The following is a 144,179-nucleotide window of genomic DNA, read 5'->3' as shown; positions in this document are numbered from 1 at the left end:
AATGGCTCAGCGGCTAAAGGCACTTGCATGCAAAGGCTGCTGGCCCAGGTTCAATTCCCAAGCCACCTATGTAAGCCAGCTGCAAAAAGTGTCACAAATGTCTGGTGTTCATTTGCAGTGACAAGCAATCGTGGCATACACATATACACACACACACACACACTCAAGTGAACAGTAAATTAATTTTTATAAACACTGTAAAGAGGAATTAGCACCTAAAAATATTCTAACAAAGAAGACAAATTATCTAAGAGGAGAGGGGGCGAGAGGGTGTAGTTGATTTCTTTCTTTTTTTGAGGTAAGGTCTCACTCTAGTCCAGGCTGACCTGGAATTCATTATGTAGTCTTAAACTGGCCTTGAACTCACAGCAATCCTTTTACCTCTGCCTCCCAAGTGCTGGCATTAAAGGTGTGCTCTATCACACCCAGCTTGTAATTGGGCTTTTATTTAACTTATTATTAATTCATGCACTTCTATGAGCTATGATTGAGCCCCTAATAAGTACCAGGAAATATGCAGAGTAGCGAGGTCACAGTGTCTCACAAACTCACGGGTGCAGAGAAAGATGAACAATGACTGCTGACAATCCAAGGTGATGAGTGTCTACAAGGTGACTGAATCACTCCTTTGAGAGCCTGCTCATCTGTCAAGAAGAATGTTGTCAGCTTACAGTGACTCCTAAAGGAAGTATGTAAAACACATTTCTTTCCTATGTTCACACTCAATTACTCCAAACAGAATGCAGCTGGGAAATTTCTTGTTTTCTGTGTACAAGAATCTAAGACTACCAATGACTTGATGCTTAGTACTCATATCTATCATCTCATGAGAGTTTTTGCATTCATAAATGTGTGCTAGGCTATGGGAAATAAAAAAATGATTAAGACACAGATCCAAACTTCTAGGATCTCAAAGGCAGCTACGCTGTGATAGAAGGGTTGTGATAGAGTAATAACAATAATATAAAAAGCTGGGCGTGGTGGCGCACGCCTTTAATCCCAGCACTCGGGAGGCAGAGTTAGGAAGCTCGCCGTGATGTCGAGGCCACCCTGAGACTACATAGTGAGTTCCAGGTCAGCCTGAGCCAGAGTGAGACCCTACCTCAAAAAATAAAAAAAATTAAAAAAAAATTGAAAAACAAAACAAAACAAACAACAACAACAACCAAAAAAAAAAAAAAAAAAAAAAAACACTAGAAAAGCTGGGCATGGTGGCACACACCTTTAATCTCAGCACTCGGGAGGCAGAGGTAGGAGGATCACCATGAGTTCAAGGCCATCCTGAGACTCCATAGTGAATTCCAGGTCAGCCTGGGCTAGAGTGAGACCCTACCTTGAAAAACAAAGCAAAGCAAAACAAAACAAAAACACAAGAAAAGAAAAGAAAGAAAAAAAAGATGTTTTTCTCTCTTGGTAAATCAAAGACTTCTTCAAAAAGCTAACAACATGTCAGCTGAATCTTAAAAGATGACAGGAGCTCCTCAGATAGAAAAGGAGGGAAGGGCATTCCACCCAGGAAAGGAGCACGGAGAAAATTAAAGTACATGACATGTTCATGAAATATTGTGATTTAGTCTGGCTGGAACTTAGCATACATGATGGAAAATGGTGAGAAAAAATAGACAAAAAAAAAAAGCTCCAGGGCTGGAGAGATGGCTTAGCGGTTAAGCGCTTGCCTGTGAAGCCTAAGGACCCCGGTTGGAGGCTCGGTTCCCCAGGTCCCACGTTAGCCAGATGCACAAGGGGGCGCACGCGTCTGGAGTTCGTTTGCAGAGGCTGGAAGCCCTGGCGCGCCCATTCTCTCTCTCTCCCTCTATCTGTCTTTCTCTCTGTGCCTGTCGCTCTCAAATAAATAAATAAATAATTTTAAAAAAAAAAGAAAAAGAAAAGTAGAACTAAATGTGAACTATAATTTCCGTTGAGTTGTAAATAAAATAATAAAAAACAGCAAAACCTAAAAAAAAAAAAAAAAAAAAAAAAAAAAAAAAAAAGCTCCGGGTTCATGAGAGACTCCATCTCAAGGAAATAATGCAGAAGAACCACAGAGCAGGCCACTAGATGTTCCCTCTGGCTTCTGTGTACATGCACGTGGGGCACATGGACACACATGCATGTACCAGTAGATACCATGCAAGGCACATGCTCCCACATCCATAACAGTAAGACGGAAGGGGGGCTAGAGAGAGGTTATTATTCTGAAGGTGTCAGAGAACTAATTGATTTTCAGGCAAGGGAGCAGTACAAATACATCCTTCCTCTTTCCCCTCCACATACACCAGGAAACTACGAGCTAGGTGGAGGATGAATGAGCAAGGGTCACCACAGAGAAGCAAGTTGTTAGAAGAGGAGATCGCTGACCAACCAAATAATATCAAAGCCCTTTTTTAAAAAAATTTTGGTTTATTTTTATTTATTTGTTTGAAAGTGATAGAGAGAGAGAGAGAGAGAGAGAGATAATGGGCGTGCCAGGGCCTCCAGTCACTGCAAACGAACTCCAGATGCATGCGCCCCCTTGTGCATCTGGCTAACGTGGGTCCTAGGGAATCGAGCCTCGAACCGGGGTCCTTAGGCTTCACAGGCAAGCGCTTAACCGCTAGGCCATCTCTCCAGCCCTCAAAGCCCTTTTGATAGAGTGCTAGAGCTCAGGAGTTCATATTTAGACTCCAAAATCAGATATCTGATTTTCCTGAACGCAACATGCTTGGCATGGAGTTTGAACCACAATAAGGAAATTCGTAAGAAACTATGTATAAAAGATAATTGTAATGTACTTAGACACATTAACTCATCAACTATTTTATAAATGATCTATTATAAGCTGAGAATTATTTTAAAGATTTAGGTGTATACACGTGATTAGCAATTTTCTAGCCTCATAGTTGTATTATTTATTTTTTGGTTTTTCAAGGTACAGTTTTGCTCTAGCCCAGGCTGATCTGGAATTCACGATGTTGTCTCAGGGTGGCCTCAAATTCACAGCAATCCTCCTACCTTGGCTTCCCAAGGGCTGAGATTTAAGATGTGCACCATCACACCTGGCCTCATAGTTACACTCTGATGTGAAATGTAATTTTCCAATTACTAAAATATTTGGATTTGCTTCCTAAAGCAGTTCCTCCTCAATGTAAAGGTGCTGGGAAATCTAAGTTAGTAACTAACAGGCTGTTTGATAAATAATCACAAAAAGGAGAGATGGGTGGTATTAAGTTCCATTTCATTTAGGTCACAGGTAAAGCCTAAGAGAGAGTATCTACTTCTGTAACAACTATCTTTTTAGGTAGGGTCTCACTCTAGCTCAGGCTGACCTGGAATTCACTATGTCTCAGAGTGGCCTCGAACTCACGGGTGATCCTACCTCTGCCTCCCAAGTGCTGGGATTAAAGGCATAGGCTACCACAGGTGTGTGTGTGTGTGTGTGTGTGTGTGTGTGAAAAAGATTTATTTTGGCCTATAGACTCGAGGGAAACTTCATGATGGCAGAGGGAAACGACAGCATGAGTAGAAGGTGGACATCACTTCCTGGCCAATATCAGGTGGACAACAGCAACAGGAGAGTGTGCCCTGCAACAACTATCTTAACTGCAAGCTTCATTTCTTTACCCTGAGCATTCATGGATGGAAAAAAAAAAACATGGCCAAATCCTGGTTGATTCCTCTCTTTCTAGGTTCCAGGTGTACTATTTCAATTACAGTAATATTTTTATTTATTCATTTGCAAGCAGAGAGAGAGCGCACATACCAGGCTGCAAATAAACTCCAGATGCAAGTGCCACTTTGTGGCCTTACATGGGTACTGGGGAATCAAACCAGAGTTGTAAGGTTTGCAGGCAAGCACCTTAACCACTGAGCCATCTCTCTAGCCCTACAACACATATTTTTAAATATTCTATAACACGCTGACTAACTATGTTACTTTCAGTCACCATGAACAATTAAATAAAGGCTCCAACTTCAACTATCGCACCACAAGCATTCATGTTAGAACTATGGACTAGTCAATTTTTATTTTTCTTTCTTTTATTATTATTATTTTTATTTTCAAGGTAGGGTCTCACTCCTCACTCTGGCCCAGACTGACCTGGAATTCACTATGCAGTCTCAGGGTGGTCTCAGACTCCCGAGTGCTGGAATTAAAGGTGTGCGCCACCATGTCTGGCTCATTTCTCAATTCAACAAATATTAATCAAATATTTATTACGTGCCTATGATGAGTCAGGCTCTCTGTTAGGTGCTGAGGATATTCTAGTGAATAAAATAGATTTGTACTTACCCTCAAGGAATTTGCATATATTCTAGTAGCAAGGTGGAGACTTTAACCTGTCCTCTCCTCAGCTCCTAAAGCTACCTGTAAAAAAAGAAAGACAGAGCCGGGCTTGGTGGCACACACTTTTAATCCCAGCACTGGGGAGGCAGAGGTAGGAGGATCGTCATGAGTTCAAGGCCACCCTATGACTACATAATGAATTTCAGGTCAGCCTGAGCTAGAGTGAGACCCTACCTTGGGGAGGGAGGAAGGAAGGAAGAAAAAGAACGATGATCAGAGTAGGGACCCTTTTGCAACTCAGGGAAAAATGGGCAGTGGACACTTGTCCCGGGCTCACCCCTGGATCCTGAGCTGTCCTCAGTCTCTACCCTGTTCTCTCTCTTTCTCTTTCTTTCTTTCTTTTCTTGAGATAGGGTCAAACTCTAGCTCAGGCTGACTTGCAATTCATTAGGAAGTCTCAGGGTGGCCAGAACTCTCAGTGATCCTCCTACCTGTGCCTCCCAAGTGCTGGGATTAGAGGGGTGTGCCATCATGCCCAGCCGCCCTCTCTCTTTCACCATGGCAAATCATATGAGAACTGCAACTTCCCTGGGCAGGACTGAGAGATGAAGGCTGAGGCTATTCTTTGGTGGTTTCTCAAAACTCCCAAGGGCAGGGCTGGAGGAATGGCTTAGCAGTTAAGGTGCCTGCCTATGAAGCCTAAGGATCCAAGTTCAACTCACCAGATCCCAGATAAGGCAGACACACAAAGATGAGGAAAGCGCAAGGTTGCACATGCCCACTAGGTGGTGGAAGCATCTGGAGTTCGATGTCAGTGGCTGAGGCCCTGGCATGCCAATTCTATCTCTCACTGTCTTTCTGTCTGTCTGTCTCTCTCTCTCTCTCTAAAATAAATAAATAAATAAAGCTCCTAAAGGTAGCTGGAATGATTCTCCAACAGCCCAACAGGGTAATTTGCCTGCCATAAAGCCTTGCCTGCTCCCCTCTTCTCGGCTCCAGCCATAGAGAGACCATTGACCGTATCCACTTGATCATCCAGTACCAGAGGGACTTTAGGCCATAGAGGGGGTGAGTGAGCCTCTGTCTGTCTCTTGGGTACCTGGAAGAGACAGACCCAGCTCCCTGGTTTTGTCCTGGGAGGACTGCCCTGGGATCCTCCAGTCAGATAACACTTCTCACCCTCCATGGATTCCCAATTTTCCAAAACTCCATTGGCTTCCCTCCTGGACTGTCTCCTGGATGATCTTAAGTATTAGATCCAAAAAGCTGTTTGGTACTCCACTGTGAAACTAAGATGGAGATGCCCCCAAAACTGACTGTCTTCTTAGGCTCTACTCCCTCCCTTTCCTCTCTGCCTTTTTCTGGGGCCTTTTTTTTTTTTTTAATTATTTATTTATTTATTTGAGAGCAACAGACACAGAGAGAAAGACAGATAGAGGGAGAGAGAGAGAATGGGCGCGCCAGGGCTTCCAGCCTCTGCAAACGAACTCCAGACGCGTGCGCCCCCTTGTGCATCTGGCTAACGTGGGACCTGGGGAACCGAGCCTCGAACTGGGGTCCTTAGGCTTCACAGGCAAGCGCTTAACCACTAAGCCATCTCTCCAGCCCCTCTGGGGCCTTTCTTACAGACAATATCAGCTCCATTCCCTGATAAATCAGGTGACTGAGATCAGGCCTCTCTGGGCGGGGTCTGGGGCCCCATTACTCTCTTGCTGATTTATTTCCAGAGCTTAGAGCCTCCTACCTTTCTCTCCAGACATTCCCCCTTATACCCTCCCTCCTGGGCAGAGGTCCAGGACCTCCTTGCCCCAAATTGGCTTGGGACCCTCTGCCTAAAAGGAGATGTAAAGTCTAAGCTCCTCGTTTTTTTTTATTGCAATACAGTCTGAATATGTTATAAATTGGACAATGAAGCTGAGCATGGTACTGCATGAATCTCAGCACTTGGAAGGCAGAGGTAGGAGGATCACTGTGAGTTCAAGGCCACCCTGAAACTACATATTGAATTCTAGGTCAGCCTGGGCTGCAGTGAGACCCTACTTCAAAAAAAAAAAAAAAAAAAAAAAAACGAAAAACGAAAAACGAAAAACGAAAAAAAAAAACAAACAACAACAAAAAAATGGACAGTGATTCCTGTTGGCCTAAAATGGCACATTTGACTTCCAAGTTTTTAAAGCTCTTGATAATTTCATAAACCAGAATGGCTAATGACAAGAAGTCTCCTCTATTCAGGCGTTCTCCTACCTCTGATCTCGTTCCTCTCTGTCAGCTCTCTCCTACCCAGGGCCTCCTCCTGGGAGAACAACCTTCTCTTCACCCCATGAAACAGTTCCTATTAGCTACCCACCTTGCCCCAGCCCAAGGAGATGACCACAGACTTCCTTCAGTGTGCCGCTGCAAATAGCATCTTCCCTCTCCCTCTCTCTCCAACTGTAATCCTAAACTGCAGTTAAATTGTTTAACCTGATTCTGCTCGAAGTAGAGCTGTAAACTGGCCTTTGAGAATGGCCTCCCCAGATTCCACTGCTGTCCTCTCTTGCACCTCTTGAATTCTGCTTTTAAGATGTCTAACATGAAACCTGATGACTCAATTTCAAAATTAATTTCTTGAGCCGGATGTGGTAGCACACACCTTTAATCCCAGCACTCAAGAGGCAGAGTAGGAGGATTGCCATAAATTCAAGATCAGCCTGAGACTACATAGTGAATTCCAGGTCAGCCTGGAATAGAGTGAAACCCTACCTCAAAAAAAAAAAAAAAAAAAAAAAAAAAGCTGGAGAGATGGCTTGGTGGTTAAGCGCTTGCCTGTGAAGCCTAAGGACCCTGGTTTGAAGCTCTAATTCCCCAGGACCAACGTTAGCCAGGTGCACAAGGGGGTGCATGCATCTGGAGTTTGTTTGCAGTGGCTGGAGGCCCTAGTGTGCCCATTCTCCTGCCCCCCCCCTCTTGCTGCCTCTTTTTCTCCCTCTATCTGTTGCTCTCAAATGAATAAATAAATAAATAAATAAAACCCACCAAATAAATAATTTCTTAATTTCTATCATGTCTAAATTTAGAATTGTTCAAAATATTTTAAATATTGCTTCAAAACTACTTTCTTATACTTCCTACCTTACCTAGGCCAAATCTTCGTATTTGTAGAAATTTCAATGAATTCCCTATTCAAGTTAACAATTCCTTCTTCCTTATTGTACACACAGCACTCCTTGTTTCCTTACCTATGTTTCCTTACCTATTCCTGTTACTATTTTCAAGCTTAGATATAATACTCATGTGTTACCTGTGAATGTCATGTCACATAAAAAAATGCACATATAGATATATAATGACCAGATGACAATGGCTAGTCGATTTAATATGATCAAGGGGTTTCTTTTGTAATGGGTCTCGTTAGTGTCAGTCTCCTGAAGAGCTGCCTCCCTGCCTGTTCAGCCTCATCTAGAACAGACTCTAGGAGGAAAGCCTCTTAGCCACATGGGGCAATGCCTGCCAGGTGCACAGGGTGCAAAGTGATGTTGACAAACCGGGAACCAGATGACCTGAGGCCCCCAGAAGCCACGCCTGTCTTACTAGAACTTCAACACAGGACTGCAGCCATTGCAGGGAAGTAAATGTTTCCAGCCCAGAGCCAAAATTATTTTGGGCTACATGAGCCTTTTAAAGACGCCAGTTTGGGGCTAGAGAGATGGCTTAGCAGTTAAGGTGTTTGCCTGCAAAGCCAAAGGATCTCAGTTCGACTCTCCAGGACCCACATAAGCCAGATGCACAAGGGGGTGCACACGTCTGGAGACTGTTTGCAGTGGCTGGAAGCCCTGGCCCGTCCATTCTCTCTCTCCCTCTCTCTGCCTCGTTCTTTCTCTCTCTCTCTCTCTCAAATAAATAAATAAAAATAATGCTTTAAAAATAAATTTTTAAAAAATCGTCAGTTTGGGCTGGAGAGATGGCTGAGCAGTTAAGTCACTTGCCTGTGAACCCTAAGGATCCAGGTTCAACTCCCCAGAACCCACGCAAGCCAGACACACATGGTGGCATATGTGTCTGGAGTTTGTTTGCAGTGGTTAGAGGCCCTGGCATGCTCATGCTTTCCCTGTCAAATAAATAAATAACACTAAAATATTTGGAGCTGGAGAGATGGCTTAGTGGTTAAGGTGCTTGCTTGCCTGCAAAGCCTGAGGACCCACGTTAAACTCTCCAGATCCCGTGTAAGCCAGATACACGAAGGTGAAACAAGTGCAAGGTCGCACATGCCCAGTAGGTGGCACAGCATTTGGAGTTCAATTTCAGTGGCTAAGGCCCTGGCACCCAATTCTCTCTCTCTTCCTCTGTCTCTCTCCTTTGTTCTCTCTCTCTAAAACAAAATAAATAAATAAAATATTTTTAAAAGCCAGTTTATCATCTTTTTAAATTTTTTTTTTTTTTTTTTTTTTGCCAGGAGAGAGAGAAAGAATGGGTGCACCAGGGCCTCTAGCCACTGCAAAAACTTCTTTAGTGTATGTTATTAATGAGATTATACTGACTTTGCTAGTGTGAACTGAGCGGTACAAGGGTGGTTTCTTATCAACGTATGTGTGTGTGTTTGTGTGTGTATGTGTGTTTTATTTTTATTTTTTATTTTTTATTTTTGAGGTAGGGTCTCACTCTAGCCCAGGCTGACCTGGAATTAACTATGTAGTCTCAGGGTGGCCTTGAACTCACTGCGATCCTCCTACCTCTGCCTCCCGAGTACTGGGATTAAAGGCGTGCGCCACCACGCCCGGCTCGTATGTGTGTTTTAAAACCTCTATCACTTCTCTTATCCTTTGTGTTTCCTTTCTCTCAGTCTTAACTTTTCTAGTTGAACAGACTCTTCAGAAATAGTCCACAAGATTTCTTTCTCCATTCTGCAAGGCTTCCCCATTCATAGAGAATTAGGAACTATTTACAAATGTTTGTGACATCTCAGAGAACCAGGTAAGTCATATTATACTAGTGGATCTCAACCAAGTCCATAACAAAATTCTCTGGTCCAAAATGTCAATAGCAATGTTGGTGAGAAGTCTTGGTGCGCAGAAGCACCGGTAGCTGAAGATGAATGAACTCTGGTGGCAGCAGTTCAGATTCTAAAGGTGGTGAAGGAACAGCCACCAGCATCACATTGTCCCCAAATGATCTTGGGATTTAAAAAAAAATTTTTTATGTTTATTCTTATTTATTTGAGAGCGACAGACAGAGAGAGAAAGAGGCAGAGGAAAGAGAATGGACGCGCCAGGGCTTTCAGCCACTGCAAATATACTCCAGATGTGTGCGCCCCCTTGTGCATCTGGCTAACGTGGGTCCTGGGGAATCAAGCCTCGAACCAGGGTCCTTAGGCTTCACAGGCAAGTGCTTAACCACTAAGCCATCTCTCCAGCCCGATCTTGGGATTTTTTTAAGTTTTATTTTATTATATTTTATTATTATATATAATACAATGATATATAATATGCAATATAGTTATATATAATATATTCTAGTGTTATTATGTCATATATATATTTTTTAATTTTAGTGAAGAATACCATTGAGATTTTAAATCTCTAGATTGCTTTTGGTAAGATAGACATTTTCACAATATTGATTCTTGCAATCCATGAATATTGGATGTCTTTTCATTTTCTAGTGTTTTCTTCAGTTTCTCTGCTATGTGTTCTACAGTTTTCATTGTAGAGATCCTTCACTTTCTTAGCTAGGTTTATTCCAAAATTCTTTATTTATTTGGTTTGTCAAGCCTAATCCAGGTTGATCTAGAATTCACTATGTTGTCTCATGGTGATCCTCCTACCTCTGCCTCCCGAGTGCTGGGATTAAAGAAATGTGCCACCACACCCGGCTTCCAAAATATTTTATTTGTTATTTTCCTTTAGTGTGTTTCATTAATGAAACAATTGTGAAGGGGAATGTTTCCTTAATTTCATCCTCAGCACTTTTTTTTTTTTTTTTTTTGGTTTTTCAAGGTAGGGTCTCACCCTAGCCCAGGCTGACCTGGAATTCACTCTGTATTCTCAGTGTGGCCTCTAACTCATGGCAATCCTCCTATCTCTGCCTCCTGAGTGCTGGGATTAAAGGCGTGCACCACCATGCCTGGCTCTCAGCACATTTTTTAATGGTATATAGAAAGGCTACTGGTTTCTGTGTATTAAGTTTGCATCCTGCTAGTTTGCTGAAAGCATTTATCAGTTCTATCCTCTTAGATTTTTGATTAGCTCTCCTTCATCTTTCCTTTACTCAATCTCTTCCCCTGACCTCACTTAGGCCTTTTCACCTCCATTAATCTGTTCTTCTACTTACAATACCATCCTCTTAAGTCCCCCCTCCTTCCTTTCTATTCCCTTTATATTTCCTTTCTATCTTACTGGCCTCTGCTACTGAGGTTTCTTCCTACTCACACAGAAGTCCAATCATTTGTTGCTAGGATCCACATATGAGAAAGAACATGAGATGTTTGGCTTTCTGGGCCTGGGCTACCTCATTTAACATAATCTTTTCCAGATCCATCCATTTTCCTGCAAGTTTCATAACTTCATTTTTCTTTATTGCTGAGTAGAACTCCATTGTGTAAATGTGCCATATTTTCATTATCTACTCATCAGTTTAGGGACATCTAGGCTGGCTCCATTTCCTAGCTATTGTGAATAGAGCAGCAATAAACATGGTTGAGCAAGTATCTCTAAGGTAGTGAGAAGAGTCATTAGGATATATGCCTAGGAATGCTATAGTTGGGTCATATGGTAGATCTATTTTTAGCTATCTCAGTAACCTCCACACTGATTTCCACAATGGCTGGACCAGATTGCATTCCCACCAACAGCGTAGAAGGATTCCTCTTTTTCCACATCCTCGCCAGCATTTATGGTCATTTGTTTTCATGATGGTAGCCAATCTGTCAGAAGTGAGATGGAATATCAACATAGTTTTAATCTGTATTTTCCTGATGCCTAGGGATGTTGAACATTTTTTTAGATGCTTATACGCCATGTGTATTTCTTTTTTTGAGAACTCTCTATTTAGTTCCATAGCCCATTTTTTTAACGGGGCTGTTTGATTTCTTATTATTTATTTTTTGAGTTCTTTGTATATCCTGGATATTAATCCTCTGTCAGATGCATAGCCGGCAAAGATTTTCTCTCATTCTGTAGGTAGTCTCTTTGCTCTATTCATAGTGTCCTTTGCTATATAGAAGCTTTGTAATTTCATGAGGTCCCAGTGGCTAATCTGTGGTTTTATGTCCTGAGCAACTGGTGTTATATTCAGAAAGTCTTTGCCAAGACCAATATGTTGAAGGATTTCCCCTACATTTTCCTCTAGCAGTTTCAGTTTCATTTGGACTTAATTCTTGTGCATGGAGAGATCCTTCTACAGATATATACCCAGTTTTCCCAGCACCATTTGCTGAAGAGGCTGTCTTTTCAACAATGAGTGTTTTTGGCACAAATATTTGGTGGCTATAGCTACCTAGGCTTACAACTGGGCCCTCTATGCTGTTCCATGAAATATTTATGCATGTGTAGGGATGAAGACAAACAGACAAACTAACAAAACCAAAGGCCCTAAAATGGCTGAGTGTGGTGACCGATGTCCTTAATCTTGTCAATTGGGAGGCTGAGGTTCCTGAGTTGCAATGGGTTCCAGCTTAGCATGACCTAGAAAGGCCAGAGTAAGATCCTGCTGCTAAGAAAGAAGAAAAAAGGCACTATAAATTAAGAAATATCAATTGTGACAAAAATTAACCCTAAACACAATTTATTTAAGAATGATAAGGTAGGGCTTGAGAGATGGTTTAGCCATTAAGGCATTTGCCTGTGAAGCCTAAGGATCCAGGTTCGATTCCCCAGTATCCACGCAAGCCAGGTGCACAAGGTGGCCCATGCATTTGGAGTTTGTTTGCAGTGGCTGGAGGCCTTGACACACCCATTCTCTCTCTGTCTGTTCTGCATCTTTCTCTCTCAAATAAATAAATAAATAAATAAATTTTTTTGAGGCAAGATTTCATTCTAGTCCAGCCTGACCTGGAATTTACTATGTAGCCTCAGGGTGGCCTCTAACTCACAGTGATCCTCCCTCCTACCTCTGCCTTCTAAGTGCTGGGATTAGAGGCATGCACCACTACGCCTGGCTTTTTTTTTTTTTTTTTAGGTAAGGCCTCACTCTAGCCAAGGCTGATCTGGAACTCACTATACAGTCCCAAGATTGCCTGGAGGGAACTTTTCTTTAGCAACTTGCCCTGATATGGAAGGTGCAATTGGCACTTCCAGCACAAGCAAATACTCCCAGGTTTGGGGTCTATATTGCCCTGTGTGATATAGGTGATTACCTTTTTTTTTTTAAATAATTTTTTAAATTTATTTATTTGAGAGCGACAGACACAGAGAGAAAGACAGATAGAGGGAGAGAGAGAGAATGGGCACGCCAGGGCTTCCAGCCTCTGCAAACGAACTCCAGACGCATGCGCCCCCTTGTGCATCTGGCTAACGTGGGACCTGGGGAACCGAGCCTCGAACTGGGGTCCTTAGGCTTCATAGGCAAGCGCTTAACCGCTAAGCCATCTCTCCAGCCTGGTGATTACCTTTTGAGGTGACTTTCTACCTCACTTATGTTGAGTGTGAAGCTGGATCTCTCTTTGGTGCACTGTGGGCTCTGCTCAGCTGGTTAGTTCCATCTGCTCTTCAGATCAGCTGTGCTGAATGCTGTGGGGTGTGGAGGACATGGTTCAGATCACTTGGTGTCCTGAGATCGCCAGAAGTTCCTCGTGCTGATGGTTAGGGGAGAGAAAGGTGTGGAAAGCTGTCTGAAGTTGTTCTGGAGAGGCTCAGCTGGACCCTATTGTCTTCTCCTTCAGATTTTTTTTTTTTTTTAATGGCTGTTGTTTGTTTGATTTTTCAATGTAAGACCTCACTCTAGCCCAGGATTATCTGGAATTCACTATGTTCTCAGGCTGGCCTTGAACTCAGAGCAATCCTCCTACTTCGACTTCCCTAGTGTTGGGATTAAAGTGTGTGCCACCACACCTAGCTTCCTTCAGGTTTTTTGGTTTTGCAAGGCCAGTGTGAGTGGAGAATCCCTTCTCTGTAGTGTTTTTTTTTTAAATATTTTGTTAGGGCTGGAGAGATGGCGTACCAGTTAAGCGCTTGCCTGTGAAGCCTAAGGACCCAGGTTCGAGGCTCGGTTCCCCAGGTCCCACGTTAGCCAGATGCACAAGGGGGCGCACGCGTCTGGAGTTCGTTTGCAGAGGCTGGAAGCCCTGGTGCGCCCATTCTCTCTCTCTCCCTCTATCTGTCTTTCTCTCTGTGTCTGTCGCTCTCAAATAAATAAATAAATAAATAAAATTTTAAAAAAATTGTTTAAAATATTTTGTTTTTTGAGAGAGATATAAAGAGCAGTTAGAAAGAGAGAGAATGGGTGCCCTAGCGCCTCTAGCCACTGCAAATGATCTCCAGATGCGTGTGCCACCTTGTACATCTGGGGTTATGTGGGTGCTGGGCAACTGAAGTTGAGTTCTTAGGCTTTGTAGGCAAACACCTTAACCACTGAGCCATCTCTCCAGCCCTCCCCTGTAGTTTGTTCTTTCTGGCTCAGACAGGTCCCTGGGGAGTCAAAGCACTTGCCACGGGTTTCAGGCTAGAGCTTCTTCCTTGCTGATTGTGTGGTCGCCAGAAGCTCCGGGTCCCTCCTGTTTCCCTATAGGGGGTCTCACCTGGGTTCATAATTCCTTACACCCTTTCACTTTTCTGGTATAAAAGTATATCGTGTGTTCTCTTGCCCCTTTTTTACGCCAGGTTTCTTTGACTAGGTGCCTATTCTGCCATCTTAACTGGAAGTCTCTCTTTTTCTGTGTTTGAGGTAAGGTTTTATGTAACCTATGCTAGTATCAAACTTATATGTAGATGGGGCTGGTCTTAAACTTCTGATCTTCCTGCCTCCACCTCCCAAGTGCTGGGATTATTGGTGTGCGTCACTATTCCTAGCTCAGACAGAGCAATCTGGGGCCACAATGGATGAAAATAGAAACAAACACATCCTGTAATAATATACGAATATAGAACAAAACAGAAGAAAAGAACATTGTCCCAACCACAAAAATAACTACCCAACATCTTGTCTAATATAAGGTTTGAAAAGCCTGGTGCTGGAGAGATGGCTTAGCAGTCAAAGTGCTTGCCTGCAAAGCTAAAGGACCCAGGTTCTATTCCCTAGTACCCACATAAAACCAGATGCATAAGGTGGCACATGCATCTGGAATTCATTTGCAGTGGCTAGAGGTCCTGACATGCAATATTTTGTTTTTTTAAGGTAGTGTCTCACTCTGGTTCAGGCTGACCTGGAATTCACTCTGTAGTCTCAGGGTGGCCTTGAACTCATGGCGATCCTCCTATCTCTGCCTCCTGAGTGCTGGGATTAAAGGCGTGTGCCACCACGCCAGGCTAAATAAAATATTGTAAAAAATTTTTAAGTGAGTTTGAGGCTACCCTGAGATTACAGAGTGAATTCCAGGTCAGCCTGGGCTAGAGTGAGATCTTACCTCAAAAAACAAAAACAAACAAACAAACAGAAATCTTAAAAAAGAAAAATAGGGGACAAACCTGTTTCTTCACCAGTAACAGCTTTGTCTTCTGTTGGCTCTTTTGGTTTTTTTTTCAAGGTAGGGTCTCACTCTGGTCCAGGCTGACCTGGAATTAACTATGTAGTCTCAGGGTGGCCTCAAACTTACGATGATCCTCCTACCTCTGTCTCCCAAGTGCTGGGATTAAAGGCCTGTGCCACCACATCCGGCCAGTTGGCTCTTTTTATGTAAGACTCATCAAAACACCTTATAACTAATCCCAGCTCCTGATAGCATCCAGAGTTCTGCTTGCCTGAACCCTTCTCTCCCAAATTGTCTAAGTAGCCCGAACTAAATTCTTTTAAAAATATTTTATGGGGCTGGAGAGATGGCTCAGCCATTAAGTGCTTGCCTATGAAGCCTAAGGACCCCTGTTTGAGGCTCAATTCCCCAGGACTCACGTTAGCCAGATGCACAAGGGGGCACATGCATCTGGAGTTCGTTTGCAGTGGCTGGAGGTGCTGGCTTGCCCATTCTCTCTCTCTGTCTCTTTCTCTCTCTGTGTCTGTTGCTGTCAAATAAATAAACAAAAATCAAAAAAAATTTTATGGGATGGAGAGATGGCTTAGCAGTTAAGGCATTTGCCTGCAAAGCCAAAGGACCTCAGTTCGATTCCCCAGGACCCAGGTAAGCCAGATGCACAGGGGGTGCATACGTCTGGAATACATTTGCAGTGGCTGGAGGCCCTGGAGTGCCCATTCTGTTCCTCTCTCTCTCTCTCAAATAAACAAATATTTTCAAATTTATTTTTATTTATTTATTTGAGAGTAATAGACAGAGAGAGAAAAAGGTAGAGAGAGAGAGAGAAAGAGAAAGAGAATGGGTTCACCAAGGCCTCCAGCCACTGCCGATGAACTCCAGATGCATGCGCCACCTTGTGCATCTGGCTTACGTGGGTTCTGGAAATCGAGCCTCAAACAGGGGACCTTAGGCTTCATAGGCAAGCACTTAACCTCTAAGCCATCTCTCCAGCCCGACAAATGAAAATATTTTATTTGTTAATTTAAGAGAGTGAAAATGAGAATGGGTGTGCCAGCAAGGGTCTCTTGTCACTGCAAATGAACTGCAGATACATGCACCACCCTGTGCAGCTGGTTTACTTGGGTACTGGGGAATTGAGCCTGAGTCCTTCGCAGGCAAGCGCCTTAACCATTAAGCAATCTCACCAGCCCCTAAATTCATTTTGTTTGTTTGTTTCTTTCCAGGCAGGGTCTCACTGTAGCCCAGACTGACCTGGAACTCACTCTGTAGTTCCAGTCTGGCCTCACAATGATTCTCCTACCTCTGCCGCTCTAGTGCTGGGATTAAAGGAGTGCGATACCACGACCCGCCCAAACTAAATTTTTTCAACACCCTTCCTGTGATGTCTAAACCCAATTTATCCAACAGCAGGGGTATTCTCAGGGCACAGGTAAGAGTGAGAACTCCCTGAATTGGTGCTGTTAAGTCCCAAGGGGAAGTGGAATGATGCCTCCAGAGGTCAAGCAAAGACTTCATAAATAGTTATGTGCCATATAAGGAAGCTTTTGTCAACAAGAGACCATACATGACGCTGGTCCCAGATTATATCGTCTAGGACATTATAACCATTTCATTTTGTGTGGTATGAAGTTCACCGGTGCGGAAATGGCCTACTTACACACTTCTTAGTATATCCCCCCACACTACCTTTTTTTGGATTTTGAAGGTAGGTTTTCATTCTAGCCCAGGCTGGTTTGGGATTCACTATGTGGTCTCAGGCTAGCCTCGAACTCACAGCAATCCTCCTACTGTTGGGATTAAAGGTGCGTGTCACGGATCGAGGTATGAAGACTGTGCTATGAGGTTTCCTGACAGTTTCTCCTCAAATGACGTCTTTCCTCAGTCTACCTTTGGAGAGACAGGGAGGAACCTTTTGCTTTCCGACCTCGCAAGTAAAAGCCAGCAAAGTTAAATTTCCCACGAAGTAGAATCCCTTTAATTGAGGTGCATGCTTCCAGCTCCAACTTCGAATTCTTCAAGTTATAGGGCACCCCCATATTCCTGTCGTAACTAACCTAACCAAGGAAGAATGGCCCCAAAATTCAAGCAATACAGAACTTTCCGAACTGCTATGGAAACCAAAGGCCCGCACAAGAAGCTGAACCTCCCGGCTGGTGCTAGTTAAGCGGTCCTGCAAGGCTCTCTGGGCTGCTGCAGGCGCCTGCGCTCGCCTCTTCCATGTAAACTACAACTCCCGGCATGCCCGGCGCCGCGGCGTCTCCTGGTAACTCGCGCCACACGGAGCGCGCAAGGCCGGCTCTCCCGCGCGCCTGCGCCTCGGCGAGTTCTGCGCAGGCGCTCTTCTAACCTTCGGGTGGAGGGCGGGGTGTCGTTCCCTTTCGCTGATGCAAGAGCCTAGTGCGGTGCTGGGAGAGGTATCGGTAGGAGCTGCGCTGCCACCCGGGGCCTGGGGCTGACCCTTCTGACTTCCCATCCGTATCGAGCCCGTTCCAACCACAGCCATGTCCGGAGACGAGGTGAGGACTTGAGCTCGGAGCTAGGGTTTAAGGCCTGAGGCAGGAAGCCGAACCCACCCTAGTGTAGGAAAACGGGGCCTGCGGCCTAGCGGCGGGGTGGCCGCCATGTGGAGCAGCCGGGCCGGGCCTAAGGCGGCCGGGAGTGGGGAACCGGCGAGGACTCCGCCCGGCTCTGCTCGGGGCCACGGCACAGTGACCGGCCTCCTCCGGTGACCGGCGTCTCGGGAATGGGGGGCACCCTTGAAGGCGGGCGCGCACCCTGAAAGGGCTTGAGGTGTCTGGTGCTCCGGGTAAACGGGCGTGGGGCCGGCGACCCCCGCGACCCGGTCCCCCGCCCCCCAGCCGGGTCCCTCCGGGAGCCGTCCTCGCTTGCCGTGGAGCGCTCTGGCTGAAAACTTTGTAAGGCTGGTTTTTCCGGGCGCTTCTCCCACCCTTGTTCCCCTTCCGAGCACTATTTCTTCAACAGTTTCCGGGCTTGAGTCCACCCGGAGCTTTCTTGAAGGAACGAACGAACGGGCGAGGCGAGCCGGGAGCTCCGGCTGGCTCAACCTTTCCCTACTGTCGCGCGTGGGTCTCAGCAGACTTCTTCAAATCCTTGTTATTTTTCTTTCCAGATTTATCCTAGTTCTTTTAAAGGCAAACGGCTTAAGATGACATCGAGGTTACTATCAGTAGGTATTGCTTAACATTGGACCTAGAACTCCTTAGAGAGAGAGAACTATGAAGAATTTGTGATTCATTTGGCCTTTAGGGCCTGAGGAACATCAAAGCTCTCTACAGTGGTGACTTTTGAAGTAGACCCTAGACCTTCATTAGAATTTTCTCAGCCAGCGACAAAACTGATTACGAGACACTCACATGGTTGAGTAAGTGTGCTCACAGAAAGTGGAGTGTACTCCAGGTTAGCTAGAGTAGATAGGTAGTTGAAGGAGGACTTTGAAGATGTAAGGAATTGGGGTTTCTCCTGGAGGAAACTGCTACTCTCATTTGATTTTTACAACTCTGTAAATGGCTTTTTTGGGGGGCCCATTTTAATAGAGATGAGAAAGGTGGGGCTTAGGGATGTGTAATGCCTACAAATCAAATTCTAAAGTGGCTGAGCCAGTAGTAGAATCCCAAGTCTATGCAGTACTGCCTCTCGGTGACAAGGAGGCTCTCTCTAGCTTAAGTTCAGACTAAAGGAGGTACATGGTTCTTGCTTAAGTCATGGTAGACACTGCTCTAAGCTGCTATGTTAGAAAAGTTCTGAGAGGCCGTGCTGTATTTCTATAAATGTTCCAAACTTCGTAACGTTTAGCCAAAAGGTACCTGTATAGTGCTGTATTGTTCTGTGTATGGTTTCTTTGGTAAAGTGCTCAGGATGTAGAACTAAAGCCATCAGCATAGTGATTTAGGAAACTGGAGGGTTCGTGTTTGGTAATGGGATCAGGGTTGGTTGGAGTAGAATGAGAATATCACTGAAGGATGAACAGGGTTTTATCAAGCAGTGGTGGCAGTCTACATCCCAGCAGCAATCTTTGGAAGCCCACAAAGTATTAAGCAGTTTGGCTCTTCTTAGATACTCTCAGGAGATAAGAGAGTAGGGTCTAGGGACCTTAACTGCCCTAGGTCATGCAGTGTAAGTTAACTGGTGGTAGAACCCCCCAGCCTTTGGCTTCAGTGCGCTGGATGGAATTTACTTGTAGAGGGAGGTATAAAGAATGGAATATGGTTCTGGTTCATTTAGTTGTGTTGAGTAGTTAAGTGTTCTCAGGGAAATCCATTAACTTCTGACTACAAAGTTGTAAAGACTAAATGAAAACCTGTGCTTGGAGTAGCTTAAACTGCCAGAGACTTCCCAGAGTGGGAAGCCAGGATAGAGGCTGAGAGGCTACTATTAAGTAGTTTTTCTTTTTCCTCTAAATGGCTTACTGACTGACATAAAGTGCATACATTTCTCCTTAAAACTAGTAATTAAGCAAAAAACACTTAACCTAGTGGAACCATTACCTTAAAGTATTATAGAAATGTATATGCACCTTGGTAAGAAAAAAATACCCCTACAGGCATTCAAAAAATTTTTTTTGTTTCCCCAGGTGGGGTCACACTCTAGCCCATACTGGCCTTGAACTCAAAGTGATCCTCCTACCTCAGCCTCCCAAGTTCTGGGATTAAAGGTATGTTTCACCACACCCAGTGCAGTCAGAATTTTTTAGGTCATTTAAAAACTATTATTTTGAGATAGGATCTTGTTTTGTAGCTCAGGCTGGCCTCAAACTTGTCAGGTTATTTAATATTTATTTGCAAGGAGAGAGTGAGTGACAATGGGCACGCCAAGGGCTCTAGCCTCTGCAAACAAACTTCAGATGCATGTGCCACTTTGTGCTTCTGGCTTTATGTGGGTACTGAGGAGTCAAACCCTGGTTATTAGGCTTTGCAGTCAAGCACTTTTAACTGCTGAGCCATCTCTCCATTCATTTCTCCCCTTTTAAAGCTGACTCAGTATTTAAGACTTGTTTACTACTAGGCCCCATCTACAAGCAGTTAGAAATTGGCTTTTCACACAAACTCAGTAAGATGCTTTTGCAAATGAAGCTTTAAAAATGTTTAGTTTCTGAATAAAAAAAGAATATGTACTTTATGATGTTTGCAAAACACAAATGAATGAATAAAAATATCCCAGAATCCTATCACTCTTAGGTGGGTAACATCTCACTCCTGAAAGCAACTTTACATCATGCCATAGTGCTTTGTGGGTTCCACGGTGGCTTAGACCTGTCATCTGGGTGTAGTGTGGCTATTTTTCTGGGTAAAATGGAAAGAGGCAACTTATTGAAGCACTTCAGGCTGTTGTCAGAGTAATTTTATCTAGGAATCCTTTTCCTTGCTGTCTTCAATCCAACGTGAAAAGTTTGTGAAGGTTTTGTTGAATTAAAAATATGCCAGCCAGGCATGGTGGCACACATCTTTAATCTAGCACTCTGGTTGGCAGAGGTAGGAGATCTCTTGAGTGTTTGAGGTCAGCCCAAGAGACTACATAGTAAATTAGCCTAGACTAGAGCAAGACCCTTCCTTGAAAAACCAAATAAAATAAAATAAAGGCCAGACCTGTAATCATATCTACTCCAGAGGCTGATGCAGGAGGATTGAAGTTCAACTTGCCTAGGCAACCTATGGAGGTGTGTCAGCGCTGAGGATGTAGCTCAGTGGTAGAATGCTTGCTTTAGCATGCCCAAAGCCCTAGTTCCCAGGACCACAAAAACAAAAGTAAAATCAATTCTATAGTTTCCCATAGGTGCACTGTCAGCAACCTTTGACTTCTCAAATCCACAGTATCATAAAATATTTTGGAATGTAGTCACCTGTTCATTTGAAAGTCACATATAAAATATTTTGTTTGTTTAGTTTGGTTTTTCAATGCAGGGTCTCACTCTCGCCCAGGCTGACCTGGAATTTACTGTGTAATCTCAGGGTGGCCTTGAACTCAAGGCGATTCTCCTACCTCTTCCTCCCCAGTGCTGGGATTAAAGGCGTGCACCACCACACCTGGGCACACCAAGTGTTTGTTTGTTTTTTTTTAAGTCCTGTTCTCACTATTATAGTCCAAGCTGACCAAGAACTGGCTATGTAGCCGGGCCTGGCCTGGCCTTGAGCACTCAATCTTCAGGCTCAACCTTCCTAGTATATGCTTGCCATGAAGTCTTAAAAAGCATGGTCTATCCCAGTATGGTGGTGTATGCCTGCAATCCCAGCACTCCAGAAGCTGAGATGGGAGGATCACTAAGAGTTCCAGACCAGCCTGGATTTTGAGACCCTGTCTCAAAAATACAAAGACGACAGCATGGCCTGTGCATACCTCCATCTTCATACACACACACATACACACACACACACACAAGATCCTGGCCTGTGCTTTAGGGAGTTCTGCTTTGAATGCTGCCTTGGGGGTTCCTGTTTCCCTTATTTTTAGATTTTTAGTTTTACAGGATTTTGTGAATAAAAGGCAGTAAGTATATAGAATTAATAAGTATTAAGCAAACACTAAGTATTCTGTGACAGTAATTAAAAGAGACACTAATTAAGAATGTTTTTGAGGGCTGGAGAGATGGCTTAGCGGTTAAGGCACTTGCCTGCAAAACCAAAGGACCTCGGTTCGATTCCCCTGGACCCACATAAGCTAGATGCACAAGGAGGCTCATGAGTCTGGAATTTGTTTGCAGTGGCTGGAAGCATTGGTGTGCCCATTCTCTCTCTCTCTGTCTCCTTCCCTCTCTCAAATAAATGAACAAAAATTAAAAATAATGTTTTTGACTGGTAAAAAGGCGTATCAACTGACTTAGGATTCTTCTCATCTTTGGTCTGTCTTGCTGGATAAAAGTAATGAAAAATCAATTAAGCCAGATATGATGCTTGTGTTTCTAATCCTAGCACTTGGGTAGTGGAGTTGGGAGGATCAGGAGTTCAAGACCAGACCTGGCCTACATAAGACCTTGTCTCACCCTACAAAAACAGTGGGAGGGAGGAAGAGATTAATAGTTCAGGAAAGCATGCTTTAAAAATGCAATGAATCCCTAGTAAGTCTGCCAGAACTAAGCTTACAGTGTCTGGAGTTTTGTCTCACCTTGTGCCAAGAAGCTACCTCCCTGTAACAGATTGTAATATCCCATGTTATGTGACCCAGAGCCTGATTGTAGGTCAGCCCCAGAACTTGGCTTGTGACTCTTTTGTCTTGGAAGGGTAATGTTCTTCAGACTGATTGTGTTCCACAACTGGATGAAGATAGTGTCTTTTATTACTACTATCACTTAGTTTCCTTAATATACTTGGGAAATAAAGGAGTTTCAGTTAAATTATTGGACTCAATTTTGGGAAATTTTTGGATTTCATGTTATGTCTGAGAAGTTAGATCACCTTAGTTAATTAAGGTTTGATGATAGGAATCAGACCCTTGTTTTGTGAACTGTAAAGCACTGTATAAAGCTGCAAAGATGACTGTACTGCATATATTATAATTGCAGTCATATCTTAATTCTCTTCGTAACCTGGTCATTCTTAGTTGGTTTTACTTCCGCTCTTATCTCCATTGTCGGCTAGAGTCAGGAATTGAATTCACATAGTTGGACTCCAGGCCTGTTTTTGATCACTGCTGAGTTCACAGACCAGTGGACAAAGTGCTAAGATTAAGCATGATAGGCAAAAAAAGAAAAATACTTGGGACTTGAATTCAATGCTATTTGACTAAAGACCTTGTTTTTGTTGTATTATAAAGTATATGTGGCTTGTATATAAGTCTGCAAGTTAGAAATTTTTCATTCATTTTACAGTAGACATTTATTTACTTGAAAGAGGCAGAAAAAGAGACAATGGGCATACCAGGGCCTTTAGCCACTCCATTGCAAATGAACTTCAGATGCATGCATCTGGTGTCCATGGGTACTTGAGAATCGAACCTAGGTCCTTAGGCTTCATAGGCAAGCACCTTAAATGCTAAGCCATCTCTCTAGCTGTGCAGTAGATATTTAGATGAAAATAATGAGAACCTTTCATGTTTCATATCAAAACAAGTTCTATAGAAGTTTACTCAGATTTACTAAGAGTTCCTGATAACTTTCCTTATGTTAAGGTTTTTTAAAAATATTTATTTGAAAGAGAGAAAGATGCAGAGACAGAAGCAGAGAGAATAGGTGCTCCAGGGCCTTTATCCACTGCAAATGAACTCCAGATGCATGTGCTACCTTGTGCCACATGGCTTACTTGAGTCCTGAGGAATTGAACCTGGGTCCTTAACCACTAAGCCATCTTCCCAGCCCTTATATTAAGATTTGTCTGAACTTCATGATAAGGTTTTTTTTTGTTCTTTTTTTCTTAGAAATTAGATCAAGTTTCAAGGTTCCTGGTGTTAGCTGCTCTGGGTTATCAGCCTTAAATAAAATGTGTTTAACTACTGAGGCATTGGTTTTCTCACCCATAGTGAAGGGTGTGACATGGGCAGTTGTGAATGTCTTACCCTAAAATTTCATGATTCATTCAGAAGGTCTGAATACATTGGTGTAAGTAAAGGTGGAGTTGCTGCGGTTTGTGATGCCGTACAAATTGAAAGGCATATGCACATGTTGGAGGACAGCTCCATTAATAGTATAAAGAAAGTTGGACAGAGTTATGTTTTTGTTTTTGTCTTCAAGGTAAGGTCTTGCTCCAGCCAGGCTGATCTGGAGTTTACTGTGTAGTTTCAGGCTGTCTACGAACTCAGTGATCCTCCTACCTCTGCCTCCCAAGTGCTGGGATTAAAGGCTTGCACCACTAAGTTCAGCAATTTTTTTTTTTTTTTTGCCTGTGCATAATATGTGTGTGGTATATGCACATGTTGTGCCGATATGCTTCTCCAGGGGCTCCCTTACTGGTGGCTAGATAGAAGAGCAAGTGTCCCCTCCATCACTTACCCACCTGCTTTTCCTTGAGACAGAGTCTGCTGTTTGTGACCCCAGCTGCTCTCCACAGGGCCTGAGTTAGAGATGTGTGTGGCCACACTCACCCACACGAGTTCTTAGGGATTTGAACTTGGCAGCATCAGGCCCGCAGGCTTATGCAGGAGATCCAACCACTGAGCCATCTGTCTAGTTTTGCTTTCCCTCTCCCCAAAGATTTTATTTATTTATTAGAGTCAGAGGGAGAGAATGGGTACGCCAGAGCCTCCAGCTACTGCAAACAAACTCCATGTGCTACCATGTACACCTGGCTTACATGGGACCTGGAGAATTGAACCTGGGTCCTTTAGCAGCAAGTGCCTTAACTGCTAAGCCGTCTCTCCAGCCCTTGTTTTGGTTTTTTTTAGGGTCTCACTGTAGCCTACGCTGGCCTCAAACTCAGGAAAATCCTACCTCAGCCTCTGGAATGCTAAGATTATACAGGCGTGAGCCACCACACCTGGCTCTTGAGAATTTATTTTCTTTCTTTCTTTCTTTGTGTGTGTGTGTGGGGGGGCAGGGTGGACATTTTAATCTATCAAATATGCTTTTTGAGTATGCTTTTTGAAAATCAAGCATATTTGGGATATGAGCATCATTATGAATATTAACTTGGTCCTTTTTAAAAATTGTCTTTTAAACAGATGATTTTTGATCCTACTATGAGCAAGAAGAAAAAGAAGAAGAAGAAGCCTTTTATGTTAGATGAGGAAGGGGATGCCCAGACAGAAGAAACCCAGCCCTCAGAAACAAAAGAAGTGGAGCCAGAGCCAGCTGAGGACAAAGATGTGGAAGCTGATGAAGAAGACAGTAGGAAGAAAGGTGAGCAGTTATGTGGGAGTCAGCTCTCCTGCAAGCCCTGCTTCTTCATTAGGTTGGACTTTGTGCATTCAGTGACGTTGCCTGAGGAGACTGTTTCAGTGTAGCCAAGGCCATCAGCAGTGTGTGTTAGACCTTGCCAGTTTTTTGATAGGTTTGTTGTAGAGAAATTTCTGTTGAATTCACAAGTTGCAAAGATGACCTCATTGTTACAGGGCAGTTTTTTCTAGTCTGACCCATGAGGTCTCTTTTGCAGACTTTTTTTTTTTTTTTTTTTTTTTTTTTGTTTCTTTGGGGTAGGGTCTCTAGCCCAAGCTGACATGGAATTCACTATGTAGTCTCAGGGTAGCCTTGAATTCATGGCTATCCTTGTACCTCTGCCTCCCGAGTGCTGGGATTAATGGTGTGTGCCACCATGCCCGGCTTAAAGGTTCTTTTAAAAATATTTTATTTATTTGGGAGAGAAAGAGAGAGAGAGAGAGAAAGAGAGAGACAGAGACAGATAGAGAATGGGCATGCCAGGTCCTCTAGCCACTGCAGATAAACTCCAGATGTATGTGCCAACTTGTGCAGCTGGCTGACATGGGTACTGGGGAATCAAACCTGGGTCTTTAGGTTTCACAGGCAACTGCCTTAACTACTAAAGGAAAAAAAAAAAAGGAGTGGTGCATGGTGGCACACTCCTTTAATCCCAGCATTTATGAGGCAGAGGTAAGAGGATTGTCATGAGTTCGAGGCCACCCTGAGACTACAGAGTGAATTCCATGTCAGCCTGAGCTAGAGTGAGGCTCTACCTCGTAAAACAAAACAAAACAAACAAAAAGATTCTGGGGTGGAGAGATGGTTCAGCAATTAAGAGAGAAAAGGCTGTCTCTCCAGCCCCTTTGGCAGTTTTAAGGGCTGGGGAGATGGCTTAACTGTTAAGACACTTGCCTGCAAAGCCAAAGGACCTCGGTTCGATTCCCCAGGATCCACATAAGCCAGATGCACAAGGTGGCATATGCATCTGGAGTTCATTTGCAGAGGCTGAAAGCCCTGGAGCACCCACTTTCTCTCTTTCTCCCCCTTTCTCTCAAATAAATAAATAAAAATAAAACATTTAAAAAAACTTATTTGAGAGACTGAGACAGAAAGAGGCAGACAAAGAGAAAATATTGACATGCCAGGGCCTCCTGCCACTGCAGATGAACTCCAGACACATGTGGTACTTTGTGCATCTGGCTTTACATGGGTATTGGGGAATCAAACCCAGGCTCTCAGGCTTTGCAAGCAAGAGTCTTTAACTGTGGAACCATCTCTCTAATCTCTTTTCTCCAGTATTTTAATTTTTTTTAATCATGCATTTAATTTTTAAAAATTATTTTTATTTATTTATTTGAGAGTGACAGAGAGAGAGAAAATGGGCGCTCCAGAGCCTCTAGCCACTGCACATGAACTCCAGGCACGTGTGCCCCCTTGTGCATCTGCCTAACTTGGGTCCTGAGGAATCAAGCCTCAAATGGGGGTTCTTAGGCTTCACAAGCAAGTGCTTAACTGCTAAGCCATCTCCCCAGCCTTTTTTTTTTTTTTTTTTTTGAGGTAGGGCCTCACTCTAGCTCAGGCTTACCTGGAATTCACTATGTAGTCTCAGGGTGACCTTGAACTCACAGCAATCCTCCTACCTCTGCCTCCCAAGCGTAGGGACTAAAGGCATGTGCCACCATACCTGTCTCTCCAGTTTTTTTTTTTTTTTTGAAATATTTTTTATTTATTTATTTGTAAGCAAAGAGAGAGGGAGGGAGGGAGGGAAGGAGGAACATACACAGATAGAATGGGTATACCAGGGCCTCTAGCCACTGTAAGCAAACTCCAGGCACATGTGCCACTAAGTGTATCTGGTTTTACGTGGGTACTAAGAGTAGGCTTTGTAGGTCAGCACCTTTACTACTAAGCCCTTTCTCCAGCCTCGTGTTTTTTTTTTTTTTCTATTAAATTATTTTTATTTATTTGAGAGTGAGAATGGGCATGCCAGGAACTCAAGCCACTGTAAATGAACTTCAGACTCATGCATCACCTTGTGCATCTGGCTTATGTAGGTCCTATTGAATAAAACCTGGGTCCTTTGGCTTTGCAGGCAAGTGCCTTAACCACTAAGCCATGTCTCCAGGTCTTGTTTCCACTTTTTTTTCCCCCCTTGGTTTTTCGAGGTAAGGTTTCATTCTAGCTCAGGCTGACTTGGAATTCACTATGTGGTCTCAGGTGGCCTTGAACCCACCTACCTCTGCCTCCCAAGTGCTGGGATTAAAAGGAGTGTGTCACCACATGTGGCTTCATTTTTTTTTTTTAAAGATAAATAAGATCACTTTTAATAGATTAAAGAAACAATTCAACAGGAAGACATTACAATTCTGAACATATATGCACCCAACATAGGTACATGCGGCTTCTTGTTTCCACTTCTTTTCTTTTTCCGTTTTCACTTTTTGTTGTTGTTGTTCATTTTTATTTATTTCTTTGAGAGCAACAGAGGGAGAAAGAGGCAGATAGAGAATGGGCACGCCAGGGTCTCCAGCCACTGCAAATGAACTCCAGACGTGTGTGCCCCCTTGTGCATCTGGCTAATGTGGGTCCTGGCGAGTTGAGCCTCGAACCCCGGTCCTTAGGCTTCACAGGCAAATGCTTAACCACTAAGCCATCTCTCCAGCCCCCGTTTCCACTTTTAATAGTAGTTGTATTTGAGTGTAGGCAGAAGTAGGACCAAGACAGGCAGTATTTTTAGACAAGCAGCATTTAGTATTTATTTATTTATTTGAGAGTGACACAGAGAGAGGGATTGAAAATGGGCGCGCCAGCCACTGCAAACGAACTCCAGATGCATGCGCCCCCTTGTGCATCTGGCTAATGTGGGTCCTGGGTAACCGAGCCTTGAACTAGGTAGGGTATTAGGCTTCACAGGCAAGTGCTTAACTGCTAAGCCATCTCTCCAGCCCACATTTAGTATTTCGAAAAAGTATATGAGATTAGTATTATAGCCTTAAATGTTTTTGCATTAGGTACCAGCTTTGAATTTTCATTCATGTTAGTATGGACACACTTGACTATTGGAAATAAATTATTCAGGACTGGAGAGATGGCTCAGCAGTGGCACTTGCTTGCAAAGCCTAACAATCCAGGTTCATGTAAAGCCAGATGCACAAAATGGCACATGCATCTGTTTTAAATTTTTATTTTTTGAGGTGAGTCCAACAGTCTCCCCCCCCCTTTTTGGAGAGATAGTGGAGAGGGAGAGATTGTTGGTGCATCAGTGTCTCTAGCCGCTGTAACCAAACTCCAGACATATGTGCCACCTTGTGTACATGTGTGACCTTGTGCATGCATCACCTTGTGTGTCTGTCTGGCTTACATGGGATCTGGGGAGTTGAACATAGGTCCTTAGGTTTCACAAGCAAGCACCTTTACCACTAAGCCATTTCTCCAGCCAAAAAATAGTTTTTTTAAAAAAACATTTTATTTTTATTTATTTATTTGAGAAAGAGATACAGAAATAGGCAGAGAGAGAGAATGAGAATGAATGTGCACACCAGGTCCTCCAGCCACTGCAAACAAACTCCAAATGCGTGTGCCTCCTTGTGCATCTGGCTTATGTGGGTCCTGGGGAATCGAACCTGGTTCCTTTGGCTTTGCAGGCAACTGCCTTAACTGGTAAGCCATTTCTCCAGCCCCCCAAAATAGCTTTTTTTTTTTTTTAAATAAACATAAACAATTTGTATCAAGGATAAAACAGCTGTGATAGAGAAAACTGACTTTTTAGCAAACACAGTATCCTAAGTGTTGTGCAGATGTTTGAAACAACTTTGGAAATAATTTCTGTTGTAAGATAAAATGAATTTGTATAAATAGTTCCTTGAAAAACTTTGTAGTAGAGGGATCCTAAAATACTTTAAGACAACAGGGCAGCATAAATTAAAAAATTTTTGTTAGTTGTTTTTTGTTTTTTTAAACAAGGTCCCATGTAGCCCAGGCTGGTCTTGAACTTCTGAACTTTTTGCCTCCACCTCTCAAGTATTGGAATTACATCACACCTGGCTATAAATGAGACTCATTGAGTAGAATCATTATTGTTCATTACCATTGATATTCATATTTACCATGCAGCTTTAATTTAATGAAAAATTTAAAAATTTTTGTTCATTTTTATTTATTTATTTGAGAGCAACAGACAGAGAGAAAGAAGCAGATAGAGAGAGAGAGAGAATGGACATGCCAGGGCCTTCAGCCATTGCAAACGAACTCCAGACGCGTGTGCCCCCTTGTGCATCTGGCTAACGTGGGTCCTGGGGAATCGAGCCTTGAACCGGGGTCCTTTGGCTTCATGGGCAAGCCCTTAACTGCTAAGCCATCTCTCCAGCCCTAATGAAATTTTTTATATATGGCCTTCTAATAGTTGATTTGATCAAATATTGAGCTAGGCAGTAGAGTTTGTTGTTTTTTTTTTTTTTTTTTTTTTTTTTTTTTTTTTTTTGCAAGCAGAGAGAGAGAATGGACACGCCAGGACCTCTAGCTGATGCAAATGAACTCAGACACAAGTGCCACTTTGTGTGTCTGGCTTCACGTAGATACTGAGGGATCAAACTCAGGTCTTTAGGTTTTGCATGCAGTTGCCTTAATCACTGAGCCATCTGACCAGCCCAAGGCCCTAGACTTGAGTTCAGCAAGTCTCATCTTCCTAGATAGATAAGCAAACTAATAGTAATGACTTCAGCTGGAGTGAACAGAATGTATTATTCATGTTCCCTTAGGACAACCTAGTCCAATTAGTAGGCTAGGAGATGACTTGGTGGATGTAACTTCAGGATCTGTGAGGTGCATGTATAGTTGTATGAAAGGGAGGGCCCACATGAAAATTTGGAAGTAGAAACACTTCAAACACTGCTCTGGGAATTGGAGAAAATTTAGTAGGGCTTAGAACTAAGACTTGAGGAATAGGGATGGGGAGTCAGTGAGGGTAGGCTATAGAAATACAGCTGGAGAACATAGAAGATTAAATTAGAGCTCTGATTTTTGTCTTGGAAACTTTACTGAATTAAGTTATTCTCAACAAGGTCCCCTCACCAGAGTTTTCTAGAAAGCTTTAAGATTTTTTTTCAGGGTTTTTGTTTGTTTGTTCAGAACTATAACTTTTGTGGTTGTCTAGAAGGGGCTGGTTAAACTCATAATTTGATGCTTTGCCTTCTGTTAGCTGTTAATTGTTGGACATTCTTAATCTCTTTAGATGCTTCTGATGATTTAGATGACTTGAACTTCTTTAATCAAAAGAAAAAGAAGAAAAAAACAAAAAAGATATTTGATATTGATGAAGCAGAAGAAGGAGTAAAGGTAGTATTGCTTTCTTATTGAAGGTAAAATTTGAACTCTTGGAAGGCTGCCTACCAGTGGCTGTTTTTACCAACCCTTTGTTTCATGTGTTAGTAGCTTTTGTGGATTTAGTCATTACTGTGAGTGCCATTATTTTTTAAATATATCTAAGTATATTTATTTAAAGATTATATAGATGGGGGAATTTAGGTTGTACAGAGTGTATTTTGTGCTATCATAATGATCTCATAAAATGTCCCATTGCTATTAACTACTGAAATGGCTGAGGAGAGATATTTCAGTAATTGAGAAATCTTTTTTTTGTTTGTTTGTTTTTGTTTTTTCAAGGTAGGGTCTCACTCTAGCTCAGGGTGGCCTCAAACTCACAGTGATCCACCTACCTCTGCCTCCTGAATGCTGGGATTAAAGGCTTGTGCCACCATACCCGGCCCATTGCAAACTTCCAAGCAACCTTGGAAAATATTTTTGCTATCTTGGTCTCAGTTAGGAAGTAGACCTTACTGGGATAGCAAGTACAAGACTATCTGGATAGGACTAACTGGCTAATGTGTGGTAGCCTATAGTCAATTAACATTTCTAAGCTTTTCATTTTCTGACTATCATCATAGAAACTATGTCAAGGGCTAGAGAGATGGGTTAACAGTTAAGGTGCTTGCCTGCAAAGCCTAAGGACCCAGGTTCAATTCCCCAAAACCCACATAAGCCAGATGTACAAAGTGGCACATGTGTCTCGAGTTTGTTTGCAGTGGCTAGAGGCCCTGGTGCACCCATTCTCTCACTCAGTCTCTCTATCTGCCTCTTTCTCTCTCAAATAAATAAAAAGAAAAAGAAACTAGGTCAAGATAGGCTTTCCCAAGTTTGTGTGGTATCTCACTAATATTGTGGATTAATGAATGTGACACCTGAACTGCCTTGGGTTTGGGATATTCAGTTTGTGTTTCATATATTTCTATCCCAAACCTGCTAAGATTTCTAAAATTATTGTAGCTATTATCAACAATTATAGGATGTAGGCATGCAAAATTGGTCATGTTAGCAGTATACTTGAGATATGGAGTTGGATAAGTTAATGAGAAGAGGGATAAATTAAAAGGCTAGAAACTGAAAATGGCCTTACCTGCTTTTTTTTGGAATGTTTATGATTCATCTTTAATATGCCGTGTTTACATCTAAGCCTGAAGCAGGTAATCTTGAGGTCAAGCTCTTACTGTGCCTGTACCCATTCATCACGTGACCCAAATTGTCCATAATTTCTGCCTTTCCCTTTTTCATAATGTCATCTATTGGGATGATGTCCAAAGACTGCTCCACAACCTGGTGCTAAGTTGTTGTGGTATAATATACGTTGTTTTTATTTCTGGTTTCTGGTAGTCAGCTCCTAAGACCCTTGGTAATCTTCAAAGTACTATATGCCTTTTGCTGATATAAACTGGTGTCCAGATAGTAGCTTCTCCAGGTGGCTGAGTGTCAGGAAGATCAAGCCATGACTCCAGGCTTGGAAGTTTGAATACCTCCTGCTGTCTCTGAGGATGGAGGATCTGGAGATTGAGTTCTGCCACTAATGGTCAGGGATTTAATTGGTCTTGTCTTCATAAATGAATCCCCTAGATGATGGAGTTCAGAAAGCTTCCATATTTATTACTGATCTCCTTGAGGTGCTGGTAGAGTGGTGTACTTAGAGACACCCTCCCACTTCTCCAGTCCTCATAGCTTGTCCTCTGCATTGCTTCTATTTGACTGCTTCTGAGTTGGACCCTTATAAAGTAGTAATAGCAAGTAAAATATTTTAGTGTTCTGAGTTATTTCAGCCAGTCATTGAATTGGTGATGGGATGTGGGAATCTTTGAATTTGTAGCTAGTGTAGACTTGGAGACCTTGCTGTGGCATCTTGCTGTGAAGCTAAATCTTTAAATACAAGAAATTTGTTGAATTACCTAGTTAATCAGTGTTAGAATTGAATTGGATGGTGCCTAATTTTATATTGGTGAGTTGGAGAATTAGCGTGAAAAATACCACACATTTTTGGTATCAACAGGAAAAACCCCTTCATAAGTGAATATGGAAACTTACTTAAAAAGGAGGACCAGGGGAGGAGAGTAGGAAGTAAAAAATTAACAAATACATTTGAATTGTCTGGGCATGGTGGCACATGTCTTTAATTCTAACACTGGGGAGGCTGAGGTAGGAAGGGCTTTGTGACCTCAGGTCAGCCAGGGCTAGAGTGAGACCCTCTCTCTCAAAAATGTAGCAGGGCTGGAGATATGGCTCTGGCACTTCCTGCAAACATAAAGACTATGGTTCGGTTCCCCTGTACCCATGTAAAGCAAGATGTGCAAAGTGGCCCATGAGTCTGGAGTTTCTTTGCAGTGGCTCTAAGGTCCTCTCATGTCCTCCCAAAAAACAACAACAACAAAAAAAACTTGCTCATGTCATTTAAAAAAAAGCCGTATTATCAGAATGTTGAGATTCAATTCAATGTCTTAGGATCTTAAGATTGAAAGCGATGCTCCGGAAACAGCTGAACCAGAGGATGACCTTGATATCATGCTTGGCAACAAAAAGAAGAAAAAGAAGAATGTCAAGTTCCCAGATGAAGATGAGATACTAGAAAAAGATGAAGGTAAGATTAGGACTTAGCATCTCTGTGGGTTAAATGTCTTTGATCTGAGTTGGGAAGCTTTTTTAAACAATCTTTTCCAATCCTTTCCCCCACTATATGATACTGGAAGCTGGAAGGAACTAGCACTAACTTGATAGTGGTAGTCAAATATTTCATAGGAGAATTACTGTTCGATCAGTTTCTAAAAGGTGTACGCTTTCAGAGATTTTGAGCATAGTAAACAGAAGGGTTTTTCTTGGTGTGAAAGTTTCTTCACAACAATTTGACTCCTTTTCCTGTAATTTCCTAATGCATTTTATGTTTTGACATCAGGAAACATTTTGCTGTGTTTGTGTTAGCCTGGCTGTCTCTATTGTAAGTGAATAAAAATTCGTAACATCCCTGGCTATAAAGGAAAAGGGGGTGCTATGGTCCCTTTGTGCTTGAGGCTGTTATGATTGCCACTGTGAAAGGGAAGACCACTATCTAAAGCTTTCATTTCTTCAGACCTTTACTCTCCCCTTTCTTACTGTAGTAGGACTACTACTCACTCTTAGTCTTTGTTATCTGCAGCTTTAGAAGATGAAGACAGCAAAAAAGACGATGGTATTTCATTCAGTAACCAGACAGGGCCTGCTTGGGCAGGTTCAGAAAGAGACTACACGTATGAGGAGGTAAGGCAAATTCTGTTTTGAGAAGGGGTTAAACTTTCTTTGAGCTCAAGAAAAAGCAGAATACATGTTCCCTGAACTGGAAGGGCCACTGATGCATAGATTGATGTTAGTAAAACATGCCTATAGATCATGCATCAAGAACATAGCATTTCCTCATATCCACCTATGGGACAGCCTGCTCAGAATGTGGCAATCACTGTAATATTTATTGTTTCTAATTTTGCGAACTTAAAAGCATATTGAGGTTTTGGTGACAAAGTTTTTGATTTGTGGACAGGGTGGCCTGGGGTTTGGCGTTTTCCTAAATCTCCATATGCTACATACTTTCTCATGAAGCCAGCAGAATTAGCAGGGTCACACTGATTAATTAAATTGTATGTATGCATGCACATGATGTGCCCATGCAGTAATATGTGTAAGCAAAAGGGGGGCATAGATGTCTTCCTCTATTGCTCTTCTGCCTTACTTCCCTGAGACAGTCTTTGTCATTGAACCTGGAGCTCACACCATTTCTCAGTTAGACTAGCTGACCAGAGAGCCCCAGCATCCTCCTGTCTCTGCTCCCCTCATCTCTAGGATTTTAGGCATACGTGGCCATACCTGGCTTTTTACGTAAGTGCTGAGGATCAAGCTCAGGTCCTTGTGTGTGATTGAGCAGCAAGCGCTCTTACATGCTGATCCATCACCCCAGACCAAATTTAATTTTTTAAAATTTTATTTATTTATTATTATTTTTTATTTTTTGTTTGTTTTTTGTGGTAGGGTCTCACTCTGGCTCGGGTTGACCTGGAATTCACATGTAGTCTCAGGCTGGCCTCAAACTCACAGTGATCATCCTACCTCTGCCTCCCAAGTGCTGGGTTTAAAGGTGTGCGCCACCACGCCCGGCCCCAATTTAACTTTTAACAGGTAAGTTGCTGGGCACCCATTAGTCCCAGATTCTAGTTGATGATAAATTGCTGCCCTCAAGTAGTTCTCGTAATATAAAGCGATGTATGTGTACATTTGATATTACATAGTCCATCATTGTAAAGTAGCTGAAATGGAAACTTAAATGTGCCTGAATTACCACCCTTTCCTTCTAGTTACTAAATCGAGTGTTCAACATTATGAGGGAAAAGAATCCAGATATGGTTGCTGGAGAGAAGAGAAAATTTGTTATGAAGCCTCCACAAGTTGTTCGAGTAGGAACCAAGAAAACTTCTTTTGTCAACTTCACAGATATTTGTAAACTGTAAGTTGGTTAATGGTGAGCCTTCATTGCAAGCATTGTAACATACTCTCCTTGAAATTAAGTTGAAGGAAGAAGGCACAGTTCACAGCTATCAGTTCTTGGAGTTCCTTTTGTCATGGAATCCAAAGATAAGAGAAGTTCCCCATAAGAGGAGATCCTGAGCAGATAGAGTGAAGACTGAGGAGGGTTATTTAGTCCTCAGAGAAGAGTAGAGAATCCCAGGGACGAGGAACAGTTCACTAGTCAGGCAGGGGTGGGCCTGCTAGGAAAGTAGTTGAATTTGTTAGGCTTCTTCCTTGAATGGTGTTGCCTGGACCTATTTGAGAATTCTCTTAATTACTGTCATGTCCTGTGCAGTGTTACCAGGGTCACTGCCTGTTCCTGGCTTTTCTCAGAGCAGCCCAGCTGTGCCTTCTTTCGTAGGTTCTTTCCATCTACTCACATTATCCTACTATTTGCTTTTTAATTTCATAAGTGCTAAATGCTTGTTGTAGAAAAGAGGTAGTAACCCATTTTCATTATTTGCCAGCATTACTCAATATTTAATTTTTTGCTGATGTTCATTAGAAAGAAATAAGAAAACAGACATACTGAGGATAATGAACATTAAGTCCTTCTCTAAGAGGTAGTTAATCTAGTATTTTTATGTTTAATCATTTTAATGCATGTGTTTTAAAAATATTTTTATTTGCAAGCAGAGAGATAGAGAGAAGGTAGCTACTGAAAAACAATGCCAGCTGCATGTTCCACTTTGTGTATCTGGCTTTACGTAGGTACTGGGGAATCAAGCTTGGGTTGTTAGGCTTTTCAGGCAAGAGCCTTAACTGCTGAGCTATCTAGCCATCTCTCCACTCAATACATGTGTTTTAAGTCCATAGTGTGTAGATTCTCACCCTAGTTTCTTAATTTATTGTGGAAGCACTTTCAGGAACATCTTAAACATGTATTAAAAGTAGCTCTCCATCTCTGGGAGGCAGAGGATCGGAGGATCACCATGAGTTTGAGGCCAACCTGGAGTTACATAGTAAATTCCAGGTCATTCTATGCTAGAGTGAAACCCTACCTCAAAAAAAAAAAAAAAAAAAAAAAAAAAGTTGAATGTGGAAAGAACACACCTGTAATGCCAGAATTTAAGAGGGTAAGGCAGGAAGATTTAGGAGATCAGGTTGTGAAACCCTGTCTCAAAACTAAATATAAAAAGGCAACTTCGTCTGGAGAGATGGCTTAGCAGTTAAGGCTCTTGCCTGCAAAGCCTAAGGACCTCATGTTTGACTTCTCAGATCCCACATAAGCCAGATGCACAAGGTGATGCAAATGCGCAAGGTCGCACATACACACAAGATAGTGCATGCGTCTGGAATTGAATTGCAGTGGCTGGAGGCCCTGACGCACCAACTTCTCTATCTCTTGTCATTGGAAAAATAAAAAAGGTAACTCAAGATAGAGCATTAAGTCAGAAATTCCAAAAATGGAATTGCTGAATTAATAACGTTTATTATTATTTGGCAAATTATGTCCCAAGCAAGCATGTAACAATTGATACTCCCACAAGCTTTGTAAGTACTTACCTATTTTATTATACTTTCATCAATTTACAGCATTCCATTTTGGGCAAAAAATACCTTTAAAAAATTGTACTAGTAGTGCCTGCCTGTTAGACTAAGTTCAAACAGTGCCAAAGTTTGTAGATTTAAAACATGCATACCTATAATTCTAGCACTCAGGAGACTGCTTCAAGAAGATCATTGGTTCAAGAACAGCTTGGGTTACATATACATAGTAAGGTTCTGTCTCCAATAAAAAGTAAAAGTATACTAAAGAAAGAAAAGAGCCGGGCGTGGTGGCGCACGCCTTTAGTCCCAGCACTTGGGAGGCAGAGGTAGGAGGATCGCTGTGAGTTCGAGGCCACCCTGAGACTCCATAGTGAATTCCAGGTCAGCCTGGGCTAGAGTGAGACCCTACCTCGAAAAACCAAAAAAAAAAAAAAAGAAAGAAAAGATTTTTTTGTTTGTTTTTCCAAGGTAGGGTTTCAGTCTAGCCGAGGCTGACCTGGAATTCACTATGGAGTCTCAGGGTGACCTTGAACTCACAACAATCCTCCTACCCCTGTCTCCCAAGTGCGCCGTCACATCTGTCTTTCACTTTCTTTTTCTAAATTTATTTTGAGAGACAAAGAATGAGCACACCAGAACCTTCCGCTGCTGCAAACGAACTCCAGATGCATTTGCCCCTTGTGCGTATGTGTGACATAGTGCGCTTGCATGGGACCTGGAGATTCAAACCTGAGTTCTTAGGCTTTGCAGGCAAGCACATTAACCACTAAGCCATCTCTGCAGCCCTGGCTTTCTAATATAATATGCATTAATAGTATACATCTTTATTTTAATGCTTAAATGATTTGTGCACCAAGATTTGCCCAATTGTATAATCACAGATTGAAATAGTGAACAGGATTTTTTCTTTTTGGCTTTTGGAGGTAATGTTTCACTGTAGTCCAGGCTGACCTGGAATTCACTATGTAGCCTCAGTGTGGCCTCAAACTCACAGTGATCCTCCTGCCTCTGCCTTCTGAGGGCTAGGATTAAAGGTGTGTGCCGCCATGCCTGGCAGGATTAATATTATTTTTGGATGTTCATGAATGATAAAGTTTAAATACTTGATTTTAAGTGTTTGATTTTCTTTTTAGATTACATCGTCAGCCCAAACATCTTCTTGCATTTTTATTGGCAGAATTGGGCACAAGGTAAGAAACTATATGGCATATTTTGAAAAAATGAGTACTACGAGGCGTTTCATAAGAATCACTCATAATTTGAAGATGCTACATACACTGGCCTGCTTCTCAGAGGAACTTCAAGCATATGTCAGTGAAGGAACAAAAGCTACTCAGAATAACCTGATTTTTGTAGAGGTGGAATAAATTCTCAACAAGCTGTCATGAGTGAATTAATGGTCAATAATGGGTTAAATATGATTGTTGAAAATTAATTAAGCAGTGGGAAAATGTCCTACATTAGAGTCACTAAACTGGGGCTTAAGAGTTATTGCTCATGGAGAGTGATAGTAAACCCTTGAAATTGGAAGAGAATCAGTTCTTGGAAAAGTCAGTTTTATGTTAAGATACAAAATGTGAGTGTGTGTGTGTGTATAACTGACTGAATTTTCTTTAAACATATTATTTGCAAGCAGAGAGAGACAGGCAGAGAGAGAATGGGGTGCACTAGGGGCTCCAGCAAACAAACTCTAGATGCATGTGCCATCTTGTGCATCTGGCTCTAAGTGGGTACTAGAGAGTCAAACTCAGGTCATCAGGCATTTCACAGTCAAGCCCCTTAACTGCTAAGCCATCTCTCCAGCCCAAGAATTTTTGTTTTACTTTGTGATTTGTAATTTTTAACAAAATAGAATGTCTGGCCAATAACTTTGCTTTCTTTTTTTAAATATTTTCTGGTTTTTTTTAATTCTTTTTTTTGTTGTTGTTGTTTATTTATTTGAGAGCGACAGACAGAGAGAAAGGCAGAGAGAGAGAGATAGAGAGAATGGGCACGCTAGGGCTTACAGCCACTGCAAATGAACCCCAGACGCGTGGGCCCCTTGTGCATCTGGCTAACCTGGGTCCTGGGGAATTGAGCCTTGAACCTGGCCTTCACAGGCAAGCGCTTAACCACTAAGCCATCTCTTTAGCCCCTGTTTTTGTTTTTTGTTTTTGTTTTTCGAGGTAGGGTTTCACACTAGTCCAAGCTGACCTGGAATTCACTCTGTTGTCTCAGGGTGGCCTTGAACTCACAGCGACCCTCCTACCTCTGCCTCCTGAGTGCTGGGATTAAAGGCGTGCACCACCACGCCCGGCATCCAGCCCGTTTTTATTTGAGAGAGGGGAGAATGGGCATGCCAGGGCCTTCAGCTGCTGTAAACAAACTCCAGATGCATACATCTCTTTGTGCACTTGGTTTCTATGAGTCCTGGGGAACTGAACCTGGGTCCTTTGGCTTTGCAGGCAAATGCCTTAACTGCTAAGCCATCTCTCCGGCCCCTTGTTTTTTTTTTTTGAGGTAGGGTCTCACTCTAGCCCCAGGCTGGCTTTGAGCTCATGGCACTTCTACCTCTGGGATTAAAGTTATGTAGCACCATACCTGGTGAACTTTGGTTTGTCAGCAACTTCTAATCAGGAAGTTCATCCTTTAGTTTATCATTGATAATTTTGTAGCCTATGATTTCAATTGTACAATTAATTCATTTATTTATTTTGGTAATGGCTTCTTTTTTTTTTTTTGATTACACATCTTATATTTATATTAATTATATGTTAAACTTAGCACAAATAGTTTTGAGTATATATGTTATTGATTTTTACATATAATTTTATGTACTGGTAAACTCAAACTACTTTTTCACTTCAGAAATTTTCTATAGCTTCAGTTGAGGATGAGTGTGGGTGGATGGGGATAATCAGGAAAGGGTGAATAGCCCAGACATTAAAGGTTCCTCATTCAGAGGCCTTAACTAATTTTTAATAAGTGAGGTGTTTTTTTTTTTATTTTTAAGATTTTTCTGTTGGTTTTAGAAATGTTCCCCAAATTAAAAAAAAATTATTTGTTTATTTGACAGAGAAAGAGAGAGGGGGGGGAGGGAGGGAGAATATGGGCGTTCCAGGGCCTCCAGCCCCTGTACAAATGAACTCCAGACATGTGAGCCCCCTTGTGCATCTGGCTAACATGGGTCCTGGGGAATTGAACCTGGGTTCTTTGGCTTTGCAGGCAAGTGCCTTAACCACTAAGCCATCCCTCCAGCCCAAAGGAGTTTTTTTTTTTTTCTTTTTTTTTTTTTTAATTTTTATTAACATTTTCCATGATTATAAAATATATCCCATGGTAATTCCCTCCCTCCCCACCCCCACACTTTCCCGTTTGAAATTCCATTCTCAATCATATTACCTCCCCATTACAATCATTGTAATTACATATATACAATATCAACTTATTAAGTATCCTCCTCCCTTCCTTTCTCCACCCTTTATGTCTCCTTTTCAACTTACTGGCCTCTGCTACTAAGTATTTTCATTCTCACACAGAAGCCCAGTCATCTGTAGCTAGGATCCACATATGAGAGAGAACATGTGGCGCTTGGCTTTCTGGGCCTGGGTTACCTGACTTAGTATAATACTTTCCAGGTCCATCCATTTTTCTGCAAATTTCATAACTTCATTTTTCTTTACCGCTGAGTAGAACTCCATTGTATAAATGTACCACATCTTCATTATCCACTCATCTGTTGAGGGACATCTAGGCTGGTTCCATTTCCCAGCTATTATAAATTGAGCAGCAATAAACATGGTTGAGCACGTACTTCTAAGGAAATGAGATGAGTCCTTTGGATATATGCCTAGGAGTGCTATAGCTGGGTCATATGGTAGATCAATCTCTAGCTGCTTTAGGAACCTCCACACTGTTTTCCACAATGGCTGGACCAGATTGCATTCCCACCAGCAGTGCAGAAGGGTTCCTTTTTTTCCACATCCCCGCCAACATTTATGATCATTTGTTTTCATGATGGTGGCCAATCTGACAGGAGTGAGATGGAATCTCAATGTAGTTTTAATCTGCATTTCCCTGATGACTAGTGACGTAGAACATTTTTTTAGGTGCTTATATGCCATTCGTATTTCTTCCTTTGAGAACTCTCTATTTGGCTCCTTAGCCCATTTTTTGATTGGCTTGTTTGATTCCTTATTGGTTAACTTTTTGAGTTCTTTGTATATCCTAGATATTAATCCTCTATCAGATATATAGCTGGCGAAGATTTTTTCCCATTCTGTAGGTTGCCTCTTTGCTTTTTTCACTGTGTCCTTTGCGGTGCAAAATCTTTGTAATTTCATTAGGTCCCAGTGGTTAATCTGTGGTTTTATTGCCTGAGCAATTGGGGTTGTATTCAGAAAGTCTTTGCCAAGACCAATATGTTGAAGGGTTTCCCCTACTTTTTCCTCTAGCAGTTTCAAAGTTTCCGGTCTGATGTTAAGGTCTTTAATCCATTTGGACTTAATTCTTGTGCATGGCGAGAGAGAAGAATCTATTTTCATCCTTCTGCAGATATTTATCCAGTTTTCAAAACACCATTTGCTGAAGAGGCTGTCTCTTCTCCAATGAGTATTTTTGGCATTTTTATCGAATATCAGGTGGCTATAGCTACTTGGGCTTACATCTGGGTCCTCTATTCTGTTCCACTGATCTACATGTCTGTTTTTGTGCCAGTACCATGCTGTTTTTGTTACTATGGCTCTGTAGTATAGGTTAAAATCAGGTATGGTGATACCACCAGCCTCTTTTTTGTTGCTCAGTATTATTTTAGATATTCGAGGTTTTTTGTGATTCCAAATGAATTTTTGGATTGTTTTTTCTATTTCCATGAAGAAAGCCTTTGGAATTTTGATAGGGATTGCATTAAATGTGTAGATTGCTTTAGGTAAGATTGCCATTTTCACGATATTGATTCTTCCAAGCCAGGAACAAGGGATGTTTCTCCACTTTCTAGTGTCTTCTGCAATTTCTCGCTTGAGTGTTTTAAAGTTCTCATTGTATAGATTCTTTACTTCCTTGGTTAGGTTTATTCCAAGGTATTTTATTTTTTTTTGATGCAATTGTGAATGGGAGTGATTCTCTGATTTCATCCTCTGTGTGTTTGTTGTTAGCATATACGAAGGCTACTGATTTCTGTTTATTTATTTTGTATCCTGCTACATTGCTGTAGGTTTTGATCAGCTCTAACAGCTTGCTAGTAGAGTCTTTAGGGTCCTTTATGTATAGGTAATGGCTTCTTTTGAAATACAGCTTAACATCTAGCTCAGTGATGTTTCCTTTCCTGACCTCCCCCCCCCAGGTAGGGTCTTACTCTAGCCCAGGCTGACCTGGAATTAGTGCACTATGTAGTCTTAGGGTGGTCTCGAACTCATGGCGGTCCTCCCTGCAAACAGACTCCAGATGCATGTGCCACTTGTGCATCTGGCTTTATGTGGGTGTTGGGGAATTGAACTAAGGTGGTTGAGCTTTGCAGGCAAACGCCTTAACCACTAAGCCGTCTCTCCAGCCCTCAGTGGTTTTTAATATGTTAACATTAAAGTCACAGTCTTTTTAAAAAACTTATTCTTATTAACAACTTCCATGATTGTAAACAATATCCCATGGCAATGCCCTCCCTCCCCCACTTTCCCCTTTGAAACTCCATTCTCCATCATACCCACAGTCTTTTTTAGTCTATTTTTTACTATACTTTTATCTGTACTGAATCAAAATGAATCTTTTTAAAATATTTTATTTATTTATTTGAGAGAAAGAGAGAAAATGGGTGTGCCAGAGACTTTAGCCACTACAAACTAACTCCAGATGCATGCGTCACCTTGTGCATCTGGCTTACGTGGGTCTTGAGGAATTGAACCTTGATCTTTTGGCTTTGCAGGCAAGTTCCTTAACCACTAAGCCATCTCTCTGACTTCCGCCTTTCTTAAAAATTTAATTTGTGATGGAATCTTGCTGTGATGCCCAGGCTGGCTCTTAACTCCTAGGTTAAAGTGATCTTCTTGCCTCAGCCACTTGAGTAACTGGGATTACTCGTGCATGCCACTGCATCTGGCATCAAGCATTATTTTGGTTTTGTGACATAGTCTCTGTAGTTCAGGCTGGCCTCAAACTTTGCAATTAAAGTATGTGTGTGTGTATAAATTTTTTTTTTCCCTCCCCAAGGCAGGGTCTTACTCCAGCCCAGGCTGACCTGGATCTCACTGTAGCTTTAGCCTTGCCTCAGTCGTTCTCCTCTCTCAGCCTCCTAAATGCTGAAATTAAAGGTTGTACCACCACGTCTGGCCAGCTTTCATATTTTTATATTTATAGCTCTTGCATCCTTTGCAGGTGGTCTGTTTTCAATAAAAGGTTTTTATTGTTGGTTGAATGAGCAAATTCAAGAGGCCAGTTTGTTTTATATTTTAAATCAGGGCTGGGGAAATGGCTTAGTGGTTAAGGCATTTGCCTGGAAAGCCCAAGGACCACAGTTCGATTCCCCAAGACCCATGTAAAGCCAGATGCACAAGGGGGCATCTGGAGTTCGTTTGCAGTGGCTATAGGCCCTGGCATGCTCATTCTCTCTGCTTCTTCCCCCCCAAATAAATAAATAAAGTATTAAAAAATAAAAATTTAAAAAATAGATTTTAGATCAATTCTAAATCTTTTTGCTGCTAGAGATATAATTTGTTGAATTTAGATAGAATATTAGGAAATATGAGTTAGTCATCAGGCATCAATTACTTAATTAAAAAGTTTTGAAGGAGCTGGAGAGATGGCTTTTAGCGGTTAAGCGCTTGCCTGTGAAGCCTAAGGACCCCGATTCGAGGCTCGATTTCCCAGGACCCACGTTAGCCAGATGCACAAGGGGGCGCACGTGTCTGGAGTTCATTAGCAGTGGCTGGAAGCCCTGGAGCGCCCATTCTCCCCCCCACCCCACCGTGTCTCTTTCTCTCTCTGTCACATTCAAATAAAAATGAACAAAAATAATTAAAAAAAAATAAGTTTTGAGAGCTGGAGAGATGGCTCAGAGGTTGGAGTGTTTGCTTGCAATACCTAATAACCTAGGTTTTGTCCCCAATACCTATGTAAAGCCAGATACACAAAGTTGTGCATGTATCTGGAGTTTGTTTGCAGTGGCTAGAAGGCTCTGGCATATACCCATCCCCACATAACAAAAGTTATGAGGCCAGGTACAGTGGTGCACATCTCTAATCCCTTTACTTTGAAGCTGAGACAAGTTCAGAGCCAGCCTGGGACATCTCAACAAGAATTTGAGAAAGCAGATAGTACAGCACAGTGATCCTAGGATTTATCCTACGTCATTGATATTTTAGGTTCATTAACTAGTAAAACGGCTAGAGGCCTTTTTTGTTTTTGTTTTTAGGGAAAAAAATAATGGGATTATTTTGTTTTCTTTCATAGTGGTTCTATAGATGGAAATAACCAACTTGTAATCAAAGGAAGATTCCAACAGAAACAGATAGAAAATGTCTTGAGAAGATATATCAGTAAGTGTATAAGTCAGTTTCATTACATCACTATGAAATGTTTCTACTAGGCCAGTGTTTTGAGGAGAGTCATTTGTTTGTAATGAGGCTGGGAAAGCAAAGGTCCGGGGGATAAGATAGTGAAGGGGAGCTGACTCAGCCTCTGCTGCTTCTGAGGCTAAAGGCCAACCCAGTCAGGAAGCCTGCCTTGGTCCTCCTTTCTTTACTTTAAAATTGTCACAGGATGCTTGTTCTCATCTAAGGCAGAATGGCTCATCTGTAGACAGTACCAAGAATAGGCAACTGACAAACTTCTTCTAGGATGTTTTGAGACTTTCAACCTGTCCTTTATTGCTAGAAGCATTGTTATCAGGCAACGTGTTTTTAAACTCTGAAATAAGTTAGCTTAGCTTCCCAAGTCATCCTGGATGCCTTCTGAGCTTGGGATTGTGGAATAGATGTGTCACTGTGGAAAAGCAGAAACCTCTCTCTCATTGGAATCACCAGATAATGCTGTGTTTTTCTTGCAGAGGAATACGTCACTTGTCACACATGCCGATCACCGGACACAATTCTGCAGAAGGACACCCGACTCTATTTCTTACAGTGTGAAACTTGTCATTCTCGATGCTCTGTTGCCAGTATCAAAACTGGCTTCCAGGCTGTCACGGGCAAGCGAGCACAGCTCCGTGCCAAAGCTAACTAATTGCTAATCATCATTGGTTTTGCACAGTGTGTGGTGGAGATCTGGCTGGACAGGTTTATAAGCTGCCAAGTTATTTGGCAAGTGATTGATCTGAAATCCTTGCAAGATGCCGATGCTCAAGCTGTTGACAATACTCATTGCCTACTTTAACAACTATCAGAGAAACATGATGGGGTAAGGAGGTGCTTTTTTAAAATCGTTCATAGACTTCTGTAAAATGCAAGATAAATTAAAGTTATTATAACAGTGATTCTTTCAACTTGATTTGTCCTTCAGTTTTCTTTTCTATTAAAAAAGTACTCATTGAGTTTAGCAAAAAACAAAGCAAAAGATTTTTGCCTGGACTCCGGTGAGTTCTGTCTGTATCCTGAAAAACTAGATATTGGCAGGCGCTTGAACTGGGCTGACATTTTCCTTTTTTTCTTCTTGGGGATACAGGGCTAGGTTATGGCTTCCCATGAGAGTGGTTGGAGCATGGGGTCTGGGAAAACTGCCTGTTTGTAGTGTGCAGTAAGTTACTGCACGTTTGAATGCTTTTCCTTTTGTGAGGATTTACTACCTCACTGCCAAGACCTCGTTTCTCTCAGGTGCTAATAGCTGAAGCTTACAGTTAGCACATGAAGGAAATACAAGGTGCTAGGTATCCTCCCTCCCTTAGAATTCTCTTCCTTACTGACCTGTGTACAACTTGCACACTAATGCTAGCTGAGTATCTATGCTGGTGGGGAACCTGTGGTGTGCAGTCAGAACCCTCCTCAGAGTCTAAATGGTGATGCTGAAGGAAGCTTCTCTCACTCTGCCTGTGTTCCGGGGTTAGAAAAAGGACCACAACAAAAGTTTTCTGTTTTCTCTGCTAAACTAACTTGAATGCGACCATGAGAAACCAAGAGATGCTGCAGATGGTGTGGTAGTTCTGGTGCCTCCAGTTCTGCCTCTTGAGGACCTTACTTGGGAAAATGTGTCCATTGGTGCACAGAGAAGGGCACCTCGTGGCTGCTGTGATCTGCCTTACTTGCACCTGCTGAGCGTAAGAGCACACACACATCTCCAAACTTTGCTGCTGCCAGACTGTTGTTGGTACTAAGTGGCCCAAGGAGCAGTCACTCAATGTCTTGACTATTTTTAATCACTGTGACCCTTTATTTTCAAGTATAGGCCAATTGTCAAGTACCTTGACTATGAAGTGGTGGAGGAAGCTTTCCCTCAACCTGGTAGGTCCTTCTGAGAGGACCATACGTTGGCTGAGTTACCACCACTGCCAGGATGAACCCAACTGATGTCTATTACTCCCATTTTCCTTTTCTTTTTTTTTTTTTGTACCTCTGCCCCACAATTCCCATTGTTGGATATTACCGCATAAATAAAGCAAGGATCAGTGCCTCTTCTGTAATCAGTGTTGTGATAGACTTTTGTGTGTATGTATATTTGGTTCAGTTCTTTACTTGGTTGGACCCCTTAGGGGAAGGAAAGGCACTTAACAGTTTGATGACTGGTGGACAATTTGCTAGTGACTTAACAATACCCTGTGAACTCTAGTTGAGACACTCTTGTTAAAATGGGATTGAAGATACTGGAAAGGGTGGATTGTTGCAAACTGTTTTACAAACTAACATCAGCCTCTAATATCTACTACTTCTCACCAACCAAGACTTAGAAGAACCTTGCTTTGGAGTGACATTGGGTTTTTGCTTTCAGATTCTCACTGTGTAGCCCAGACTAGCCCCAAACTTGTGATCCTTCTGCTTCAGCCACCAGAGAGCTGGGATTGCAGGTACTTGCCACCACTCCTAGCTAACAGTTTCTAATTGAGGGCCTGATTCTACTTGTAACAAGGGAATCAGTCGTATCATTTCAAAGTATTCTTAGGAAACTGTAAGATTGTTCTTTATTATGCAAACAAATAAAAAGAAATCACTGTATGGGCTCTAGAGGTGGCTCGGCATTAAAGGCACTTGCTCGCAAAGACTGCCAGCCCGGGTTCAATTACCCAGTACTTACATAGAGCCAGATGCACAAAGTAGTGCATGCACGTGGAGTTTGTTTTTATGGCAAAAGGCCCTGGTGCTCCTATACTCACCTTTTCTGCTTGCCAAAAAAAAAAAAAAAAAAATTGTTTTAAATTTGTTTTTAGGGTTGGAGAAGATGGCTTTAGCGGCTAAGGCATTTGCCTGCAAAGCCAAAGGACTCTAGTTTGATTCCCCAGGGCACACATAAGCCAGATGCACAAGGGGGCGCATGCATCTGGAGTTTGTTTGCAGTGGCTGGAGGCCCTGGTGCGCCCATTCTCATTTTCTCAACCTCTTTCCCTCCCCCTCTCTCAAATAAATAAAAGTATTTTTAAAAAATTGTTTTTTAACCCTTTATTTTCAAGTATATGATAAAGAATTTTGAGAACAAGCAGATTTTGTAACTACCTAGAGAAAATTTGGTATTGTGGTATCAGTTACAGCTCTAGTCTTTAAAATATGCTGTTTTCATTTGGGAGGTAGGTGTAGAAGGATCACCATGAGTTCAAGGCCACCCTGAGACTACATAGCGCATTCCAGGTTAGCCTGAGCTAAGAGTGAGACCCTATTTTGAAAAACCAAAATAATAAATATGCTGCTTTACCCCTTGCTCCTGTATATAGGACAGCTTGAAGCTTTCCCAGCATATACACCTGGTTCACTCTTCCACTCAGGTCCGGCTCCCCTGTACTATTTTCCCTCTAGCCCACAGTAAAGTGTTGAGAGCACACGGTTTTGTTTTATTGACTTGTGTACACTTAGTGCTAAGAGGCAGAGGAAGCAGCACCTAGGCAGTTCAAGGTGCTGGATGTGGAGACTGCTTTTTGTATGGTTTTGTTACTTGCTGTGATGCTGGGGATGGAACCTAGGGCCTAGTTAATCCTAGGTAAGTGATGTATCACAGCCTTGGATCATTTGAGGCGTGAACTAACATAGCTAGCTATCTCAGGGCCTCTTACTGCTGCAAACAAATACCAGACGCATATACCACATTGTGCATCTGGGAAATCCAACCCAGACCAACAGGCTTTGTAATTCTAATGAACTCTGCTACCCTTGGCCACAGGGACACCAAACTGTCAAGAATTTGCAACAAGCATCATCATTAGAGCTGTTATTAATAGGGTATGAGAGATGAAAAGATGGGACACCCCTATTGGGGCTCCGTAGCTGCTGTGGCTCCAGCTCTTCAAATTGTCATTGGATAACAAGATAGTCTAGAAGCCTTATAGGCAGGCCTGCCTCTTCGTGTAAACTCAATTTGTTTTATGAATGCAACTTGTGAAGCCATTGGAGGACTAGTTGTCCTAAAGAATGTCTAATCTTGTGTTAAATGAGAATGGGCACTTTTGAAAATACAATCATGGGGAAAGTGTGTGGGGGGAGGGAATTACCACGGGACATTTTTTTATAATCATGGAAAATGCTAATAAAAATTAAAAAAAATAAAAATAAAAACGCTTAAAGGGGGCTCGAGAGATGGCTTATCACTTAACAGATTTGATTCCCCAGGACCCATGTAAGCCAGATGCGCAAGCTGGTGCACATGTCTGGAGTTCGATTTGCAGTGGCTGGAGGCCCTGGCATGCCAATTCTCTCTCTCACTCTTAAAAGAAAAAGCCAATCTGTTGGGCTTATCTCAAGAAAATAAAATTTTAAAAACTTAACAGCAAAAAAAAAAAAAAAAAATCATTAGCTGTAGATTTTCATGAGTTTTGAAATGTGCCAAATCAAAGCCAAAATACCAACCAGAAGCTGGCCACACCTAATTATAGGTGAGGGCAGATCCTCTATCAACTAATTTGGCTTGAGGATTTTTTTTTCCAGCCCCTGGTGTAGCAGATGCCTCTCATATTGCCCAGTCTGGGCTGTGCTTAGTGTGGCTAGCACTGCTTAGTCCTTAGTACATACTAGGCATTTTGTTAGCTCATTTTTTCTTCCTCCATTTTACAAGTGAGGAAATGGAAACTAACCCAAGGTTCCAGGTGTTATATCGTGTAATCAGGATGCACTTAACTGTACAGTTACAGTGTCATGATTGAAAGTGCCTGTACTGGAGTCAGTGCACACTAGTGGTAAATACGCATTTATAGTAACTGTGATAGTAGCCCACTGGAGCCATGGCTCTAATTCAGATCAGGAAGTGCCTGAGCAGGCTACTTATTTTTTGGCCAGGATTTAGCCCAGGCTGGCCTTGAATTAAAATTCACAGTGATCATCCTACGTCAGCCTTCCTTGTGCTGGGATTATAGGTGTGAGTCGCACGCCTGTGGAATTACTGGGTTCTGTGGAATTACTAGGTTCTTAAAGAGCAGTCGGCTGGTAAGAAAGCTGCTCAGAAGTGACGAGCAGCAGCTGAAAGGGGTGGCTGTGCCAGGCTCAAAACAAAGCACATCTCTGGTACTGCCTTCCACCCAACAGCTGTGTGCCAGTTATGCCAATCCTAAGGAGCAACATCTGTTAGCACATACTTTATGAACCAAAGTAGGTATTTGTGAACTATAAATGATTTTAAAAGATCTGCATCTATTGTAGCAGTCTATTTTGTTGGGAACTTGGGGTAAAAGTTTATGTGGAAAATAAAGAGGTGAAATGAAGGCATGCATGTGTAAGCTGTGACACAGGAGTTTGAAAGTACTTGGCTAGTTGTTGCCTGGGGTTCTTTACCCAGCAAGCACCCCTCCCAAATAAAGTTTTTAAAAGATAAAAATAAAAACAGTAAATTATGTGTCTTGGTTGTCCATGTGTGTGTGTTCTGGGTACATGACCAGTTTGTACCAAAATGTGAAAGAATTCTACTCAAGTGATAGAACACTTTAGGTCGACTAGTCAACCAACCTTGTTATCTGAAATCTTGGGCCATGCAGCTGTTGGTCCAGGAGTAAAAGTGAATTGTGCCATGTGTATCAGCCACATGAGTGAAAAGAGAAACATGTTTGTTTGGGCTTATTTATTTATTAGAGGCAGAAAGGGAATGGGTGCACCAGATGCATGTGCCACCTTGTGCATATGGCTTATGTGGGTACTGGGGAATCGAACCTGGGTCCTTAGGGTTCACAGGCAAGCACTTTAACCACTAAGCCATCTCTCCAGCTCTGCTTTTTATTGGTCTTTAGAGGTAGGGTCTCATTCTGGCCCAAGTTGACCTGGAAGTAACTATGTAGTCTCAGGGTGGCCTTAAACTCAGCGATCTTCCTACCTCTGCCTTCTGAGTGCTGGGCTCAAAAACATGTGCCACCATGCCTGGCTGCTCCACCCCCCCTTTTATTAGTGAATTTTTAAAAATGCTTTTATATGAGTGTGTGTAATGGACACATCAGGGCCTTATTCCACACATACGTGCCAGTTTGTGCATCTGGCTTTACATGAGTACACTGGGGAATAGAACCAGGCTATCATGCTTTGCAAGTGCCTTTAACTGCTGAGCCATCTCTGGCCCTTAACATTTTAAAATCCATTCATACACATGTTCACATTTTAAAATCAGAACACTTAGTGGCCATAGAGTTATGTAGTTTTTGGACACAAAACACACAGAACACATGAAACACATGAGTGTGGCTGGCCAGCTCTAAATATGACAAAGATCATGTGATATTACAGGGAGGCATCATTTCCTTTAAAACTTTAGTTAACACTAAACTGCTCAGGGGGACTTGAGATAATTTGATATTCTTTTATTTTTTTTTTGTTCATTTTTATTTATTTACTTGAGAGTGACAGAGAGAGAGAAGGGCAGGGAGAGAGAGAAAATGGGTGCGCCAGGGCTTCTAGCCACTGCAAACAAACTCCAGACGCGCGCACTCCCTTGTGCATCTGGCTAGCGTGGGTCCTGAAGAATCAAGCCTCGAACTGGGGTCCTTAGACTTCACAGGCAAGCGCATAACCGCTAAGCTATCTCTCCAGCCCTGATATTCTTAATTTATATCAGCAATATGGAGTACATACATACATGTGTGTATGTGTGTGTATGTATGTGTGTGTGTGTGTGTGTGTGTGTGTGTGTGTATAATTATTCTTAGCCAGAAAGACCAAATACATTTTGTAGCTTCAAGCTTACATACTTGAACATTTGCTTTTTCCTTTTGAGGTAGGGTCTCGCTCTAGCCCAGGCTGACCTGGAATTCACTATGTAGTCTCACAGTGGCCTTGAACTCATGGCTATCCTACCTCTGCCTCCCAAGTGCTGGGATTAAAGGTGTGTACCACCACGCCCAGCAATAAAACTAGTTTTTAAAATGAGAAATAAACATGTTCAAGCTTAAAGTCTGTTCAACTCCCCAGAACCCACAAAAGCCAGACGCTCAGGGTGATGCAAGTATGCAAAGTTACCCATACACATAAGGGGGTGCACATGTCTGGAGTTCAATTAGTGGCTGGTGGCCCTTGTGTGCCAATTCTCATTTAAGGAAAAAAAAAAAAAAGACAAAAGAAAAGCCCTCTAAGATTGTTGAATTGCTCTTGAGCACATGTTCTTCAGTTCTTAGTAACCAACCAAGGAAATAGATTATGTGTTCATTTTTTATTTTGTGCCTTTGAAATCTTGTCACTTCGATTTTATTTCATAATCTCTCATGCCTTGGGTACTTGTAATAAACTTTTCCAAATCCAATTCCAGCATTTATGGTTTATTTATTTTAGGTAGGGTCACACTAGTTCAAGCTGACCTGGATCTCAATCTAATCCCAGGCTGGCCTTGAACTCACAGTGCTCTTACCTCTGCCACTTGAGTGCTGGGATTAAAGGTGGGTGCCACCACACCCAACTCCTAACATGTATTTTTGAACTTTGAGATTTTCAGAGCATACCTTGAAATAAAAGACAAATTGACTTGTTAAATTATATGGAAAACATCAAATAAATAATGTTAAGCTTTCTTTGAGTTACACTGGATTTAATATATGCTGTAGAAATTTGGTACACCACAATATCTAGTCATTCATGATTCCAGTGGATAGAAAATTGGTGCATGCCACTCTCACCAGTTTCATTAACTGCTGCTAGTTGTTTTCCCCTTCTTTAAAAAATATATTTATTTGCAAGCAGCAAGAAGAGAGACAGAATGGGCAGGCCAGGGTCTCCAGCTACTGCAAATACACCAAGTTGTGTATCTGGCTTTTACATGGGTACTGGGAAATAAAACCGGGGTCCTTAGGGTTTAAAGGCAAGTGTTTTAACCACTGAGCCATCTCTCTATCTCCCTCCCTTTTCTTTTGAGGCAGGGTCTCACTCTAGCCCAGGCTGGCCTTGAGCACACAGTGATCCTTCTCCCTCGGCCTCTCGAGCACTGGGATTAAAGGAGTGTACCAGGGATTAAAGGAGTGCACCAGCATGCCTAGCATAAATGTGGCTATATTAAATCATACTGTCCACTTAAATTTCATTCTGTTACTTTTTCTGGAAGCCACTCAAAAACTTGATCTTTAAAAAATTACTTATTTGTTCCCTACTGGCTAGCTGTAACTACGCTAGAAAGTTCTATGAAGGCTGCCGGGGGAGGAAGGCAAGTCATCAACAGTCGTCATCCATGCACATCTATCCTGCACGCTATCCATCCGACCAGCCAGGCAAGATGTGCCCATTGGTATAATAGTGGCATGACAGTTAACGGGGATCCCATGGCGGAAATTCGTACCTGGTACTGAAAACATAGTCAAAGTCCTATGCTGGGAAGATCATAGGGGGAAAACCCATGCCCATCAAGCTTCCCTCTAAATATTTACATTTGTGCCTAGAGATTAGTGAGCACCCAACTTTCGTCAGGGAAGCTTCTTTTTGCAGTTGGCAATGGTAACTGGGGAGATTTAAAACTTGTTAAAATAGTCAGGTATGGTGGCACATGCCTTTAGTCTCAGCACTTGGAAGGCAGAGGTGGGAGGATTGACCTGAGTTCAAGGCCATCTTGAGACTACATAGTGAATTCCAGGTCAGCCTGGCCTTGAGTGAGACCCTACCTCGAAAAAAGAAAAACAAAAATAAACAAACTTGTCAAAATGCAAAAAAAAAAAAAAAAAAATTATTTGTAAGCAGAGAGAGAAAGGATGGGCATGTCTGAGCCTCTTGCTACTGCAAACAAACTCCAGATTCATGCTCCACATTGTGCATCTGGCTCTATGTGGGTACTGGAACTGGAAGATAGATCATCAGGCATTGCAAGCAAGTGCTTTAACTATTGAGCAATCTCCTCAGCCCTCACTTTTTTTTTTTTTGGTGTCTTGTCTTGTTTTGTTTTTCCAGTTTGGTTGGAAAGTTGACTGGAATCGTCAGTTTGGACTTTTAAAACACTAAGGCTAAGAAACCAAGTGAAAACACACCTGAGCTATGGAGATTTTGGGGCCTCCCAGGAATTTCTAGCTTTTCCTCACTATTCAGGCTAAGAATTTTGAAGCCACTCTCTGCACATCCTTGAATATGGCCCCTAGTAAAACTTGTTTTTCCAACTTTACCCTAATATAAAATAATAGAGTTAGCTGGGCGTGGTGGCACACGCCTTTAATCCCAGCACTCGGGAGGCAGAGGTAAGAGGATCACAGCGAGCTTTGAGGCCACCTGAGACTCCACAGTGAATTTCAGGTCAGCCTGGGCTACAGTGAGACCCTACCTTGAAAAACAAACAAAAATAGCAAACTTTTTCATTTTTGCCATCTCCAACACATTACAGGCAATTGGCTACTGCCATTAGTTACCTACTAGAATGATATGGTATAAAGCCCTTGCTAAAGAAGGCATATGTCACAGGGATAGGGAAATCGAGCCAAAGTAGGCTGCAGGCTTCCTCCCTGCTGGCTAGCTTTTGTAGTGCTAGAAATATGCAAGCTTTTGGAGGAAGAAAAATCATTAAGTTTCACGCAAGCTGTGAGTTGGAGGTCACCAGCCTAGGCTAGAGCAAGACCCTACCTCGAAAAACCAAAACAAAAAGAAACACTTGTTCTCCTTATCTAACTGCTGCAGATTTTTGGAAACATTTGTGTATTCATATTTTTATGGCAATAAGGTAGTCTATAAAAATTCAACAAAAGCTGGGCATGGTGGCGCATGCCTTTAATCCCAGCACTTGGGAGGCAGAGGTAGGAGGATCACCATGAGTTTGAGGCCACCCTGAAAATAAGAGTTAATTCCAGGTCAGCCTGGGCTACAGTGAGACCTACCTTGAAAAACCAAAAACCAAAACAAACAAAAAGCAATCAATAGGGCTGGAGAGATGGCTTAGCGGTTAAGCGCTTGCCTGTGAAGCCTAAGGACCCCGGTTCAAGGCTCGGTTCCCCAGGTCCCACGTTAGCCAGATGCACAAGGGGGCGCATGCGTCTGGAGTTCGTTTGCAGTGGCTGGAAGCCCTGGCGCGCCCATTCTCTCTCTCTCCTTCTATCTGTCTTTCTCTCTGTGTCTGTCGCTCTCAAATAAATAATAAATAAAAAATGACCAAAAAAAAATTTAAAAAAAAAGCAATCAATAAAAATATAAGTCAGGCCGGGCGTGGTAGTGCACGTCTTTAATCCCAGCACTTGGGAGGCAGAGATGGGAGGATCACCGTGAGTTCGAGGCCACCCTGAGACTACAGAGTTAATTCCAGGTCAGCCTGGGCTAGAGTGAGACCCTACCTTGAAAAACCAAAAAAAAAAAAAAAAAAGTCAGGAGTGGTAGTTCATACTTTTTGAGGGCTTTTCTACATAGCATCTCACTCTAGCCCAGGCTGACCTGGGATTCACAATGGAGTCTCAGGGTGGCCTTGAACTCAGCAATCCTCCTACTTCTGCTAGGATTAAAGGGATGCACCGCCACACTTGGCATAATTCATACTTTTTTTTTTCAAGTTAGGGTCTCACTCTAGCTCAGGCTGGTGGCCTTGAACTCACAACAATCCTCCTACTCTGATTCCTGAGTGCTGGGATTAAAGGTGAGTGCCCAGCTGTAGTTAATACTTTTTTTTTCTTTTAAAAAATATATTTATTTATTTATTTATTTATTTATTAGAGAGAGAGAGAATGGGGGTGCCAGGGCCTCCAGCAACTGCAAACAAAGTGTGCCCCCTTGTGCATCTGGCTAATGTGGGTCCTGGAGAATTGAACCTGGGTCCTTTGGCTTCGTAGGCAAATGCCTTAACCACTTAAACCACTAAGCTAGCCCTCCAGCCCTGTAGTTCATACTTTTAATCCCAGTATGAGAGGGGCTGAGGTGGAAGGGCTAGAATGAGACCCTGCTCCCAAAAACACATCGAATAAAGAACAGCAAAAAGTGAGAAAGTTCACTACAAATCTATTCATGTTAGGATGAGGTGACTGAGGAGTCATATTTAAAAGGATGCATAGGACACCTGACTCTTTCTAAGCCTGAAGAGTGAGCAATGCTAAAAATTCCTGGGACGCCCCCAAATCTCCACAGTGCAGGGAAGTTCTGAGGTTTGCCTTTGGCTAGTTTCCTGGCCTTAGTGTTTGTAAACCCAATCTGGGGGGCTGGGAGATGGCTTAGTGGCCAAGGCGCTTGGCCTACTTTAGCCTAAGGACCCAGGTTCAGTTCCCCAGTACCCACACAAGCCAGATGCACGTGGTGACTTGTGTCTGGAGTTTGTTTGCAGTGGCAGGAAGCCCTGCTGCGCTCATACAGTCTGCCTCTTTTTCTCTCTCAAGTAAAAAAAAAAAAAAAAAAACCTACTTTTTAAAAAACCTTGTGGCTGGACTGGAGAGATGGCTTGGTGGGTAAGGCATTTGGCTGTGAAGCCTCAGAGCCCAGGTTCAGTCCTCTAGTACCTATGTAAAGCCAGATTCACAAGGTGGCACATGCCTTTGGAGTCCATTTGTAGTGGCTAGAGACCCTGGTGCACCCATTATCGCTCTGCCTCTTTTTCCTTCTCTCAAATAGATTAAAATATCATTAAACAATGTTTAAAAACTATTTTTTTTTTTTCGAGGTAGGGTCTCACTCTGGTCCAGGCTGACCTGGAATTAACTCTGTCATCTCAGGGTGGCCTTGAACTCATGGCAATCCTCCTACCTCTGCCTCCCAAGTGCTGGGATTAAAGGCATGCGCCACCATGCCCGGCTAACTATTTCTATTTTGAAAACATACTGGTCTTAATAAACCTTGGTAAAAATGAGTGTGGTTGGGCTGGAGAAATGGCTTAGCGGTTAAGCGCTTGCCTGTGGAGCCTAAGGACCCCGGTTCGAGGCTCGGTTCCCCAGGACCCACGTTAGCCAGATGCACAAGGGGGCGCACGCGTCTGGAGTTTGTTTGCAGTGGCTAGAGGCCCTGGAGCGCCCATTCTCTCGCTCTATCTGCCTCTTTCTCTGTCTGTCGCTCTCAAATAAAAAAATAAATAAATAAAAGTAAACAAAAATGAGTGTGGTTATAGAAAAAAATTGCTTCACTATAGTATTAGATTGTAGTTCTAGACATGGCTTTTGGGCTTTTCTGCTCTATGTGTAGGTTGTGAGGGAGGCCCAAAAATCTCCATAGCTCAGTAGGTTGTGATTCTAGTTAAGGCTGTAAGTCTCCAAGAACAAATAATAAAAATCCTAGAACCTCAAACTGGACAATCACAATTTCAAGAGGACATGCCAGATGGGGAGCTAGCCTTCAGAACGCATGAGTTTATGGAACACAGCACACAGCAGTCTGGACCGGCTTGAATGGGGGTCTCTTTAAGGTAAGAACTTCCACCACAGAGTGAACTGAGCACTGGCTGGTTGTGTCCAAGGTGGACATTTACACGGACTCCAAGCCACCTACAAAGCCTCACAGTTCTACTAAATGCTTGCTGCTAGCTAGGCGTGGTAGTGCATACTTGTAACGCCAGCATTCGGGAGCTAAATCAAGAGGTCAAGGCCAGCTGTGTGCTCTGTTCTGTAACTCATGTGCTCTGAAAGCTAGGTCCCCATCTGGCAGCAATTTGGGAATTGTAGCGTTGCTAGAGATACGTTGTTGGAGGTGGGCTTAGAGGTGTGATAGCCAGCAACCCTTGCCAGTGTTTGGCACACTCTACTGCTGCTTTTGTCCACCTAATGTTGCCCAGGAAGTGATGTACAGCTTCTCTGCCATCTTTCCCCTGCCATGGTGAAGCTTCTTGAGTCTGTCAGTCAAAATAAGTATTTTCCTACCATAAACTGCTTTTGGCTGCTGGAAACCCCACTGTCTTTTTCTTTTTTTTTTTTTTTTTTAGGTAGGGTTTCACTCTAGCCCAGGCTGACCTGGAATTCACTACATAGTCTCAGGAGGGCCTTGAACTCATGGTGATCCACCTACCTCTGCCCCCCAAGTGCTGGGATTAAAGGTGTGCACTGCCATGCCTGGCTTACCATCAGTAATTGTGGGAACTTGATTGTTGGGTATGTTAGATCCTAAGAGATACTTGATTATGGCCTAACTTTAACAACCTCCAAGTATAATCATTTGTTCAAAATTGTGCTGCTGGTCTCTTAGAGACTTAGTATTCTCCAGCCTAACCTACTGTTCCTCCCTTTTGGTGCTGAGGATCAAACATGGGGCTCTTTGTGCAGATGCTTTCCCACTGGGCTCACCTCAGGCTTAACCCATTCCTAGGCTACTGGCCATTAACTGAGTAAGTGGGCATCTGTGTAGACACTTCTTATTCCACACAAACACATCAGACGCTGTAGAGATTCCACCGTGCACAATAACCAACACAGTACTTGACTAAAAGAGATCCAAATTCTTTATTACCTTCTTTGATCTGTTCAATTTCAATTGGTTTGGTTTCTAGTGCTGGCTGAGCATGCTTCAGATTCCTGATACCCTCTTTCTGGTAGCCATAGTTTTGCACTGCACTTACTCCAAGAGCCCAAAATGACCATGGCCAAGAAAGAGTAGCACAGATGGCCCAATTGTACCAAAGGAGTAAATAACTCCAAGATCACCAATCCTCTTTTCCATCCAAATAAACCAGTCTTTTCTGCTCAGCCCATAGGAATGCTTATTATAAATAAATAAATAAATAAATAAATAAATAAATAATAAATAATAAAGCCGATTGATTAAGAGAGTTAACCAAATTTTAAAAGAAGAAAACAGGCCAGGCGTGGTGGCACACGCCTTTAATCCCAGCACTCAAGAAGTGGAGATAGGGGCTGGAGAGATGGCTTAGCGGTTAAGTGCTTGCCTGTGAAGCCTAAGGAAGGACCCTGGTTCGAGGCTCGGTTCCCCAGGTCCCATGTTAGCCAGATGCACAAGGGGGCGCATGCATCTGGAGTTCGTTTGCAGTGCTGGAAGCCCTGGCGCGCCCATTCTCTCTCTCTCCCTCTGTCTGTCTTTCTCTCTATGTCTGTCACTCTCAAATAAATAAATAAAAAATAAACAAAAAAAAAGTGGAGATAGGAGGATCATTATGAGTTTGAGGCCACCCTGAGACTACATAGTGAATTCCAGGTCAGCCTGGGCTACCGTGAGAACCTACCTCAAAAAAACAAAAAGGGCCGGGCGTGGAGGCACACGCCTTTAGTCCCAGCACTCAGGAGGCAGAAGTACGAGGATCGCCGTGAGTTTGAGGCCACCCTGAGACTACATAGTGAATGGTCAGCCTGGAGCAGAGTGAGACCCTATCTCAAAAAACAAAACAAAAGAAAACAAGAGAGAGAAAAGAAAAAGAACAATGAGTAGTGAGAAATGACTAAGGGGAGCTGGTGAGAGACAATGTCCACGGAAAAAAAATCCAAACATGATGTCTTAAGGCAGCAGAGAAGAAGGCAGGAGTGATGGATTCTAGGATCTTTTCTAGAGCTTGGGGTCAGACTAAGAGAGACCGAGCAGAGATGAAACCTGTTGGTGGTAAATACATCACAACTGCTTGGTCCCTCAGCCAGCAAGGAGCACTTATGCATACCAGTACATTCAGCCTTCTCCAGCCCTACTGGCTGATTTATAAACATCCATCCATCTACACTTGCGTGTGTTTGGGGGGGTGTCAGGTGTATTAGATGCCAGTCTGACAACTGAACTGGGCTGCCAGGCTTTGCAAGCAAGTGCTCTTAGGCACTAAGCCATCCCTCTACTGGGCACTTTTAATGACCATTATCTATTTTACGTATCCTAGGCTGGTTTTGAACTTGCTCTGTAGTGAAGGCTGACCTCAAAATGCTGATTCTCCTGCTGCCACCTTCCCAGTGCTGAGATGGCAGGCATGCACTATTTTAGCAGAGACAACAGTGTAGCATGCCAGCTCTCTAGTGGGCAGCAGGACCATGGTACCCTCAGGAGAAAACAAACCATTCCACCTCTGAGCACGTTTGGATCCAACCTCTTTATTGTCAAGTTCCTTCCTAGTGCCGACCCCCATCCCCTCCAAACCTACAGAAAACCTCCAAGCCAGCCCACATCCTGGGGAGGAGAGGCGGAGCATGGGGAACGCCCCTGTGCCCCGCCTCCTAGCCTGGGCAGTGCACACAGGGAGAGTGCAGGGTAAGGGTACGCTGAGATCCACCTGCAGAGGATGCAGCACTGGCTGGGATGTATTAGGGGGAGGAGTGCCTGATGCCAGCTTTCCTCTGGTACCCGCTACAGACTGGCATCCAAGGATGGGCATCTGACTTGAGGCCCGAGACAGCGATGCCCTTCTGCTGGAGGCCACTGCTTCTGTCAAGCTAGAAAGAAAAAAAAAAAAAAAAGACTATGCAGAGACATTTATCGTACCAATAACTGTGGGCTAACTCCACAATGCACGACCCATTTACATCACCAAGGAGGGTCCATTGGGAGGGGGTAGATCATGGATGAGCCTAAACAACAGTACCAAACTGCCTGAATTTGCTGAAAAGAAAACTAATAAATTAAAATAATAATAATAATAATAATAATAATAATAATAATAATAGACTAAGGCTGAAAGGAAGGAATTCCTTGGTCACAGGGATAAGGAAGGATGGGGTGGAATGATGTCTGCACACTATGGCCGCCTGTGAACTCATGAGTAAGCCTCACTTCCTGTGGCATTATAGGTAACTTGTGAACTATCTTTAAAAGATAAAGAAGCTGTCCAGGTAAAATACATCGTTAAGGTCTAAGAGGAAAGATTACTTAAGGAATTTTTTAAATTCAGCTGTTCTGAAAGCCCTTGCATCTTATAAGATGACTGTGTCTCCCAGTAACTGCTGATGCCTGAGACTCCTCCCCTAAGGCGGAACATGGCCATCCCCAGTGAAACGGGAAGTGGCACAGAGTAGGCAGAGCTGGGTGTGAACTAGGTGTCCGTCTGAGGGAGGGAAAAGCAGAGCAGTAGACAGAGGCCAGTGGTGGCTGGGAAGCTGCACAGCACTGGGTGCAAATCTAAGCTCCAGTTATCATCTTGGGCTCTTGTTCCCTTCAATGCCTCCATTTCCAAGTATGTTACTGTAGCACAGCCCTAACTGTCGGGTGGAGGACACAACCAGATAAAGGAGGAGCAGCTCCTGTCACAAAGACATCTCTCTCCTCCCACAACAGGACCAAGTCCAAACTCCTTCCTGATCCCAGCATGTGCGCCTGGTCAGCACTCTCCCGTAAGCGGTGCCCTCCCCTCCTCTGCAGGGCTGCGCTGGAACACACTCCGCGCTGGCCTTACTCCATTCCAAGGACTGTCTCAGTGGTGTGCTTCTCTGAAGACTAGAGTGCTTCTCCCTCAGTCAGAAGCAGGCTAAACTGCACATGGTTTCTTCTACCACCAGGGTTTTCCTCTATTGCCAGCCTGCTCACACTGTGTGCCAATGGTATGCATCTTCTCCTGCACCAGACTAGGAGCTCAGGAGGCAGGCAACATAAGTCGGTGTGCTAAAGGAACCCTTTCTAGGTAGGCCTGCACATGGAGGGCATCCATGTCACCTATGAAACAACCCTCCCTAAGGGCGAGGCAAGATAGCAGAATGTGTTCATTCCTGGTCACAGTGCTATCCTCCAGAAAGGCATACCCTCCTCTCCACTTCTTTCTTCCCTGTGTCCCCCAGAACCTTCATACCTGCTTATTGCAAGGCCCCATCCTCTGCATCTGTGTCCTGGCTGTGCTCCTGGGAGGAAAAAAAGACAAGCAGAGACAACCATTCGCTGCAGGCTCTAAGGAAACCAGCCACTGAGGCTGGCTTAAGACCCTGAGGGGGTGGTTTAAGGGTCACATTGGAAAGAGAAGGGGGCTGGAGGAGTGATAGGGGCAGGCACACTCTATGCACCTTGGATTTGAGGCCAGAAGCCTCTGAGACTGGTGGGCTCCTCATCTGTAAGTCTTCCTTAGAGCTATTACGGAGGCTACTATGCCTAAGAGAACAAGATGAGGTACCAGGCTAATTTCTGAAAGAGAGACAAGCTCCCTGTCCAGTATCAGCCTGAATACTTCCAGTATATATAGGAACTCGCTCCTTTAAAAGCCTGTTTCAAGCTTGAGCAGCACTGGTTTTGCTTTTCGAGGTCAAATCAATCTACCACCACGACCTTCCTACCTCAGCCTCCCAAGTGTTAGGAATAAAGGTGTGTGTGTACCAACATGCCTGTGTTGTTGTTTTTAAAAACAAATATTTTATTTATTTGTAAGCAGAGAGAGACAGTGATAGAGAGAGAGGGAGAGATATGAACAGGTACACCAGAGCCTCTAGCCACTGCACATGAACTCCAGATGTATGGGCCACTTTGTACATGTGGCTTTATGTGGGTATTGGGGAATCAAGCTCGGATTGTTAGGCTTTGCAGGCAAGCACCTTAACCACTGAGCCATCTCTCCATCCCCCCACCCCCCTTTTTAAAAATATTTTTATTTGAGACAGAGAACGGCATGCCAGGGCCTCCAGCCATGGCAAACAAACTCTAGATGCATGTGCCACCTTGGGCATCTGGCTTATGTGGGTACTGGGGAATCAAACCTGGGTCCTTTGGCTTTGCAGGTAAGTGCCTTAACCACTAAGCCATCCCTCCAGCCCTAGCCTCTTGTTCTTTTTTTAAAATTCTGTCAAATACTATCCACACTTCCCTGGATTTCCTGGTCAATCCCAGTCCGCACTGAAAAGGAGGCTGTGTGTGCTTCTTGAGCCTGATTTCCCCTTCTCCAACGCACAGAAAGAATGGAAGCCAGACAGCCCCACACTTTGCCAAGATCTGCCATAGTCAGTCCCCAGTAAGATTTCTGACTGGTGGGTGAAACAGGTCACTGTCCTCCACAGAACTAGAGCCCTTAGGAAGGAGGACGCTCACAAGGGTCCAGCCAGTTCAGATTCTTCCAGCCCGCATCTGTCTTGACACTAAGTGCAAAATTTAGTCCCAACCCCTCCCGACATACCCTGCCAGACCCTTACCAGTTCTTCCTCGCTATGCGTTAGCAGCCCCTCCTCATCACCGTCATCTCGAGTCTGGACTTCTCCCTGGGGTGTGCCTGCCTCAGAAGTTGTGTCCTCTTGGGGGGCGGGTGGCCGGCTACTGCCACCTCCACTGCCACTACCACCACCACCGCCGCTTCCACTGCTGCCACCACCGCCGCTGCCACCGCCGCCGCCACCGCTGCTTCCGCCACTGCCACCACTGCCACCGCCGCCGCCACCACCACCAGTGCCACCGCCACTTCCGCTGCTGCTGCCACCACCGCTGCTGTCACCCTTCTTTTTGCCATCTTGAAGGACAGGGGTAGAGGACGGATCAAAATTCAGCCTAGGGCAGGCTCCCAGTACCCTTAGCAAAAGCTAGCCAAAGTACAGTGGATTACAAATAGATGGATTTCCAGGGCTTTGGGACTAGAAGCCCCCAACTCAGCCTCCCACTCCTTGTGCACTCATCCCCAAGCTCTGCCCTCCAAGGCTGACCTGGGTTGGCCTTTTGCTCCTCAGCAATCTGCTCCAAGCGACCCAACAAGGCATCAATGTTGGACTTGATCTGTGTCAGTTCTGTCTTGATGGCTTGCAACTCACTGCTCTTTACTGGGAGTGGAAAAGGGACAGAGCTGTCACTTGAAAGCATGATGCTATTGAAATCCCAGCTTCATTCTGTCATCTAGGAAGGTAATTCTTTTTCTGGCCTGGAAAAATGCCACTTCTTGAGAGTGCCTAGAGAGCAGCCCTAGAGTGACAGCCCAGACTTGTGAACTTTTTTGCTCTAGACCTTTCACTACTGAAGGGACTTTAAATGAATAGTGATGCAGACTGGGCCAGGTGTGGCATATCAATCCTAGTACTTGGGAGGCAGAGGTAGGAAGATCTCAAGTCCAAGGCCAGCCTGGGCTACATAGTAAAATCCTATTTTAAGATAGAAGGAATGCAGTTCTGTGATGTGCTCCTGAGCAAAAGAATGTGGCCACCTTATATTACAGGGTGGGATCTGTCTTTAAAGGCATAAAAGGAGGGACTTTGCAACTTGATTACCTAAGTACCTGGCTACAGTATATGGAAACTGGAGTGAACAGAGAGAGAAATGAGCCTGTGCTATCTTATCCTTATTTAAAAAAATATTTTATTTTTATTTACTTATTTATGAGACAGAGAAAGAGAGAATGGGCATGCCTGGACCTTCATCTACTGCAAACAAACTCCAGATGCATGTACCACCATGTATATCTGGTTTGTATATATGTATATACATGTATATATGGGTTCTGGGGAGTCAAACCTGGGTCCTTTGGCTTCATAGGCAAGTGCCATAATGGTTAAGCCACCTCTCCAGCCCAGGCTTATCCTTATTGTTCTTTCAGGAAAAATAATTCCTCATAGGGTCATGATGTAGCATTAGACTTGTGTCCACCTAAGCCTCTTTTTCTTTTCTTTTTTTTTTTTAAATATTTTTTTGTTCATTTTTAATTTTTTTTATTTATTTATTTGAGAGCGACAGACACAGAGAGAAAGACAGATAGAAGGAGAGAGAGAGAATGGGCGCGCCAGGTCTTCCAGCCACTGCAAACGAACTCCAGACGTGTGCGCCCCCTTGTGCATCTGGCTAACGTGGGACCTGGAGAACCGAGCCTTGAACTGGGGTCTTTAGGCTTCACAGGCAAGCACTCAACCGCTAAGCCATCTCTCCAGCCCCTCTTTTTCTTAAGTACCAATGTTTTAAATATATATCATCTAGGAGGATCACTTACACTTGATCTTGGTTGAGCCAGAAGTAATGGCTGTAGAGCGGGCAAAGAGCTTGACAGGTATGGTACTTTTGACACGACGGACCAAAGGGACTGTAACCCGAGGTCGCTTCACAGGGACTGCTCTGGGCACTGGCACTGGTGACAGACGACCACGGTAATCGAAGAGCCTGTGAAGGCAAACAGGCCAGAGGCTGCAGCATGGCCTGTGGCCACCAGGGGTCACTGCAACACTAGCTTTACTAGGAGGGAATAAACGAGTGTTACGTAATTCTCAGCCTGCTACCAGTAGGTCTTGGGGTAAAAAGCAAGGACTTTCTGGATCCTAATGATTGTTGGGATCCTCACTATCTCTACCTTTCCTGCCAGGCCAAGTAAGAGCAAGAAAAGCTGTGGCTATATCCCACTCAGCTAAGGAACAAAGACTTGTCCCAGAAAGGCGGCTTCCCTAATAACCTCCCCACCTACGCACTTTCTCCTCAATCAGCTGCTACCCCAACCTCCAGTCAGAGTTTGCAAATCTCAGAGCAGCACAAATCCCTAGCTGGGAACATGACATGCATGACAGTGGCTGGCCAACCTGAGTCTTGGTTTTCCTATCTACTGAATGTAGAGGACTATCCAAAGAACCAAGCATGAGAACTTGGTGAAACACGCTTTAGATGGTGTGACCAGGGTAAAGGCTGGTGTACTGAGACACTCAACTCAGGCACCCATGGCTTCAGACTCTAAGACCTTTTCTTCTGAACATTTTCCTTGCTCTTTTTCAGAGATACAGGCCAGCGACAGTGGAACCCAAGCAGGAGCAGAGTTCGGCAGTAACATCAGCAGCTCTGGAACCGGTACCAGTGGCCCCAGCAGCAGCAGACCCAGGAGCGGCAGCAGCGGCAGGCCAGGGGCTCAGCAGTATGTTAAGGTTAGGCAGCTCAATTACACACCAAAGATCTGGACTGTGTGTGGTCACCTCAAAGCCATTACTTGGCCCTCTCTAGAAGGGCTGCTTTTCCTGATGACCAGGTTTCTGCCAGGGATCTTTCCCACCGTATCTGTTATTACCACAGTTCTGCAGGGCAGCCACAGCCGGGGATATATGGTATCAGCTATCACAACGCCTCATTCCTTGTTACTCCTATATTTAAAGAGTTTCTACCCTGGGACAGTGGCACCCAGTGACTGAGACTCTGGGAATGGATCCAATCTTGAATCTTGCATTTCTATCTCCAAGGGGAGGTGGCTTTCATCATAATTACTGAACCACAGAATCCTAGTGCAAGAAGACCCAAGAGATCACATGGTGCAAACCCATTTCACTACCTGGGAAGAGGATTTCATAGAGTCACATAATCCATCCAGTGGCAAAGCTGAGATTAGCAACTTAGTATTGACTCCCCGGTTAGGGCACTTTCTACTGTACCATACTGCCTTCTGAAACCACTCACAGTAAGAAAACAGAGGCTCAGAAAGGGACTATTCATCCTGGGCTGACTGGGATGGACAAGTGGGAGGGAGGAGGAGGCTTGGCCCAGTCTTCAACATGACTTTTAGTCAGTAATGTGGCTGGGAGCTGGGTGATGATAAGATACATTCCTGTAATCTAAGCAGTGAGGTAGAAGGCAGGAGGATCATGAGTTTGTGAGAGTTCTCTAAGGAAAAATGTCGCTGGGGCCACTGAAATAGGAGTCCATATATTCAAGGTTGGGGTCTAGGCAGGCTTAGACCAGAGCTCATTGAGGACTAGTTCAGATCTTCAAATAACGGCTGACCTTTTGCCTGTAAATTAGACTCAGCTCTAGACTTCCTTCCGGCTGGCTGGGCACACCACAGAAGCAAGGAGACTGAAAGAGTATAAAGTCTCCAATTCCTTGCAATGGCACTATACCAGGTTCTGTTGTCCACCTTGCCATGCGTGTATGTCCCTTAGCTATAAAGGGCTAAGAGAAGAATAAGGGCGGTCGGCAGTGAGATAGTTTGCTGTGATGGAAGCTCCGGCCTGAGACCTGCAGAATGGACCCACCTCCCAGCTCTGTCATCGGTGTGTACAGCAACCTTGGGCAAACACCCATTCACGTCTCTGCTTGGTCTTCTAGTGGAGGACTGAAAGGGCTGCACCAGCGATCTCTAAAGACAATGCTAGCTCGGGTGTTTGATACTTGGACAAGCCCCTCCCCTGCTCACCTGTTGTAGAAGTTGTAGTAATCATAGCCATGGCTGTAGCCACTGGGGAAACAAAGGGAGGGGGCCGGAGCTTAGAGACAGCTACTCAGCCCACTCTCCACAGACCCTCATCTCTAATGTGTCCCCAAGTTCTGGACTCAGCACAGTGTCAGTACAGCATTTACTCCCTCCATCCCACCCAGACCGAAAAACAGAGTGCCCCACCTGTATATGGCAGATGCTGCTCTCTTCAGCCCCTTGGGTCTGTTGGGCTTGGGCTCTCCAGCCATGTTGATGTCTGCAAAGGGAGGAGGCAGAAATGGAATGTTAGCAAGCAGTACTGTGCTCACATGTATCACCATCCTATATATGCATGTGTTTACACAATATACACATATTATGGATATGGCCAAAGGTCTTCAGCCATTCAGTTTTCAAACCTTAGAAGAATAGCCACAACACATGGATATGCCTGGTTAATGTTCCTATCCACTCAGACACACACATTCAAGTTCACAAATGAAACACACACCATGTGCATTCTCAAATCTTCATATAACTAAATACATCAGATATACAGAAACACATACACTCTCTCACACACACATAACCAGGTAAGAAATTCATACACACAGATAATGTCTACACTCAAGCACACTCAGACTTGACTCCAACATCAAATATATGACTGCCTACAGATAAAGAAGCCAGTGCATACTCATGGATATTTTATCAAATATCTCTATGCCTATGCTTAGCACATTAAGATTAAAAGAAATTTGGGAGGCTTGGGAGATGGCTTAGCAGTTGGCTTGCCTGCAAAGCCAAAGGACCTAGGATCCTTTCCCTAGGACCCACATAAGCACAAGGTGGTGCACACATCTAGAGTTCATCTGGAGCAGCTGGAGGCCCTGGCAAGCCCATTCTCTTGATTTGCCCCCCCCCCACTTCTCTCTCTCAAATAAATAAATAAATAAGATATTTTAAGAAAATATTTGGGCTGCAGAGATAGCCAAAGGACCCAGGTTAAATTCCCTAGGACCCACATAAGCCATCTGCACAAGGTATACCTTTGGAGTTTGTTTGCAGTGGCTGGAATCCTGGCACACCCATTCTCTCCTTTCTATCTGCTTCTCTTTCTCTCTCTCTAGTAAATAAAAAAACTGGGCTGGAGAAATGTCTTAGCAGTTAAGACACTTACCTACAAAGCCAAAGGACCTACATTTGATTCCCCAAGACCCATGTAAGCCAGATGTACAAGGTGGTGCACGCATCTGGAGTTTGCTTGCAGTGCCTGAAGGCCCTGGTGTGTCCATTCTCCCTACCAATCTCTCTCCCAAATTAAATAGCATTCTTTTTTTTGTTGTTGTTCATTTTTTATTTATTTATTTGAGAGCAACAGACATAGAGAGAAAGACAGATAGAGGGAGAGAGAGAGAATGGGCGCGCCAGGGCTTCCAGCCTCTGCAAACGAACTCCAGACGTGTGCGCCCCCTTGTGCATCTGGCTAACATGGGACCTGGGGAACCGAGCCTCGAACAGGGGTCCTTAGGCTTCACAGGCAAGCGCTTAACCGCTAAGCCATCTCTCCAGCCCTCTCTCCCAATTTAAAAAAATAAATAAATTTGGTAGCCAGTGGTAGTGGCATACCTTTAATCCTAGCACTTTGGAGGCAGCGGTAGGAGGATCAGTGAGTTCAAGGTCAGCCTGGGACTATAGAGTGAGCCTGGGCTAGAGTGTGACACTACCTTGAAAAAAACAAACAAGCTTCCCACACCAACATGAAGGTCTGAGTTCAAATCTCCAGATCCCATGTAAACAGCTTATCATGGTATAGGCACCTGTAATCCCAGTCCCTCAGGGAAGCAGAGACTCAAGAAATGATGGAGCTCCACAAGCAAAAAGAGACTCTGGTTGAAACAAGACCAAGTGGTACCAGATGTTCCAGGCTACCACAGGAGAGTGAACCCCACGACAGGCAACAGTATAGGACATCACAAGAGCACATGCATGTACAAACACCCAACACTACATATACACACAAGCAAAGAAATTTTATTATTTATTTTTATTTTTTGGGGGGGTAGGGTTTCATTCTAGTCCAGGCTGATGTGAAATTTGCTTTGTAATTTCAGGGTGGCCTTGAACTCATGGTGAACCTCCTACCTCTATCTCCTGAGTGCTGGGATTAAAGAAGGCATGTGTCACCATGCCTGGCTTAGAAATTTTGTTTGTTTATTTATTTTTAGCTGAAATTTTGTTTTTTTTTTTTAAGTTAGTGGATAAATATTTGTATCTGCTTCCATACCTAATTATGTACTCACACAGCACACTTATATGCAGGTATGTTTCGTATATTCTCCATGTATTCAATTATATCTACAGATCTCACTCACAAGTACACAGATATCCCTCCTAAAACATACATACATAGAGGTATGAACATATGTATATCACTCACTAGTACATATAGACTGTAAAGCAAGTACTGAGAATGCAAGGACAAGGCAGAAGTGTTCTCCCAGAGCTTCTAGAACTCTCCTCCCCATCCCATGGGCAGGGACAAGAGGTTTAACTTACCCAGGGTTTGCCCGGCCAGCACCCTTCCGTTTTCTCCTAGCACTGCTGCCCGGGCATGACGCTCGTTGGCATACTGGACAAAGGCATAGCCTTTGTGCACAGAACAGCCAGCCACACGGCCGTACTTGGAGAAGATAGTCTCCACATCTGCTTTCTTCACCAAAGCCGTGTTTAGGTTTCCAATGAAGACCCGAGAGTTGATGGACTTGGGGTCATTCTTATTGGTTACATTGCTCGTCTGGATCTTCAGAGACATGGCGTCCACCTAAAGACAAAAAGTGTCAACTTGAGGCTAGAATGGTCCCACACTGGGCTGCTCGTGGCTCACAGTGAATAAACTAGGCTGCTTCTTACCTTTCTACACACTCACCCACAGCCTCCAGCCCTGTTTTCCTAAGACATTATACAAGGGCCGCCATTTACCAGCTGCTGATCTCACGCTGGGTGCTTTCTATCTGCACACAATCCCTCATTTAGCTCTCGTCTGACAGTGTGTGTGGGAAGAACCAAACATCCAGAGGTCACAATGTTAAGTGAAGAGAAACACTGAGATTTATGCACCAGTCTGCTTAACTCCACTTCTTTTAAAAAGTATTTTATTTTACTTTTGGGGGGGGGGTTGAGATAGGGTCTCACTCTAGCCCAGGCTGACCTGGAATTCACTCTGTAGTCTCAGGCTGCCTTGAACTCACAGCAATCCTCCTACCTCTGCCTCCCGAGTGCTGGGATTAAAGGCGTGTGCCACCACGCCCGGCGCACAAGTATTTTATTTTGAGGGGCTCAGTGGGTAAGAGCACCTCAGAAGGTCTGAGCTTGATCCCTAGCGCCCATATAAAAACCCAAGTGTGGCCACATGTGCCTATAAACCCTAATCCTGTGGGGGGCAGAGGCAGGACAACTACTGGGCTCGCCTCAATCAGTCTGACTAAAAATAAATGGCACCTCCGGACTTGTTAAGAGATCCCATCTCAAGGCAAAAATACAGAGGTGACAGAAGGGACACATGCAATCGTCATTCTCCTCTGCAGGTGTGGGCACAGGGCACTCATACACATCTGTACACATGCGTGCTGCAAATGTGCTGTGTACACTATATATACACATTACACTACAGACATGCCAAAGATTTTTATTCTGTATATATTTTACTAGGTGTATATAAAGAGACCAGAAGAGAGCCTCATGTGTCTTGCCTCAGACACACTATCTATCTGTTTTTAAGACAGTCCCATTGGCCTGGAACTCACAAATTAGGTTAGACTAGTTGGCCAGGAAATTCGAGTGATCTGCTCATCTCCACTTACCCATCGCTGAGATTACAGGCACCACGACATCAAACATTTTACATGGGTTCTGGGACTTACACTCAAGCCTTCACACTTTCAAAGCAAATGCTTTACTAACTGAATGTATTTCTCCAGCTTCTTTGATTCTCAATTCTTTTAAGTCCATACTTATTTCAATATTTTCACCTCAAGTAGTATCTCATTTGTGATCTAAATTTAAAGATCTTTTGGAGCTGGGGATATGGCTCAATAGATAAAGTGTTTGCCACCCAAGCTCCAGTACTTACTTGAGTTTGGATCTCTAGAACGCACATAAAAGCTGGCAACGGGCTGGAGAAATGGCTTAATGGTTAAGGCATTTACCTGCAAAGCCAAAGGACTTTGGTTTGATTCCCCAGGACTCATGTAAGCCAGATGCACAGGGGGACACATGTGCCTGGAGTTCGTTTGCAGTGGCTGGAGGCCCTAGCGTGCCCATTCTCTTTCTGCCTCTTTCTTTCTCTCAAATAAATAAAAATAAAGTTTTTAAAAAGCTGGAAATGCCTTTTCCCCCAAATAGGACCACCTCCCCAGTAAGGTTATACCTAAACACAGGCTCCAGGGAGAAGAGGAGGTAGTTGCTTAATTTCAGAACGAAGAGCTTATAGTTAAGTCTTGGTATTTGTATAAACTGGTATTTGTATTCTACTCATTGGTACAAGTTGGTACAACTCCAATCTCAATATCCTAGGTTCATTTCAGAAGGTGCCAAATAGCTCCCAAGTAATATGTATGAAATTTTCTATTAGCCTGCCAGCCCGTTACTGTATCTAACAATTTGGGGGCAGAAAGGGCTTCTTTTCAGAGAATTACATAAAAATACAAGCTAAAGAGATCAGTTATTTTTTTGTCTCATTAGGGTAAGAGATCCCATGTCTCCTAAATATTCCCAATCCGGAGAATGGCATATTTCTGACCAGCTGGTGGCAGTGTTTACAAGGAAATCATAGTGGGTGGGTGGGTGGAGGCACAGACTATTTAGAACTGGATTCTATGAATCCCCTGAAGTCAGGGGTGCTCAGTCCTAAAGGAGGGATGACAGGGTGCCATTACTGCTACTAATAAAGAGGCTGATGCCAGCTCTGGAAGAGACTTGGAAGAGTCTGGTTCTTGTTTCTCAGGTTACATCCAATCATCATTATAAAACAGTGAAGAGCACAAGGGAGATAATTCACTAAAACTCCTAACACAGTGTCCGTCCATGAATAAATCAATGCATGACTGGCCCCTTCAGGCTCTCCATTTTTCACAATCCCTTTTCTTCCTTTTTGTTCTCCCCTCTGAGGTAGGGTCTCACTCTTGCTCTAGCTCAGGCTGACCTGGAATTCACTATGTAGTCTCAGGGTGATCCTCCTACCTCTGCTTCCCAAGTGCTGGGATTAAAGGTGTGTGCCACTACACAGGGCTGACAATCCCTTTCCTATTTAGAGAATAAACCAGAGGTTAATTTCTTATGCATCCATGGGCATATAACAACTTCATGGGGCTTTTGTGACCAATAGGTGCTCCTGCTCTAAGTTCCGGCCCAAGAAGTTGCCACTTCATTTGGCTGGAGGGAGCCGATCAGGCTTGGGATGTGGACTGAGAACAAGGAGATGATGGTTGAGACCTGTGGCTGACTGCTGGCTCTGCACACTGACTGGGCAGGGACATGACAATTGTAGACTCCCTCAGACCTTTGCTAGGAGCATCTAACACAAACATGCCTGAAGCATGCTGAGCACCTATGGTGAGTAGTCTTTCAGGCTTGGCCTACCTAATTTTTTCTTTCAGCATCCAAGGTTTGGGACAGTGAGCATCATAGGACTTTACAAACTGTGACGCCTTTTATAAGATCTAGTAATTATTCTGACCATAAGGCACTTATTTCTGTTTGTTATACTACTAACAGTGCTACTTGTGGGACCATTTACATGAAGGTCATGGTCAGACAAGAACTGGAGATGGTTTAGTGGTTAAGGTGCCTGCCTGCAAAGCCTAACCACCCAAGTTCAATTTCCCAGTACCCATGTAAAGCCAGTTGCAATGGTACATGCATCTGGAGGTCGTTTGAAGTAGCTAGAGGCCCTGGTGAGCCCATTCTCTTTCTCTCACTTCTCTCTATGCTTGCAAGTAAATAAATAGAAATAAAAATCGGAACTGGAGAGAATGCTTAGTGGTTAAGGCACTTGCCTGTGAAGCCTAAGGACCCAGGTTTCATTCCTCAGTACCCATGTAAGCCAGATGCACAAGGTGGTGCATATGTTAAGTTTGCTTGCAATGGCTGGAGACCCTGGTGTGCCTATTCTTTCTCTAAGTAAAAAAATTTTTAAAAATTAAAAAAAGACGGGAGCCATGTCACATGAAATGTACAGTAAACTCAAGAAATACATGCAGGTGGCTATTCTAAGTGGGTAATGTGCAAAACCAAGGAGAAATGTTTACCTGGAACATGTTCAGGGTCCTCAAACCCTAAAATCCCTTATCCATCTAAACAGGTCCCTTTACTTTTCAGTCTTACACAATCCTTTGGAAGGCAGACCACACTGCTGCATTGTAGAGTCCCCAAGCCTAAGAGAACATATGTCTATAGAGAAACTTGAATACACATGTTTATGAGTCATCACAAAGTGCCAACCTCCCCGGCCCCCACCAAAAAAGAGCCTGATTTTTCTGCCTCTGCTTCCTAAGTATGGGGATTATAGGCATTCTGGCCTATACACCTGGCCTCTTCCTAAGTTTTTTTATTTTTAATTTTTTAAATATTTTATTTATTTATTTAATTGAAAGAGAGAGAGTGAGAGAGTCAAGAGATAAAGAATGGGCAGGCCAGGGTCTCCAACCACTGCAAATGAACTCTATACACATGTGCCCCCTGTGCATCTGGCTTATGTGGGTCCTGGGGAGTTGAACCAGGGACCTTAGGCTTCACAGGCAAATGCCTTAACCACTAAGCCATTTCCCCAGCCTGGTTTTTTATTCTTATTTTGGTCTTTTTGAGATAGGTTCTCACTTCATGTCAGGCTGACCTGGAATTTATTCTGCAGTCCCAGGCTGACCTCGAACTCACAGCAATCCTCCTACCTCTGCCTCCGGAGTGCTGGGATTAAAGGTGTGTGTCACCATGCCCAGCTCTTTGTAGGTTTTGCTTGCTTTTACAAAGTTTCCCTTGACCTTAGAGTGAGGACTCATAAAATATTGATATAGTGGGCTGGAAAGATTGCTCAATAGTTAAGGTGCTTGCCCATAAAGCTTAACAGCAGGAGTTTGATTCTCTAGTACCAATGTAAAGTCAGATGCAAAGTGGTACATGTGTCCAGAGTTCATCTGTAGTGGCCAGAGGATCTAGTGTGACCATTCTCTTTTTCTGCCAAATAAGGTGGTGTATGCCTTTAATCCCAGCACTCAGGAGGCTAAAATAGGAGGATCACTGTGAATTTGAGGCCAGCCTGAGATTACATAGGGAATTCCAGGTCAGCCTGGGCTAGAGTGCAAGGTCCTACCTCGAGGAAAAAAAAACAGAAAATATTATTCAGCAGAAGCTGCCCAACTTGAAAAGCTCCACCACACTCGCTCAGTCAACTCTGCTTCACAAATCTGCTGTGCACTGAGAGCTAGGTATCTGCAGGTCTTACATCCTCAGGCTCAGCAATGAGCTGAGGCAAAGTGGGTAGTGGGACTGTACTTGGGGGAGGGGGGAGCCAAACCAAGCTATGTTCTTAGAGACTCCAGCAATGTCAGATTAATAGAACGATGGTCAAAATTTATGAACTTTTTTTTCTTTTTTGTTTTTTTTTTTGTTTGTTTTTCAAGGTAGGGTCTCACTCTGGCCCAGGCTGACCTGGAATTCACTATGTAGTCTTAGGGTGGCCTCAAACTCACGGTGATCCTCCTACCTCTGTCTCCTGAATGTTGGGATTAAAGGCGTTGTGCCACCACTCCTGGCTTTAGAATTTATAAATTCTTACTGAGGAAGAAAGAGGCTTGGCCTTGACATAACAGTTCATGAGCAGCAGAGCCAAGATTACCTCAGGGTTCCTTTGCCTGTGAATCCAGGGATATTTTGTTGCATTTATAAGATAGGGTCACACGAAGCCCAGGCTGCCCTTTAATTCCAAATCTTCATGCCTCTACCTTTACATGTGCTAAGGTTACAGGTATACTATCTCACTCAACAAGTTCAGGGTTCTTATATTCCATTGCTCCTTCTGGGCTAGTAAGAAAAGGGGCACTCTTTTAATCCCAGCACTAGGGAGGCAGAAGTAGAAGGATTACAGACAGAGAGTTCGAGGCCACCCTGAGACTACTTAGTGAGTTCCAGGTAAGGCTGGGCTACAGCGAGACCCTGGGGGAGCAGTGTAGAAAGAAAAGAAAAGGTCTCCAAGAAGTGAGGAGCTGGAAGGAAGCCTAGCACCTTTAGAAACTGCTCTGTTGGAGAAAATTGGGCTGATTCCTGAGGTAAATGTCTTCACTTTTCTTTGCTAGAGAACAATTGCTACATAAAAGCTGGAGCCTTAGGCTAATTAAAACCAGCTAGGGACAAAGTTATTTACAACTCAAAAAGATGGGGTTGCTGCCAGAAAACACCCAAGAGCACCTTGTGGGAGGAAAGTATTCTGAGGACGTTCTATGATGGCAGGGGAAAACAACTGCATGAGCAGAACGTGGACATCACCTGGCCAACATGAGGAAGGCAACAGCAGCAGGGGAGTGTGCCAAATACTGGCAAGGGGAAGTTGGCTGTAACACCCATAAACCCACCTCCAACAATACATCACCAATTCCCAAATTGCCACCAGTTGGGGGACCTAGCCTTCAGAACAGGTAAGTTTATGGGGGACACTTGAATCAAACCACCACAGATGGTATGGCTTCTTCTAACTAGTAAGTACAGATGAAATTGGGCAAAACCAAGTAATTTTCCCCAATTCAAACATTTCAGGTGAAGACATTTTAGAACACAGAAGCCTGGTCTCAACAGTAGAAGAGTAGGCTTTACGAAAATACACAACCACCTGGGCTGGAGAGATGGCTTAGCGGTTAAGCGCTTGCCTGTGAAGCCTAAGGACCCCGGTTCGAGGCTTGGTTCCCCAGGTCCCACGTTAGCCAGATGCACAAGGGGGCACATGCGTCTGGAGTTTGTTTGCAGAGGCTGGAAGCCCTGGAGCGCCCATTCTCTCTCTCTCCCTCTATCTGTCTTCCTCTCTGTGTCTGTCGCTCTCAAATTAAAAAAAAAAAAAGAAAGAAAAGAAAATACACAACCCTAAAAGGCATTTCCACTTCTCAACTTGGGTGGATGAATCCCTCCTCCCCATCCTTCACAGTGTAAAGATAATTTCTGAGTGTCAAAGCTCAATCAGAAGCTTTACATACCTCACTTCATTTAACCTTCACAAAGGCCTATGAGGATGTGGTTTAATAGGGAGATGAGGAAAGGTTCTCCTCAGGAGGAAGCATTCGTTAGTAAATGAAAATCTAAAGGGAGCCAGATTGTGTGCATGAAGACACATCTTGAGCACAAATTTTCAGGCCAAAGAAACTTACCCTGAGTCAGATACACACCACCTCTTTGCCCTTTTCCTTTCCTACTATAATTTCCATATTTGCACAAGACTTTAGCGAACAAAGCCAGTGTTCTGTCTGCCATGTAAATACTGAATGTATGCACTTCTCCCTTAAAATCCAATTCCTATATGATGATCTTCAGAAGCCAAGATCTGGTGAGTTGAATGTGACAACAGGCATTGTGTCATCCCTCGCTGTCTGGTAATCAGGAATATCTGGGCCAAGGAAGCATTAAACACTGATCAGTTTAAGTGCTTAGCTTCCTCCAGAAATGGTCTTTTCTCACAAAACACCTAGATATCCCCACGATTACAAAAGGAGAAGAAGGCAATGGAGTCTTTAGAGGTTGAGGAGGCCATAAGGGCCAAGCCCTCACAAATAGGTTTAGTACTTTTAGTGAAAAGGCTCCAGAGGGGGGCGTGGTGGCGCACACCTTTAAGTCCAGCACTCCAGAGGCAGAGGTAGGAGGACTGCAGTGAGTTAGAGGCTGCCCTGAGACTACACAGTGAGTTCCAGGTAATTCTGGGCCAAAGTGAGGCCTACCTTGAAAAACAAAACAAAACAACAACAACACAAAAAAGGGTCCAGGGACTGGCTTACCTATGCATCCTAAGGATCCAGGTTCAATTAAGTACCCATGTTAGGCCAGATGCACAAGGTAGCGCATGTGTCTGGAGTTCATTTGCAGTGGCTAGAGGCCCTGGTATGCCAATTCTTTCTCTCTCTTAAAATAAATAAATAAAATACAAAATGCTCCAGGCTGGGTGTGGTGGTGCATGCCTTTAATCCCAGTACTCAGGAGACTGAAATAGGAGGGTTGTCATGAGTACAAGGCCAGCCTAAGCTGGAGAGATGGTTCAGCAATTAAAGGCACTTGCTTGTAAAGCCTGCCAGCCTGAGTTCGATTCCTCAGCACCCACATAAAGCCAAATGCAACATGGCACACAACATGACACATATGTCTGGAGTTCGTCTGCAGTGGCAAGAGGCCCTTGCTTTCTCTCTGCCTTCCCACCCTTCAAATAATTTTTTTTAAAGTCTCCAAAGAACTGTATTGCTCTTTCTACCATATAAGAACAGGGCAAAAAGACAACTATCCCCCAACCAGCAGGCAAACCTTCACTAGATGCCTTGATTTGGGCTTTTCAGCCTCCAGAACTTTTGAGAAACAAATTTGTGGTTTATAAACCAATTTTATTATATATAGCACCCTGAAAGGACAAAACAGTATGTTTGAAATTGCTAGTCCCTATTTTTGTGGATCTTTTTAAAAAGCTATATATTAGCCAGGCATGGTGTTGCACGCCTTTAATTTCAGTGCTCCAGAGGCAGAGGTAGGAGGAACGCCATGTAAATTCAAGGTCACCTGAGACTACATAGTTAATTTCAGAGCAGCCTGGGCCAGAGTGAGACCCGACCTCGAAAAACAAAAACAAAACAAAAAAAGCTGTATATTAACAAAGTTGAATGATTACCTAAGGTCAAGCAGGAAGTGAGGGAACTTGTTTGGCATTCTATATTCCTGGCTCAACTCTCATTAGCCTTTGTTTGACTCTGCTGTGTCGTCCCCCAGGGTTTATACTTCTGCCTCCGGATTAAGGGTAGTTTTAACATTGCCAAGTACTGGACTTGTTCCTCCTGAAACACTCATCTCCAAGGAGGAGCTGCTGTTCTTGGGTTTGTGCTCCAAGTGCTGTGTAAGAGTCTAGTTTAGCCAGTCCTGTTGGGTGCTTCTGGGTTTATGAAAATGGGGGTCCCAGAAGGCAGTATCAGCCATTTGCCCTTAGATAACTTTGGGGACATCTGGGTAATTTAAGAGAGAAAATAGCTCTTAGTGATGGGGAGACTATCTTTGGAGAAAGCCAAGCAATTAGATGAATCAATGTCTAAGAACTCCTGGGCTCGGAAGACCTTGGTTAGCAGGCAAGAAGGGATGACAGAACATCTATTAATCTCGTTAAACTCACCAGGCTACCAACGCATTAGCATTGCCCAAATGATCATTACTGGCCAGACAGGACTAATTTCCCAAGGAGTGCTCTTTAGTTCCTGACAATTTCCACTCCCAAGAGAAACCCCAGGCCTTGGCTAGCCAAACGTGGAGGGTTCCTAAATGGAACTGCCAGACCCACCTAGGGCTCAGCCTTGGCTCTGCTTTTAGTCATGTGATCTGAAACAAGTCATACAACTTCGATGGACCACTGGTGGTTTGATTCAGGCGTCCCCCATAAACTTAGATGTGCTGAATGCTAGGTTCCCAGCTGATGGAGATTTGAGGATTAACGCCTTCTGGGGCAGTGTACTGTTGGGGGCAGGCTTATGGTTGTTATAGCCAGTTTCCCCTTGCCAGAGTGTGGCACTCTCTCTTGTTGCTGTTGTCCACCTTATATTGGGCAGGGGGTGATGTCCACCCTCTGCTCATGCCATTGTTTTCCCTATCATCATGGAGCTCCCCCCTCGAGCCTGTAAGCCAAAAAAACCTCTTTTTTCCCATAATTTGCTCTTGGTTGGATGATTTCTACCAGCAATGTGAGCCTGACTGCAATAACCACACACCCTTATTCTGAACAGGGAAAAGCTGATTACCTTTCACATCTCATGCAGGAATCAAATAGGCTAAGCACTGTGAAAGTGCTCTCTCTGTAGCATTTTTGTGTTTTTGGTTTTTTGAGGTAAGGTCTCTAGCTCAGGCTAACCTGGAACTCACTGTGATCCTCCTACCTCTGCCTCCCAAGTGCTAGGATTAAAGGCATGCACCACCATGCCCAGCTGCTCTGTAGCACTTTTAATAAGTGTGAAGGAATATAGGATTATACCTATTTCTATAATTACCCAATTGCTATCCCTTATACTCACTTAACAATCATTTATTCAGTTTTCTCTGTGCTGGCCCTTGTGATACGCTGACAAAAAACCCAGTAAGTTCCACATCTAGCCCTCATTGAAAAGCTTGGCCATGTCCCTTAACCTCACTGGACCTCAGGTTCCTCAATTGCAAAACAGGAACCCAGTTCAACAACTAGAACCAGTTGTTATTCATCCTGGTACTCTAGGTCCTCCACATTCCAGCCTTGATGGACTTTTTTTTTTTTTTTTTTTTCCCGAGGTAGGGTCTCCCTCTAGCCCAGGCTGACCTGACCTGGAATTCACTATGGAGTCTCAGGGTGGCCTCAAACTCATGGCGATTCTCCTACTTCTGCCTCCCGAGTGCTGGGATTAAAGGTGTGCACCACCACGCCTGGCTCTGATGGACCTTTTATCTCCCAATGTACACCATATCACATGACAATAAAGGAGTTGGGCAAGAGACTAGCAGAGAGTCTATGCATGTTCCACCCCTAGTAATATCTAGTACCTACAAACTTCAAAAATGGTGCCTCTCAACTGTGCCTGTTAAGCCATTACTGCATAGGAAGGGACTCCGGGTTTCGCTTAGGCCACTCTCACTCCTCAACTGCTCCATAGGAGTCTAGTTCTGCAGGATTTCATTGGTATCCATATGTGGTAGGCCCTGAAGAGACACCTAAAGCAGAAGAAACACAGGGTTGGGCCATGGTCATTTCTCTCCAAAGCATGATCTGGGTACATATCCTGTCTTCCCTACGTTTTGCATACTATCTCTACACCTCTGACTGTGGCTTTAGTCTAGGCTGTCATCTATGAGAAGTGCCCTTTCACAGCTATGGGGAAATGCAACAAGGAGTAGGTAGGTGACAATTTAGCCTATAATCCCTAAAACTGAACTGTTAGTAACCTACAAATGAACACCAAAAGAAGTTACCTCAAACCTTCTTATTCATCTAATCATAATTAAAAATTCCAATACTGAGCTAAGGGCCAGGTATTAACAAATGAACTACTCATTTCTTCATCTATCAATTGCCCATAAGTAATCTCAAGCAACTCAGTCCGTTAGGGGAAATCCAGCATGGCCACAAGAGTGTATGGGCCCTGGCACAAAGTGCACAGCCCAGATGCAGTCTACCCAAAAGTATGGGAAATCAGAGGAGTAGGTATCATCAAAGGGGCTTTAAAAGGAAGACTTTAAGAAGCACTGCCTACTACTGGATGGTGACAGAGGGAGGGAGAGGTTGTGTCTGGCAGGAGGAAATGTAGAAACAACGTACAAAAAAAAAAAAAAAGATGCCTCCTCTCTATCCTCCTATCCCCCTCACCCTCTTTTGCAAACATGCAGAGTACAGCTGGAAAAAGAAGTTTGAAATAGAATGTCTTTGTTGTTCTTTCCTTTTCCCTTGATAGATGTGTACTTATCCTTGTTTTGAGGGAGCACATAATTTAATTTGCAGTGACAGGAATGACTGTTGTAATACTGATCACAATGTAATGAGATAAGCAGGATCACCTTCACTCAACTGATTAAGAAACCAAGTCTCATAGGGCTGAAATATTTTACCCATAGTGTCATTAAGTGGCATAATTAGGAGTGAAAGGCCCCAAGAAGCTTGTCTTGGTTTTTTTAAACAAATTTTAATTTTTCATTTCATTTATTTACTTAGAAAGAGAGACAGAGACAGAATGGGTACGTCAGGGCCTCTTGCTGCTGCCAAAGAACTCTAGATGCATGTACCACTTTGTGTATATGGCTTTATGTGGATACTGGGGAATTAAGCCCAAGCCACCAGACTTTGCATGCAAGTGACTTTAACCACTGAGCCAAACACTTTTGGGATTTGATTTTTCCAGTGTAGGGTCTCACTCTAGCCCAGGCTGGTCTAGAATTCACAGCGATCCTCCTTCCTTTGCCTCCTGAGTGCTGAGATTAAAGGTGTGTGCCAACACAATCATTTGTCTTGATGTTAAAGCCATGCTAATCCTCTGTAAGACTCTTCTTACTAGCCTCCCCTCCACAAGAATGACCCTGGGGCTGGAGAGATGGCTTAGCAGTTAAGCACTTGCCTGTGAAGCCTAAAGACCCTGGTTTGAGGCTCGATTCCCCAGGATCCACATTAGCCAGATGCACAAGGGGGCACATGTGTCTGGAGTTCATTTGCAGTGGCTGGAAGCCCTGGCATGGCCATTCTCCCTCCCTCCCTCCCTTCCCCGCTGCCTCCTCCCTGTCACTCTCAGATAAACAAAAATAAACAGACCCTATTGGAAAGAAATGGAGTAAATGCACAACTTTTCCTGACTTTTGAGCCAGCCCCTTACCTTGTGCTATCCCTAGTGATTCACCCTCAACATATGTCATAGTACCATGTGGGCTCTCTCAAAGTAGTTAGGGATCAAGACTGCCTAAGACAACAAGACACGAGGAAGTAAGATCATACTGCTAGGTGAACTACATGGGAAATACAATGCTCCAGAGGGAGAGCAGAGGATAAACAATCTACAATGTTCAGATCAAACAGAAACTAAAAGGACCTTTGGACCTTCAGTATCATCAATGGCCTCAGTACTCAATGCCCATTCTCTGTCAGACCCTGTCAAGCTAAATGCTGTAGTATAGTCCCTTGCCACGGAGTGTAGAAAACACACAGGGGCCCTCCTCATGTGCCATTACTGACTAACACAGCCTATCTCCAACCAAATCCACATGCTCACGTCCTACTCCATTTGTCCTCTAGCAAGTCCTATAGTCTACCTAGAGTCTCAGAAAAGTGAGGAATGATAGTAATATACACACTGTACAGTGGTAGGCACATATGAAGAAGTACCCAAAGTAATCTATAAAACTGTTTGAGGTAGATATTGATAATTTTCACAGACAACTGAGGTGCTTTTATACTCTGCCACATGAACCAAATAAGCCAGTACTTTTCAAAGTATTTGTAAAGAATCAATTTTTGTTTTGTAAACTTCTAATCCATAGCAGACAACTGTTTATAAAATACAAGAGAACTTACTACCAAAGTTTCTAAGTTCCTTGCTCTCATTTTCTGTCCTTACAGTAAACCAGCAATCATTCTCACACTGACACAGCCACTAAATTCACCGGACTGGGCTGGGGTGTGAAAAGTATGATTCTTAAGCTGGGCATGGTGGCACATGCTTTTAATCCCAGCACTTGGGAGACAGAGGTAGAAGGATCACTGTGAGTTCAGGGCCTCCCTGAGACTACATAGTGAAATTCAGGTCAGCCTGAGCCAGAGTGAGACCCTACCTCGAGGAAAAAAAAAAAAGTATGATTCTTAGCCACTTCCTCCCCACCCTGTCAAACTCTGAAAACAAAGCAAACACAGAATAGTCATTCATTTCTTTCAAGTCCTTTAGCTTGATTTTTTAAGACTTTGGAGTCAGACTAATTTTATAAAAATACCTTTCTCTCAATCGAGAGAAGACAACAGGCCAAGGATGAATTCTTTTAGAGATAACTTATCTTGGTCATCTGCTCAAAGCCATGAGTATCGTACAAGGGAGGATGGTCTAGAATAATCTTCCTGGGCCCTGAGATCTGAGAAAGGGGCATATTCCTCAAGAGTCTGATACTCGTGGGGTGTCTCTCACGACACTAGAAGACACAAAATCAGCCAGGATTAGAAAGGCATTCCATAGCACTTCTGTTGTATCTAATTTTCAGTCTTACATCATGGCTGTTTATAGACCAGCCTATCTTTCCATCAAGGAAGCTGTAACAGGGATACTAGATTCTCTCCTGAAAGCTATTATATAATCTTGGAGTGTGACTAGCTGAGTAGATAAGTAGCCCTTAAATACTGTTTTTTAAGTGTGAGGAAAATGTCCTCCCTCCCTCCCTCCCTCACTTACTAAAGAGACCGAGAAACTCTGAGCATCAAAAGGAGGCTTTTATTTTATGATCTTGCATGACAGAATGAACTAAGACAAAATGAGAGTCTATAGCCCTGAATGCAGGTCCTTTCCCTTTGTGAGTGTGTGTGTGGGGTGGGGTAGGGTGGGGGGTGCTCAAGGTAAGGTTTAGCTCTAGCCCAGGCTGGCCTTGAACTCACAGCACTCCTACTTCAACCTCCTGAGTGCTGTGATTAAAGGCATGTGCCACCATGCCCAGCCCTTCCCTCTCTTCCTCGTAGGCTAGTACTCAGAGGACTACACTCTTTCCTGGATGTCATCTAGGCCTTATTTCCTTACAGGGTATTCTTTCTCTTCACCAGTTGTGTCTACATTATGTAACAAAGATCTTCTCATGAGTTTATCCCTCCTCCAATATCTCCCATCCTGTTTGCTTTCAGTGTCCTCAGGCCTTCAGGCAAGCTTGGCTGTTAATATTTTCTACTCTAAACTTCCAGTTGGGTGGTGGTGTGTTATCTAGGAGGCCCAGACAAGTAGGCACTGGCAGCCCAGTGTTTCTACTGGCACTAAGCTAACTTAAGGCACTTTTGTCTTGAAAATGGACCATCATGGTTTTGCTTCTTAGGAAAGACAAGGGTCAAAACATGAATCTTTCCATCCTTGAGAAAAGTCATGAAGAATGGTCAAGGGAATAACCTATGAAACCCAAATGCCTTCCTTTCTGCTAATGAACCAGCTGTGCTATATGATATAATCATCAAAAAGTAGGCTGAAGCTGGGTGTGGTGGTGCACGCCTTTAATCATCCCAGCACTCAGGAGGTAGAGACAGGAGGATCACCATGAGTTCTAGGCCACCCTAAGACTACACAGTGAATTCCAGGTCAGCCTGAACTAGAGTGAGACTCTACCTGGAAAGAAAAAAAAAAAAAAAAAGAAGTAGGCTGAGTTCTTAGTGCTTCACACCTGCCTTGAGGACCACAAAAACAGACTGGTCTCTTATCTCTGAGATAAGAAACCCCTGCTTGTGTGGGCCAGATGGCTCAGCAGTTAAAGGCACTTGCCTGCAAAAGCTAATGATCCAGGTTCAATTCTCCAGTACCCATGTAAAGTCAGATGCACGAAGGGTACATGTGTCTGGAGGACTTGGCACACCCATTTTTTCTGTCTCTGTTCTCTCTTCTCTCCCTCCCTCCCTCCCTCCCTCCCTCCCTCCCTCCCTCTCTCTCTCTCTCTCTCTCTCTCTCTCTGCTTGCAAATAAATAGATGAAAAAAATCAACAAGAAACCCCTGCATGCAAGGGATTCTAAGTGTGACAGTGGGAGGCCTATCCCCATCCTATGATGAGCCTTACCCTCAGTTATCCTTGAAACCCAAGTCATACTTCTACTAGCTATGAGACTTTGGGAAGGTATTTCCCTTTTTTAAAAGTTCAAAGTGGGCTGGAGAGATGGCTTAGTGGTTAAGTGCTTGCCTGTGAAGCCTAAGGACCCCGGTTCGAGGCTCGGTTCCCCAGGTCCCACGTTAGCCAGATGCACAAGGGGGCGCACGCGTCTGGAGTTCGTTTGCAGTGGCTGGAAGCCCTGGTGCGCCCATTCTCTCTCTCCCTCTATCTGTCTTTCTCTCTGTGTCTGTCGCTCTCAAATAAATAAAAAATGAACAAAAAAAAAAAAAGTTCAAAGTACCCAGCTGGGCATGGTGGCACAAGCCTAAGATCCCAGCACTCTAGAAGCTGAGACGGGGGAGTTGCCAGAATTCAAAGCCAGCCTGGGCTACATAGTGAGGGCTTGTCTTAAAAAAATATGTTTCAAGGTTTCTCACTTGTGAAATGGGAATAAAAATCCCTACACTGCCTACTTAAAAATTGTTGTGAAGGTCAAACAAGATGGCTGGCCTCCAATTTGTGACCTCAGGGTCCTGAGAGCTAGGATTAAAAATGTGAGCCACTAGGCTCCACTCCTCTGTCTTATAACAACATTAACTCCACAAATATTTTTTATTTATTTTTAATTTTTAAATTTTTTTGTTTATTGTTTATTTATTTATTTGAGAGTGACAGAGAGAAAGAGGCAGAGAGAAAGAGAGAGAATAGGCATGTTAGGCTTCTCAGGCAAGCGCTTAACCACTAAGCCATCTCTCCAGCCCATATATTTTTTATTTTTATTTATTTATTTATTTGACAGAGAAAGAGGGACAGAGAGAGAATGGGTACGCCAGGGCCTCCAGCCACTGCAAACGAACTCCAGACGCGTGTGCCTCCTGTGCATCTGGCTAACATGGGTCCTAAGGAATCGAACCTAGGTCTTTTGGCTTTGCAGGCAAACACCTTAACCACTAAGTCATCCCTCCAGCCCATAACTCCACAGATATTTTTAAGTTCTTCCTCTTATGTAATCCGAAAATTATGTGCCTACCACAACCTTGTTTAAGGCCCTTTAGAGGTTGCTGACCACAAAGAAACAAGTCCAAATCCTTTAATAAAGCTTAGAAGCCCCTTTAAAGGCTACAGGTACCAAATCCATACACAACAATCTGAGTGGTTATGTCACTTTATAAATGAGCGAACCATAGGGCAAAGGCAAAACCAGTTCCTCAAAACAAGTAAACAAGTCAGTATGAACTGGGTTCTTAAAGGAATGGACATCACAGCCCAGAATATAAACACAAGCTCACACTGTTATTTTTTGAATGAGCTTATGTGAGGCAGGCATGGGAACAGGGCACTGTACAATTCGTGTGAACTTTTCCTTTCAGCAATAGCTTAGATACAGTCCCTTGTTTGAGGCTGTCATCCTGACCCCACTTGCCTTAACGACCAAGATCGTCATTTATATATAAAACAGTACAGAATTGCTTGCCTAGCTTAAAGAGCCCCAGCTGCCATAAGCATCAAATAAAAGCCAACCAATGAACCATACAGCATAGAAAAGTCATGGTCAGCTCCTAGGGTGGTAGTCACAACACATCTAATGCCTACTGGACTTCTCAACTATTCAACTTAATCCAGTTGTGGCATCTATGGCCCTCCTGCACCCTTTTAACTATCTCACATCAATCTTTCCTAGCCTCCTAGTCCCCGCAAAAGAGATTGCACTAAACAAACTTTTATACTGTTGACATCTGTTTTAAAAGGAACTAAACAAGCAAGGTTCTATCCCCAACACACACACACACACACACACACACACACACACACACACAGTTCCCCAGACTGAAAGAGGAATTACATGTGCAAGAGAATGGGCATGGGCTTTGGATACACCAAGGTTTAAATCCAAAACCAAACACTTCTAGCCAATCACCTCAGATAATGTGATCAAACTTCCTACACCAATGTTCTCTATTATGCATATACGTTCTTCCTAAGTCATTCACCCACTCCTGCCGATTTGACTTAAGAATTTTTAGAATGTTAGCCCTCCGTTCTTACTACCACTAGGCATGTTGCTCTATCATTCTCCTGCTAACACTGAAATCAAGCCAGGTTTGGTAGGGCACACCTTGAGTCTCAGCACTCAGGAGACAGAGGTAAGGGGATCCACTGTGAGTTCAGGGTCAGCCTGGGGGTAAAGATTGAGTTCCAGGGCAGCCTGGTCTACATTGAGAGACCTTAAGGTATGCTTTATTATTTTCTAAAAATATTTCTTTATGGGGGGCAGGGAAAGAGAAACAGAGACAAAGAATAGGTGCACCAGGACCTCCTGCCACTGCAAACAAACTCCAGACACATGTATCACTTGTGCATCTGGCTTTATGTGGGGGCACTGGGACTCAAATCTGGCCAAGCAGGATTTACAAGCAAGTGTCTTTAACTGCTGGGCCATCTCTCCAGCCCTTTTATTATTTTTAAATACCTAACCAACAACAATTTGAATAAGAATTATTACTCAGTACTTGTTATCTATTTGCAACCAGCTTACTATTATTTGCTTTCAGTGGTTTTTTTTAGTGTATTACATATTTGAGTCACTCGTTCAATTAACTTAATATTCCTTTTGAAACATGGTCACACAGTGTTGTTCATGCTGGCATCAAATTCACAATCTTCTTGCCTCACTCTCCAAAGTGCTGGGATTCAGGCATGTATTCACCATGTCCAGCATAACCTTTTTTTTTTTTTCAAGCTAGCATTATTAGACATTTATTGTATCTGACAGAACATTTTTATTGTATAGTTTTTCAATAAGCATCATTTTGTATATAACCACTGCTTTAACAGCTCATAGTTTTCCCTGAGAGGATTTATTAGAGTTTAGATTGGTGGTCATTTCAGCTTTCCAATTTCTCAGTATTATAAATAATGGTTTCAGAAGGAAAACTTATTCTATATATTGGATTATTTCCTTAGGACAGGTTCCCAGAAGAATTGCTGGTCAAAATGTACGAATACTTTTATGGCTCTTGAAATATACTGCCTACCTACTTTCCAAAAGGGCTGTACCAATTCCCACTGCTATGTCCAGTGCCACAATCATGGAAAACCAGATCGTGAATCATCTTCATGTTGCATTTGTGTTTGAGGGAGGCAAATTAGAGGGAAAAAAATCCTTTTTGTTGTTCTTTTACCAAACGTGAAAATGAATAGCCTTCTAGTTTACTAGTTTTTGGCTCTACAAAGTTTTGAAAGCCACAAAGTACTTGTAGGTCCACAGGCAGAGGAACTTACTGAAAACATTTATTTACTGACTTACCAAGAAATCATTTATTGATCATGTATTACTACCTGACATTGTGGAAAGTAATGGGTGAATAAAGTACAATCTCTGCCCTGAAGAATTCACAACCCAGTAGAGGATGAGAGCCTTGATAAGGGCTATTACAGGAGCAAGTGGAATCAAGAAGCTTGTCACTTACCTAAGGGACAGAAGGGAAAGGGGTCAGGAGTCATCAAGAGGTTCCATTTTATCCAGAGGAACAAGATGAATTAGTGCACTCACAAGTGAGAGACAATATTTAGGGTCAGTGGAAATAGCAAAAATAAAGTTAGGGAAACTTAACAATGCTTCCACACCAACTTAATAATTATGTGTGTCACTGTTTGGCCACAGTCTAGAATGTAAGAAAGCATGTGGGAGATGACACCAGAAAGTTTGAATGTAAGCCCATCAGGAGGATCTTAGGACACTGCAATACTTATGCGGATGCCGTAAAACACACAGTGTTCACTCAATAAGGAGGCTTACATCAAGTGCTCTTCAGCATCTAATCTACAACTTAGACCTCATGCAGACTTCTCCCTCCCTCTCTCTCTCTCATCCAACAGCATAGAACCTTTGGTATTTTTCACATCATCCAGTGCATTGCTAGGCACATAACTGAAGCTCCAGTGTGCTCATGGATAAATTAATTAGAGGTATCTCATGCATACCTTGGCATAACACTCAATCTCAGCAGGCATTTGTTACTATCTCTTTTGTCAGATAACTTGCCTTACAAAGCTCCCTCTCCCTTCTTGTTCATTCTGCCAAATAGAAAAAAAAAAAAAAAAAGTGCCTACATATATACAAGAAGCTATAAAGTATATGATAACTAAGGAATACATCAGATGGCCAGAAAGGAGGCCTGGATGGGGAATATAAATCCTTCTCCATAGTACATTCCAAGCCAACGACTCCCTGTCAGAGTTTCAAAACACTATTGCCTCCGTATCATAAAAATAAAATAGGTTTTTCCAACTGAGCATATTATACGTCTCTTTTTTGAGCACTACTGACCTTCTCTAATTAATAACAACTGCCTTAATAATGGCAAGAATATTAACAGGATGATCATGAACAATTAATATGCATGCCTTGCTAGCTGTGGTCTGTGCCATGGGCTGTGGGGTCTGAGGTGTTGGATAAGATCCAACTGAGGATCAAAATAATGTTTCAATGTCATCACTCCCTTTAGCCTGATTTAATTCCCTGACAGCAGGAATCCACTGCCTTTAAGGACAGGCCCCAGCCATACTGGGTGCTCAGGGACTACGTACTAAAGTAAACTCAGCTGAGCCACACATCACCACCTCTGTGCACCCCCTTCTCCATCACTGCTTTAAAAAAAATTATTGTAAGCATAGAAGTTGTCAACAATGAAATTATACATCAAAAATTTGTTTATTCAGTGGACACTGCAAGCCTTATATTTGAGCAGCCAGGCCAAATGAGCCAACAGGTGCAATAGTGGCACATCTGTCAGGGTGGAAAGCAAATGCCCTCTAATTGGACTGGAGGCCCACTCCATGGGAGGGAATACATCTCTGATACTGAAAACAGGGATAGTCATGAGCCCTAGGGGTGTAACGTCTGCAGCTATCTGGATAAATGTATATACTATGTTTATCAAACTGCCCAGTAAGCACTTCTCTTAATGTTCATACCCTTATATTAATGCTACTCTCACTTTTGGTAGAGAATCTTCTCTTTTCAGATGGCAATGACTTTGGGACAACTCAAAAGGTATCATGGTGATGGAAAGAAGTGACAGGAGTGTTCAGTACTGCAGTATCTCTATCACACCTTCCAAGGCTCAGGGTCTAATGTGGAAAAGGTGGTGGAAAGAATGTAAGAGCCAAAGGAAGGGTAAGACTCCTTTATTGCTCCCCCCAGACACAAAATGGCCTGGATATCCATGACCTCACAGTGCCTGACACTACCTACACAAGACCATCATAAGAGGAGGAAAAAGATTATGACATCAAAATAAAAGAGAAACTGATTGAGATGGGGAGGAGATATGATGGAGAATGGAGTTTCAAAGGGAAAAGTAGGGGGAAGGAGGGTATTACCATCAGATATTTCTATAGTCATGGAAGTTGTTAATAAAAATTTGAAAAAAGACAAAAAATTACCCAAGGAACTAGCAATCCCACTTCTGGTTAGATAAATAAAAGAATTGAGAACAAGAAAAAAAATTTATTTATAAGAAAGAAATAGAGGGCTGGAGAGATGGCTTAGCGGTTAAGCGCTTGCCTGTGAAGCCTAAGGACCCCGGTTCGAGGCTCGGTTCCCCAGGTCCCACATTAGCCAGATGCACAAGGGGGCGCACGCGTCTGGAGTTGGTTTGCAGAGGCTGGAAGCCCTGGTGCGCCCATTCTCTCTCTCTCCCTCTATCTGTCTCTCTCTCTGTGTCTGTCACTCTCAAATAAATAAATAAATAATTTTTTTTTTAAAAAAAGAAAGAAATAGAGAGAATAGGCATGGCAGGGCTCTAGCCACTGCAAACAAACTCCAGACACATGCCTACCTTGTACATCTGGCTTACATGGGTACTAGGGAATTGAACCTGGATCCTCAGGCTTCACAGGCAAACATCTTAACCAGCTAGGCCATTTCTCCAGTCATCCATCCCTGCTTTTTAACAAAGGAGGCTGCACAGATGCTAAAGCCAGGAAAGACAAAAAGGATGCATCTTTCCAAGGGCCCAATCCAGGGTAGCCTTTTAGAAAGGCTATTTTGTAATATAAATGTTTGTTGTTGTTATTATATGGTAGATGTATTATTAAGCATTTAATTTCTCAGCTTTACAACTCTTTTTGTTTTTTTCGAGGTAGGGCTTCATCTAGTGCCCAGGCTGATCTCGATCTCATGCTGTACTTCCACAGTGGCCTCAAACTCACAGTGATCCTCCTACCTAAGACTACATAATGAGTTCCAGGTCAGCCTGAGCTAAAAACAAGACCCTACTTTGGAAAACAAAAACCAAAATTTAAAAAGTGAATAACCACCTGACTGTCACTATTTTGGAAACAAGATGTGCTTTGAAGAGTCTACTGTATAGCTGTGCAAACGTAAATGAGGTGTTTTATCAGACCCAACCTAAAAGGCTCAATAGTAAAATATAAAAACAATTTCTATCAAATGCTAAGAACTCTCTCTACCAGGAACTGCATAAAAATCCCAAATCATGGGGCTGGAGACATGGCTCAGTGGTTAAAGGTGCTTACTTGTAAAGCCTGATGGCCAAGATTTGACTCCCCAGTACCCATGTAAAGCCAGATGCATAAAATGGCACATGCATCTGGAGTTCATGTGCTGTGGCTAGAGGCCCTTGTGTACCCATTCATAGTCTCTCTCTGCTTGCAAATAAATAACTAACAAAAATATATATTTTTAAATCCCAAACCGCATTCCTATCTTCTGAACTTCATGGTTAAAACAATTGAGCAGAAAGTTGACACGTTCTCTTCAAATTACTACGGGACTCCCTAGATCTACAGTCCCTGGGATGCAATCTAAACTTCTTTACAGGAAGAAGTGAATCTAGTTTGTGAGTGAGATGCACCTTTCCAGACAATAAGCTAATTATCTGACCAAGGCCCTGGCCTTTCAGCTGCTTGGAAACATTTGACGGCCATTAATCCTGTTGTCTCCTCATTTTCCTGCTTACTGAAACAAGCACATCAAAACAGAAAATATGATGCTTTAACAATGTTCTCTGTTTAGAAGAGTTTTCAGAACTATCATTTTAGGATTTGCTCATTAGACAAGGAAGAATAATGGAACAAAAATAATGGTGCAGCCCAGAAGGGAGTCTGGCACTCTGAGCTTTATTCTTGGTTTTGAAGTTCAGTTATAAACCTTACTTGCCTCACCTAAAAATGAAGTAAAAGACTAGATCATTGTTACATAAACTCTTCCATGGGGGACTACTGTTCTTTAAGCTGTGACAGTTCCTCAGAGGGGCTAGAAGGTTTAATAAATGGTAGATTTGGCATGCTCCATGCCTGACAGTCTCTTCAGTCACTTCTAAGAGTCACATGCTCAACAAGGCTTTGAAAAGTCAGCAGTATGAAAACATACTTAACATTATTCAATCTTTCTTTTCCCAAATGATCAGCATCTTCTGATGCATACAGACTTTGAGGAAGACACACTGGGGCAGATTTCTAAGGCCCGTGTCACCACTTACTATTATTTGCATCAGAAGTACTTATGTCAATGCCCTCAGCAACCCCAGTTACCTCTAATCCAATTCTCTTAACCCAGTGAGGCACTTACAATATACACAGGTTAATAGGAATTTATTATGTGTAACTCATCTGACTGAAGTGAGAGGGCTAAGAATACATTTAAAACACTGACATGAGCTGGGCACAGTGGAGCATGCCTTTAATCCCAGCACTTGGGAGGCAGAAGTAGGAGAAACACCATGAGTTCGAGGCTACATAGTGATTTCCAGGTTAGCCTAGGCTACAGTGAGAACCTACCTTGAAGAACTAAAAAAAAAAGCAAACCAGAAACACTGACATGATGACACACACCTATGCTCACACTCTAGATGTGGCAGCAAGAGGACTGCCAACCATGAGTTCAACCCCAGCCTGGGTTAAGAGTAAGATCCTGTAAGAGAGGGAGGGAAGGAAAGGAAGGAAAAGAAAGAAGGGAAGGAAGGTATGGTGGTTTGATTCAGGTGTCCCCCATAAACTTACGTGTTCTGAATGCTAGTCTCCCCAGCTGAAGGCAACTAGAAATTCAAGCCTGGAGGCAGTGTATTGTTGGGGGTGGGCATATGGGAGTTATAACCAGTTTCCCCATGCCAGTATTTGGCATACTCTCCTGTTGTTATTGTCTACCTTATATGGGCTAGAGGGTGATGTCCACCCTCTGCTCATGCCATCGTTTTCCCTGCTTTCATGGAGCTTCACCCTCAAGGCTGTAAGCCAAAATAAACCTCTTTTTACCCCACAAGCTGCTCTTGGTTGGATGATTTCTACCAGCAATGTGAACCTGACTGCTTATCAAACTACTGACAGCTCTCTGAAGGGCAAGAGAAGACTACATGCATACATCTTAAGTATCCATGCCAATGTCCAGCACGGCACACTTAAAAAGTTGTTTAACAAGTGTTACCAGAACGAGTTCCAAAATTGAAAGCAGACAGAAATCTAGAGCTCGGGACTTTTTGTTTTGTTTTTGCATGTTTGTGTATGTGGTGTGCAACCCGTTGTCTATGGGCACGTTTGTACAAGGTGTGCAGGCACTTATGTGCAGGTGTTTGTACATGTCAGAAATTGACATCAACTGTTCTCCTCTAATGCTCTCATCTTGTTCTTTGAGACAGGGTCTTTCACTGGACCTAGAACTAACCAACGCAGCTAGGTTAGCTAGTCAGTGAGTCCCAGAAATTCCATCTCCACCTTCCCAGTGCTGGGATTACAAAAGTTCATCATTCACACAGGATTTTACATAAGACATGGAGATCCAAACTCAAATCCTCATGTTTTATTTTATTTGTTCATTTATTTATTTGAGGTAGGGTTCGCTCTGGCTCAAGCTGACCTGGAATTAACTATGTAGTCTCAGGGTGGCCTTGAACAATCCTCCTACCTCTACCTCCCGAGTGCTGGGATTAAAGGCATGCGCCACCACACCTGGCACGTCTTCATGCCTTAATAGCAAGCATTTCCTCTGAGCTATTTCCCCAGCCTGGATTCTTTGTAGCTACTAATCATATCAAAGATTTCACCTGCCTTAACTTCTCTTTTCCTCAAATTCTCCACATTAGCAACTTTCTATTGGGGGAGAGGCGGTCCTATTCATGGTGCCAAGCACAGGTCCTATACCCCTTAACATCCCTCAGCTACTTCTCTACTAATCTAATTCCTATTCTAATCGCCTCTAAAACTGAGTGATGTGTCTGACCTTCCCCGACGCTAACTTTGTTTATCACAGAATCATGGCATACAGATAAAAACTGTCTGATTTACAAATGAATGAAATACTTAGTCCAGAAATCCAAAGTGGGATCAGGAATTCCAGGTCCAGAAGTTAAGCAGCTTATTCTAATACCACTACTGATGTGCTTGGTGGTCTTAATAAGTTCCAGTCCTCCTTCTGACCACTATAAATGGGTTACCAGAACGATTTCCAAAATTGAAAGCAGAAAGAAATCTAGAGCTCGGGACTTTTTGTTTTGTTTTTGCATGTTTGTGTATGTGGTGTGCAACCCGTTGTCTATGGGCACGTTTGTACAAGGTGTGCAGGCACTTATGTGCAGGTGTTTGTACATGTCAGAAATTGACATCAATTGAATGATCTTCAGAAGTCCTTCCAATGTGGACTGTATGAGAGACTTACATTCTTGCTAAATCCTAGTGGAGATGCGCTTTTCGGATCACTTGTATATTTCACAGTATACAAGGCACAGCCAATACCCACCACCCCCAGCAGCACCAGGTACATAGGACTATGCTGTCAGCACCTCCCAGACTGCTGGTTTGCATAATTCCTCCTGATGTACTGCCAAGAATAAATTGTAGGTGAGCAGGACAGCATTTTAACGAGACCACAGCATAATGAATCTTTTCCTTCCTGTGTCAATTAGAATTTCAAAGCTAAGATCCCCAAGGACCAATTTATTGGGAGCAGAGAGAAGTCTTTTGTTCATCAACTGCTGTTGCCTGAACTACCTGCCCCACCCTTATGTTTTGGCTACACAACAGTCCCACTTACTCGGGCATAACACCTGGTGGACTATAATCTGACCTGGGAGGATCTTTTCTTCCCCCCAAGATTTCTGTGGCCTGAACTTCAGAAACAAAAAGAGGGCCAAGCCAGGCATGGTGGCACACGCCTTTAATTCCAACATTCAGGAGGCAGAGGTCACCCTGAGCTAGAGTGAGACTCTACCTCCAAAAACCTAAAACTAACAGCAACAGATTAGCCTGCTATTCGCCCAGGAAAGTTTTAGGTAGCATATGACAACTATTTATCAAAGAATTTCTAATTCTCACAATAACCTCTTTTTAAGTCATTTGTCACTGTGACAAAACACCTGAGAAAGCCAACTAAGGGAGGAAAACTGCATTTAGACTCATGGTTTCAGTTCATAGTAGCTAGGTCATTGTCACAGGCCTATGGTGAGGTGGCTCATCATGGTGGTGCTGGGAGCCGAAGTTCGATGAGGCCAGCCAGACAAGATATGCCTACTGGTACAATGGAGGCATTGTTATGGAGGTAACCAATTGCTCTCTGATTGAATTTTCTACATGCTCCATAGGAAAGAATTCATGTTTGGTACTGAAAACCTAGTCAAAAGCCCATGATTGTAAAAGTCCAAGGCCCTTGGGGGACATTACTACTGTTGTTTAGCTAAACTGGCAAGTTGTGCCCATCAAATTCTTCTCTTGATGTTAATGCCCATAGATTAGTGAGTGCTTCTCTCACTTTTGGTCAGAGAAGTTTCTTTTTGCAGATGGCGGTGACTATTGGGGAGATTCAAAATGCATCCAATGCTGAGAAGTGACTGTTGAATGCTCAGCACTCAATGAGGTATCCCTATTGCAACCTCCACGGCTTAAGGAACACTGAGGAAGGGGTGGCAGAAAAAATGTAAGAGCTATATGATGGGAAAGAATGCTTTGGAATGCCATCTTTCCAGATAAGAGGTGGCTGTTGCATTCATGACTTCACAACAGCTATTGATACCCACACAAAACCTGGCACAATATTAGGCCCATCAACATACTGTTATGGATAATGAAGGAGGGTAAAATGCCACAAAAAATAAAGAGGGACTACTTGGAAAGAAGGGGTTTAGTGAAAGGGGGTGAGAGACAGAAGTAATAGAAAAGGACTATTACCAAAATACATTACGAACAGGGCATAGTGGCAGCACAAGTCTTTAGTCCTAGCACTTTGGAGGCTGAGGTAGGAGGATCACAGTGAGTTAAAGGTCAGCCTGGGGCTACAAAGTAAATTCCACTTCCCCCTGGGCTAAAGTAAGACCCTGACTTGAGAAAGCAATACATTATGTGTTATCTATGAAAATTGTCAATAAAAAGGGTTTTTTTTTGGGGGGGGGGGAAGGGTTTCAAGGTAGGATCTTGCTCTAGCCCAGGCTGACCTGGAATTCAATATGTAGTCTCAGGGTGGCCTCAAGCTCATGGCGATCCTCCTCCCTCTGCCTCCCAAATGCTGGGATTAAAGGCATGCCACCATGCCTGGCCCAATAAAAAGTTTTTTTAAAAACATAGTCGTACATAAGAATGACGACACTGCATGAGCCTCCAGTTAATTTTGGTAGAAGTCAGAAGGAAGCAAAGGGAGGCTGAATCAGATCCTCAGACTCAGCCTTGCTATCAACTTGCTGTGGCAGCAGTGCTGCTTATTTTATTTTATTTTTTATTTTATTTTATTATTTGAAGGAGGAAGATGAGAGTGAGAGAATAGGTGCACCAGGGTCTCCACAGACACTGCAAACAAACTTCAGATGCATGTGCCACCTTGTGCATCTGGCTTACATGGGTTCTGGGGAGTAAAACTTGGGTCCTCAGGCTTTGCAGGCAAGCATCTTACCACTAAGCCATCTCTTCAGCCCAGCAGTGCTTCTTTTCTTTTCTATTTGCATGTAGTGTATATAGTGTGCAGGTGTATTTGTATGCGTGTGGATATATACATGGGCACAAGGAGGAAGCAGGTCAGCATTATGTCTTCTTCAATCTCAGGTTTATTTTTTAAAATATTTTTATTTATTTATTTGCGAGCAGAGAGCGATAAAGAGAAGACAGACAGAGAATGGGCATGCCAAGGCCTCCAGCCACTGCAAACGAACTCCAGATGTCTGTGCCATTTTGTGCATCTGGCATCTGGTTCACTGAGAGACTCTATCTCAAGCAAATAGGTAAATGGGCAAAAAGAGAACACCTAATGTGCACGCATGCATGTGCACACACATACACACATGCAAAGATAAAAATAAATTGGGAGGTCAGTTGGTGAGTTAATAATTAAAATACTCCCAAGTGAGAGATAATTGAAATCTGACTTTAGGTATCAACAGTGAGGATGTAAAGATGGACAAAATCTGTTCAGAGGCAAAACCAAATAATGAAATCAATTGTCTATTTCACCCATAAGTAGAATTAATTTTGTGTACAAGATAAATTTCATCCAAGTGAAATTCTGTAACCTCTTGGCATCCAAAAATGGCCCTAGGGGCAACCATGAATACATAGCCTTTTTCTAGGAGATGAGGAAAGTCTAGGGTTAGTAAAGGCCAAACACTGGACCACAGTAAGGTTGTAGAAGAAAAAGCTCAAAACCAACTGATAGTTGCCACCCACAGGACCTTCAGTAAAAATGCCAAGTCCACTAAGCAAAGATTCCTTCCTAAGTTGGGTGGCTCTATTTTTCAAATCAAGAGGCTCTGATCATTCATGTTAAAGAAAATTATCCAAAACCTGGAAGTAAGGCAAAAAGGTGATAGTTCTTCAAAATTATATGACATTCTTTATATCATGCAATTGAGGGATATGACACATGGAGAATGGAATTTTGACTTATTCACAAATGATTAGGATTCAAATTCAAATGTTTTTAAAATGCCAAGTTAGCCAGGCATGGTGGCGCATGACTTTAATCCCAGCACTCGGGAGGCAGAAGCAGGAGGATTGCCATGAGTTCAAGGGGGCACCCTTGATACTACATAATGAATCCCACGTTAGCCTGGGCTACAGTGACAACCTACCTTGAAAAAGCAACAACAAAAAAAGCCAAGTTAGAAGTTAATCATTAAATAAGTATAGGGATGATAACTAATTTGGATCTAACTTAGCAATCTTACTTCAGCAATCTTTTTGCTAGTTTCTGACTTCCTATAATGACATATATATGTGCATGTACATTACATAATCAACCATTAACTCAGCTACTTTAGAGAACTGGGATTTAAAGGGCTAGAATTGAGAATTTTAGATTTTGCCTGCCCTCCTCTCAATCTTTTCCCTATCTTCTGTTTACTTTTGCTTCCCCTCCCAACCTTTTATCTTTTTAAAATTATTTTTATTTATTTATTTGCGAGAAAGAGAAAATGGGCGTGCCAGGGCCTCCAGACGCGTGCACCACCTTGTGAATATGGCTTATGTGGCAATCAAACTTGGCTCCTTTGGCTTTGCGGGAAGCATCTTAACTGCTAAGCCATCCCTCCAGCTGTCCCTTATCTTTTTTTAAATGTATTTGAGAGAGAAAGAGAGAGGGAGAGAGAGAATGGGTGTGCCAGGGCCTCTAGCCCCTGCAAATGAACTCCAGACACATGTACCACCGTGTGCTTCTGCCTTACATGGGTCCTGGGGAATTCAAACCTGGGTCCTTTGGTTTTGCAGGCAAGCAACTTAACCACCAAGCCTTCTCTCCTGTCCTCCCTTATCTTCCCCCCCCCCCCCCCAGAACAAATGTAGTTTATTTATTGGTTTTTTTGAGGTAGGGTCTCCCTCTCAAGCCAGACTGACTTGGAATTCATTATGTAGTCTCAGTCTGGCCTCAAACTCACAGCAATCTTCCTACCTCAGCCTCCCAGATTGTTCTGGGATTAAAGGCATGTGCCACACTGGTCAGAGAGAGAGAGAACAGGAGTGTCAGGGCCTATAGCTGCTGCAAAGAAACTCCAGATACATGCACTACTTTGTACATACTGTTTTACATAGGCACTGGGTAAATGAACTCAGGTTATCAGTCTTTGCAGGTAAGCACCTTAACCACTGAACCATGTCTCCAGCCCATAAATGTGGTTTCTTTTGTTGTTTTATTTTATTTTTCAAAGTAGGGTTTCACTCTAGCTCAGGCTGACCTGGAATTCACTATGTAGTCTCAGGGTGGCCTGAAACTCATGGCAATCCTCCTACCTCTGCCGCTTGAATGCTGGGATAAAAGGTGTGGACCACCATGCCAGGCATAAATGTAGTTTTAACTGACGTTATGCCATGCCTGAAAGCATAACATTATGAAGCGCTTTACAAATGTGTGTACTGTCACTGTGCGGGGTTGTGATAATCTTTTCTGTATCATTCCAATTTTAGAATATGTGTTGCCAAAGCAAGCACTCCTTTATCTTTTACCATTCATCCTTTACACAGGATACTCTCTGTTAACATCCTCCCTCTTCCTCATATTAACTGACTCTGACTTATAGAAAGGTAGTATGGTTCCCAGAAAGAAAATGGAGATTCTGGTCTCAGGACAGCGACAGTAACTTTCAAGAAGAAAAGAAACAGCAGGCTCTGGGTAAGATGGCAGTGTAGGAGCCACACCAAGGCAGCCTAGGGGGGAAATAAGCAGAAAAACAACAAAATATACTCTTCTACCAAAAAGTGTGGGTGGTCTCCTGCCGGTGTCTGCGCTGGGGGAGGGGAAGGGAGAGGGGCTCCCGGCCCTGGGCCCCGGGCCTGCTGCACCCTCCGGCCCCTCTGCCTCGCTCCCTTCTTTCCCAGGCCTCCTGCTTCCCGGGCTGGGGATGGGTGCAGGAGACCACAGAGAAAGTCCCAGGGGGAGGCCCGAGGGCAGGCAGGGGGTGACCCAGAACTTGTAACTTGTCCCTGGGAACCTGTGCACATCAGCCTTGGATGTATCCCTCCTCTCCATGGCATGTTCACCCAGCAACAGGCTTGACAACACTGGTTGCCAAACTTGGAATCGCGTGCTTTCAGCGTCTGGGAATTCTTCCTTGATACCCAGAATCATTTGGGGATGGCTTCCTCGGGATTTTGAGAAGAGAAGAAGTTTGTTCTGTCCTGGATCAGTTTCTTTGTCATGTAGCCAAGTCTGGAGTCCCAGTTTAAAGGCTATTTCATTTTTAAACTGGAGAAAGTGATGGATGATTTTAGAACTTCAGCACCAGAACCATAAGGGCCTCCCAAATCCTAATATTGAATATATTCCCTTTGATGAAAGAAAGAATACTGAAGATTGTCACTGGATTTAATGGCATCCCTTTTACTATTCAACGACTCTGAATTACTAACAGATCTGAGGAGAAACTATACAGGAACAGACAAATTTCTCAGAGGAGTAGAAAAGAATGTGATGGTTGTTAGCTGTGTTTGTCCTTCTTCAGAGAAAAATAGTTCCAACAGTTTAGATCAAATGAATGGTGTGATGTTTCCTGGAAATTCACCAAACTATACTGACAGGTCTAATATAAATGGGCCAGGAACACCCAGGCCACTTAATCGACCCAAGATTTCTTTGTCAGCCCCCTTGATGACAAATGGTTTGCCTGAGAGCCCAGACAGCAAAGAGTCAAGCCTACAGCAAAATGAAGAGAAAAATCACAGTGATTTTCCAACACCTGATGCAGAAGCGTCCTCGTTGAGCCCCATAAAAAATAAACATACAGATGAGGATGCTGTGGAAACCGAGGGACATGAGGTAAGAAGAACTCAGGTTTGACAAAGAAGATGACATCAGAGAGCTGGCCAGTCAGACAGCCCCTCGGGAGAGTTCTTCAGCGGCAGAAGAAACAGAAGTTTCATCACCTTAGGGAAAGGACAAAGAAAGTAGCTGCACCAGACAGCATTGTACGGAAGATGATGAAGAGGAGCAAAAAGTGACATCAAGAGAAATGATCCCAGAAAGAAACAATCAAGAAAAAGAAACTGAGGATGCCTTAACTGTGAATGAAGAGGACTTCTGAGGAAAGTAAGCAGGTGGAGCAATCTGACCTGCCCGAAGCTGAGGAAGATTCACATTCGGGAGTTAGTGAGAATCCAGGCACTGTAAGTAGAGGCTCTGACTGCCATGACACAGAAGAGCTAGGAGACTGTGATTCAAGCCCAGCTGGAGAGCCTCACTGAGCCATGTGTGGAAAATGACGAAGCCACAGACACCACAGATGAGCCGATGGAACAAGACTAACCTTAGAGACGTGTAGATGCAGTAGTATATTACAGACAGTTCTGGTTTTACACTGTATAAAACTTTTAAGTAATAAAGTGGACCTTTAGTTTTACAAGAGAAGCAGGTTGTAAAATACAAGTACCTTAAGAGTTAATCCTGAGTTGTACATGTAAGAACTGTGAATGTCAGCTCCTCTGGGTCCTGTTTCGCTGACTTGTTTCTGTTTGGTTTGTTTTTGTTTTTCTTGGTCTGCTCAAATCAGTGGTTTGTGTATAGATTTTTCTTTTTCAAATTTAGAATTACAATTTTTACATTGGAAGGTTAAAAAAAAAAGTGAAGGTGTACAAGAAGTTATCAAACACAATAGAGAAGTAGGAGAGACCCAGAGCTTCTAGAGACCACAGAAGCAGGCAGAAAACAGCTCCAGCAGTGGTGAGGGCCTGCACAGACACCAAGCTCTACTTGAGCCACATGAGAAACCTGGTGAAAGGATTTTCCACTCATACAAGCCTCCTTGCAAACTCAAGAAACCTGAAGGGAAAAATAGCAGGGACTAGCTGAGCAGCTCTTGAGGAAGAGGATCATAGGGACCAACCACACAGCTTCAGTACAATTTCAGGTACCCTACACAGCTTCCCCTCCCCCGCAATGGCCACCAAGAATAAATATATATGTTTCAATAACAACTCTTAATATCAATGTCCCAAAGCCCCAACCAAAAGACACAGGCTTGCAGATTGGATTAAAAGGCAGGATCCTAGCCAGGCGTGGTGGCGTATGATCCCAGCACTCGGGAGGCAGAGGTAGGAGCATCACCTTCAGTTTGAGGCCACCCTAACACTACATAGTAAATTCCAGGTCAGCCTGGGCTAGAGCAAGACCCTATCATGAAAAAAACAAACAACAACAACAACAAAGATAGCCTTCTATTTCTTGCCTCCAAGAAACGCACCTTTCCATAAAAGATAGACACTGTCTTAGGATGAAAGGATGGAAAACACTATTTCAAGCAAATGGGCCTAGGAAACAAGCAGGTGTTGCTATCCTAATATCTGACAGGACAGACTTCAAACCAGGAAAGATTAAGAGGGTCACTTGATATTGAAAAATTCAACAGGAAGACACACATCTAAACATATATGCACCTAACATGGGTGCTCCCAATTTCATCAAACAAACACTACTAGACTTAAGGTCACATTTAACATCAAGCACAATTGTAATGGGAGACTTCAATATCCCACTCTCGTCAATTGAAAGGTCAACCCAGCAAAAAATAAACAGAGAGACATCTCGATTAAATGATGTCATAGATAGAGGAATGCTCAGGGCTGAAACACTTTCCAAGCCTCAGAGTCCATTGTGGAAGAGGTGGCAGAAAGAATGCAAGAGCCAAACGAAGGGTAAGGACTTCTTACAACGCGCTCCTCCAGACACAAAATGGTCTGGATATCCATGACCTCACAGTGCTTGACACTGCCTACAGAAGACCATCATAATAGAAAGAAAAGATGATGACATCAAAATAAGAGACACTGATTGAGAGGGGGAAGGAGTATGATGGAGAGTGGAGTTTCAAAGGGGAAGTAGGGGGAGGGAGGGAATTACCATGGGTTATTGTCTATAACTATGGAAGTTGTCAATAAACAAGCAAATTAAAAAAAAAAAAAGATGTCACAGAACAAATGGACCTAACATATCTACAGAACACTTCATCCAAATGCTGCAGAATACACATTTTTCTCAGCAGCACATGGAACGTTCTCTAAAATAGACCATAAATTAGAACACAAAGCAAATCCTAACAGATACAGGAAAACTGAAATAATTCCTTGTACTCTTATCTGATCACAATGGGATTAAACTGCAAATCAACAACAAGAAAAACTACAGAGCAAACACAAGGTAATGAAGGCTAAACAGTACACTACTGAATGATGAATGGATCATTGAAAAAAATCAAAAAGGAAATAAAAAATTCATAGAATCAAATTACAATGAGAGAGACTGGAGATGGCTTAGCAGTTAAGGTGTTTGCCTGCAAAGCCAAAGTACCTCAGTTCAATTCCCCAGGACCCACGTAAGCCAGATGCACAAGGTAGCTCATGTATCTGGAGTTTGGCTGCAGTGGCTAGAAGCCCTGGTGCACCCATTCTCTCTCTCCCTTTCTAAAAAAAAATTGATAAATGAATAAAAATTTTAAAAATTAAGATGAGAATACAACATCACAAACTTTGAGACACAATGAAGGCAGTCCCAAGAGGGAAATTTATAGCTTTAAGTGCCTATATTAAGAAATTAGACCAGGTGTGGTAGTGCACACCTTTAATCCCAGCACTTGGGAGGCAGAGGTGGGAGAATTGCCGTGAGTTCAAGGCCACTCTGAGACTCCATAGTGAATTCCAGGTCAGCCTGGAACAGAGTGAGACCCTACCTTGAAAAACCAAAAAAGAAATTAGAAAGGTCAAGCCAGGCATGGTGGTGCACACCTTTAATCCCAGCACTCGGGAGGCAGAGGTAGGAGGATCACTGTGAGCTCGCGACCACTCTGAGACTAAATAGTGAGTTCCAGGTCAGCCTGAACTAGAGTGAGACCCTACCTTGAAAAACTAAACAAAAATCAAAAATAAAAAAAGAAATTAGAAAGGTTACATACAGGTAAACAGCATAATGCTTCACTTTAATGCCTTGGAAAAAGAACAACAAAAATCAGTAGGCAGGAAGAAATAATAAGGATTAGGGCAGAAATTAATGAAATAGAAACCAAAAAAAAAAAAGCGAAGAATCAATGAAAACAAGAGTTGGTTCTTTGAAAGGATAAACAAGATTGATAAACCCTTAGCAAATGTGACCAAAAGAAAGAGACACAAATTAATAAAATTAGAGATGAAAAAGGCACCATTACAACAGATACCAAAGAAATTCAGAAAATCATAAGGACATACTTTAAGAACATCTATTCTAAGTTTGAAAATATGAAAGAAATGGATGATTTCCTTTAATTATATAAACTACCAAAATTAAATCAAGATGAGATAACCACTTAAATAGACCTATAACAAGTATGGATATCCAAGCAGTTATTTAAAAAAAAAAAAATCAGGCTGGAGAGTTGGCTTAGCGGTTAAGTACTTGCCTGTGAAGCCTAAGGACCCCAGTTCAAGGCTCAATTCCCCAAGACCCACATTAGCCAGATGCACAAGAGGGCGCACGCACCTGGAGTTCATTTGCAGTGGCTAGAAGGCCTGGTCGCCCACTCTCCTCTCTCTCTCTGCCTCTTTCTCTCTCTGTCTGTCGTTCTCAAATAAATAAATAAAAATAAACAAAAATAAAATCTCCTAACTAAAAACAGTCTAGGCCCAGATGGATTCATTGGTGAATTTTACCAGACCTTCATGGAAGAACTGACACCACTGCTTCTCAAACTTTTCCATAAAATAGAAAAGGAAGGAATTCTACTGAACTCCTTCTATGAAGCCAGCATCACCCCGATACCAAAACCACACAAAGATAGAACAAAAAAAGAAAATTACAGACCAATCTCCCTCATGAACACAAGTGCACAAATTCTCAACAAAATACTGGCAAACAGCATACAAGAATATATCAGAAAGATCATTCACCCTGACCAAGTAGGCTTCATCCCAGAGATGCATGGATGGTTCAACATATGCAAATTGATAAAGGTAATATACTCCATAAATGGGTTGAAGGCCAAAAATCACATGATCATTTCAATACATGCAGAAAAGGCATTTGACAAAATCCAACATCCCTTCATGATAAAAATCCTACAGAAACTGGGAATATAAGGAACATATCTTAACATAATAAGGGCTATTTATGACAAACCTACATACAGCCAACAGAATACAAATGGGGAAAAACTTGAAGCTTTTCTACCAAAATCAGGAACAAGACAAGGGTGTCCACTGTCCCCACTCTTACTTAATATAGTAGTGGACAGCTTAGCTATAACAATAAGACCAGAGACACTCATAAAAGGGATATAAATTGGAAAGGAAGAGATCAAATTATCATTATTTACAGATGATATGATTATATACATAAAAAAGACTCTACTAGCAAACTGTTAGAGCTGATAAAACCAATCAATCAATCTGACCAAAAGTAATCTACACATTTAATGTAATCCCCATTCTTAACAGAAATAAAAAATAAAAAAAAACAATCCTAAAATTCATTTGGAAGCACAAGAAATCCTTGAATAGCCAAAACAATTCCAAACAAAAATAAGGCTGGTGGTTTCACCATACCTAATTTTAAGCTGTATTACAAAGCCACAGTAACAAAAACAGCATGGTACTGGCACAAAGATAGATATGTAGATCAATGGAACAGAATAGAGGACCCAGATGTTAATCCAGACAGCTACAGCCACCTGATTTTTGACAAAAATACCAAAAGAAAAAAAAATCTTTGGAGAAAAGACAGCCTCTTCAACAAGTGGTGCTGGGAAAACTGCATATCTATATGTAGAAGGATGAAAATAGATCCTTGTCTCTCTCCATGAATAAGAATAAAGCCCAAATGGATCAGGGACCTTAATATCAGACCTGAAACTCTGAAACTGCTAGAGGAAAAAGTAGGGGGAACCCTTCAATGTATTGACAAAGGCAATGACTTTCTGAATATAATCCCAGTTGCTCAGGAAATAAAACCACCAATCAACCACTGGGACCTCATGAAATTACAAAGCTTTTATACTGAATAGAGCAAAGAAACAACCTACAGAATGGGAGAAAATCTTTGCCAGCTATACATCTGACAGAGGATTAATATCCAGAACATAAAAAGAACTCAAAAGCTAAACAGTAAGAAATCAAACAATCCAATTAAAAACTGGGCTATGAAACTAAACAGCAAATTCTCAAAGGAAGAAATAAAGATGGCATATAAACATCTAAAAAAGTGCTCTACATCCTTAGCCATCAGGGAAATACAAAGTAAAGCTACTTTGAAATTCCATCTCACTTCTGCCAGAATGGCTATCATCAAGAAATCAAATGAGGGGCTAAAGAGATGGCTTAGTGGTTAAGGTACTTGCCTGCAGAGCCAAAGGAATTCAGTTCAATTCCCCAGGACCCACATAAGCCAGATGCACAAGGGGGTGCATGTGTCTGGAGTTCATTTGCAGTGGCTGGAAGTCTTGGCACGCCCATTTGTGCGCATGCGCGCATTCTCTCTCCCTCTCTCTCTCTCTCTCTCTCTCTCTCTCTCTCTCTTTCTCTCTCTCTCTCTCCCTCTCTCTCTCTCCAGCCCCTCCTTCCCTCTGCCTCTTTCTCTCTCTCAAATAATAAGTTAAAAAAAATGAAATGACAGTAAATGTTGGTGAGGATGAGGAAAAAGGGGAACCCTTCTACACTGTTGGTGGGAATGCAGTCTGGTATAGCCATTGTGGAAATCAGTGTGGAGGTTCATGAGATAGCTAAAAATAGATATGACCTAGCTATAGCACTCCTAGGCGTATATCCTAAGGACTCTTCTCACTGCCTTACAGATACTTGCACAACAATGTTTATTGCTACTCTATTCACATTAGCTAGGAAATGGAACCAGCCTAAATGTCTCCCAACAGATCAATGGATAATAAAGATGTGGTACATTTAAAAAAAAAAAAAAGATGTGGTACATTTCACAATGGAGTTTTATTCAGTGGTAAAGAAAAAAGAAACTATGAAATTTGCAGGGAAATGGATTGATCTGGAAAGGACTATACTAAGTGAGGTAACCCAGGCCCAGAAAGCTAATCTCATATGTGGACCCTAGTTACAAATGTTCAGACTTGTGTGTGAGTTGAAGTAAAGTATACGGGAGGGAGGAGAAGGGTGGACCTAAGGGGATGGTACTGTATATATGTAAGAAGATGGACAGATCACTGCAGGTAGAATGGCCTAAGCCAGGTCAGGGAAAGAGATTGAATAAAAGGAGTGTGGGAGAAGAGGTAACCAAAATTCAGGATATTATGAGTAAGCCACATGATAACCTACTTTTTTGGCACACCCAGAAACCATAGACTATTACTAGAAAAATTTCAGTGGCAGGAATGAGATATCTTCCAGTGAGTTGTTGGCCAGGGAGGTCCCTGATGCCCCCAAAACATTACAGGCAATTGCCAAGGCTCTTGGTTTCTCACCAGGAATAAGACCCTATTGCTAAAGACTCCACATGCCTAGACTGCAAAGTCACCAAGAAATCAAACTGGGGCTGAGCTGAAAACCTCCTCCAGACAGACCAGCTGACAGAAAGCTGGAAAAAGCTGCATTGTATACAGCCCTATAGGAGAAGCTATCAGTGGTGAAAACAGTGGACACTCCAACAGGTACAATAGGGGCAAGTCTGTTATGGGGGAAACCAACTGCTCTAATTGGACTGGAGATCCACTCTATGGGAGGGAATACATGTCTAGAACTGAAAAACTTAATAAAAAGCCTATGGTGGTAAGGCCATGAACATTAGGAATATAATGTCTGCTCTTGTCTGGCTAAATGCATATACTATGCTCACCAAACCGCCCTATAAGCACTTTACTTAATGTTTATACCCATATATATTTATCTTTTTTCTTGAGCATACCCATATATTAATGCTACTTTCACTTTTGGTTAGAGAAGCTTCTTTTTTCAGAGGGCGGTGACCCAGAAGACCCCATAGTGGTGAGAAGACGTGACGGAGGAATGTTCAGCACTGAAACATCCCTATTACACCTTCCGAGGCTCAAGGTCCATTGTGGAAGAGGTGATGGAAAGAATGTAAGTGCTGAAGAAGGAGGGTAGGACTTTTTACAATGCAACCTACTGGACAGAACTTGGCTTTGATATCCATGACCTCGCAGTGCCTAGCACTATCTCCACAAGACCCTCATAATTGGAGGAGAAGATGATGATATCAAAATAAAAGAAAGACTAATGGAGAAAAGGAGAGGATATGATGGAATGTAGATTTGTGAAGGGAAAAGTGGGGGAGGGGAAGGAATTATGGTTTATTTTCTGTAAGTATGGAAGCCATAAATAAAAAGGAATAAAATATTTTTTAACTTTTTAAAAAAATTTTTATTTATTTATTTGAGAGCAACAGACAGAGAGAAAGACAGATAGAGGGAGAGAATGGGCACGCCAGGGCTTCCAGCCTCTGCAAACGAACTCCAGACGCGTGCGCCCCCTTGTGCATCTGGCTAACGTGGGACCTGGGGAACCGAGCCTCGAACCGAGGTCCTTAGGCTTCACAGGCAAGCACTTAACCGCTAAGCCATCTCTCCAGCCCAGGAATAAAATATTTTTAAAGCATAAAATGTATAAAAATATCTACCACTTGGGGGCTAGGGAGATGGATCAGCTGTTAAAGGTGCCTACTGGAAAGCTTATAGGCTCAGGTTCAATTCCCCAGTACCCATGTAAAACCAGATGCAGAAAGTGCACCCAGCATGGTAGCACATGACTTTAATCCCACTCAGGAAGCAAAGGTAGGAGGATTGCTGTGAGTTCGAGGCCACCTTGAGACTACATGGTGAATTCCAGGTCAGCCTGAGCCAGAGTGAGACCCTATCTCAAAAAACAGAAGCAAAAGCAACAACAACAAAAAAGTAGTGCATGTATCTGGAGTTCAGTTGCAGCGGTAAGAAGCCTAGCATACCCATACTCTCAGGTCAGTATCTTTTTCTCTTAAATACATATATTTAAAAATAAAATACCAGGGCTGGAGAGATGACTCAGCAGTTAAAGTGCTTATGTATAAAACCTAGCGACTCTGGCTCAATTCCCCAGTACCCATGTAAGGTCAGATGCACAGAGTAGTACATGTATCTAGAGTTTACTTCCAGCAGCTAGGGGCTCTGGAGTGCCCAATCTCTCTCTTTCTCTGCTTACAAATAAAGAAATGAAATAAAAAATTTTAAAATAAAATACCTACCACTAGACTTGGCACACAATAGGTACATACTAAGTATTATTCAAGCTGGAAGGGGTACGCATAGGGAAAGCAATGGGGGAGAACACAAAGCGTGATCACACATATGTATGAAAGGCCATGATAAAACCCATTACTTTTAGTCTAACCTGAAAAATTATTTTTTTTTTTAAGAAAGGAAAGACCAGGTGTGGTGGTTCACACCATTATTTAATCCCAGCACTCAGGAAACAAAGGTAGGAGAATTGCTGTGAGTTCAAGGCCAACCTGAGACTACAGAGTGAATCCAGATAAGCCTGGGCTAGAGTGAGGGGGTGGGGAAGAAAGCACCATGTAGCAATAGCACAATGTGATTCACACACAGGACAGGGAGACTTGGGGACAAACTCTAGCTGGCAGATCAGAGCTCTGAGTCCATGAGAATGGGAATAGACTGATTTAGAGAATCTGTTGTGCTATGCTAAGAACATCTGCATCTTGTACCAGCTAAAGTAAATCAAACAGGAGTGCTTATGGAACACTCGTTTCTAAAACAAGTATAGGCTGGGTTACTAACGTACACACCGCAGGGGATTTGAGAAAGCTGTTAGCCGAGATGTTAAGAAAGCTGACATTCTTTCACTTCCAATCTTTGCTAGTACGCAGATATGGGTGCAACTGACCTTGGCTCTAGAGAAGAAAACCCTGTAAGACACAAGAGATTTGGGGCTCTGGTCTGAGCCTGAACCTGAGAAATGACTTCATGATTCAACTTCCTAGCTTGGATTCTGATCTCTTGGCAGTCTTAAGTTTGGGCTTCTTAACACCCTGCCATAGCCAATATCTCTAGAACTGCACTATAACTGACCTGACCTATTGGACCTAATCCTGGAGTTCACTATGTATTCTCAGGGTGGCCTCGAACTTATGGTGATCCTCCTACCTTTGCCTTCCTCCTTCCCCCAAGTGCTGGGATTAAAGGTGTGCACCACACATCCAGCATTCACATAAAGCCAGACACAAAGTAATGTATGTATCTGTAATTCCCATGCACCTATATGGCAATAGGAGATTGAGTCAGAAGAATCTCACCGCTCATGGGCCAGCTAGTCCGGCTTTCACAGCAGCAAAAATCAAGAGACCGTGTCTCAAATCAGGTAGAAAGAAGGATAGGACTAACAGCCCAAGGTTGTGCTAACTTCCGCACCATGGCACATGCACACCCATATACACACGCATATGTAAACAAACAAGAGAAATTCCCCCAAGAAAAACCCTCCCTGTTGCCTCCGGGGTGTGGGGTACAGCAAAGAAATCAGGACCTAAGGTGCCATAGTTAGTTACAATGCTTTCTCTTCAGTTTGGTTCATGCTGCTTGACAACTCACAAAGCTTTCAAACTTGCACTTCTCATTTGACTCTCTGCAACACTGTTGCATGGTTGCACACACCGCAGACAAGTAGCAGCAAAGCAGGGAGTCACTTCAACTTTACTAACAGGTCAATGATTATCCAAGGGCACATGTTGAGAGTTAAGTACCAAGTTATAGCTGGGGAGACGGCTTAGCAATTAAAGGCACTTGTTTATAAAGTTCATCAGCCCAAGTTAAAAACCTTCCTAGCACCCACATAAAGCTAGATGCAAAGTGGAGCATGTTTCTGTGATCCCAATCACCTATGACAAGAGGCGGCAGAGCCAAGAGAATCCACAAATCAACTAGTCCAGTGTTCATTTGTAGCAGTAAGAGACCCTGTCTCCAAGACAAGAAAAGTATAGACACTTGGAGGCTGGCTTCTGACCTCTACATGCACACCATGGCACATATACATACATGCGTACACACAACTAAGTAATTTTTGTTCATTTATGTTTATTTTTATTTATTTATTTGAGAGTGACAGAGAGAAATAGGCAGATAGAGGATGGGTGTGCCAGGGCCTCCAGCCACTGCAAACCAACTCCAGAGGCGTGCACCCCCTTGTGCATCTGGTCCTGGGGAATTGAGCCTCGAACCAGGGTTCTTAGGCTTCACAGGCAAGCACTTAACCACTAAGCCATCTTTCCAGCCCCTAAGTAATTTGTTTTTAAAAGGGTTCCCCAACTTGAACACAACTCTCTAGGTCATTATTTTGTTGTTTCAGCCCAAGTTCTTCTAAGATTCCTTGTGTCCAGATAGTTCCTTCCACCAGTCATAGCCAGTTAGACCTCTGCTTTCTTAAAACTTCTACCTATCTTCCATTCTTTGTTTTTTGTTTTTTACTAGGATGTAAAAATGTCCTCACAGGCTCATGTGTTTGAACACTTGGTCTCCAGCTGGTGGCACTGTCTGGGAAGGATGTGGAATCTGTAAGACTGCAGCCCTGCTGAAGGAAGCAGGTCAGACTTTAAGGTTTTATAGCCCAAGGCCATTTCCTGTTAATCTTCTCTTCCTGACTCTAGATAAACGTGACCAGCTCTGCTTCAAGCTCCTCAGCCACACTTTCCCCAGCCATGATGAAATGCGTCCCCTCAAAACTTTAAACCTGCCAGGTGTGGGGGTGCACAGAGGTAGGAGAATCGCCATGAGTTCAAGGTCACCCTGAGACTACACAGTCAATTCCAGTTAAGAATTCCAGGGTTAGGAAGACTCTACCTTGAGGGTGGATGAGGGAACCTGTAAACCCAAATAAACCTTTTCCTTTCCATAAACTGTTTCCTATTGGGTACCTGGTCATAGCAACAAGTAATGAATACAAACAGACAGTAACCCCTGCCTGCCCTACTGAGCCCCTCAATTGGCAGGCTCTTTTCTTCAATTAAGAAAAATCAGAATTCCAAGGATACTAGCAGCCCAAGTAAAGCCTGCTAAGCCAGCATAATAATGGTATTTAGAATGACCTGGATTCTAACATCAGCTGTACGGGTTCCCATGCTCAAAGCCTAAGCAAATTATCTGAGCTTCCTGAGTCTCAATTTCCTAATGTATGAAATAAGAGTCCTATCTAGATTAAATGAGATCTTCTCACTGAGCTTCCCCTTACACCCTTCGTCACACACCCCTACTATAACATTCAATCCTTAATACCATTAACAACCACATTTTGCAGGATTGAGAAACCCCTAAGATTTCTTAACACTAGCCTGGGGCTTAATAAGTCACAGTACAGACTAAAGTTAGGCAAGTCCCTGAGAATTGTTATGGAAAAGGTACCAGGTCCTGGGATGCCCTTCCCTCCCAGCAAAGAGCAACTGGCAAAAGCAAGAAGGAAGTAAGCGTACTTTGTCTTCTTCATGGCAAATGACCCCAGATATTCTCATGGCAGTGCCAGCAAAGAGATCTGAACCCACATCCCACACCAGGTCACTGAAGCCAACACTCAATCTCTTAGACCTGGAGAAGTAGTTATCCATACAAAGGGTAAAGGAATGAATCCCCAAACTAGTTACCCTGTATCTTAGCCTAAGCTTTCCCCTTTGCCCATGCATCCTCACTCACCAGGAGACTGAGCTTACCCAGCTATTTCCAGCTGTTCAACAGCCAACTGCCTTTGGGAACAGGGCTCACCTATAACAGAGAAGACAGGTCTGTTAAGGATCCTGCTCAGAACAAGTATGAACTAGGAGACAGTGTGCAGATTCAAAATTCCTGACCTCACATATTTTGCACACTAATTCATTATTATGTCTATCATTCCAGACCATGTTAAATGCTATAAAGAAAATTAAGCTGGGTGTGGTGGCGCACACCTGTAATCCCAGCCCTCGGGAAGCAGAGGTAGGAGGATCGCTGTGAGTTCGAGGCCACCCTGAGACTATTCCAGGTCAGCCTGAGCTAGAGTGAGATCCTACCTCAAAAAATAAAAAACAGAACAAAACAAAACAAAAAAACAAAAAACTAAAGGTGCTAGAAAGATGGCTCAGTGATTAAAGGTACTTGCTTGCAAACCCTGACAGCCCATGCTTGATTCTCCAGTACCTATATAAAGCCAGATGCACAAAGTGGCATGTGTCTGGAGTTCATTTACAGTGGGAGGCCCTGGTGCACCCATGCTCACTTGCTCTCTCTCACCTTCTGTCGAAATAAATATATGTATATTTTCTGTTGTTGTTTTTTATTTTTCAAGGTAGGGTCTCACTCTAGTCCAGGCTGTCCTGGAATTCACTATGTATTCTCAGGCTGGCCTCGAACGGCAATCCTCCTACCTCTGCCTCCCAAGGGCTGGGATTAAAGGTGTGCACCACCACACCTGGCTTTATATGTATTTTCTTAATTCTGTGCTCAGCAGCCATATATTGTTATAAGAAAATTTCAGTGCCAGGGGTGGGATACCTTCTAGTGAGTTGTTCGTCAGGAAGGTGACAATGTCCACTAGAACTAGATGGTAAGACCCTATTGCTAAAGACAGCGCATGCTTGGCCTGCAGGGCATGCAGAAATTATGCTGGAGCTGAGCTGTTGACTACTAGTCATGATGCTGGAAAGAGCTATGCAGCATTGGAGAAGAAAAGCCAATAACAGTCTTAACCAGCAGTGGACCCTGCAAGTTCTACAGCTGGCCAGCCAGGCCAAATGAACTACCTGGTACAAGGGCAGCATGGTTATGGGGGAAACCAAGTGCTTTCTGATGGACTTGAGGCCTGCTCTATGGAAGGGAAATCATGCCTGGTATTGAAAACCTAAACAAAAGCCTCTGGCTAGGAAGGTCATTAGCCCTAGGAGAAAATCTACTACTGTTATCTAGCTAAGTGGATATGTTATGCCCACCAAACTTCCCTCTATATTCTTATGTTTATGCCCATATACTAATGCTACTCTCACTTTTGGCTAGAGAATCTTCTCCTTTCAGATGGTGACCACTAAGGAGACTCAAAACCCAAAGTGCTGAGAAGTAACAGTGGATGAGTGTTCAGTACTATGTGAAACATCTCTATTACACCCTCCAAGGCTCATGTTCCATTGTGGATGAGGTGGCATAAAGAATGTAAGAGTCGAGCCGGGCATGGTGGTGCACGCCTTTAATCCCAGCACTCACACTCAGGAGGCAGAGGTAGGAGGATTGCCATGAGTTTGAGGCCACCCTGAGACTCCATAGTGAACTCCAGGTCAGCCTGGGCTAGAGGGAGACCCTACCTTGAAAAACAACAACAACAACAACAAAAAAAAAGAATACAAGAGCCAAAGGAAGGGGAGGAGTGCTTTGCAATATTGTCTTCTAGACACAAAGTGGGTGTGGTATTCGTGACCTCACAGTGACTGTCGCTATCTACACAAGACCTGCAAAACAGGAGGGAGAAAATGACATCAAAACAGGAGACAGGATTTAGTGGAAGGGGAATTTGGAATTTGGGACAAGGGAAAGGGAGGGTGGGGTAGAATTATGATTATGATATATTGTCTATATAATATAGTATATATAGTATTACTAGATAATACAGTAATAATGTATTGTCTATGTATTGTCTATATAATAATAAGGTTAAATTTTTGAAAAAGAGGTGCTAGAGTGGCATCTTCTTAGGGAAGGAGGAATGCACAACTACAGCAGACATTCACAACCTAACAGCTTTAGGCTCCCTGTAGTAGGAATCACCTGCAAGGGTCCTCCTCCAACCCACTCCTGCTACAATCAGTATTTCAGGGCTCACATCTACCCACATGCAGGGAGTAAAAGACTGACACACAGCCAACAGCCATTAGCATGCAAGCCAAGCTTGCCAATGGATTTGATCCTTCAATTCCAGCTCCCCTAACATCTCAATCTCAAACTGCCTCAGCTTTCTGGAGTCCTACTTTTTTCCTAGTCTTGACCAAACTCCATGGTCTTGAAGTTCTACAAGACTCCTCCCACTCGTTAGGACACCTGACCTTGACTCTAGCCACAAGAATAATAAAATAACAGGCTGTGTTGCCTCTGCTTTAAAAAAGATGACATCAAACTATTAAAATGCAGCCAGGTCACAAAGTGGCTCAGCAAAACCCCACTCCATTCCCCAACAAGACAGGTGTCAGGATGCCCAGCTTATCACAAAAAAAATCCTGAAGGGCAGCTAGAATCTTAATACCAGGATATAACAGGGTCCCTGAGCCTCAGCCCATATCCATTTATAAAAACAAAATACATGCCATAAATACTGAAATTCAATCCAGGTTATCTCCAGCCTTCCTGAAGGAAATGTCCCAAGAATACAACAATGTGCAACTTCTTACCTCTGCATATTCTAGGAGCTAAAGGCATTTTTTCTTCCTAAACTAAAGCTATCTCCCAGTTCCCTCCTCCTTTCCTAAGAACAACCAACCCTACAGGAATTATCAAGGGAGGCTCAATAATTACTGTTTTCTTTTCTCCATGCTAATGAGACAGATGGAGAGTTCCCTTCCCCCTCTAGAGTTGGAAGTGAAAATCTAAAGCTTTATAATCAGTAAACAACACACCAAAGCTTGGACCAGACAATGTTCTGTGCAACTAAGACTGTAGAAAATAGCTTTTCTATCCCTGAGAGACCGGAGCTGGAAGGCCAACTACATTAGGTAGTTAGGCATTAGCAGAATGGTCTCTAGCTCCTGTTTCCCAGGTAATGTTAAAAAGGAGGGGGCTGGAGAGATGGCTTAGCAGTTACGGTGCTTGCCTGCAAAGCCTAAGGACCCAGGTTTGATTCCCCAGAACCCAGGTAAGCCAGATGCACAAGGTGGTCTGCAGTTTGTTTGCAGTGGCTGGAGGTCCTGGCATGCCCATTTTCTTTTTTCTTTCTCGCTTTCAAATAAATAAATAAATAAATAAAATGTTTTCTTTTGTTTTTAAAAAGGAAGTATAGGGGCTGGAGAAACAGATGGTTTAGCAGTCAAGGCACTTGTCTGCAAAGCCTAACAAAGCCAGATGCACAGAGTGGCACATGTATCTAGAGGAGTTCATTTGCATCAGTTGGAAGCCCTGGTGCACCTATTCTCTCTCTCTCTCCTTGTAAATAAATAAATAAAAATTAAAAGACCAGCCTGGCATGGTGGAGCACGCCTTTAATCCCAGCACTCAGGAGGCAGAGGTAAGAGGATCACCATGAGTTCCAGGCCACCCTGAGACTGCATAGTGAATTCCAGGTCAGCCTGGGCTAGGGTGAGACCCTACCTCAAAAACAAACAAACAAACAAACAAACAAACAAAAGATCAGGCATGGTGGCATACTCCTTTAACCCCAGCACTCAAGAGGCTGAGGTTGGAGGAACACTGTCAGTACAAAGTCAGCCTAGGAATTACAGGAGGTTGGAGGAACACTGTCAGTACAAAGTCAGCCTAGGAATTACAGGACAGCCTGGGCTAGAGACCCTACCTAAAATAAGTAAACAAATAATTTAAGGGCTGGAGAGACGGTTTAGCAGTTAAGGTGCATGCCTGCAAAGCCAAAGGATGTTGGTTTGATTCCCCAGGACCCACGTAAGCCAGATGCACAAGGTGGCGCATGCATCTGGAGTTCATTTGCAGTGGCTGGAAGCCCTGGCACACCCATTCTCCCCCTGTCTCCCTCCCTCCTCCCTCTCCTTCTCTCTCTCTCTTTACCTCAAATAAATAAATAAAAATAGAACATAAAAGTAAACAATAAAATGAAAAGATCTATTTTTAAAGTTTTTAAACAAGCCAGGTGTGTTGATACATGCCTTTAATTCCAGCACTCGAGAGGCAGAGGTAGGAGGATCACTGTGAGTTCAAGGCTACCAAGACTACTGTTATGATGATAAACCCCAGGGAAGACCACTCGGACACCAAGTAGTAAGAAGAAATCTTTTAGGCCAACTGATGGCTATACCCAGGACTCAGGAGCTGTATTTCAGGGCTCCTTTCATAGGAGAAAACCATAGGATTTCACATCTCAGTTTTACAGGTCAGAAGGTTAGTAATCATAATCTTATAAAAACATAAGTTAATTTCAGTTGATTTTAGAAAAAACAGCAACTTTTCTGGAATCTTCCATCCTTTTCCTCTCCTGCAACTTCAAGCAAGCAGCAGTTAATACAGAAGGTAAAAACTGCATTCAGCAACAGTGAGAAAAACATCTTGTCTTGTGGTGACCCACTGTGTTAAAACAAGCCAAGCACAAAGTTCAAGTGTAGGTGAGTCCATATGCTGAGTGAGGCACCAGCCAAGTTGAACTTCCTCATATAAATTCACAATATGGAGTCACTTATGTCCTTCTCCAGCTTAGGTCCCAATCATACTACATAGTGAATTCCAGGACAGCCCCTGGCACCCCACCCAAAAAAAAAAATTAATTGTGACCAACATTTCCCTCCCCATAAGGCCTGAAAATCAACTCCTCCCTGGTATCTTTTACTACAGACTGTGGGACTCTTGTGTCATCCAGGATATGGTCAAGCTGATCTTCTAGTGCTTTACTCTATAAATGGGCCAGGTTCATTTGAGAGCCCTTGCCTTCACCAGCTGCCCAGGACCTCAAGTCCCTCCTAAGACAATAGCGCCACTCTGAATCCAAGGTCAAGCTTCCCTAGCGGTGGCCACTCTCCAGAGGCTGTTTGCTAGCTAAGATTTCCACTGAGCTCCCTGTCTTCCCTCCTGCCTGCAAGGGGGGACAGCATAGCAGTTGCAGCAGTAGGAGGATAGGCCTCCCTCAATGCTGGCTCTACCACCACACTGAGTAAACAGAGTGCAACAATCACTCTCCTTGTCTTGTCTGTCACCTCCACCATTCTTTCCTTTTCTAAATCAAGGAATCTGGTTGTTTCCCTGTAATCTCAATGAGCCCATCACTGATAGCCATTCTATCAAATGATACCCCAAAGTTTTGCCTTAAAATGGTGATAAAAACCAGTCTCAAGCTGGGCATGGTGGTAAATGCCTTTAATCTTAGCACTCTGGAAGTAGAGGCAGGAGGATTGCTGTGAGTTTGAGGCCAGCCTGATACTACATAGTGAATTCTTAGTCAGCCTGAGGTAGAAGGAGACCCTATTTCAAAACAAACAAAAATCAGTCTCAGTATTGTAAATATAAGTGGAGAGAAAAAGCTAGACAAATTACCTACATGAGTGTCTGGCCCTTCTTATATCTAGGATGTCCAAAGCCAAGTGTTTGACTGTACTGAACTAAAATGCCATCCTGGAAACAGGTTTATGGTGGTTTGATTCAGGTGTCCCCCATAAGCTTAGGTGTGCTGAATGTCCCCAGCTGATGGCAATATGGGAATTAAACCCTCCTGGAGGCAGTGTACTATTGGGGCAGACTTACGGATTTTATAACCAGCTTCCTCTTGCCAATGTGTGGCACACTCTCTTGTTGCTGTTGTCTACCTGATGTTGGCCAGGAGGTGATGTCCACCCTCTGCTCATGCCATCATTTCCCCCTGCCATCATGGAGCTTCCCCTCATGTCTGTAAGCCAAAATAAACCTTTTCTTTTTCCCCACAAGCTGTTCTTGGTCGAGTGTTTTCTGCCAGCAATTCAAACCAGACTGCAACAAGGTTTTACTGATATTCTAGGGAACCTCTGGACCTGACTCCTAGGTTTTGTTCCTCTCTAATAACTGAATTCAACTACCAGTTCCTAGGCCCTTGCTAATAAGAAAGAACAGCCAAAGATAACTACTCTCTTCACAGTTAAAGCTATTAAATTTAGCTGGGCATAGTGGCACATGCTGTAAGTTCCAGCACTGAGGAGGCAGAGGTAGGAGGATTGCCATGAGTTGGAGACTACCCTAAGACTACATAGTGAATTCCAGGTCAACTTGGGCTAGACAGAGACCATACCTAGCAAATGATGTGCAGGTATAAACTAATATTCAAGACTGAAAGGAGAGAGAACCTTTAAGGGGAAAATTTTTTTAATCAAAAAATTAAAAAAAGAGAGACTTAAAGAAAATTGAGGTCTTAGAAAAGATTCCCAAGTCCCAAAAAGTGACAAAAGTGATCTGTACTGGGACCTACAAAAGCCAGAGATAGGAACTGAGTTGGTTAAGGCCATACAGTAAACAGAAGGCAAAACTTAGGTTGGAATCCACCTTTGTGGTCTCTCTACCTAGCATTTTTTTTCAACCTATGGGAAGGTACACAAAGAGGAGTTCAGTGTGACAGGGAAAGGCAGACAGAGATGCTATTATGGTTTAGACATAAAATGCCTCCCATAGGCTCATGTGTTTGAACATTCAGTTGCCTGAAGGTAGTGCTGCTTTGAGAAGTTATAGAACTTTTAGGTAGGGCCTGGCTAGATGAAAGCAGGAGGGCTGGAGAGATGGCTTAGCGGTTTTACGCTTGCCTGTGAAGCTTTAGGATCCAGTTCAAGGTACCGATGTAAGCCAGATGCACAAGGTGGTACATGCTGGAGTTTACTTGCAGTAGTGCCCATTCTCTCTCTCTCTCTCTCTGTCGCTCTCAAATAAATTCAATTCAATTAAAAAAAAATAGACTGGGCATGGTGGTGCACGCCTTTAATCCCAGCACTTAGAGGCAGAGGTAGGAGGATCAACGTGAGTTTGGGACCACCCTGAAATTACATAGTGAATTCCAGGTCAGCCTGAGCTAGAGTGGGACCCTGCCTTAAAAAAAAAAAAAAGCAGCAGCAGCAGACTTTGAGGCTTACAGTCTAGCACCACTTCATTTCCTGTCTGCCAGGATATAAACAAGCAACCACATGCTCCATGAACTCCAGACACATGTGCCACCTTGTGCATTTGGCTTATGTGGGTCCTAGAGAATCAAACTGAGGTCCTGTGGCTTTGCAGGCTAGTGCCTTAACCGCCAAGCCATCTCCCCCAAATTTTTTCAAAATTTGTTTTGTTTTTTCGAGGTAGGGTCTCACTCTAGCCCAGGCTGACCTGGAATTCACTATGTAGTTTCAGGGGTGGCCTCAAACTAATGGTGATCCTCCTACCTTTGCCTCCCGAGTGCTGGGATTAGAGGCATGTGCCACCACGCCCAGCTCAAGGACAAACTTGTATTTGAAGATTTTCTTTTCCCTCACTTCTCTGTATTCCTTTTTTTACGGTAGGGATGGGGGTTGAGGTAGAGTCTCACTTAGCCCAGGCTGACCTGGAATACACAATGTAGTATGTAGTCTCAGGGTAGCCTCAAACTCATCCTAACCAAGTGCTGAAATTAAAGGCATGCACCACCCCACCCAATTCTCCTTTTAATTTTTCCTTTATTTTTTTTAGACAATGCCTTGCTATGTAGCCCAGGCTGACCTTAACCTTGTGGCTATCTTTCTGTATCAGCCTCCATTATGGGTGTGCACCATCATATATCATATCTGGCCAAACAATGTCCTCAATATTACCCATGAACTGATCTGGATTGATATTCAGCCTTAGATAACAGAAATTACCATTTCCTAGATTTCCAAAGTAGGTAATTTCATTGAAGGACAGAGGTATGTGGTAATATTCATCAATGACAACATATTGGGCCAGGCATGGTCGCACATGCCTTTAATCCCAGCACTCGGAAGTTAGAGGAAGGAGGATCATGGTGAGTTCGAGGCCACTCTGAGACTACATAGTTAATTCCAGGTTAGCCGGGACTAGAGTGAAACCCCCTACCTAAAAAAAAAAAAAAAAAGAATACCACCTGGGAAACCCTACCTCAAAAAATCAAAACAAAACACAACAAAGAATACCATCTCGGGCTGGAGAGATGGCTTAGCAGATAAGGCACTTGCCTGCAAAGCCTAAGAATGCATGGTCAACTCTCCAGGTCCCACATAGCCAGATGCGCAGGGACACAAGCACAGGAATGTTATGCAATGTCGCAAATGCGCCACAAGGGGGCACATGCATCTGGAGTTTGCAGCAGGATAAAGGTCCTAACACGCCCATTATCTCTCTCCAGGCCCAGAGGGGACTTCTATAAAGATTATGAGTCCTAGGTAAGCTTGGAATTCCACAACTACAGCTATCCTAGTTTGGTGGATCTGTGGGTTCAAAAACTATGCTGCTTGTGGGGAAAAGAAAAGATTTTTCCTTCTACACCCAGAACAGAATATTCCATATGGGTAAGTGAGCCTGTCACAGGCATGGGGTACTTAGCATATCTGCCATTTCAAGATTACGGCTGTCAAGTTTTAATTAGGGTAATTAGAGTTAAAAATGTAATTTCATTTCTGGAGTATTGTGAATAGATTCCATTAATTTCTTTTTTTAAAAGGATACAGAGAGGAAGGGCAGACTGTGAAACAAACAGGATTCTGCCGTCAGAAAAGCCAACCAATTTGCCCAAACTACTGCCAAGAACTCAGATCACAGAAATTGGTAGGCTTGGCACAAGACACTGCTGGTTCTTCAGCTTTTCTCCTTTCTTTTTTTTCTTTCTTTCTTTTCTTTGGTTTTCCGAGGTAGGGTCTCACTCTAGCCCAGGCTGACCTAGAATTCACTATGTAGTTTCGGGATGGCGTCGAACTTTCGGCAATCTTCTTACCTCTGCTTCTCAAGTGCTGATTAAAGGCATGTGCCACCACACCCGGCTCTCCCTCCTTTTTTCACAGAATTGTGGAAGTTTCAATTGGCACCTGCTAATAAATCCACCTCCTCCTTCCCACCTGCTTCCTCTGTCACCGCCATTTAATGGCTACAGCTGGGATTTTGGCAAAAGGAAGGACTAAAATCTGACTTGCTATGGGTTAGAACTAATCACTACAGCGCCTCCACTCCTTTACTTAGAGTTCCTGGACAGATCTTTATGCCCCCGTTTGTGCTGGTTCCTTGTTTTAGTGTGCCCTTCCCTACCTTAACTGATACTTTGCCTTCAAAACACAGGTGAGAGCCAAGGGTGGTGGCAGGAGAATCAGGTGTTGGGGGCCAGGCAGGGCTAAAGGAAACCCTGTCTCAAAACAAACCACACAGAATCATGTATGTTCCCCAGGAAAGACCACCTTCATGCCTCAGTTTTCCCCGGGACACTTGTACATCAGTCTATTAAGGCACACACACACACACACAAAATTTCCTTTGACCCTAGATTGTGAGGTCGTTTAAGAATCCTTAGCACTAGCACCAGTCTTGGCACATTAAGTGACGCTCATTGAGTATTTGTTGAATGAGTAACAACAGGAGGAATTAGGTCTGACCACAATAGTTGCTGAACATGTTAAAACTTTAAAACTTCAGGTTCTCCACTAGGGAAGTGATAGCCAGTGAAGTCTCTTCCACCTCTTTGTACAAGGCCAGTTAAGAAACCTGACTCTGCATTCCAAATAGAAGACCAACCACTGATCCCAAGTAATGATTGATCTCTCCCGTTAGAGCCTGTGCATTCCTTAGGCACCTTAGAGAGGACAAGAAAAAGCAAAAAGCAAGCAGAGCATCTCTTCCCATACCCCACATATACCACCTCCCCACTGGTTTGAAAGAATTTCCTCCAGTCTTTGAAGGGCTCCAAGGAGAGGACTTGAGACCTCCATTAACCTATAGGAGAATAATGGTAGGCCCCAGAACATAATTCATGAGCTGGAACTGGTGATACAAATGTAGTATAGTACCACAGACAATGTTATGTCACACTGAGCAGTCAAGTCATTTCAACTTGACTTCACTCAGCTTCAGTTTCCTTTTTTTTAACTACTCTAGTTGATTGGGAGAAATAAACATACAAACTACTTAGGTAGTAAATAAATGACTTTTCCATCTGGGGAGGGAGTCTATACTATGTAACAGCATGACTTTATGCTTATTAAAAGTGAGGAAGTGGGGCTGCAGAGATGGCTTAGCAGTTAAAGCACTTGCCTGCAAAGCCAAAAGACCTCGATTTGATTCCCCAGTACCCACATAAGCCAGGTGCACAAGGTGGTGCATGCATCTGCAGTTCGTTTGCAGTGGCTGGAAGCCCTGGTGCACCCATATTCATATTCTCCCTTCCTTCCTCCCTCCCTCTCTCTTCTCTCTGCCTTTTTCCCTCTCTAAATAAATAAATAAAAATAGAATACTTTTTAAAGTGAAGAAGGGTATCAAAGAGGGATACATTAACCACTTCACCCTTTGATAAGGGCAGCCTTATTTCCTGGCTACACCAGAACTGCACAGCTGACAAGTGTAGCCAGATCCATTTCATGGTAAGCATTCTCTCCCCAGCTAGAAGCACCACTCCAGTCTCCTCCCAGGTTCCCCAGGCCTGACTGCAGACCCATATTGATCTATTTCTAATTAGGAGTCATGTCATTGCTTCCGACAGGTCAAGGCCCAAGCAGTTGCCGCTGGCCTCTGGCCAAATACCTTAAAATGTCTTGCCCAGGGGAGACTTTTGTAAGGTAAAAGATCCTAGACTACTACCACAGTGAGGTAGAAAAATATCCAGGCCTAGTTCTTATACAGCAGCATGAATTATTTTTTTTTAAGTAACAGGGTCCTTCATGAGCTGTAGTACATACAGCTAAGAAAGTTGAGGTCCAGAAAAGACACTTGCCCAAAGTGGTATAATGAATATGATATGTTTTCTAGTTCTTTCCTCTATATGTTCTCACCTGCTACAAAGAAAGACTTAGTAAACTTAAAACTACTGGTTTCTAGGTCTCATCTCAGACATTCTAATTTGGAAAAAATGTAGTACTCTGGCTCTCTTTTACTAAATATATGATCAGTCATATCCTAATAGCAATCAACTCTGAAATCACCAGCTCCACTGTAGACCTAAATTCAAATTCACCTTGGATTATAATAATGCCACTTAGAAATAACTCACTGTTGTCTAATCCAGCCCTCTCTGTCTGCCACTATAACTCCAAAAGATCTGTCATAAATGGTTCAGATATCCCAACAGTCCTCTAACTTGGCTGTCAGCAGACATTTCCTTTCAAAGCCAGTCTGAAATCAAGATGTCTGGTAGGAAGACGGTAAACTTAAAAAGGGTAGCATTAGCACCTGGGTGTCGGGAGTGTGTGGAAGGTGTTGTAGCATGCGGGATGTGGGGCATGGCAGATCTGTCAGTGCACGTGCAGAGAGGAGGGCATGCTTGAGTAAAGGAGTGGTCAATATAATAAGAGGCTTGCAAAAACTACTGTGACACATAAATTCCAGGCATCTGGACAGAAGAGACTGAGGAAGGGTCTAAGAGGGTAAATCCATTGTCTTCTACTTCTTTCTCATACATACATTACATGTGTGTGCACACACGCACACAAGGGAAAGGGGGGAGAGAGGGGAGGAGGAGAGAAGTAGAGTATAAGGGAAATAGTACGAGTGTGTATGGACGAGAAGAAATGTGTGACTCAACTGTATGTGTACATGTATTGAAAAATACATAAGCTTATACAAACAGTATGAAGTATGTATGCAACCACACACGATATACCTGTATGCATGACAACACAGATCCATGAACATTTCTAACTCAATTCAGCCCTGGATTTGCCTTCAGGCTCATACCCTCAAGGGTAGGCCTGTCTCTAAAAAATTCTCATTAAAATTGACATTTTGACAACCACTAAAAAAAAAAAAAAACGATAACAATACCCCCAGCATCATGGGAGGTTGAAAAAGTCAATGCCAACAAAACACAAGAGACAGATGAGAAGCAATTATGCTTTGATTATGCCTCTCAAGTTCACAAGGAAAGGTGTTAGTTGAACTAAAATACTGTATGGTTGAGGTCTAGGGAAATAGCTCAGCAGTTAAAGGCCCTTTGCTTGGAAGAACTGGAGTGCAGCTGGGCATGGTGGCACATACCTTTATTCCCAGCACTCAGGAGGCTAACGTAGGAGAATCACTGTGAGTTTGAAGCCAATTTGGGACTACAGAGTGAGTTCCAAGTCAGCCTGGGCTAGATTAGGACTCTACCTGGGGGGTTGAATAAAGAATTTCCCAGAGAGAAGGCTAAGGGTGAGAGAAAAGCAAAGGACAGACAAGAGGAAAGATACAGAAGGGGGGATAGCAGGACTCCAAAAGCAAATAGGTGAACCAAAGCAAGGAAAGCACAAAGAGGAGCAGAGCTATTTATCTGACCTCAGCATCTTTCTGGGTAATAAAAAATAATGAAGTCAATATGATGCTAGTAACAGATATACAACTTCAGTACCAAGATGGGGCCAAGCATATTACTAATGGCATTTCATCCCTCATCCCCCAGATTGCATTAAGAAGCGTAGTCAGCCAGCTCTACTGAACATCAGGAAGCATGCCAGAAGCCCTTTCCTCTCCTATGTGGGTCAGGAACACCAAAGGAATGGAGTTTAAAATGGGTCCTGCTCAGGACATATGGATGCTACTTTTGTTCTAGAAGCAAGCTCTGGCTCCCTCTCTGAACCTTTATGTGCAAAACAAGAGAAGGAAACAAAGGTTGAGATAGCAATTTTTCCTATAGAGGGTGATGTTTAATATAGAAATTTGCCCTAACCATCAAGCCTCTTAGCTTCATTCTTTCTTTAACAGAAATCCCTCAAATGTAGGGCTTTGTTGCTGTTTTATGGGTTGACCTTGTTTTTGTCTTTTTCAGCTCCAAATCCCTACAGGAACATTGTGCTGACAACAGAGACAAGACTTCTAGCTCAGAAGCCCTTGGTAGGTGAAACAAAAAGGTGAAGGTAAAATTACAACTCATGATTTATCTCCAAGCTCAACTTCATGGGAATCACAGATTAACATCTGCCTTAATCCTATGCTCCTATAGAGAAGACACAGACAGACTGAGAATAGTTCTCTCCCCAGTTTTAGTCAAAACTGTAACTATATCCTGTAGTGGTTTGATTCAGGTGCTCCCCATAAACTTAGATGTTATGAATGCTAGATCTCCAGCTGAGAAGATTTGGAAATTAAAGCCTTCTGGAGCAGTGTATCATTGGGAGTGGGCTTATGGGTATTATAGCCAGTCTCCCCATGCCAGTGTTTGGCACACTCTCCTGTTGCTACAGTCCACCTGATGTTGGCCAAGGGGTGATGTCTACCCTCTACTCAGATAAACCTTTTCCCCCACAAGCTGCTCTTGGTTGGGTGATTTCTAGCAGCAATGCGAACCTGACTCCATTTTGTCTTCTGATGTGATTTTTTTTTTTTTTTTTTTTTTTTGGAATTTTTCGAGATAGGGTCTCACTGCAGCCCAAGCTGATCTGGAATTCACTCTAGTCTCAGGGTGGCCTCGAACTCACGGCGATCCTCCTAGTTCTGCCTCCCCACTGCTAGATTAAAGGCATGCACCACTATGGCCAGCTCTGATACGATTTTTTTTTTATTTATTTGAGAGAAATAGGCGGGGGGAGAGAGAGAATAGATGTGCCAGGGCCTCCAGCCATTGCAAACAAACTCCAGATGCACACGCCCCCTTGTGCATCTAACTTGTGTTGGACCTGGGGAATTGAACCTGGGTCCTTTGGCTTTATAGGCAAGCGTCTGAACCTATAAACCATCTCTCCAGCCCTGATGTGATTTTTTTAAATTTGTTTTGTTTTTTTGAAGTAAGGTTTCACTAGTGCAAATTGACCTGGAATTCAGTCTCAAGATGGCCTTGAACTCATGGTGATTACTCCTACCTCTGCCTCCTGGGTGCTGGGATTAAAGGCATGTGCCACCATACCTGGCACCTGATGTGATCTTTTAAAGTCACTACAAACTCACTCTAGACACATGTGCCACCTTATGCAGCTGGCTTTACATAGGTACTGAGGAATCAGACCTGGGTCCTTTGGCTTTGCAGGCAAGTGCCTTAACCACTAAACCATCTCTCCAGCCCCCTGGTGTGACTTTTTTCTTGATGAGAACAAGGAGCCAGACACAGAGTGAAGCACTTCTGTCTGGGGCCTCCATTAAGATTTCCACTGTACGCTCTGGCCTATTTGACACTAAGGAGCCAAGAATGTCAACCACTTAATACACCACCACCTATTGGGCCCTATCCAAAATAACCACCCCCAGTAATTTATTTCATAGGCCATAAACAGATGTCTGTTTGAGCTACACAAATTTGGTTTAAAGTCCCTAAGTTTCAACATTAAAGATCATATCCTTTTTTTTGGTTTTTCAAGGTAGAGTCTCACTGTAGCTCAAGCTTACCTCTGCCTCCCAAGTGCTGGGATTAAAGGCATGTACCACCACACCCAGCTATATCCCAATTTTTTAAAATGTAAACTAGAGTCAGGTTTACTAACAACCCCACTGCCTGTACCAGTTTTCTGTAATAATTACTTTCTTGTTTCTATGAATACCTAACCAGAAGCAATGACTATGAAAGGGTTTAGAGTTTCAAAGGGAAGTTTCATGGTAGGGAAAAGATACAGTGGCAGGAGCCTGAAGCAGCTGGTCACACTGGAGCACAGTGAGGAAGCAGGTGAACATGAAGTGGGGCCAGACTATAGACCTTCCAGGGCCATCCCCAGTAACGTTCCTCCTCCTAGAGGGTCTACAACTTTCCCAGACAGCACTCCAGGCTGGGAAACAAGTATTCAAACACATAATCCTATAAGGACATTTCATATTCAAGCCACAAGTCACCTACTTTCAACACACAAGAGCTGCTGCTCATTCCAGCCAAACCTAAGAACCAGGTACGCCAGTGTGGCAGCACACACCTATAACCCCAGCACTTGGGAGGCAGAGGTAGGAGAATCACCAAGAGTTTGAGGCCACCCTGAGAATACAGAGTGAATTCCAGGTCTGCCTGTGCTAGAGTGAAACTCTACCTTGAAAAACTAAATAAAAAGCCGGGCGTGGTGGCGCACGCCTTTAATCCCAGCACTCGGGAGGCAGAGGTAGGAGGATCACCTAGAGTTCGAGGCCACCCTGAGACTACATAGTGAATTCCAGGTCAGCCTGAGCCAGAGTGAGACCCTACCTCAAAAAACCAAAAAAAAAAAAAAAAAAAAAAACTAAATAAAATAAAGTAAGAATAAAAAAAAAAAAATAAGAACCAGGTACTAAGTAAAAGGGTTTTGATTTTAGTTAGATGTCATAGTTTCTTGTCATGAGACCCACTTGCCCTCCTGCTCCCTCCCAATACACACAGTTTTCAAATATTAAGACTACAAAGAATGTTAATTTAAACTGGGCATGGTGGCGCACACCTTTAATCCCAGCACTCGGGAGGCAGAGGTAGGAGGTAGGAGGACTGCCTTGAGTTCAAGGCCACCCTGATACTAATTCCAGGTCAGCCTAAGCTAGAGAGAGCCCCTATCTCAAAACAAACAAACAAAAAAAAAAAAGAATGTTAATTTATCAAGGATAAGATCCACGAAGCCTTAGCTAGTTTTCTCCTTTTCAAGTCCTAAGACAGGCCAGAACACAGACGGACATCAGTGGCAGCAAAAGTTCCTACTAAAATGAAGAAAACTGATTTGGAGAGATGGTTCAGCAATTAAGTACACTTCCTGTCTAAGCATGAGCACCTAAGGCCACCTGAGTTCAACTCTTCAGAAACCACATAAAACAGCTGGGCATGACCACACACTTCTTAACTCAGTCAGTCCTGTGGGGGAGAATCACTAGTGCCTGCAGAGACTCCCTGAGGTCTGCAAATGGTAAGATCCAGAATTGGTGAGAGATTCCATTGCAAAGAAAAATAGGCAGGTGAGTGATAAAGGGCGGGCACCTGATGTGTTTTTCTGGCTGCCACAGGTGAGCCCACAGGGTGCTCCCGGCTCCCCTCCAGCACTTACAAGTGCATACACCATGCACAGAGTGAGGGAGGGGGAGAGAGTAAATGAGCACAAGAAAGCTCAGTCTCAGGGAAAATTAATGGGTGAAATCTCTTCACTATTTTTTTAATTTTTTGTTTATTTTATTTATTTATTTGAGAGCTACAGAGAAAGAGGCAGAGAGAGAAAATGGGCATGCCAGGGCTTCCAGCCACTAATTCCAGACGCGTGCGCCCCCTTGTGCATCTGGCTAACGTGGGTCCTGGGGAATTGAGCCTCGAACCAGGGTCCTTAGGCTTCACAGGCAAGCGCTTAACTGCTAAGCCATCTCTCCAGCCCTCTTCACTGTTAACTAGGCTCCGGCATTTGGAAGGTGGAAGATCAAAAGTTCAAATCAAGCCGGGCATGGTGGTGCACACCTTTAATCCCAGCACTCAGGAACATCGCCTTGAGTTCAAGGCCATCCTGAGACTACATAGTTAATTCCAGGTCAGCCTGGACCAGAGCAAGACCTACCTCGAAAAAACAAAAACAAACAACAACAACAAAAAAAGTTCAAGATCATCCTTGGCAACAAAGCAAATTAAAGATCAGCCTGTGTTGGCCTTTGGAACTAAGCAGGTAGCACAGCTGAATTAATCCAATGTTTCAAAAACAGAAGTGTTCAACAGCAATTGGTAACCAGTTTGTATATCAGAGACAAGAGGAGGGCTGAAGAGATGGCTCAGCAGTTAAAAGTGGTTAAAGATCAGGCTGGTGAAATGGCTTAGTGGTTAAGGTGTTTGCCTACAAAGCCTAAGGACCAGATACACAAGGGGGTAAATGCATCTGGAATTTGTTTGCAGTGTTTAAAGGCCCTGGCACACTCATTCTCTCTATCTGCCTCTCTCTCTTTAATAAATAAATACTTTTTTAAAGTGGTGAAAGATACATGCTTGTAGCCCAGCATGGTGGCACACACTTTTGATCCTAGCACTAAAGAAGCAGAGATAGGATCATTGTGAGTTCAAGGCCAGTTTGGGACTACAAGTGAGTTCTAGATCAGCCTGGGCTAGAGTGAGACCCTATCTTGAAAATATAAATAAATAAAGGTGTCTGCTTGCAAAGCTTGATTGTCCAGGTTCAATTCCCCAGTACCCACATAAAGCCAGATGCACAAAGAGGCACAAGCATCTGGAATACAGTCTGCAATAGTGAGAGGTCCTGGCATGCTTAAAAATAAACAAAAAATAAAAACATTAGAAAAAAATAAATGCAGGGGCTGGAGAAATAGCTTAGTGGCTAAGGTACTTGCCTGAGAAGCCTAAGAATGCTTGTTCAAATCTCCAGGTCCCACATGTAGCCAGACACAAGTGATGCAAGTGCACAAGGTCACACATACCCACAAGGGGGTGCAAGCATCTGGAGTTCTTTCACAGTGCTGAAAGGCCCTGTTATGCCCATTCTCTCTCTCTGCCTCTTTCTCCCTCTCTGTCTCGCAAAAGAAAAATTTATACACACACACACACACACACACACATATATGTAGATATATGTATATATATACACACACACAGACACACACACACACATATATGGTATACACCTAATGGACTCTAAGTCAACATGCCACAGAGATACTTGCATATCCATGTTTACTGCTGCACTATCTGCAATGTCTAGCAACAGATGAATGGATAAGGAAAATTTGCTACATACACACACACACACAGATATATAAATGCTGGGCATGGTGGTTCTTGCCTTTAGTCCCAGCACTCAGCAGGCAGAGAAAGGAGGATCAGCGTGAGTTCAAAGCTACCCTGAGACTACACAGTGAATCCCAGGTCAGCCTGGACTAGACTGAGACCCTACCTCAAAAAAACAAGTAGTAGGGCTGGAGAGATGGCTTAGCGGTTAAACGCTTGCCTGTGAAGCCTAAGGACCCCGGTTCAAGGCTCGGTTCCCCAGGTCCCACGTTAGCCAGATGCACAAGGGGGCGCACGCGTCTGGAGTTCGTTTGCAGAGGCTGGAAGCCCTGGTGCGCCCATTCTCTCTCTCTCCCTCTATCTGTCCTTCTCTCTGTGTCTGTCACTCTCAAATAAATAAATAAATAAAAATTAAAAAAAAAAAAACAAGTAGTGGCGCATGCCTTTAATCCCAGCACTCAGGAGGCAGAGGTAGAAGGATTGCTGTGAGTTCCAGGTCACCCTGAGAATACATAGTGAATTCCAGGTCAGCCTGAGCTAGAGTAAAACCCTGCCTCAGGAAAAAAAAAAAAAAAAAAAGACGGGGGTAGGGCTTGAGAGATGGCTTAGTGGTGAAGGCATTTGCCTGCAAAGCCAAAGGACTTTGGTTCGATTCCCCAAGACCCATGTATGCCAGATGCACAAGGTGGCACACACGTCTGGAGTTCATTTTCAGTGGGTAGAGGACTTGATGCACCCATTCTCTCTCTCTCCGTCTTTCTCTCTTGCTCTCTCAAATAATAAATTTTTTAAATACACAAGAAATGAACAGACACTTCTCAAATACTAATGACCAATAAATATTTGAAAGTGATCAACATCCTTACCCTTAGCCATCAAGTAAATGCAAATTAAAACTGTTTTGAGATTTCATCTCACCCCAACCATAATGGCTATCATTAAGAAAACAAAAAACAACAAATGCTAGCAAGGATGTGGGGAAAGAGAACCCCTTACATACTGCTGGTGGGAATATAAACTGATACACCCACTATACAAATCCACACACAAAATCATCATCATCCATATAAAGCCAGATGCACAGACTGGAGCATGCAGCTAAAGTTCATTTGCAGTGCCAAGAGGTTCTGCAGATTTTTGTTTTGTTTTGTTTCGAGGTAGGGTTTCACTCTAGTCCAGGCTGGCCTGGAACTATGTAGTCTCAGGATGGCCCTAGAAATAGAACTACCATATAACCCAGCCATATCACTTCTGGGAATACACCTAATGGACTCTAAGTCAACATGCCACAGACACACTTGCATATCCATGTTTACTGCTGCACTATCTGCAATGACTATCAACAGACAAATGGATAAAGAAAATTTGCTATATATACACAATGTCATTTTAGTCACCAACATAGAAAACTAAAATCGTAACTTCTGCAGGAAGACAGATACAAGTGGAGATTGTTACAGGATAAGACAGACTCAAGAAGACAAGCACATTTTCTCACATGTAGACACTAGGTTTAAACTTATCTGTTTGTATATGTGTGTAGGACATGAAAATGAAAAATAGAAAGGAGTTCATGAGGAGAGAGGAAGAAATCTTAAGGGTGGGATGAGAGAGAAGAAAGCATAACTGGGGGAGGAGGGGAAACTGCAAGACTGGGACATGGAACAGGAAGGGGCAGTAAAGAAAGTGAACAAGAACAAACTATAATAGCACACATAAATGAAAATGCCATACTTCAAAAAAAATCATCCACTTTTCATATTGTATCAGTCACCCTCACAGTACATACATCAGGGACACTCAGGATCCAACTCAAAATACACACACAGTAATAGGTCAAGGAAAATATGTTCGCAGGGCCTAACATAACCCAAGGGGCTGCCAGTTTTTGATTTCTGATTTACAGCAAGAAACTCTATACAGATCTAGAGCAGAAAGCATGTAGTAGTCCCTAGTGAGCTAAAGTGTGAGCATCTGGGCTCTCCCCAAGAATTACCTTTAAAACTCTTCTCTCTGAAATTCAAACTAAAAAATTTTTTGTCGGGGGGGGGGGGGAGCAAAACTGCCTCCATGAACCAAATACCCTTAAGAGTGAATAGTATCAATGCTAAATGTTTGCTCTCCTTTGAAGCAGGATGACACCCAGGCTTCACTCCATCATCATTCTATAATCTTTAGATCCTTTCACCGTTTCTATAAAGCAGTAAGACCTTTTACAAACAAAAGGTAAACAAAACTAGCTGCTGTCCATGAGATAGTAACTCAATCCAAGCAAGGAAAGTTTATTGCTAGAAAAACATTTGTTATCAAGTTTCCCAAGCTAGATTTATAAGCAGAGAACACAAACACACTGCCACGTACATCTATACACACAATCATACACACACCACACATACTCTACATACACATAGCCATGTGCATCCACATACACAATTATACACTGAATCACACATACTCTAATGGTTTATAGTCAAAGGTGCTTAGTTCTTTTACAATTTACTTCTAAGAGTTGAATTATGTCTAAAGATCTTAGTACATAGTCATCTTAAGTAAATATTTGCTCTATTATCACAAACATATCATGATACCAAGAATATATAGTTTTCTTTTTCTTTTTTTTTTTTTTTTTCTTTTTTGTTGTTTTTCGAGGTAGGGTCTCACTCTAGCTCAGGCTGATCTGGAATTCACTCTGCAGTCTCAGGGTGGCCTCAAATTAACAGCGATCCTCCTACCTCTACCTCCCAAGTGCTGGGATTATAGACGTGCACCACCACGCCCAGCTCCAAGAATAGTATTCTTTACAGTGGATGTGCAGTTTACTATAGCAGTATTGAGATTTCAAACTAAGGTCAGATGAAAGAAATACTCAACCATACCAGGGACCTACACATCCTCTAGTGAATGTCTAGCACCCCTAGATGCTCTTTAACACCCCCAAAACTGACATAGGATCAGGAACTAACTAATGTTTAACATTACAAACTGTCAGGGCCACTTTATTTCCCCAAACCACTTAAGGTACATTTTCTAAAAATGCTGTAAGACATGATCTATGTTCATGCCAGCCTTCAAAGTGATCTGATAAAACTACAGAAAATAAACTCCCAGCAAGGGTCCACTGGCAAGATAAAAGCTGACCAAAAAAACTGGCAATTTTAATTAATGAGCTCTGAGAGACCAAGTTCTTGAGGTTTTGGTGTTTCCTTCCCTTCTCCAGTTTAAGAGAAGACAAAGTCACCATATCAAGTATGACTGATTTAACTCTGCCCTAAAATGATGTAATTACAGGCAAAGAGATCGGCCTGCTCTAGGTGGCGCCACAAGAAGGCATCGTTTTCCTGTAAAGTCTAAGACACCTTCTCTCCTCCAGCTCATTGGCAGGAAGACAGATGCTACTCTGTGTGATCCCTCTCATCTGTGTCTCTGCTCAAGATAACAGCATTACACAAAACCTCTTTTACTTCCGTAGACTAAACTCCAATAATTCTTGGAAAAGGGGGAAAGCTCTGAGAAAAGGTATCTGGATATTGCTCCTGGATATTATGAGATTAGCGCCCAGAAACCAAACTAACAGCATTTAATCATTTATAAGCACAAGAAGACAGAAATGAGGGTGGTCTTGGACAACATATGGTCCCTGTCTTTATGCTAAAAGGCCCACCCAGTTCAAGTACTTTACTTCAATTCTATAGACTGGCTCAGGTTACTCTTGCTGATCACTGTAGCCCAATGAGATCTCCCCTACTATAGGAACCCCTGATACTAACCCATTATGACAAATGACTTATGGATTCTTCACAATGCCTTATCACAGGGCTGGAAAGACAGCTTAGCAATTAAGGTGCTTGCCTGCAAAGCCTAACAATGCCAGGTCAATCCCCCAGTACTTATGTAAAGCCAGCTGCACAAAGTGGTGTATATGTTTGTAGCAGCTAGAGGTCCTGGAATGCCCATCCTGTCTGCCTCTCTTCTCTCTCTGTTTGCAAATAAATAATAAAAATATATCTTAAAAAAAAAAAAAAGATGGGCTGGAGAGATGGCTTACTGGTTAAGTGCTTACCTGTGAAGCCTAAGGACTCAATTCCCCAGGACCCACATAAGCCAGGTGCACAAGGTGGTGCATGCATCTGGAGTTGGTTTGCAGTGGTTGGAGGCCCTGGGTGCAACCATTCACTCTCTGTCACTCCAAAAAAAATATATATATATACAGCCAGGAGTGGAGTGGTGACGTATACCTTTAATTCCAGCACTTGGGAGACAGAAGTCAAGGCTACCCTGAGATTATATAGTTAATTCCAGGTCAGCCTGGGCTAGTGTGAGACCTTTCATGAAATTTTTAAAAAAGGCATAATCTGATGGAAATATGGAAAAATTACAATACATTCATATATCACTTATATATTTAAGTTCTCAGGCTGGAGAGATGGCTTAGTGGTTAAAAGGCTCTTGCCTGCAAAGCCTAACGACCCATGTTCTACTGTCCAGATCCCATGTTAGCCAGACACACAAAGGTGAGGCAAGGACAAGGTCACCCACGCCCACTAGGTGGCGCAAGCATCTGGAGTTCAATTGCAGTAGCTGAGGCCCTAGCATGCCAATTCTCTCTCTCTAAAAATAAAATAATTAAAAAAATTAAAGTTCTCATTTAAAAATAAGCCAAGCCAGGCATGGTGGCACACGCCTGTAATCCCAGCAGTCATGAAGCAGAGGTAGGAGAATCATTGTGAGTTCAAGACCACCCTGAGACTACATAGTGAATTCCAAGTCAGCCTGGGCTATTCCAAGACCCTACCTGGAAAAACTAAAAAGTCAATTTTCCAGATAAAGATGAATCAATCACTCTCCATGGACATGTGACTGAATGACATCCATGATTTTAAAGATTGCTCATAAGTTCTTTTTTTTTTTTTTTTGGAGGGGTGTTTGAGATATGGTCTCACTACTTAACCCAGGTTGGCTTGGACTTACGATCCTTCTTCAGCCTCCTGTGTGTTGGGATTACAGGGATATGCCATCATGCCTGTCTCAAAGTTCTTCTTATGTAGCAGATGTTCATATCTGGAGTTCTCCTTTGTGCTCTGCTATTTTCTGTCTGACTGCTAAGATTTTTGTTGTTGTTGTTGTGGTTGTGGTTTTGGTTTTTCAAGGTAGGGTCTCACTTTAACTCAGGCTGACCTAGAATTCACTATGTAGTCTCAGGGTAGCCTTGAACTCATGGCAATCCTCCTAACTCTGCCTCCCGAGTGCTAGAATTGAAGATGTGCACCACCACACACAGCTGACTGATAGTATTTATTCACTGATATAATTAGATGTTGTATTATTTCTTCACCATTTTATTGATGCATTTTAAGAAAAGATTTGCCTTATCACTGGGGAGATGGCTCCGTGGGTACTTAACACAAAAGCATCCTTGCACCCACACAGAAGTTAGGCATGGTGGTACATGCCCTGTATCCTGCGCTGAGGAGAATGAGACAGGAGAATCCCTAGGGTTTACTACCTAGTCTGGCTAAATATGTGAGCTCTAAATTCAGGAAAAGATTTTATCTCAAAAAAATAAGATGGAGCTGGGTGAGGTGGCACACACCTTTAATCCCAGCACTTGGAAGGCAGGGGTAGGAGGACTGCCATGAGTTCAAGGCCTGAGACTACACAATGAGTTACAGGTCAGTTCGGCTAGAGTGAGACCTTACCTCAAACCCCTCACCACCACAAAAAAAAAAAAAAAAAAAAAAACAAGGATGGAAATGTGGGCCTGCTGGATCACTCCTTTAGTCCCAGCACAGGAAAGCAGAAGTAGGAGGATCACCAGCCCTAAGACTACACAGTGAATTCCATGTCAGTCTGGGCTAGAGAGAGACCCTACCTCAAAAAAAAAAAAAAAAAAAAAGAGGAAGAGGAGAATCACTGTGAGTTCAAGACCAGCCTGGGACTATAGAGTGAGTTCCAGGTCAGTCTGGGCTAGAGTAAAGACCTACTTCAGAAAAAAATAAGTAGGGGCTGGAGAGATGGCTCAGCAGGAGACAGCACTTGCTATGCAAGCATGAAGGCCTGGAAGGGCCTAACATTGCCTAGGTCCTTATTCCTTAGCACCCAACTAAAAAACTGGGCATGCCATGTACACCTGTAACCCCAGTCCTGCAGGGGACAGAGACCAGAGAGAACCAGAGAACCACTGGGGCTCACTAACCAAAAATGTTAAGATTCTAACCAAAAAATGTTAAGATTCTACCTCAAAGAAATATATGAATAAATGACACAGGAGGACCCCTGGTCTCTCCTCTGGCCTCTGCATACTTACACACTGTGTGCACATCTGCAAGCACTCATGTATGCACTACACACTCCCCCACCAAAAGAGAGCTCGTGACAGACATCCCACAACAACCTTTGGCCTAACGTACACCCAACCATACACATACAAACACATAACACATTTACGTGCACAAAAATAAAAAGTAAAATATTTGGGACTGGAGAGATGCCTTAGTGGTTAAGGCTTTTGCCTGCAAGGCCAAAGGATCTGGGTTCAACTCTCCAGGACCCACATAAGCCAGATGCACAAGAGGGTGTATGCATCTGGAATTCACTTGCAGTGGCTGGAGGCCTTGGAATGCCAATTCTCTCTCTGAAATAAACATACATACATACATACATATATATTTTTTTTAAATTTATTTATTTGAGAGCGACAGACACAGAGAGAAAGACAGATAGAGGGAGAGAGAGAGAATGGGCGCACCAGGGCTTCCAGCCTCTGCAATCGACCTCTAGACGCATGCGCCCCCTTCTGCATCTGGCTAGCATGGGACCTGGGGAACCAAGCCTCAAACCGGAGTCCTTAGGCTTCACAGGCAAGCGCTTAACCGCTAAGCCATCTCTCCAGCCCTATATATATATTTTGTTTGTTTGTTTTTGGAGGTCTCACTCTAGCTCAGGCTAACCTGGAATTCACTATGTAGTCTCAGGGTGGCCTCGAACTCATGGCAATTCCTCCTAAGTGCAGGGATTAAAGGCATGTGCCACCATGCCTGGCAAAATAGATTTTTTTTTAAATTATTTCTTTGTCTTCTAAGATTCTGATGTATTACCTAATGCAGATGAGAAAATGGAGGTTCAGGGCTAGAGAAATGGCTTAGTGGTTAAGCACTTGCCTGTGAAGCCTAAGGACCCTGGTTCAATTCCCCAGGACCCATGTAAGCCAGATGCACAGGGTGACACATGCATTTGGAGTTTGGTTGCAGTGGGCTGGCTGCCCTGGTGCACCCATTTTCTCTATCTACCTTTTTATCAATCTCTCTCTCTCTCTCAAATAAATAAATAAACCAAAAAAGAAAAAGGAAAATGTTGGTTCAGAGAAAACATGGTTTCTCCAGTTTACCTGGTCTTATTAGTGCCTGGTGACAAGAATAAACCTTAGTCATCTGAGGTCTATACCAAACTTCCTCATCAGCTTTATTATCTCTCCTAAAGAGACTGTAAAGTCACTGAAGACCAGAAAGTGCCTAATACATTGATATCCCTCTGAGCATTGAATGAGGTACTCAATGGCTACAGTTTGGTCAACTATTTCAACACTATCCCTAACCTTCAAGAACTGCACCAGGTGGGGCTGGAGGGATGGCTTAGCAGTTATGGTGTTCACCTGCAAAGCCAAAGGACCCAGGTTTGATTCCCCAGAACCCACATAAGCCAGCTTCACAAAGTGGTGCATGAGTCTGGAGTTCATTTGCAGCAGCTGGAGGCCCTAGTGAGCTCATTCCATTCTCTCTCTCTCTGCCTCTTTCTCTCTGTTAAATAAATAAATAAAAATAAAAATAAATATTAAAAGAATTGTGCTAGGCAAAGTGACACATGCCTTTAGTCCCAGCACTTGGGAAGTAGGATGACTGCCATGAGTTTAAGGCCAGCCTGAGCCTACACAGTGAATTTCAGGTCAGCCTGGGCTACAATGAGACCCTACCTGAGGGGGGGGGTGGCGTAGGTATATTCTTTTAGAGCCCACAGGCAATGCAAAATTGTTACAAGAAATCATGACAACAACATGGCAGACAAGGAAATACCCTTCAAGAACAGGGGTCCTCAGTGTTTCTTCCATTTACTTGCATTTTGTAGGACTCCATACAGCAAGGTAATCAAAGGCAGGCAAAGAGCTTTGAGAATCACAATTTAACTACAATTAACGACTCACAAACTGACCAAATGCCAGGCACTTCACCTCAAGTAATTCTACTGTAGAGACCTGTTTTTGGATTTTTCCCCTACTCTCAGAGTGGGGGTGGGGGGGTGGATGGGTGTGTATGATGATGCTGTGTATATGGATATGTGCATGCCACAGCATATGTGAGGAAGTCTGAGGACAACCTAGGGATATTTGTCCTCTCCTTCCAACCTGCTTCAGACTAGCTATCCCTTGTTTTTATCTCTGCACTTGTACCAGCCTATACCAGTCCAGCAGGCCTCTGGATTCTCCTGGCTCCATCTCCCAATACCATAGTCATGTTGGGATTACAGTGCTTACACTGCTTAAGCCACTTTGCATCGGCTTTACATGGGTGCTGGGGAATTGAACTAAGGCCTAAGCATGCAAGAAAATGCTTTAAATACTAAGCCATCTTCTCAACCAGTTTGTATTTGAGATGGGCTCTCACACAGCCCAGAAAGGCCGCAAATTTGCTACATACATTGTATGTGGCACTGGGGATCAAATTCAGGGCTTTGTGTGTGGTAGGCAAGCATTCTACCAACTGGACTACATGCTGTGTTATAGCAAAAGAATATAACACAGTAATTCAAGAGACTAGGGAGATGGCTCAGAGGTTAAAGGCACATACTTGCAAAGTGTGCAGGACCAGACTCAACTCCCCAGCACCCACATAAAGTTAGATGCAAAGTAACACACACATCTGTAATCCCAAGGTTTATATTCAGCAGCGGAGACCCTGCCTCAAAGAAGAAAGAGCACACACCTTACTCTCTGACCTCCACATGCATGTCACATCATATCACATGTGCATGCACACACACAACTAAATAAAAATTAAAAAATAGTAATTCAGCCAGGCCTTTAATCTCAGCACTCAGGAAGCAGAGGTAAGGGGATTGCTGTGAATTCAAGGCCACCCTGAGACTACACAGTGAGTTCCAAGTGGGCCTGGGCAAAAGGAAGACCCTATCTCGAGAAGCAAAAAAAAAAAAAAATTAAGGCAAGTAGTTTAAAGTTTGAAAAAAAAAATTTTTTTTCTTGTGTTCTACCGACTCATGTACAGCCCTCATTATTATAATGACAGCAGTATTCCTGACAGCTTACAGATATCTGCAAGAAGAGTTCAAAAGCTTTAAAATGGTCTGTAGAAACAGACAGCATTAACATCTCTGTATAGTGAGATCAAACCTACCACAAAACACTCAGAGCTACAGAAATGACTCTTCAATCTATTGCTTGGCTTGCTTTCACTAGCACAAATAATTCCAAAGGGAACTAGATAAACAGATCAAGAGAAACCATGCAAACAGCACCTTTAACTAAGCTTGCTAAAACCCTGAACAAATAAACAGGAGACAGCTAAATACCAGTTAAATACTTCCAGAATGAAGAAAACCAGCCAAAAACATTAAGCTTGGCCTTCTAAATGAAAATGAAAGCAATGATTCTTGGCTTCACAAACAGAACTATTCAGTCTCTACAGATGGCATTTCAAGGGCCAGGTAACCTCAGTAGGGGATCTACCTCATAAAGCTAAAGCTTTAAGAAAATCCAAGTTTCTAGTCTAGTGTTTGTCTGTTCCTACTACTACTGTGCGAGACTGTTATAATGCCTTTATTTTCCTTTTATTATGTGATTTCTTTTACAGTTTGTTACATATGTAAGTGTAATTGTTATAGTCTTAGGCTCCTATATTTACCCCATAGGATTTCAGCTTCAAGTTTATAATGGAACAGATTACTTGATAAATTCATCCCAGAAGCAATTTTTCAGCTATCTGTCCACTCTAAAAGCAATATGCCTCTGCTCATATAGTGAAAGGTATCTTTGATAAGACTAGAATTTAACCCTGAGATACTATCAATGCTCTAGTAAAGCCCTTTCTTCTTCCAGAGATGAATTCCCAAGCCATTTCCATACAAACAGGGATTCAGACTGCTAAGAGGTAGAAATATCATGTAAGGTTATTTAGTCCAGCACCCTTGCTTTACAGATAAGGAAGAGTAAGATCCCAGAGTAGAAGATAATTATAAGTGGCAGAATTAGCTAGCTAGCATCAAAAGCCCACCAAGGGGACTGGAGAGATGGCTCAGTGATTAAAATGTTTGCCTGCAAAGCCTAATGACCTGATTTCAATTCCCCAGCATCCATATAAATAAATAAAAAGCCCAGCTGGGTGTGGTGGTGCACGCCTTTAATCCCTGCTCTTGAGAGGCAGAGGTAGGAGGGTTATTGTGAGGTCATCCTTTAGCACACCAGAAATATAAAACAAGACTGAAATATATGAGACCCTGTCTTCAAAAAAAAAAAAAAAATTCATGGACTGGAGAGATGGCTTAGGGATTAAGGTACTTGCTGGCTAAATCAAAGGACCTAGATTTGATTCCCAGGTGCCCACATAAACCCAGTTGCACAAAGGCACATGCATTTGGAGTTCATTTGCAGTGGCTAGAGGCCCTGGTGCAGCTGTCTTCTCTCTCTCAAAAAAATAGATATTTTTTTAAAATGCCAAGTGTGGTGGCACACACCTTTAATCCCAGCACTTGGGAGGCAAAGGTAGGAGGATCACTGTGAGTTCAAAGCCAACCTGAGTCTACAGAGTGAATTCCTGGTCAGCGTGACATTAAAAAAAAAAAAAAAAAAATTTTTTTTCAGTGGACCACAATGGCCATATTGGGAGGACAGTGTTGACTTACATTTGCACTTTAGTCAGCTGAGGATTCCCAACACATCTGCCCTCTAGGAAACCTACCTACAATTAACATCAAGACAAAATGCCAGCATACAGCTCTGGAACAAACACACAAATAGATGAACCAAAGGATATTTTGAAAGGCTAAATGCAAGCAATATCCTAACACTGCTCTACCTTCAACAGTGAGGATCCATAAATACCCTTAAGAACCCAAACGCAAATCCCTCCCATGGGCCTTTATGGAAAGACAGGGACTCAGAAAAGGAGCATGTCATTGAGGTAATCCACTTAATCGGCCTCTGAGAAGTTCTGATCCAAGCTGCTGTCATTGCACTGCTATTCCTGATCACTCTAGCTCCATATGCCCAAACCCTGGATGGCCAGAAAAGCAGGTGCAAACAAAGTGGGGGTGGGGCATTGTCTGGGTTCTATTTCAAGAGTAGAAGGTCTCTTCGGAAGACACAGAAAAAGTTTCAGCATTATTTAATTGCTGGAGATTTTATGAGCTTACAACCAGGTCTGGATTCCCGTTCTGGTGCTTCACATCACAGCCTGCTGATAAGAACTAATAAGTCATTTTGCATTTACTGAACACTCAAGGGAGAAATGCTATCTTTGCCAGTCACAAAGGACAAATATTGAATGACTTCACTTCCTACAGTAGTCAAATTCAGACAGAAAGTAGAATGGTGGTTGCCAGGAGAAGAGGGAACAAGGAGTTACTGTTTCCCTGGTTGGCTTCTGGTGGAGAAGGTAAAAAGTTTAGATGGTAGTGTTAACTGCACAATTTGAATGTACTTTAATCCCACAGAAATGAATACTGTAAAATAGTAAAATGGCAATTTTTAAAAGCATGCCTAGTTTAAAATTATACTGTCTACAGTGTGAATCCTGGCTTGGCCACTCATTGCATGGTCCAGGCCATGTAACCTCTCTAAGCCTATTCTGTAAAATAGTAATAATACCTAACTCAAAGATTCCTTTGAGGATTAACATGATACACTCTCCTGAAAGCCTTTGGTCTAGAGATTATCGTTAGCTATTGTCACTAAAAACAAGTACCTTCACAATTGTTTTCCACAGTTCCTACAGCAACCCTATGAGTTTACACTAAGGAAACGGACTCAATGAGACAAAAAAGCACCTTTTAGAGGTGTCCTGTCCTCAACACTTGCTAAATGCTGTGATCTTGACAAGTGTCCTAACCTTGCTGTCATTGTCTTATAGCAAAAAGGCATAACCCATGCTCTGCAAACTCCTTCATACAACTACATTAAGAAATTAGATGGTGGAGGCTGGAGAGATGACTTAGCAGTAAAAGCACTTGCCTGCGAAGCCTAAGGAACTCAGGTTTGATTCTCCAGGTCCCACGTGAGCCAGATGCACAAGGCGGCACATGCAGCTGGAGTTCGTTTGCAGTGGCTAGAAGCCCTGGAGCGCCCACTGTCCCTTATCTCCCCCACCCCCACCCCGTCTCTAATAAATAACTTTTTAAAAATTAAGAAAAAAAGAAATTAGATGGTGGGTTAGGAAGACAGTTCAGTGATTAAAGGTACTTGCTTGCAAAGCGTGACAGCCTAGGTTTAATTCCCCAGCGCCCATGTAAAGCCACATGTACAAAGTGCTGCAAGTGTCTGGAGTTCAATTGCAGTGGCAGGAGGCCCTGGCATGCCCATGCTTAATCAGTCTGTCTGCTTCTTCCTGTCTCTCAAATAAACAAAGTATTTTTAAAAAATCAGATGGTACTGTAAACCACATGTAAAATAATACAAAACAAGCTGGGGTGGTGGTACATGCCCTTTAATCCCAACACTAAGGGAGGCAGAGGCATAAAGATCGCCATGAGTTGGAGACCACCCTGAGACTCCATATTGAATTCTAGGTCAGACTGGGCTAGAGTAAGACCTTATCTCAAAAAAACTAAAAACAGAAGAAAAACTCCACTAAAGGCTTCAAGATCAGGAGTCCCAAGTAATTGGATATCCCAAAGTTGTATAGTCTAAGCCACTATATTCACTATATGCAGGGTGGCCTCAAACTCACAGCAATCCTACCTCTGCCTCCTAAGTGATGTGATTAAAGGCGTGTGCCACCACACCCAGCAACCTTTAGTATTTCTAAGTGGCAAGGTATGGGAGAAAGAAAAAAAATACTACAGACTGGCAGGTTGAGAATTCTAGGTGTCACTAGGCAGTCCATGTATCAGACTCCCTTCCTTGCCCAGGTTCAGTTAAACAGGGAAGAGAACGGTCTATAAGGAATATCAACCTCTTATATACCATCACTCCTAAATTAGAGGGGGGCGGGTAAAACACAGCACACCTACCAGGTCCAGAGAACTAATGAAAACGTCAGAGACTCCTCAAGACCTGGCCCTCAGTCTGATTTTTAGATGCTCCTCACAACCTGGATCAAACACACTGGAAAACTGGAACAGTTGCTAAAGATAATTCTAGTTCGCTTTAACCCTCTGGGCTTTACCTGAAAATAGGAGAAATAACAATATGTGAAGGCAGAGAGTTGAAGCATATGCCCCACATCCTTGACCTTCCAACTCCAATCACAAAGAACATATGGGGGGGGGGGGATATCACAAAATAGTCTGGACCTCACAGCTCATAAAGACTAACAAGGTCCTTAAGGCAAACACCACACAACTTCAGTTGTGCTTGAAACTTGGGACTCTCCAGCATCCATCAATTTCTATAAGCTACACCAGCAAGAAATCCAACCTCTGTTCCCTCCGAGCTTAGTAACAATCAGAATGGCATTTCATCCACAGCTGACTGGACAACAGTGAGGGGAGGAAAAAACCTAGGATTACGTTCACTTTAAAAAAATATTTTATATATTTGATACAGACAGAGACAGACACATGGGCACGTCAGGGCCTCTTGCCACTGCAAACGAACCTTAGATGCATGTGCCCACCACTTTGTGCACCTGGCTTTACATGGCTTTTACTGGGGAATCGAGCCTAGGCTAGCAGGCTTTGCAAGCAAGTGCTTATAACTACGAGCCACTTCCTCAGCCTCAGAGTCACGCTTACATGGTGTGACCTAACGGTACATCAAAATAGCCTCTGCACAAAGGGATGACACATGCTCCTACTTATAAGTAACAGGTACCAGCACCACTACTTGGCACTTCTGTGGCTAAAGTTAAGAGCGAATTAATGACCCTGTGCCTTGATTTTGTGCTTCTTGTAGGTGGGAACCACCCTAGAAAGCCGTTGCAGAGACTAAATGATAAGACTTGAAGTTCCTGATTCAGTCTCTAAATGTTACCTGTTAGCATTAAAAGCTTTTCTCACATATTCGAGTTTCCTCTAAATTCGCGATCACCCTTCGAGGCTAGCTGGTTTCCTCCTTGATCCCATTTCACCGAGGAGCAAACTGAGGTTCGGCCGCGAAGGTTGGGGGGAAGGGGAGCTTGGGTAAGGCGCGAGATACGACCTCAGCTAGAAGGCTCGTCAGTCCTCCTCCTAGTCGCCTACGGTGTGAACGGGGGACCAGGACCGGCAAAGGTGGAGGGAGATCGAGGCGCTCGGATCCGTGCGGACGGAGAGCCAAGTCCACTTTTGCGCGCCCGAGGGAGCCCAAAGCTCTAGTGTGGACTGAAAAGCTGAAGAGAAGCCCCGGGGCTCGGGCCGAGGTTCAGAGCCAGGCCCCGGGCCCCGGTCCCAGGCCTGCGGAGCGCGGCTTCGGTTCCCTGGGCCCCCTCCCCTCCCCTCGCCGGCCGGGGCGGGGCGCGAGCACAAAAGACTCCCAACTTGCAAGCGGGAGCGGGCGCGGGTCCACCCCCAACTCCCGGGCGGGCGGCGGACGCCACGGCGGCGACCGAGAGAGCGCGCGGGAGGCGGAGGAGGGGGGAAGGGACGAGCGAGCGAGGGAGGGAGCCTGGAGTTATTCCCGTTCCCAGGACTCCCCGGGATGGCGGAAAAAAAAGAGAGCTTCTAAAAATAGGCAGCAGCCCACCCTAAGAGGTGGGGAAGGAGGAAGCCCCGCGAACACCCCCACCCCGCGCTCGGAAGGAGACGCCCGCGGCCCCCACTCACCCGCGCCGAGGTCTCCAGGCGGTGCGGCCGGCACAGGGGGTCGGGACGGACCGACGGACGGACGGAGGGAAGGAGCCCGCCCGGGCACGCGCGCCGAGCGACACAGCCGCTGCCGCTACCGGTCCCTCGGCGTCCCCCGACTCCGCGCCCCGCCGCACTGACAGAGGCTCGGAGCCCCGCAGCCGCCGAGTCCTTCCCTCGGCCCGCACCACTCCGACGGGCGCGGAGAGGGGTGCGCCCGGCAGCGGCTTCCTCAGCTCGGCCCTGCCCGCCGCTCTGGCCCGGGCCTCAGCCCGTCCCTTCCGCAAACCTCCGTATCAGCCCTCGAGAGGATCGGGCGGATCCGAGCGTCCAGCCCGCAGCCCCGCCGGGACCCAGCCCCGGGCTCTCCAGGCGCGTGGGCTTCTCCCCAACCCCGGAGCCTGGCTGTGGAAAGGTCCAGAGCTTCGGCGCCCAGAAGGGGAGGGTGAGGGGCGGAGCCTACAGGAGAGGCGGGACGGACGGGCGTGACTAGCAGGGAGGAGGGACGGGCGGCGCGAGGGGCGGGGCCTGACTGGAGGATCGGAGTGAGGGGCGAGGCCTAGAAGAGAGAAGAGACGGGAGAGAGGGGAGAGGTGCAAGGCCTGACTGGAGGAGAGGAATGAGGGGCGGGGCCCGGGCGGGGGGAAGGACGGAGCCAGGAGCAGAGAGACGCCGCTGGAGAAGAGTGAGGGGCGGAGTCTTGGGGGAGATGGGCGGGGCCTGGCAGAGCGATGGCACTGGAGGAGAGGAATGAGGGACGGGGCCTAGGGGGAAGAGGGTTGAGAGGCGGGGCCTGGAGGAGAGGAGGAACGGGACTGGAGAAGAGGAAGAAGGGGTGGAGCCTGTAGGGGAGGGGCGCACGATGTGGGGGGCGGGGCATGTAGGGAAGGGCGGG

The 144,179-nt window shown here is 43.4% G+C and overlaps 2 protein-coding genes, 1 non-coding gene and 1 pseudogene across 9 annotated transcripts; 2 read left to right on the top strand and 2 right to left on the bottom strand.

The window, feature by feature from the left end:
• Positions 1-17,205: 17,205 nt before the first annotated feature.
• Eif2s2 (eukaryotic translation initiation factor 2 subunit beta) lies at positions 17,206-44,494 on the top strand. Its single transcript, XM_004668100.2, has 9 exons — positions 17,206-17,377; positions 24,465-24,642; positions 29,891-29,994; positions 32,479-32,614; positions 33,167-33,267; positions 34,353-34,501; positions 37,188-37,244; positions 43,474-43,559; positions 44,069-44,494. Exons 1-9 carry the CDS (start codon positions 17,363-17,365, stop codon positions 44,242-44,244), a joined length of 1,002 nt encoding a protein of 333 aa, XP_004668157.1. The 5' UTR covers positions 17,206-17,362; the 3' UTR covers positions 44,245-44,494.
• Positions 44,495-58,478: 13,984 nt separating this feature from the next.
• Raly (RALY heterogeneous nuclear ribonucleoprotein) lies at positions 58,479-143,403 on the bottom strand. Of its 7 annotated transcripts, none has more exons than XM_045157411.1 (10): positions 143,264-143,361; positions 110,589-110,640; positions 68,005-68,269; positions 65,650-65,722; positions 65,446-65,487; positions 63,274-63,440; positions 62,006-62,119; positions 61,505-61,815; positions 60,184-60,232; positions 58,479-58,837 (listed from the first exon to the last, which is right to left on the bottom strand). In XM_045157411.1, exons 3-9 carry the CDS (start codon positions 68,258-68,260, stop codon positions 60,188-60,190), a joined length of 1,008 nt encoding a protein of 335 aa, XP_045013346.1. In that variant the 5' UTR covers positions 68,261-68,269; positions 110,589-110,640; positions 143,264-143,361; the 3' UTR covers positions 58,479-58,837; positions 60,184-60,187. The 7 variants fall into 7 exon arrangements, with proteins under 7 accessions (XP_045013346.1, XP_045013349.1, XP_045013348.1 ...); XM_045157414.1 differs by having other exon boundaries at positions 110,572-110,640; positions 143,264-143,318; XM_045157413.1 differs by lacking the exon at positions 143,264-143,361 and adding an exon at positions 141,533-141,613.
• Positions 97,294-97,399, bottom strand: LOC123463169. Its single transcript, XR_006638769.1, has one exon. It is a non-coding gene; the product is annotated as a U6 spliceosomal RNA (small nuclear RNA).
• On the top strand, positions 98,443-99,226 carry LOC101608455 (annotated as a pseudogene).
• Positions 143,404-144,179: the final 776 nt, after the last annotated feature.

The sequence above is a fragment of the Jaculus jaculus genome, chromosome 8 (genome assembly GCF_020740685.1).
Source record: "Jaculus jaculus isolate mJacJac1 chromosome 8, mJacJac1.mat.Y.cur, whole genome shotgun sequence".
In the NCBI taxonomy this organism is placed as follows: Eukaryota; Metazoa; Chordata; class Mammalia; order Rodentia; family Dipodidae; genus Jaculus; species Jaculus jaculus.
The sequence above is the reverse complement of the archived record's forward strand: the minus strand, read 5'-3'. Positions and strand labels throughout refer to the sequence as shown.

Coding starts and splice junctions, on each gene's coding strand:
- Raly (XM_045157412.1), bottom strand. CDS start 68,260: ATGTCTCTGAAGATCCAGACGAGCAATGTAACCAATAAGAATGACCCC. Junction 65,488..65,649: donor GCAGCATCTGCCATATACAG/GTGGGGCACTCT, acceptor TTGTTTCCCCAG/TGGCTACAGCCATGGCTATG. Junction 63,441..65,445: donor TACTACAACTTCTACAACAG/GTGAGCAGGGGA, acceptor TTGCCTTCACAG/GCTCTTCGATTACCGTGGTC.
- Eif2s2 (XM_004668100.2), top strand. Junction 24,643..29,890: donor AGAAGACAGTAGGAAGAAAG/GTGAGCAGTTAT, acceptor TAATCTCTTTAG/ATGCTTCTGATGATTTAGAT. Junction 43,560..44,068: donor TGTCTTGAGAAGATATATCA/GTAAGTGTATAA, acceptor TTTTTCTTGCAG/AGGAATACGTCACTTGTCAC.